At 40.1% G+C, this 144,179-nt stretch overlaps 1 protein-coding gene across 4 annotated transcripts; it reads right to left on the bottom strand.

Annotated features, from left to right (window-relative positions):
• Nucleotides 1–26,574: 26,574 nt before the first annotated feature.
• ZFYVE28 (zinc finger FYVE-type containing 28) lies at nucleotides 26,575–140,254 on the bottom strand. 4 transcript variants are annotated; one of them, XM_058803372.1, is made up of 14 exons: nucleotides 140,208–140,254; nucleotides 107,013–107,153; nucleotides 88,480–88,617; nucleotides 85,756–85,958; nucleotides 83,933–84,022; nucleotides 81,491–81,580; nucleotides 78,761–78,862; nucleotides 69,504–70,868; nucleotides 58,134–58,238; nucleotides 43,320–43,474; nucleotides 42,609–42,725; nucleotides 40,932–41,036; nucleotides 29,766–29,869; nucleotides 26,575–28,873 (listed from the first exon to the last, which is right to left on the bottom strand). In XM_058803372.1, exons 3-14 carry the CDS (start codon nucleotides 88,585–88,587, stop codon nucleotides 28,742–28,744), a joined length of 2,676 nt encoding a protein of 891 aa, XP_058659355.1. In that variant the 5' UTR covers nucleotides 88,588–88,617; nucleotides 107,013–107,153; nucleotides 140,208–140,254; the 3' UTR covers nucleotides 26,575–28,741. The 4 variants fall into 4 exon arrangements, with proteins under 4 accessions (XP_058659355.1, XP_058659356.1, XP_058659358.1 ...); XM_058803373.1 differs by having other exon boundaries at nucleotides 43,320–43,471; XM_058803375.1 differs by lacking the exon at nucleotides 58,134–58,238.
• Between the last annotated feature and the right edge of the window lie 3,925 nt (nucleotides 140,255–144,179).

Genomic DNA, 144,179 nt, shown 5'->3' with positions numbered 1-144,179 from the left:
GTTAAATTACTAATGAAGAAAGTATTAATAACCTCTAAGCAAAGAAAGTTGGTCAGAGGAGCAAAGCTCCAGCAGCTACACAATGGCCCCAGGGATGTAAAATCTTCAAGCCTTGTTGAAACAACAGCATGAAAATCTGCTTTTTACAAAGGGAGAGAAAAACTCTGCCAGTCAGGAGTGCACAGAAGAAAATCTTTCAGCTGAAGTAAGGCCAGAGGTTCCCATCCTGAACAAATATTTAGCATCATCCACCAAATGAATCCCTTAGCATTAGTTTAAACTCTAAGACAGAAAGTCATAAAGCTTCACAGTGGGAATTTTAAAAAAAGCCCAAACAACTAAAAATAAGCCAAAATAAGCCTAAATACAAAAGAAACCCCCAATTCCAGTATTTTAATTTCTGTCTGTATTTAGCCACTGCAGGACAGCTGAGTTACAATTGGGATAGAGGTGGTAATGGCTCAAAAGTGTCATTGATTTTAGAGAGTGACTGTATCCAGAGGTTCTCAGTCATTTCTCAGTGAAAATAATTTGCAAATAATGATACATATCCCAAGATATTAAAAAGTCTGTCAAAGGGGTCCTACAGGAATGCTGGAAAGGGCCTTTTGACTAGACCATGTAGTGACAAGACAAGGGGTAGAGCTTCAGAATGACACAGGGCAGGTTTAGATTAGGTATCAGGAAGAAATTCTTTACTGTGAGGGTGAGGGCAAGGGATTTGAATCCACATATGTTGTATTGCATAAGCATGTAAGCCAGGCTGAGATCAACCTGAACTCCTCTGCTTCCCCAAAGGGCAGGATCAGCTCAGCCCCAGCAGGCACAGACTCTGCTCTGATGGATAGCAATGCCCTGTTCATCCTCCTTGATCTCCCTGACTTGTGTGTGGGGAATAAGGAAGGGGGTTTGATGTAACACAAGAGTGATTTCCTAGAAGACAAGAAGATTTGCTGAGCTGCCTGTGCTAAAGTGTTGTTTGCAGAAGCACAAGTCCCTCTCTGTCCATGCCAGGGTTTGCAGCAATAAATAATGGGTTCACTTGGATGCATTCCTTATTGCCTGTGGGAACCCTGTTGCTAAGTCACACAATTATGTCACCGTGGAGCATCTATAATTTTTTTTGTAGTTGGGTTTCTTTGGTTCCCCAGAAAATCTTCTGGCCATACAGGTTTCCTTAAAGCAAAATCTTAAATTTCCAGTTACATATTATCTAGATTTTGGTTGTCATCTTACCTGCAACCTGGACAGCCCATGAAAACTTGTCTTCATATGGTTCTCTGCTGGGTTATAACAGTGGCCACTTCATCAGAGCTGCTCACTTGCCTTTTTGGGACAATACAGATAAAATATTTTAGGGTCCAGTAGTATCTGTTTGCAGAAGTCCTACATCAGCTCCTTATCATCATAATAAACCATAACAATACAAAAATCTGAACTAAGATTTATCTGAGATTAACAAACAGGTCTCCAAGACATTAAGAAGTAATTTGCAGTCTGCTTGCTTTCTAGCCTAGAGAAGCTCTGGATGCCCCATGCCTGGAAGTGTCTAAGGCCAGGTTGGACGGGGCTTTGATCAGCCCAGGCTAGCAGGTGGCATCCCTTCCCATGAGGATCTTTAAGGTCCCTTCCAACCCAAACCACTCTGTGATTCTGGTTTGCAGGAGACTACCTCTCTTACTCTGATGGCCAGTTTTGTTGTTTCTATGATTACACTGTTTTAAAGTCAGAGCCTAAAAATCTCTCCATGTACTGAAATCTCTCCTTGTACATATAAAGGCTGTGGATTTTAAAAAAAATATTTAGGTTCTGGTATTTTCTTTGTGACTCCTATGGCTACATGCATTAAACCAGCTCTGAGGTTAGACAGCAATTAGAGCAAATGTTAAGATCATCAGCCACTCAGGTCTGTTAAAGCAGAAAACTATTTTTGAGGCAATCCAAGAAACACAGCCCAGCTGGCCAACGACAACACACCTTCCTCATAAAGACACAGGTTTTTGTGCAGCTGCATCTGACCCCTGAGCTCAGAGGAGCCCAAGTGCCAGCTAATAATGCAGCTGCAATGCAGTTGCATCCTGGGAGCACACTGCCCTTCAGTCTGCTTTCCTATAAAAGGGGGAGGTGTGTGGTGTCCAACTGTGTCCACCCGGACAGAGAGATACAAGAGAAGCCTGTTACTAAGAGCAAACTGAGCCAGACCTGAAACTGTGACAAGATGGTGCAAGCTGGGATCCAGGAGCACATGAGCTTCTCTTGCAGAACCAGTTGTCTTCATCCCATGCAACTTTGGGTCCCACTGGCAGGGAAAATCCTTTTTCCTGTCAGAAGGCAGAGCATGTCCTTCATCAGGCTGCAATTTGCATGGCAGAATGCATTCCTGATTAGAAAAAGCCACAAACTTCCAATTAACTAACAGCTAAAAATGACTTTAAAGAGGTCTTTAATATTTCTTTTTTTAAATTCCTCTGGTGTCCTTGAAATTTAATAAAAGAAAAACCCATGTTAAACTTCTAGGGTGTTTTAGTTCACTTTAATTCTCAAATACATCCCAGACTTTTAAGAATAAGGGTCGTTGCCTCATGTTCATCCCAATGGCACCTTCCAGGCCATACTGCAAACTGCAAGGATCCATTAGGAGAAGGCTGCATCAACAGCCCTTCTGTTGCCCAAGCAGTGTGGACAAAGTGTTCCTGGGATCCAGAGCAGAGGGGTGGGAAGGCAGGAGCTACCTGGGGGGAGTTTCACAGGATCTCCATCGGCATGGGGGGAGCTTGCAACCACAGTGAAACAAAGGAAGGGTTTTAGAACCAAAACTGACCTTTATGAATACTGCTGGTATCATAAATATGTTTGCAGACCCTCACAAGATGCCTGTTGGTAAGGAAGAAGGAGTATGTGCACACATGCAGGGCACACCAGGAGGCATGGAGACTTTTAAGCACCTGTTTTTAAATAATTCAAACCGTGTTCTTTTCAATCCTACCTCAGGCAGGCCTCCAGTGTACTCCTGGTACCCACAGACTGGCTTCTCAGGGTTTAGTCCTGCAATCTGCATCCATCCTTCCCTTCCTTATTTGATCAACAAGTTTGTGAAATGCTGATTCTGCAGGGATTTTTCCATTTTTCTCTGAAATGAAACTGTCACATGGAAAGGAGAACTCATCTGTTGTACCAATGTGTGAGATAGAAGGGATGCAGATTGCAGAACGAAAAAAAATAATAAGAAAAACAAAAAGACATCAAGGCCATCTTTAAAACAGAAGCAAGACATATTGAGTAGGGAAGAGCTAAGTACCTTGTTTATATACATCTCAAGTGCTTTTTGTTTGTAGAATAAAAAAGAAAAAAAGATATCTGGATGTTCATACTCACATGGGGACATTACAGGATCATTACACTTCTAGACTTCCTGTCTTCCCCAGCCCATTAAAATCCCATCCCCACACCTCAAGCAAGATTTCCCTGGAGATGTCACCTTCTTTCATCACATCTAATATCTAATAAAGACATAAGAGAATTTAATAACAGACTGCACAGGGGAGACTTCTGTTCAAATAGCTGAGGTTGCAGCTGATGAGTTCCTGCTACAGATGCTGAAGAAGTAGAAGAGTGACCAGGAAACTGCAAGGTTTCATTTTGGAGATCATGCCAGCAAAGCCACTGATATCACCCCAGTAAACCCAAAATTTGTATGAAACAAGACATAAAAAGCTTGTCCAGCCTTTCCAGCTTCACCTGATCGAGTCCAGCTCCCTGTCACATAGCTCTATAAATTTATGAAATTCTTTGGAGGGGGACTGCCTTCTCCAAAGGATCCCAAGACAACACAGTAAGTGAAAGAGACCAAAGTGGTCAAAGTGAACTTGCATCCATCTTAATCACACTTGCTGAATTTAACAGAGTATTCCTGGATTGCTTAAAATAATCTGCTGCCCTGCTTGAGAAACCAGCCCCTTATTGGTCTCCTGCTGGAATAAGTACTTGCATGAAGAGCACAGTGTTTTATGCTTTATCTGTTTTATCTCCCAGCCCTGATACAGCTTCCACAGCCAAAATTTTCAGGAAGGACCATTTGGGTTACTGAAATTGAAAAACCGTATGAAGCTAATTGTGGAGGTTTTTTATCTGGAGGTGAGCAACCATTGTCACAGCAGTGGTCTAGTATAAAACCATCTCAAAAATTCCAGAAAAACTGGGAAATGAAGGTGGCAAAAATACCACATAATTTCTAAAAATTGTGGCAATCTAAAATAAAGCACACTGACCTGACAGCTGGGTCTTGAGGTTCTGTATGGCTTATTCATGCAGTGCCTGCCAGGTCCTCTGTCACTCATATTTTATAAATCTATGTTCACATATTCACTCTGCAGAGGTGTACTGGAATGTTTTTCTATAAACACTTTTCCTGCTGGAGATGGGCGATTGGCTTCATGATTCTTCTCAGGTGTGTGTTTAAACAGAGAAGGGAACAAGCCAAGCATAGACAGATGTCTGGTTACAAACATTATATATGTACTATGAGGTAAATATACATGAGAAATGGAAAATGTTTATTTGCTGAGAGATGAGCCAGACAACCAGGGGCAATGCCCTTAAGAGTTAAGCTCCCAGTTTTGCCACTGGTTTGCTGAGGAGGACAGACATGCAAGGTATTGGTGGTAGCTGCACCAAGGTTATTATTGAATAATAGGACCTTTTCACTCCCCCTTTCTCACCAAATCTGTAATTTCAGTTTTTACTACACTAAAAAAATCTCAACTTTTTCTTTTCAACTATTTAATGTAAATTGCCAGATTTCTTGTATGCTTCGGGAGATTCCTTCCAAAGTGGAGTAGGGTTGGTATTAATTTCTGGGCTTTCTCCCAGAAATATCTCTATTTTTCTTGTTCCTTCACAGGCTCAGTGATTCCCTCATTCTGGGCTCCCCACGCTTGGTGTCCTCATCTGGAGATCTCACAGACCTGGTACATCACACATTTGTGTGTCATCCACTTCTGCCACCCCAGGGAGTCCTCACTGCTTTGCTGCCAGAGCACTGAGCCATGGGGAAGAAGAGATTTGTAAGGCCCAGAAACAGTCTTAGGGAAAAAAAAAGGAAATGCTGAGTGTTGGCTACTTGGCAAAGGCTGCGTGTCTGCTGCTGTTGTGGAAAATGCCTGGGAGGCACCATTAACCATTGCTCTTTGCTACAGGCTGGCTTGTGTCCACACCACCAAGGACCAGCCTCTCTGAAGGGCAGTGGTTACCTTCATGCTGTGCAGCACTTGGCCTGGGTCCCCTCTGAGCTGCCTGCAGAGCCCCACAGACCCCCAGGTCAATAACTATTGCACTGGACACTTTTTACATTTGAAATTCTCTAAGTGGTGAAAGAACTGGGTGGCAGCCTGCCAGCATGATGGTTTTCAGCAGGATCTGAAGGCATTTTGGGTTTTACAGCATGGAGGACAGTGGGCATGAGGTATCCTGGGATGGCTGGAGGACCTCCAGGGTAGAATCTGGTCCAGCTCATGCCAGGCTTCTTTGTGCAACCCTGGAAAAAAGCTCTGTCAGTCGTGTGGAGGTTTCTCCTTGGGAGAAACCAGTTGGTTTGCTCTGGAACAGAGACAGGAGGGAGCTCATATGCATGCCACGGAGACAGCCGGTGAGCAGAGCCCGGGGGGAACAGAGGCAGCCAAATTGGCTGTGCAGACAAAAGGTGCTCCCATACCCCCACCATGGTCTCACCCAGTGAGATGTTAGACACAGAACAAGCATTGCAATTTTTCCTGACCATCACCTGCAGGACTGGCAGCGTGTCCCTCGCTGGTCACTGTCACAGCCATCAGTCTGGAGGTGACTCTGGCATGTGCTTCCTCAGCCACCATGAACTCCTTGAGCTTTGTCAGATGAGGATGATCTTCATGCCTCGGCTCTGCAATTTTTAAAGGTCAGTGTGACTAAACAGCAATTCTTCTGTATCTCTTTTAATTAGCCTTTGGTTTGGGCCTGTATAGGGGTTTAAGCGCAGTTAAGGTTAAACCCCTGTATAGGGGTTTAACCTTAAGATGTTAAGACATGTGAAACATCTAAACCCAAATTAAACAGCACACAACTGGTGGATTGCAGTATCACCCCTCATCCCATTTACAGGCCACATTTGCTGTTGTGATATTCTCTAGCATACACAGTCTATTTACAGCAATACACGAAAATGTTTACCTTAAAATATAAATGTAATTATAAAGGTATAATTACAGATATGCTTGCACCTCTTTGAGCCACCTCAAATTACAGTTTCAAATTATAACAATAAAAAAGGATCAAATTAATGACCTTGATTAATTTCATTACAGAATGGAGTGAGCACCACTCAGCACAGGGTAAACTTACACTGCCTGACCTCATTTCATCCAGCCTCTTCCCTGCAACACAAGAGCTCCCAATGGCACATCAGGTGAGTCCTTCCTCCCAAAGACAGTTGCTAAGCAATCAGCTGCAGGGTTATAAATGTTGAGTGCTTGATACACAGCACATGGAGGTAGAGATTAACTCTTTTTTTTTTTTTTTTGTCTTTTCAGGTATTAAGGGAACCAGGGTGGTTCACCTGAACTGCACTGAAGGAGTTTGGAATATGAAATCAACCCATATTTAAGGCAGCCTTCAGTGTTTGTGTACAGATTGAACTGATTTATCATGCGTGCTATGTGTGGAGTTGCAAAACCTTGCTATATTAGTGATTTTAAAAGAGGAACAATTTGATTTTTCATTACTAATAGGGATGTAACTAAATTAGTCTCCCACATATTTTATGCTGATGAGGTCTTGCTTAGATTTCCCTTTGTAGATTTACATCCTCACTAGCTTTAATCACAGCTAAGAAACATATCGTATGAGTAATACTATTAGTAATACTATTATGAAATCCTGAAGTACTTTCGGAGGGGTTTAGAAACCCAAAAAATCATAGAAGTCAAAATCAAAGGTAAGCTTTAACATTCAGCCCTATGTTGTACATTTGATTAAATATTAATTCACAGCAATGTGTTGGGTACTTACAACCAAGCTCTCTTGACCCATTTGAAATGCACAGTCACGTATATAAACTTGGCATTTGAAAAAGGACAGGTCAATGCTGTAGATCCCACTAAAATATTTTCTACAGTTCTTGCTTAATTAGTGGTCTAACCCCACTCATATATGTTGTCGACTTGCTTGCAGTTGTGGAATTAGGAAAATATTGCTGTAAGACAGATATTCAGGCTTCAAAAAATTATAGTCTCTCTCTTCAGTACTTTTTTTAGGGGTTTTTTTTGGTTGGATTTTTTTAGGGTGGTTTTGGGGTTTTTTTGTTGCTGTTGGTTTTTTTTTTTGGGGGGGGGGGGGGGTGGGGTGTTTTGTTTCTTTAGCAAAACAACAAGAGATGAAAGGAAGACAACCAAATCCTGGCTTAGTCAAAGAATTTGACTTCCCCTACCAACAACAGAAATCACATCTGGAGAGGAACATTAGGAATTGGGCTGCTTTCTGGTTAAAAAGAGGGGGAAAAAGCCACTGGGTAACTTCCTGAACTACTTAGTGGGATATAACATGAGCAAAGAGGAGGCTCATTGTGCAAGCTGGGAAGCTGAAACATCAGACTGCAGCAAGGCACCTCAGCATTTGTCTTCATCAGTGAAGTTGGGAGTAGACAGTGCAGGTTAGCAGAGTGCTGCCTCTGCCACTGCCCTGCAGCTTCTCACAGCGGCCATTACAGCCTTGACCATGGCCAAAACATCCACAACTAGCAGTGAGCAATTTGCTACTGCCAGCCCTTGCTTTGACCACCAAATAAATGCAGCACTGGGATGGAGGCACTTTTTTTCCCCATCCACAGTCATTCCTCAGTGCCAACATCTTGCACTGAAATTTCTTGAAGGTTTTTGCTTGTGTGAAACTGTTAATAGCATTTCATTTGGTTATCAAAGCTTTGATCTCCCCACTTAAACACCACATTAATGCAGAGCTCCCCTGGGTGCATGAGTTCACAGTATTAGTTAACCTCTTCTGCTGGAAGTCTCAAATATGATTTGGAAATAATTCTGTGCATTGTGACAGAAACAAAAACTCATCTTTAATTAAAAGTATAAATAAAAGGAATTTCTATCCTTAGACTAACTCAAATTCAGACAGTAGCTTTGTGCTGCTTTTTCATTGCATTAAAGGAAAATTCAAATTCTGCATGCTCAACCTACAAGCCTAACTTCTGGTCAGAAAGCAGGGCATTTTCCTGAATACCATAAGGCACCTGTGAGCAATAAGCTAGCTAAATCCTCAAAACATTTAGATTTTGATCCTTCTTTTGGGAATAGAAACTGAGCTGCAGATTTTGGGAACACCCAAGTTTCATTACCGCTGTCAACCTGTAAATGTTGTAATGCTATTTAAAACCTCTTTAAGAAGTCCTTCAAGGTGTTGTTAATTTGATCCACAAAGGGATCAAGCTCAAATTTTACAAGAAGCCTCTCAGTCACTACCCACAGATTTCTGACTTTTTACTGAGAAGGTGCTTGTGGGTGCCTGATCACGTAAATGCTGATGGAGCAGAGCTGTCTGCAGCCTGAGCTTTCCACCTCTCTCTTCCCAGTAGCTGTTGGGTGTTCTTAAGCACAAAAACAGGTTTATGGGGACTTTACCAAAGCAGTGCCAGAAGGCTGCTTTTTGTTGCCAGCAGCAGTCACTTCATTGCAGGATCAACCCTACACTTCTTGGTGGGAGGGGTTGTTTATCTAATTACATTTTTGCGTTGTATTTCCAGGCTCTGACCTGTAACCAGTCAATTGAGTGCTGCAATCACTGAGACCTGTGCTCATCCTTCTGCCCCTATATTTCTTGCCAGCCTGGTCCTGAGCAGGACCAAGGCTACTGTGGAGGCTGCAGCATCAATCCTACAATCCTTCACTCTGTCCATAGGCTGGCAGAGCCCAGAGCTCACAACTTCTTATTTGGCATGACTTCTGCAGGTGCTGGATCATTGTACAAAAGCAAGAGCATCACCACTAACACATCCAGCATTGTCCTGCTAACATGGACTGAATCTCAAGTTAATTCCACTACCGATGTTCCCTTATAATCTCAAGGGAAAAACAAACCCCTGTTTAGAGTGGACAGGGCTGCCACCTGGAGGCACCCCAGTTTTCCTACATAGTCAGAGCAGAGAGGGAAGCGTCTGTGAGAGGTGACTGCAGCTCCAGAGATGTCTGATCACTCCCGCAGGACATTTATGCAGCCACATTTCACAGCTGGGAGATGTCAATTTTGGCACCACAGTAAAGCTAGAGGCTTCTCTGGGGTTAAGGATTTAATCAGGGAGCACAGTGGTTATTTGCTCCTAAACTCAGCCACAGAACTCTCAGGGGTTTTCTCTCCAAGGCCCTTATTCAGGCAGGACCCAAACTCCCACCTCCCCATTGATGTAAAACACAAATAAACAAGGACCAAAAGCACTTCCATCTTCCCCAGTTACCTCAGGCAGCTCACAACCCCCTCAGCCCTCCCTGATTCCCTCTGGTCAGTACCAGACTGGTTCCTTTTCCAACAGGAGCCTTGCAAAGGCAGTGCTGGGTTCCCAGAGGAGGGGCAGGAGCTCAGCAGGGTTGCGACAGGGCTTGTGGCACCGCAGTGCTGCGTCAGAGCCGGCACATCAGGCGGTTTAAGCAAGGGGAAACAGCTTCAAAGAAACAAACTTCTGCAGATCTCTTGAGAAGTCAGGGGCAAGGAAGAAACAGAAATGCCACCGAGTACCCAGAAATTTGCCCTGTCAGTATATAGTGACCTTCAGCACACTCCCTCTCTCCTGCCCAGGCTGGGGGATGAGTAGTTTTGCCTTGCCCAGAGCAGTTTTGGATTTTTTTTTTTTTGTTAGTTTTTTTGTTAGTTTGTTTTAGTTGTTTAGTTTTTTGGGTTTTTTTCTTTTTTTGGGGTGGTGGTGGTGGTTTGTTGTTTTTTGTATGACATTCTGAGCAGCAAAGCAGCTGAGCAAGGAGGTGGAAGGGAGTTGAGGTAGTACTTGCTGCTCCTGCCATCTCACCTGGTGTGCTGGCCAGGGTGTTTTCTCCTCCTTTGTGACCACAGCTGTGTCCTGGTCCTTTGGCAACACCTGGAAGTGCAGTTCAGCAGCAGTGAAGAAGAGGGGAAGGAAAGGAAGGAGCCTCCCAGGAGAACACAGGAGGTTTGTGACAGGAATGAAAAACCTTCAAACATTCATGTCCCTTTATAAAGTCACCATCAGCCTCTGCTGTTCAGAGGCATCACTGGGAGATGCACCTGAGCAGCTGCCTCCAGCAAAGGCTGTTCTCACAGAAATGTGGCTCTGAATTTTCTTTTTCCTAAATAAGTGATGTAGGGAAAAGGCCAGTGTGACTGTGGGAGTTCCAGGGTCCATGCAAACATCACCATTTTGGCATCCATTTTTGTTTCATGTGCAATATGGGGAAGACAGAGCCTGATACCATCACACATTTTGGGCCGTGCATTACCCCACAGGTGACATTTTGGGCACTGTCTATAAGGAGATGCTTCAAAGGAGCAGAGGTGCTGCAAGCCATCACCTGGCAAGCAAATGAGTGGCCATTTCTTTGCCCAAAGAGAAGATTTATTCCCCCACCCCCAAAATACTGATGAGTACAGGGTTTTCCTCAAATCTCACAGTTAGCATGATGCCACAGGGACCCATTCCCAGAGGAAAGGCTGTTTTAACCCATCTCCTCCTAAAGCCCTCCCAGCAGGAGGCCTGGGGCAGATCCCTATTATGTTAGCAAAAACAAAGAAAAATCAAACCAACCAACCAAAACTCCACAAAAACAAAATAAAACACACAAAATAACCCAAACCCAAAACAAAAGAAAAAATACCTTTTTCCAAGCCTGTTTCATTTTCATTTTTCAATATAAATTATTAAGGACATTAATTTATAGGCAGACATCAAGTGAATTCACAAACTGGTTAGGGTCTCAAATCTCTTTTACTTGCCTTACCCAGAGAAAATCCTACCTTTCGTTGCCCCTGCCCCTTGCCTTACTCCTAATTTTCTGTTGGCTCTGGTTTCTCAAACCATGTGAAATTTTCTCTCTCTCCCAGGCTGGGTGTCCTCAGTTTGCCAAGGCTTCTGCTTGTTGTGCTCTTTGCTTTCATGCTGAAAAATTAATGTGGAGATCAAGAGCTGAACTCAAACCAATAAAAATTGTAGGGCAGTTAAGGACTCCAAACCCAAATCTTATTTGAACATTCACCCCCACATCTCCTCCCACAGAAGCAAAGACCTTCTCAGGCAAAATTGCCTCTTGACATCCCCAGTTTGTACCTCATCTGAAGAGGATCAGGGAAAGAGTCAGTCTGACACTGGGGAACTTCAGCTGAACTGGAGGACAACAAACCACAAGGTCAAACAGCCTCCCCCATCTCAGTCTCAGCTCAAGGTGACAGCATTCCCCATTCCCTGGAAAGGGAAGGTAGGATTGTACTGCACCACAGAGAATCTACACAGCCAACAGCAGAATAAACTGCTGCCAGCAGGATTTACCCCCTTATGTTCACAAACGGTTAATGTACAAAACTCATTTTCTCCAGTTTGTTTGAAAACATTCAGTGCCTTTTATTTTCTTTTTAATTATTATTTAATGTAATTTGTGGCTTGCTCCTCACAGCTCAGCTCCAGCATCTCCCTGGGTCTAGATCCTCTCCCATCACTGACAAGCACTGTCTTTGCAGTTGGGTCTTGGTGCTAAAGGAAAGGCAGTTTTAAATTCCCTTTCCACCTCTCTGAAGATGGAAGATTATGGAAGTATAGAAATACTCAGGGATTTGAAAAGCAAGTATCAAAAGAAACCTTATTCTGAAATATATGTACTGAGTCCTTCTTTTAAAAGGAATGAAGATTTTTCTGTCCCGTAAGAGCTTTCATTCAGCACAGACTGGCAGCACATTTCCAAGGGGAAATCAGAACATAAATGGCAAAATAAACAATATTTCTCCATCCAAAAAAGGCCAAAGATAAAGAAGTTATCCTTCATCTCATCCATGCAGTAAAGACGGGTGCCCAGCCAGTGCAGCCCAGTATGTTCAAGGGACAATTGTGTCATTTAACTTGGCCCATCTGGAGGTTCGATCAGTTCTCAGCAAATGCAGTCACTTCTATTTAAAAAAAAAAATTAAAATAAAATAGTCAAAGAAAAGTTGTCATTTTATTTCTGGAATGATGTAATACTGACCGAACAACTGCACAGGATTTTGTTGAGAAGCAATTCCTCATCCTTTCAATGCCCTTTGGGGTCCCTGGGGTGATAGGGCCACATCAAGACAGAGCCATGGGACAAAAACCCTACTGTTATTCAAACACACTGTCTGAATGGAGTTTTAAGAGGCAGTTTTCCACCTTTTTTAGCTTAGTCATATCCACAGGTGTTAGGAAACTCTGTGAAACTGTACTTCAGAGGTTGCTGCCAGCCTAGGCCATGCTCAGAGCCCTCACTGCAGACATCCCTCTCCTTTTCCTTGCAGAGGGTGGGCTCCCTAGTCTTGGTTTTGATAATCAGGAGGAAGAGGGGATGCTGCCCCTGACATGAGCTGGGAGATATGCCTGAGAAAGGGCAGCTGCACTGGCCTTCAAAGAACTTCTCTCTTTTTAAATAACACATCAAGATACTTTTTTTCATCTGTGTCCCCATTTTCACAAGAAATCCCAGTGTAATTTCCATGCTAATCAGATGAGAGCTTGCAAAATATATTTCCTTCAAGATGTAGGGGAATGCATGAAGTTAACTCCAGGTGACCTGTGACTCCGTCAGTGACACACACTCTTTAAATCCACGCAAACGAAAACCTTGCCCATGCCACAGGCAAATACTTGGTTTTTCCCATGCTGCTCTCATGGAGCTGGAAATGTTCGATGAGTGAAGCCTTAGTGATGCATTTCAGCAATAATTCATAGTCCATACATAATTTAGGGCCTCTCTGCAGTCCCCTGTACCACGTGCTGTACCGCGTGTACACACAGGGCCAGACGGCAGCTTTAAGGAGGCTCCAGGCATAATCCACAGAAAGAAGAAGTTTGATCCATCTCCAATTTGCACCTGCCAGATCATGAAGGGAGCTAATTGGATTAAAATATTGTAATTATAATTTCATTTACATGCAGTAAAACCTTAGGGAAACATTTTAAATGGCAGAAAATTTGAGGATGCTGTCCCTGAAGTCTGCTTCTTAAAAGCCTAATGCTCTCTTGCTCCTTCATTGCCTGAGACTAGACTTTTATTCCCAGGAAGAGGTGAGTTTGATGAGCTGCTGGTGCAGTGCACAGACCACAAAACACTACTGGGTTTGATCATGATCATATTTGCTAAGGCTACCTGGATGCTTTTGATATCACCAGTCCACTGTGACTGTGCCCAACTCAGGAAAAATCAGCTTTAAAACACCCCTAAAGACACATCCAGTTTCAGAGGTGACTGTGAGTCCAAAGGAGGAGTGGAAAGACCCTCCCTACAGCAGCAGCTCCCATTTCTTCTCCACAGGGTCCTGTGTTTTGGAGCCACAAAGCTGCCCCTGGGGGTGGTGGGGGTGAAGTGAAGCAGTTTTATCCCAGAGAGGGTTAAACTAGGAGCAGCACCTGGCCCATCAGACTGGTCTCACAAATGGGATGTGTATCCCCAGAAAGGGCTGGAAAACCACACACCTTCTGGCACATCTCCCAGGAGGGCATTGAACAGGCAGCCCAGCCCTGCTGTGCCCTTGGAAGCAGCAGGGAGCAGGGATGAAGTGCTGAACCTGTGCTGGTGCTGTCACCAAAGAGCAGGGAGAGCACACACACATGGTGCTGCACAGAGCCTAATGAAACACAGCACAAGGAAGGCCAAAAAGAACTCAAAGCCTTGTCTCCTCACACCTAGTGGGTGCTCTTCGGGGGATATAACTGTGTAGGGCAGTAGATTTGCTTGGCAGATTTACAAGCCAGAGCTGGGCTTTCCCCACTCCCACAGCTGAATACCTCAGCCTGGATCAGGTGTGCAGCCATTGCCATCTGGGTGCTCAACGGAGGGTTTGGTGTCAGAGTAAGCCTGATTAACTTCTGTGTTTTTTCTGTGAAGGGGATTCAAGAGTAAACGGTCACAGCCATGATGAGAAATAATATATCATGTTACAAAGCTTTAGTTCTCACAACTAACTCAGGGTCTGCCCTGTCTCCTGTGGAGATGACATGGAGCTCCTGGTCAAGAGTGACTTCAAGCATCACTGAGCAGCCAGGCCTGTGCATGTAGAACTTGATGCGCTCATCAAGAGCAGAAAGATGACAACACGAGAACAAATATTACCCTGATGAGGGAAAAAAATGAAGGAAACTCCCTTTTAGGTATTAACCCTTTAGGTGAGGACAAAAGGCTTTGAGGAGTCTAGTCTCTAATGGAGACCCTCATGCCAGCAGTGAAGCATGGGAGCACACGAGGGCAACTTTAATATCTGCCTTGGTGCCTTGCTGTTGGCAGCCTGGAGCCTACCATGGACACACTTACCTGGTCTCAAGGTTGTGGTTTCTTTTTTGGTACAGTCAACTCGATACACAATACATGGATCTGATTTTCAAAGGGCAAGCACCGCACCCAGTCTGGAAACTGGAGACTTTGTAAGATGTGTCCCATTAGACAGGCAAAAATCAATGCCTGCTCAGTCATTAGTCATTCTGGAAACCTCCGCCTTGGTGAGTCAGCCTGGTATACGTGTTTCCAGTATACCGGTTTCAGAAATATTTCCTTTTTGTGCCACCCCAAACTTTCCAATCTGAGCTGCATAGGCAGGAGCCAACCTCCCTGAGAAACTACCTGGCTGGGAACATGGCACGAAACTCATTTCTGCTCTCACCATGTCATATCTAATGCCTATAAAAAATATTTATCTGATGAGTATCCCTCTCTCCAGAAACAGAGCAAACAAGCAAATCTCACCAAAGTGAATTACTGGATGACTTCTGTTAAATGCACAAGCCCAGGGGAAAAAAGAAAAGTCTGAAAAGTAGAATTTGCTGCTGCCTTTTTTTGGCTGAGATACCACCAAGAAGGGCAGCACCAAAGGTAGTTGTTCAGAGACACAGCAAACACAGCTGGATCAGAAACAGCATTGCCATTCATGCAATGGTTCTTAGAAGCTTTAGGTCAACTATGACAGTTCTAGCCTGGATTTCTGGTCTCCACCTGGCCACCCTGGAAAATTATCATGTCTGCCCATTTCTGACAGGCACAGTCCTGCTATGGACTACAACAGAGAGTTAATCAGTGTAGTTCTTGTTAGTAGAACAGCCACAACTCCTGTGGGTGCATATGATACATAAAGGCACCTTCAGCTGCTCCCTGTTGAATATCCTAACCTTAGCTGGACACCATGGGAGAGCCCTTCCAGGTTTAAGCCACCAACACACCTCTGAATGCAGTCACTGCATCCTCCCAGGGCTGGGGCATTTTACATCCCCACTAAACAGGCTTTTGCCAATCCTATATCTGACCTGTGCTAGGAATGTATATTTGGTCTTTCAGATCTCCACACTGGAACAGTGGTGATATAAAACTGACTTTGTACAAAAGACAAAGCAGGTGAATGTAAATAAAACTTTTCATCATCTAGCTACTTGGCAATGAAACTTTCCCATCTCCTCTTCTTGGAAAGTACCAAGAAGACTCCCAGCAGATTGCTCCCCCAACCAGCTACATTTATATGGTCACCTGTGCCTTCTTCTTGTGATGGGACAGGAAAAGGAGGTGGCATGAAAAGGATATTCTTCAGCACAAGAAGGAAAACATGCCAGACAGAACAAGACTTAGCTTCTGCCTAGGAGTGTCCAACTCCAAGCTGCATCAGATTCCTGCTGTTTCCAAGGAGAGATGTGCAGGAGAATGAAACAGGGACATAGATGGCCCAGTCTGGTCCTCTGTGCTTTGGAAAGGACACTCACATGACGAGAGAGCTGCTGTCTGCCACCCTGCAGAGGAATTTTGCTTGTGGTGTGAACTGTCTGCCTGGGCGCTGTGGATCGCTCAAGGTTAAATTGGATTAAACTGTTACAGCTCCACTTTCCCACGTGTGGTTTAAATTTAAACTCTATAAATTTCATGGTGAGTTATTAAAACCTTCTTGGCAAGGAGAACTCATCTCATAGAAAAAAAAAATCTTCTCCAAGTTTGCAAGCCCACAGGGAGGCTTTAAGTCAAGTTAACAGTGAGATTTCCAAGTGGAGAGGAAGGAAGAGCTGAGGCATTTAATCAGTGGCGTGCAGGAGCCCTGCAGGGCAGCCTGGCCCCACTCTGCCATGTCAGCTGCTCACCAGGCTTTCATGGTCAGCGCCCTGGTCCCACGTGCCGTGCCCAGCGGCACAGATGCTTCTGGAGCAGAAGCCAAGCACTGCGCCGTATGGCACATTCAGAAACAGCAGGACCTTCTGGGCTGGATGCATGGAAATTTTTGTAAATACTTGTCAGCATAGATTAACAAACAAGCCTTGGGAGGCCTTGAAATGTCATTCTTCTGAGAAGTTTCATCGTGCCGGTTTCTCCTGGTATCACCTAGCCATGAAGTGATTTTGTCATGGAGTGGATGTAAAATGTCATGCTGAGTTTCAGTAGAAGCCACGCAAAGACGATCACAAGTATCACACACAGGGATGGCCAGCTCTGCAGGGCTACTGCTCCTCCCCAGGCTGAGGATGCAATCTCTTGCCCTATTGCTCCCTGAGCCTATGAACCAAAAACCATGGGGCAGACCCCTGACAAGTGCAGGAAGAGAAACAAGTGGAAAACTGTAAGGAAAAACAGCCCTAGACCAATGATTTGTGACAGAGCAGCAGAAAAGCAGAGCTCCTTCCTGCTTCCCACTCCAGGACAGGACATTAAACAGAGCCTTGGCAAGGACAGCACAGCAGACACACTCTTGCACTCTCCAGACTCTAAATCAGTAGACTAAACTGCAAATCATTCGGAGCTGGTTTCTGTTCTCAGCTGTAACAACACTGTTGGAGCAACACCAGCCCAGGCTGTTCTGCTCCACACACTTCCAAAACTTGCCTTGGATGTGCTGCTGTAAATGTTCACAAGCCGCTCTCGTCTTTCCAGGGGTGGACTAGAGTTTTCAGCCCGAAGTCTCCAGCAGACTCCCACACCAGCCAAGGTGGGCACGGTCGTCACCTCTGAGATGGTGAACAGCAAAGCTCCTGCCCTTGCCTTTACAGAGCCAGCAAAGGGCAGAGGCAGCCGCACACAGGGATGGCTCTGGGCACGGCCACGCCATGGAAACTGAAGAGCAGCTGCTTTGGGCAGCCAGTCCTGCCTGCACAACCGCAACTGCCCATTTCCATTTCTAGACAGCTTGAGCGTAGGAAAACACTAAAACGGCCTCGCATATCCGGCTGCAATTCCAAGCAGATCTGGAGGCCTGGCTACTTAAGGTGCTTGCTGGCATTTCCATCTTAATTGGCAAACAGCACTGGAACCCAGGCCGGTGGCGAGTGTCCGAGCTGAGGGACTTTGAGGGATGAGCTCTGTCAGCACTGGCAACCCGGCGCTGAGCCAGCTGCGTTTTTGTTTGTTTGTTTCTACTGCTTTGGGGGTTTTTGGTGATTTTTTTTAAAGTGGGGCTGGCGATTAATGGGGCCGCGGCTTTCCCGGCCCGCAGGCCGCGCTGCCCGGCCCGCACTGCGCCCGGCGGCCGCACGGGGTCACACCGAGACTGCGCCGCGCCCGCCGCCCCGGCCCACAGGCCGGGCGCAAACCATCCATGCACGCCGGGAACAAACCATCCGCTCCGGGAGCCGTGCCTGGGGCAGGGGACAAGCGCCGCTGCCTTGTGTCCAGAGAGCTTGGGCGTGAAAACACGAATTGCTGCTCTGCTCTTGCCCCAGCCGGGAGAGCTGCGCGCTCCCCGCCAGGCTCGGCGGCTTCACGCTGCAGATCGCGGTCTCCTGTGGGCTCACGGAGCATTGAAAATCTTATCCCTCACTTGAGGCAGGAGCGCTGGGGCCTCCCTCGGTACCATCCCGGGGATCGGAGGCTCCGAGGCGCTGGTGCCAGACCCCAACACCGGGTGCCAGCTGCCAGCACCCGCTGGGGACAGGGGCCGCGGAGGACAACGTGATCCCTGCCGCTGTGCCAGCACTTGAACCGCTTACATTTGACCCAAATATTGTGCTCTGCGTTGGCTTTAACGCTCCTGCGTGACAGCAGAGCAGAGGATGGAAGGACTCGGTACTCACCCCCCCAAACACAATCGGCTTCCACGCAGCTCAAGCACTTGACCTAAAAGCCTGCTCTGACTCGGCCCGGGCAGAGCCCGGTGCTGTGACAGCGATAGAGCAGCCTGGCTGTGAAAGCGCTGCCCGCTCCGTACCACACGGCTGGGACAGCAGAGGTGGAAAATTGTTATTGGGCAAGAAGGACTGGAAAGAACAGCTTTGCTGCATTTTAAATATGAGGTGTTTGTTTTGGTAGAAGGCGACTTTAGAATGCTAGGGTAGGCCTTAAAAATACTTAGAAGTCCCAGTGAAGAAAAATAATCCGATCGTGTAGCTGCTGGATGCAATGGATGTAATGCAGGAGCTGCAGTTCGCGCTCCCTCAGAGCAGGGGTACAGGGGACTATCGGTGAAGGCGGGAGGGAAGGGAAAAGTTTCAGCCCGTTGCAGGTTTGGAAGGGCTTGTGCAGACCAGTGCCGGCAGAGCAGAGGCTCGGCACAGCCGGGGACAGCGCGGGAATGTCCCAGCCCGGGCGGGATGCGCTGGCTGGGCAGCAGCACAAGCTCTGCTCCCGCGGGCGCCGTGCCAGAGGAGCCCACGCCGGCACCGCCGCTGCTGCCAGCCACTGCACACAACATTGAGCACAGAGGGCTGCTGAAACAAGCAGATAAAATATGTGTTTGGAAAGAGCAAAACAATCAACAAGGGAGCTGGGAAAGCTGGGTGGCCAGGGATTTGGGTGATGGCTTGGATGTGCTTACACAGCCCAGGATCCGTGGGGCAAACCTCTAAGATATTTCCCTGAGCAGCTGGGCAGAGACAGCCATTTCTGAGTGCAATTAACTGCTTCATTACCACCTAAGCAAAACAAACCCATCAATCTCTGCTGCATTTAACAAAATGAGAGACTGATACCAAGATACAAACACTGTGCTGCAGACTGCAGGCATGGCCCACACCCCCCAGCCTGGCACAGTGACTCTGCTGCCCAGACAGTCCCTGGAAGCAGATTTTAGATACCCCACACTATTTCAGTGTGTGACACACACTAGTGAGCCAGCACTCAGCACCCTCATGAGCTGAGCTGCCCCATGGTGTTATAAACACCTGCTGAGATAGAGATGTAGGCCCAAGTGGGAGTAATGGATGTGAGAGCAGAGTTTAGCCTTTTAAGGTCCACCTTTTAAGGTGCCTGTGCTTGATGCATCCAGCAGGTTTTAACAAGCGAAATGAAGGCCAGAGACTGCTTCTCGACAAGAGCAGACTACCAAAGAGAAAGAGAACCTACAGGGTACTGGTCACTTTCAGAGGATTTTCAAGCTGAAGCGCAGAGCCATCCTCAGTTTACATGACACAACACCCTTCTTTACAGCAGCATAGACGTTTCCTACAAGCTCTCTTCTTCCCATCAGACACATCTCTAAATAAGGCTCCAGGTGACAGGCAGGGAGTAAAAGGTCCCCTGGCATGCAGGAGGAACAGGGATAACCGACTCTGACATCCAAGGTTAAGCTTCAAAGGACCACTAAAACATCAGGGTCTGGAGACTTCAGCATCTCTAAAACCCTTGGTCTACTGAGAAGATTAAGCTCTGAGCACAGTAAAAAGAACTGCACTTACCTCTGTGATGAGATACAAGTGATTTATGAAAGGGATTATTCATGGATGCTTGAGATAGCAGGACAGGATCTCGTGTTCCCAAGTATTTTAATAAGCTCTTCTGTAGGATGGAGATAACATACCTACAGCAGTGTGAGGGCACAGTAACCAGTGCTGGTACTGTGGTTGGTGGGGAAAGATCAGGAGCACTGTGCATTGTACAAGGTTAAAATGAGGAAGGAGTTACTGTACAAAATCCTACAGACTCTACTGTGGCACAGTGTTGCAACATCCCTGCTGTGGGGAGGCCCAAAAAAAATGCTCACAACAGCCCCTTCATCCTGAGCCTCTCTGAAAGGATGGACTGGGGCTCAGCAGAAGGGTTGGGGGGCAGAAGCCACTTCTCATGCTCAAGCAGAAGAAAGACATGGCTCCCCTGTCCAGTCCTTCACAGTTGGGTGAGCATATGAATAAATCCCTGTTGTGTACAAAAAAAAAAAGTTTACTTCCATCTTCTATTGTGCCTCACTGTAAGGTCTGTGCAGGGCAGACCACTGTGGTTCCATGCCTGGTTCCTCAGGCAAACCTGCTGCTCTGTGTCCAGCATTTGTGAAGGAAAACAAAGCAGAAGGATCATTTCTTCTCTGGCTGCAGGCAGGGTGTGTGGAAGCAGTGATTCTACACAGCCATGCTCAGCTCCCACATGTGGCACATTGATGGTAGCCAGAGCCCAGCCTGGCCTGTGCAGGAGAGATGTGTTCAGCATGACACCGGTATTAATGAGCACTGCAGGAAATCACAGCCAGCTCACAAGGACAGGAGACTGTTCTTGGCAAACTGGGAAGTGATTCCTGTAGCTGACTGGGCATTGCACATTGGGAGATTTCTGTGCTCAGGGATTTTCCTTCCCTTTAGATACTGGGCTCCTAAACGGGAGTGGGTTCCTCCCTGCATTCCTCTTCCTTGTGTTTGCTCCATTACCTTTCTTGTCCTGCTGCTTCTAACAGCCCAATGCCAGCGTGAGTCCAGCCCCGGGGCAGGATTAGCTCTGGGGTGAAACAGGAAGATGGAGAGCACTGGGTGGCTTTGCCTGTGCTGCTGCATCCCTTCTGTACATCAGCCCATAGAGAAATCCCTCCTCTTGGTAACTTCCTGCCCCAGTTTATAATCTGAGACCACCAGGACCCTGACCTCTGTCACAGGATAGCCCCACTGGGTGCTTATTTCTGCCTTAGTCCCAACATGGGTGGCTGCAACATCGTGCCTGTAAGAAGTACCTGATGTTGTTTGTTAAAAATACTTGTGCTCATAGGTATAAGGGTTCACAGGAGATTTAAACTCTTCTTTCTCACCTCTGTTTGTTCAAGTTGACTCAACTTCTGGCCCATTCTGATTCCCATTAGACCCCTGCCAGGAGGAGCATGGCCTTCCAGACCTGTGCACCCAGTGTAGGCATTTACTGATGGTGTCTGCAACCCTATCTCTGATACATTCAATAGATTGCAACTCTGAACGTTTCCAAGCCCTTGGTCACTCCCATGGCTTTTCCCTCACAGCAAAACACACCAGGAACATTTTTAGTAGGACTCTTGCTCAACACCCTCCCCCAATGAGTTCCATCCTCCTTTGTGCCAGGTTCTTTATCCGTTTTATAAATACCACAAATAAATGCAAACCCTGCAGAGGATGATGGAGCTGAACACCAGCAGCACAAGAGCACAGAGTAGCCAAGAAGATACAATTTGGCAAGAACAGCCTTCCTCTGGCAGCCAATGCTGTGACAACATCTGAACCTTGGGAAGGCACTGGAAAGGCTCCAGGAGCAGCACATGGGGCAGAGGGTTTTATCACATGGAGCTGGTATTCTCAGCAGCTTCTGAGCTGTTTGTTCTCAGAGGAAGTGCTTTCATAATTGCTTGATTTGAGGTTAATGATTTTTCTGTTTAAAAACAACCTAATATTATTTAATGATTGGTAGTTATTTGCACTCTGCAATTAGAACACGCTATGAGAATTATTTGTTGCAGGAATGGGAATTTGAGATTTTCAAGAAGTGAACTTTTTTTTTTTTTCATTTCTTACTGCAGCAATCAAGCAGAAAATACATGTAAAAATATAATCAACAAGCAAAAAGACAACAGCCTCTGTCCCCTCCACCTGCCAAGGAACAGTGTTTCTTTAACACTGGGTGGGAATAGACAAGTAGCACTCCCAATGGGTTTTTCTCTAAGCTCACTGAAAATACCCTCAATGCAGTAGGTAAGACAAAATCTTGCATTTCTCTTGGGAGTTGCTTTTAGCAAAACAGCCTGTGAAAAAAGACCTTTGGGCAGTGTCCCTTGGGCTGTCAGCTCCTTGGCTTCTTTCTCCCTCCAGCCTGGACGGGTCCCAGGTGCCCAGCTCAGGGCTGCAGCACCTGTGGCCTTGTGCCTGGCAGTGGCAGAGGCTGGCACTTGTGTTGGGTATTGTCAGTAAGGACTCAAGATAGCCTTAAGCTTTCACACTTTACATCAGCCTGACTTTTGGATTCTTTACTGCTGCTTTATTTTGGAGTCTTTACTTTGTTCTTGTTCCAGTGTAAGTCAAAAGTTGCATAGAGGCAGCATCTGGATGCAAGTCTGCATCCTCAGGTTTTCACAAAGCACCTTTTGAGACAGACACTAGACACAGCCATATTTCAAACACTCCTTACAGGAAAGATATATGGAAACATTTTCCCTGAGACTCAGTTTAGAGTCTAACTGCAATATCATTCCTTTAAAGAGAAAAAAAGCAAGAGAAAGTGCAGAAAGCAGAATGTGAGGAACAAACATGACAGAAGAACACCTCTCAGGTGTACAGGTGGGCAAGGTTCTCCTGCTTTGTTCTCCAAGCACGGCTGATGTTCTGTTCTGTCCTGAAAGAAACTCTAAAAGACATGACAATGAGAGGGTATAAAAGAGGTCACTGAATTCATTAGTGGTAGCTTTATATTTTGTTCCTAGACACTTGGACCAAGTGGAATTTTCTTCTTTGAACAGAGGTTCTTTACATGTGAAGTATTGCAATTTCCTTCATTTTTTTTTTTTAATTAAGGAAGAGTTATTTCTAGACAAAGAAGTTATAATCACTGGCTCAAACCTGTAAGTTTTGGTCCTTTGTACCTTTCCAGCAGCTACAAGTCCTCCTAGACAAAAGCAGATGATTCAGAGATGGACACCCAGGACTTTTGGACTACTTGGGGTTCAGTTTTTACTGTATAATTTTCCAGTATTTGAGAGCATCATGGAGTCATTTCTTTTAAATATATTTATGAACTTGAAGTGATTATTTTTCTGTTTGTATCTTCAATTATTAATCTCCAGCTTTCTGCAGATAAGCCAAAGAAAGTGAAATCAATTTTAAAAACCAAAACAACACAAAACCAGCAGGCTTTACTGCTGCATAATAAACAGAAAAGCTGCTAGTGAAGCAGCAATCACAAATTATCTTGACCAGAAAAAATAATTATCATCAAGTGCCTCAAAATTTGATCTCAGAGGCTCCCCAAACAGAGAGGAAGATGGCATGGTACAGGTCCTTTGGTGACAAAGCCAGGATAATCTCAGTGCTCTTTACATACCTGACAGGTGCCTTCCCATGACCAAGGATCTGACTGGGACAATCCATGCAGAGCCATTGGCCCAGCCCTGGAATGCGGAGGGACAACTTTCTTCAAATTGTCCAAAAAGGCTGAGGGACTTGCACATAATTTTCAGACACACCTCTTATGAAAGACAGGTATTTTTAACATGTTTTACAGGATATCAGCAGAGAGGTCACCAGTAGAAATACCTTTCAGGGCTAGCTCTTACCATGATCTTCAACTGTACTGATGTGCCCATTGGAACCACAGCCTAACTCCAGCTAAAAACCTGAAAGCTGGCCATTGCTGAAATCTTATGTGGAAAGCAGTCACCTCAAGCACCCTCCCTGCTGCTGTTTTATATCATTTTTATTAACTCAGTGAATTAAAAAGTCATGGCAGTAATACCAACATTTTATTGCCCTGTGAAGAACTATGTAAAAGTGCAAAAATACATAAATAAGACTTTCTACAGTAAGACATGAGTTTAAGTGCTTGCTTAAGTGGTGTGAGTGCCTGGCCTGGGGTTATTTTCAGAAAATAAAATCTCTGTATTATGCGAGGTAGTTACAGCTCAGTAAGCTCTGCCATTCCTAGGCCCAGTGGTCCCTCACACCCTGGGCTGTGTCAGACACCTCATGCTCCTGAGGAAGAGCAGATGGGAGCAGCACTCACAGCTGGACATGAACAGCAGCCCCTCTGCTCACAGACACCCCTCACTGCTCCCCAGGGGCGGGAGGCTGACAGGGCCCCACTGTTGGATGCTTTAACACAGGATTTCCCCTTTTGCAGACAATTTCAGTCAGAGCCCTAAAAGGCTGCTGGTTCTTTGCAGAGAAAAATCGAGAAAAAAAAAATCAGTTTCCTACCTTGGAGTGAAACATGAGGGAAAATCACTCTTTACACTTCAGAACCTTCATGTTTAGTGAAAACAAGAAATGAAATGAGTTCATGAAAGACTAATTTCCCAGTTTGTTTTATGCATGAGCCCCAGCATTCCTAGCACATGCAGTTACAGCTTGTTTTCAAAGAGACCAATTACTTCATTAAAACATCATCTTCACACTTCCAGAGCTGCTTTAACAAGTCTTCTCCTCTTCATCCTTGTAGCCTATTATTTTACCATTTTTTGGTTTAAGAGCAAATTAAAAAAGAGCCAAATGGCAATATCTATAATTTACTAACAGCTATTAAAACCTGAAAATTAGGATCTAGCCTTTCTCCACCACAAAGTAAAGGAATACTGCAGAACTTTAAACACCTTGGTGCAACACCCAGGGCATCTCAAGCAGGATGCTACTGCAGGTACAAGGATACCAAGAGGTTTGAAACAAGCCTGTGCCTGGGAACTTGAAGGGCAAGATCAAGAAACAATAAAGATGAAAGCTCTTTGAGTTGTCTTAATAAGTCACTATGTGCAAGATATTCATGGAGGCCACAGAGTAAGTCTAGTTTATACACAGCAGAAACTGAAAGCTGAGTGATGGGTGAGGCAAAGGGTGAAAGAGAAGAAGGAAAAAGAGCTAAATCCCCTCCAAAAGAAGTCAAAAGGATGCCTACAGAGATGATTTGTTCCAGACAAGCAACATAAGGCATAATTCAGTGAAATGCTGTCATTAGAGTCCACAGAAAGCTCTTGACTGCAGCACAAACCTTGGTTCCAAATGAAGACATTTGAGGCATCACAGTCCCTGTGAGGAAGCAGAAAGCAGGAGTCTCCATCCTGCATGTGCAGAGTGCTGCAGTCCTGGCGCTGGCAGGGAGATGCTATCGGGGTTGCCACAGAAACGGCGGCGCAGCCCCAGCAGCAGCTTTGACTTTGCAGGAGCTGAGAGCTCAGCGAGGCTCTGAGAGCTGGCTCCTGAGCTCCAGGCAGGGCTGGGATGGGGCTGTGCTTGAGGCGTCCCACCTCCCCACCCGAGTACAGGCACAACCACACACAGCCTGTTCCCTCCTCCTTCCTTTCAGCTCAGACAACGCACACAGAGGTCACTCCTCACCCATCACTTCCATCCAGGTTCCCCTCTTACATACCTGACATGCTCCGTGACAGCTTTTCAGTCTGAATGTTCTGGACAGGGGTATTCCCTGGAAGCAGAGGTATTTTACTGAAGTTCCTTTCACTGCAGAGGAAGCCTTGATATCCACCTGCTTTTACAAACCCAGAGAGAGCTGGAAACGCTGTACAATTTGTACAGACCTAGAAAGGATCACTCCAGAGTTGACTGTAATTACTTTTTTCCCCCTGGAAACAGGAGTAATTCAGAAGGGAACTGTCATACAGGAGAGTCCAGCACCAGGTGAATTATTGCTGTCTTTGGCAATGCTGCTCTTACCTTATTATCTTCTTCACTCCCATTGTGATATCCCCAACAGGAAAACTGCTGTGAAACATAATGTATTCTGGAGAAATTCCCTTTTTGATTAAGAAGTCCCTTTAGGATTGATTTCTACTGTTCACTTATTCATACACCTGAAGGCAGCATTATTTGCCCATAAACATTATGCATGTTAATTCAGATACAATCTCACATTTGTGTGCAGGTTTCTCATCAAGTTTCCCCATTGCTGCACCACTGAAGCCAAGACCCCAATGTAATGGAGCTGTAACGTTTTCTGTTCAGTGAAATGGCATCCCAGAGCCATGCAGCATTAGGTCCACTGGAAAAGAAAATTAATTCCCATAAAACCTTTAACAGCTGTATCTCATACAGGGGGCAGAACAAAGCAGCACTGGGCATTTATATTTCCCAAGGATAACTGTGCACAGAGATCCAAGGAGCACTGTTTTCATTGCAGATTTGTATCCCCCACAGGAAAGATTATTCAGATGTGACACAGGCAGATCAAACATGCCTGATGACTGAAGTGGCCATTGACACAAGATATTTTGGGAAAGGAGATTTTCAGCTGGTGGCAAGAGATAGCACGAGGCAATGCTAAAGTGACAGGCTGGTATTCCAGCTTTGATTTACCACCCCTTCACTGTATGGGTGACTTCCATCTTCAAATTTAAGCTCATTTCTTTCACATTTTTTGCAAAATGAGAAAGAGTTAAGGCCAGTTTGTTTGACAGGATGGCAGCTGTCACTCTATGTAAACAGACCCCAGAATGAAAGAGCAATCCAGCACATGGAAGTAGAAAGTCCTGACACTTTAATTATCTGAAGAGATTACAAGATGAAAGTCTTTCTTGAGGCAAATGTATATTAGTATTGATATAGTCATTGTGCTTTTCAGTAAGAGAAATAGGAGTCTGTATTTACATAAGAAACTATAGTGTCTGAGATCTTTAAATATCATATTTATGGAAATGATTCTGAATTACAGCATTTACAAAATAAAAACAAGCTTAAATAAATATTCAGTGCATTAATTAAGATTTTTTCCACAGAAGCAACTTTTTGTGCATATTTATTTCACAATTGAAGTTTGTTGCAATTTTTTTATCCTATAAAAGAAGCATTAAATTTCTTGCGTGTTTTTCTGTTTTTTTCTTCCTAAAAATAAAACTGCAATAATCATTGCAATGTGAAGCCTGAGATTTAAGCCTGAATAAGTATCATTGCTTGCACCACATTACCCATCTCCCACCAATCACCCAGCCCATGCCTTTCCAAACTCTGGTGAATGCAGACACTCCAACCCAAGAGTTTCACGAGAAGGATTTCAGGGATGTAATAATAATAACAAATATAAATAAGTGAGGATAACACATCAGAGCTGACATTGTCTACAAACAGCATCATAAGGCTTGTGCATTACACATCAACTAAGTGAAGCTGTTTCATCTGAATCAAAATGACAGTAGTGCCAAACTGCAGCACCCTTATATGGCTCATTAACACTGAACAGTAAACCACTGAGCAAAGAGAATGTCCCCAAAAAATAAATAAACTTAAAAACAAATTAACACTGGCCAGTTTTGCCTTATCAGTTTGAGTGACGACCTTTCTCAGGCGTGATACCACAAACAACTTCCTCACCCATTTTGGTATTTCTCACTTTGAAACAGTGTGTAGTGCCACAAGTCAGGAAAGGGGGCACAGCAAAGAGCTCTTGATCTCGTTTCCTCTGTAACCACAGCACACACTGCCTTGCTTTTCATGTGGCCAACTCAAAGCAGGTCCAAATGCCTTTGAAACCTCAGTGCTCAGGGAGCTCTTACTGCAAATAGTTCGTGCAAGATCATAGCATGAATCTGTGTGAGTCTCATTTCTTTCCTCTCTGAGTGGAGATAACAATTATTCCCTGGTGTTTCAAATAAATATAAATGTCTTCTGAGTTGTTAGCATGAGTGAAGTACCAGTATGCACTATTTTACATGGTTACTCTGCCAAATGTGGACAACAAGTACTCTTCTCTGGCTGACCATTCTGTAAGACCTTTTGGATATCTCATTACATATTTGCCTTTTAAAAAAACCTCAGTATGTAAGAAATAATTTTTAAAATATTGTCTACTAAATTTTGCTGCCAAACTTTCAAAAATATCTATTTTAATATGAATTAATTTATTTGGTAACCACTTCCTCTGAAATTTGTTAAGTTTAAAATGCTGATATAGAAACCAAACTTCTGCGTCAGACTTTATTAACAGGATTTAGCATAAATGATTCAGATTATAAATACTTCCAAAATTCCAAACTATGGAAATGGAAGTTGAAAAAATTCTTAGAAGACAATTTGGAGTTATTGCTCTGCTTGGTAAATAAGAGGCAACAGAAATATATTGTTTTAGGGCCTTCAGGGCTTCCTATGGGACTCACTGAAAATTTTGCCTTTGTAAATATTGAATAGAGATTTGCAATAGATTTGCTTTTTTTAATCCTAGCATAGGTAGCAAAAATCTAGACATGGGGAAGTTAAATGGCAGCAGGTGGGAGTGTGCTGATGCCCACAGCCATGCTGGGATTCCAGTGGGCACAGGAGCGTCTGAGCTTTGGGACCGATCCACTGGGGATGGACTAATTAACTGTCTACTCTGTTCCTAGCATGTAAGATAAGCAGCAATGCCTGTTCAATTCTCTGAGCTCTATTTCCTTCCACACAGTGCATTTGTTCTGCATATGGCATCGTAACATTAATGTTATAAATTTATGGAAGACTGTCCTGTAGCCTCAGAGCTACAGACGCCTCGTAGTTCCCTTTAGCAGCTTAGTAAAATGCAATAAAAACTGTCTGTACAAAATTTATAATAATGGATGTCAAAGCCTACGTGCCCTCACTGGGTCCCTCTTTCAAGTTAATTCTTGGCTTAGGTCAAATATATCAGTCCATGTAAGACTCCAGAAGACACAGCAGTAGTTTAATTTGTCAGATACCAGCTCTGTCACTATAGAAAGGAGTGACATGGAACATGTAACAGTGAGTGCAAACACGGACAGGCTTCATCTGGCCATAACGAGGTAATGGAGCAGAGTGGGAGGAACAGCGGGAACAGAAGATCTGAAAAACAAGAGGGAAAATTTCTCCTCAGTTCCTCTGAAGAACAGGATGGGACAAAATTCATTTCAAGGGAGGGGAGAGAAGATTGTATGAGCTGGCACCAGCACCGTCCTCAGCACAGCAAGTGAAGGGCCCCAGCAGGCAATCCCCACCCAGCTTATCTGGCCAGGCTCAGTCCCTCTAGTGAGGGTGCCCAGCACTGACAGCAGCCAAGGCTGGCCCGTCCTCTGCAGCACCTTCAGAGGTGCAAAGAAGCATCTCTCCCTTGGTTTTAAAGAAAGGCTAGGGGAATACTTGTGAATACCTCTGAATTTCATACTCCTGCAAGTCCACTACATGGTTAAAGAAGCAGCTTCTTCCTTTCTAACTTGTACCCCCAGCCAGCAAGTGAAATGGGATTGCAGATTTCTGGCTTCCTGTGGTACATGACTGCTTTTTTCTCTCTTGCTCCCTCTTCCACCCCCACAAACTTGCAAAGCAGCAGCCCTACACACAAGAGTGATCCTCCAAAGGTTTGGAAAGACAGCAAAGGGACACCCTGTCATGCAGCTGAGCTGTGTGTGCATCACACCTGGCAGTGCAGGCTGCCCTGGCTCCTTAGAGCTTACAGCAATAGTCCAGAGTGACTCTGTTGGGGTGGGGAGTGTTCTAGGATCTCATCAGGGAATTCTGCTTTTAGCTTTATACACTTATTGCTGTATAAAAGTCGAACCCCTCCCCAGTCCTTTGTAAACATAAGCTGAGAGCTGGCAGCCCAGGCACACAGAAGCACCTGTGAATTGAGAACCCTGGCTGAGTGTGCACATTTTGCTGTGCAGCCAGGTTCTGTGGTGCACATGAATTTGCTGCTGGCTTTGGTGGGAGCTCCTCACAGCCCTGAGTGAGTCATTACCTTGCCACAGCTCCTGCAGTGGTGCTTCCTGCGAATGACTGTGAAAGGAGCCTTGCATGCAGTGCAGTAGCTGCAGACTTCATCAGGAACCCAGTCAGGAGGATCTGGCAGAAACACAGCAACAAAAGGGAATCAATCAAAGGGGAATGAAACCAAACATGTGATTACCAGATCCACAAGGAAGTAGGGAGAGTAAAATATAACAGCAGCTGCTTTCATCTGCATTTCTCCAAGTGCTTTGCAAACAGTAGCTGAGTGAGTAGATGCCCAGGAGGGCTCAAACTCCTCTCTTCTCTGCCAGGCACTCAGCTTTGAGCAGAGCAGATCAGGCATTAAAATGGCAGCTTTGAACTCGAAATAAAATCTATCTTAGTCATATGCAAGTCCAGGGAAAAGAAGAGAAGCAAAATAAAGCAAGAAGACAAGAGATTATTAAAGCAGAGCTGAATCACAAGTGTTTTTGTCAGTGCCACCACCATCAAAACAAGCTTAGAGCTGAGATCATTCCCAGCCTCTTCAGCCTTCCCTCCAGAAAGGCCAACTGCTTTTCTTCAATTAGGCAAGCAACTGTACAGGTAATAAACCCAAAGCCTGATTACCATCTGTTCAATTATTAGGACTCTTCCTGGAAGTCACCAGTAACTACAGCAAAACCACAAAATCAAGTGTACATAGCTCAGCAGAGAAAGAACTTGCCCATTACCACAGACAGCATGTTTCAGTTGTTTATGTCTCCTGTGAGCTCTCCAACCTCCCATAAAAGACAAGCAGGGAAATGATTTGGTTTTGGCAAGGCAGAAGGTATTGGGCTCCCTTCTGTCGAGCTCTTTCTGCTCATGACAGGCTGACATGACCTCAGAGTCTGGAGTTACAAGTGTAGAAATGATGAAGCTGACTGCTTAATCAAGTTGGTAAAAATCTAATGAGTGCAAAGCAAGTTCTGTCCAGAAGGAATCCATGGACAGGGTGAACATGAACTTCTGGGTGTATTTATCAAAGTTCCCTGCATGCAGCTCCTTTTTTACTATTATTTACAATTTGCAAGCCATGCAATTGCTGATTTATAAACCTGACAAGCAACATCCCTGCCTCAAGGAGCATACTATCAAACAACAAAATATATGGTGCAGTTGATGCAGAGGTTAAGAGGACTATAGCTACAGGCAGAAAGATAATTAAATGAAAAATCCACTGGTTTGTTCCAACATAACTATGACCAGTTTTCATGTGTTTGTCACATTGCAACATTTGTCAAATTAAAAGTACAAAGGATATAGCATTCAATATAAGAAACTGCTCAAAAAGCAGATTAGTAAAAACAAAGAGAACTTAAAACTTGACTCAGCTTTTGTAGGCTTCTCTAAACTACTTTAGAGGTTGAACCAGCTTAAGGAAGTTATCCTTCACTTAATGAGCACATCAGTCTGATAAAGGTTACACCTACAGGGACAGTAACCAAACCCAGAAGTTGATGTGCAGAGAAATTACTGATGTGGTGGACAAAAAGGAGATTGCACAGAGAAGCCTTCACCTCATCCCTGAGAGCAGTTCACCAGAAAATGTTCTCTGGGGACCCAAGGCTACAAATCCCTGGTTCAAAGCAGGGTTTCCTTCAGCAGCAGGGACATACAGGACTGCCAGCTTAAGCCAAGCATTAATAACAGTGCAGCCAAGACATGTTGCTTTCTACTTTTTTTTCCTTTCCTGCCATCTCCCAAGGCACTACATGTATCTTGCCCAGTGAAAATTACTCCCAATATCAGTTTATGATGTAGATTTTGAAAACTTTGTCACTTTCTCTGATCTGAAACCATGGCAAGCCTGATGGAGAATCCCCATGTTCTCCATCCCGGAGGCCCTTTGGGTTATCACATATACAAAAGGCAAAGATATGAACCAATAACAATGTTCCTGTTTAAAACTTGTCTCTACATAGATTATGTTTCCAGGGATTAAACTATCCATTGATTCTCACTCATTTTGAACACAGCAAAAATTTAGGAAATTATCCAAGCTCTGTGCCACCAGGTCTCCCTCTGCAGGTCTGGTGGAAGCAGGCTTGGTTAAGATGCTCAATTTGATACTGATGCTTTATAAACTGCATTGCAGGGTGGGCTACCAGGTTCAGAGAGTTATTGATTTTAATATTCACAGAAAAGCCACAAAGCACAGGCCCTTTCTGTACCCCCTGCAGCATCCCAATGTGATGTGCCACTTCTGCAGCAGCTGGAGCCATCATCACTCCTTCCCTCAGATCACAGCTAGGTCACACACATTATAAGCCAGCACAAGCCCACCCCAAAGACTCTGGGACTCATCAGCAGAAAGCAGCTTTCTTATCAGCTGCTTAATTTTTATTTTATTTTTTAGTTTCCTTGAGGGGCTTTTTTTGTGGAGGAAAGAGTTATTTTTTCTTCCCCCCCTATATTTTTCTGTTGTTGCCCATTGAAGTGCAATGCTGAAAAAGTTATTTTTTAATTGATCTTACATAGATTTTTCTCCATGCTAAATAGAAAGACTAACTGCAAAAAAAAACCCCAAAGACCCCAGCCGCCTCAAAAAACCAAAACCAAGCAAATAAACAAAAACAAAAAAAAACCCACCCAGCAAATTTTGATAAACAATGACCTCAAACTAACAATAATCATATAAGCTGTAATTAACAGTTACAGAATCACTTGACAGACAGATGAATTAATCTGAAAACTTTTGTTATTGTAACTTGGTTTTCATAAAAAATAATTCACAACTTCTTGGCAATGTATAGAAACAGCACAACCCTCTCCACAGAACACTCTCCCACAGCAGAGGGAATCTCTCTGCCTCCACACTGGTGTCACCTCAGCTGATTCACTGAATGTGAGTGTCACTAGGGTGGCCAAAGGGCGCATTTCCCCAGACAGCGACTCATCAGCAGGGGGGCACAGCCAGTCCCGTGCCCCTTGCCTCAGGGGTTTCATGCCCTCCCAGGTGCTCACACCAAGATCTGCTGCGCTGCAGCACACCCCCAAATAGTAACATTTGGTTATGTAACAGCTTTTAGCATTCAAACTGCTCTACAAATGTAATTGCTTTAATCCTCATCACCCAGCTACAGTCAGTGTGTGGGGAGAAATCAGGAGAGGGATGTCTTGCACAAAATGAAAGCGGTGCAGCACTGAAGTGACATTTGAAATGGGGAACTCTGGGCCACTACCCCAAAGCCTTTCCTTCCAGCTGACTGAAAACGGCCTTACACTGACTACAAACACAGAGCTGTGAGAGTTAGAAATGCAATGCAGTGCTGGAGTGGAGCTGAAGTGCTCACCCTGGCAGGAAGGATAAAGTCCTGGTTAGGTCTCCCTGAGCCCATACAAGAAGCCCCAGTGGATGCCACCCCTTGGTTCCCTTCCCCAGGCTCATCTCACTCAACCTTGGGAGCAGCCCCTGACTTACACACATCAACAATTGAGTCACTGAGCTTTTAATAGAACAGGCTATTGAAATACTCTCTGAAGAGCCCTCTCCTGAGGGGAAAAGCTTCCATGTGAGGAGCAGAGAGTGCGTTACACGAATTAAACCCCGAGCACGAGCCTGGAGCTGTGCTGGGAGCAGGGCAGCAGCACTGCACCCACAGGCTTTTTATGTTACACTCCTTCTCCAGGCTATGCTGCTCCATTAGCTCTGCATGCTGCAGCAAATAGCAACATCCAGTCTCTAAAGCATTATCTGCCTGTGCTTCAGGGATTTGGACAAGGAAGGGAGGGCAAACCTTGTTCCTGGGCTAATTGGCCCAGTGCTTTATCATGCAATGAGAGTTTGGAGAAGTCTGCTGGGAAATGGATGAAGTCCACAGCACAAACATCAAAGAGGAGGAGGAAGGGAAGGAAGGGATTAATGAGACAGAATACAGATATAAATTTTAGAAGAAAACATTAAAAACATGCACAGGAAAAAAGGCAGAGAAATGAAGAGAAACAAGTATTTAAATGAATAAAAAACAAGTTTAGAGAAAGGAAAAAGCACAAGATAAAATTAAATAGTGTTAAGACTGAAAAAGGCTCTTAACAATTCAAACATCTTGCATAACAATTTCTCATAAATCATGAAATTTTAGTCTTTCTATTTATTGTGTAGCTTTTAGCATTCTCCTTTACATGTGTATGCTACCTCATTAGGTAAATACATTTTCTGCTACTGGAGTTAAAAGTCAGGTAAATCCAAGATGCTGGAGCTTTAAGAAAACCATAATCATGGACAAAATATCACAGACACCGTAAACTATCAAAAAGAACACATTAATTGGGCGTTAAATATGTGCATTATACCTAATGCAGTCCCATCTAATCTTAGAAAACCAAGATGATCCTCTCTCTGTCTCAGAACCCAAGAGGAAGAGAACACGGACCCAGGTCTATCTGCTGTGTGATGACTGAAACATTAGCCCAGAAAGCTGAAGATTTTCTGTGGTGCTGAGACACAAGAGACCAATGCAGAGAGAGAAACAACCCCAAAAGTTGTTGGAGCTTGCAGAAGGCCTAGGCCAGCAAATGTGTACTCTGGTAGGAAACAAAACAGAAGCAAGCACAGCACAACTCCCTGCTGAAGAGCAGCTGCTAAACCCTAAACTGTGGTGTTTTTGTTACAGCCAGACAATTCAGGGAAAATACCCCTTTCTGCACCTTTTGTTTTTATCCAATGTTCCTAACGAAGAACTCCAACTTAAAAGTTCCTCTTGCATTAGATTTCAGAGCACATAATGCAAAATAACCCTGATTACTCCAAACTGAGCTGCAGAGTGCTGCTCCCACAGCATCCTGTGGAACTGCCATGCCTGCAGCAGTCACACCATTACTTTCTCCACTGCCAAAAGGGTCAGATGGGGCTGCTGGAGCTCTCTGAGCAAAGCAGGATTGTAAATTCTCACAGCTTTAAGCACAGAAAGTTGAAAACTACGGTGGCTTGACTTTACCCCTCACTTCAACTGCCACAGTAAAATGAACCTTTTTTGTTCCTCATCACATCTGATTTTCCACGTCATTCTGGGCAATCTCTGACTTTGATGTAAGATTTCTACCAGGCAATTGTACCAAAGTAATTTTTGTCCTTGCTCAGAAGATTCAGTGCTGATTACAGCCAGCTTGACATTTTTCAAAAAATAAATTTTTATGCTGAATATAATTTGATGAAAATTTTGGGGCTAAGGGAGAAAAGAGGTACATACTTCTTAGCTTCAGCTCTGGTCAAATGGCTTTGTTAGGATGGAATTTCTGTGCCAATCTAGAAAGCTTTCACCAAGACACAGAGCTTTGCAAACTTGGGCTCAAGCCTCTGCTCTGCCTGATTCAACATCACCTTGAATGATGTCCTGTGTCCATTCTGTCCAGGTACATGATCAGCAACTAATTCTTTGGGCAAATTAATTATTTATATAAAATGGAGCAACTCTCATAGAAAACACTGGTTTCCATTGAGATATGGGTCAAATCTTTACTTTAAATCAGATGGAGCAGAGACTTGAGTCTTCCATATAACCATTAGTAGGAATATTCTCTTACCAATCTTTATAATACAGAGAAGTTGATAATGTAGATCTACATAAAAACATACCAGAACACTCAAAACACATTTATTAGACAAAACCTAATCAAAATCTCAGTTATGATGTTACAGAATTGATTAAGTCTGTTCTTTACAGTATTTAGGGGATTCTTTACAGTATTTAGGGGATGTTTTCCCATAAGTGCTGCATGGAATTCTCCACAAGTTCCACATAGTGCCAACAAAGAGGGATAGTCTGAGAAGGGAAAAGGCTCTGAGCAAGTTCTTAAAGCCTAAGTCAGATTGAATTATTTCACTACAACCTAAAACCTGTAAGAATCCTGTAATTCTACATGCATGAATAAATATGTTCAGTTGATTATAAAACATTGCCTCCATATGGAAATTTGATTCCTCTCTCACACAGTGTAAGCAGAGCTGCTGACAAAGGAAAAAGTGAAAAGTTATGTGGACAGAACATGTTTGGCCAATTAAGTGTGCAACAGTTTAACTTCTTTCATTCACAAGGTGTTGCTGGTCATCATCATAAATAACAGAGGCACAGGCAAAAAGAGGACACAAGAAAAACCGAAGCATTCAGCTGGGTCTGACAGCTATCTCAGAGCCATGGTGATTAGATTCTGCACATACAGGAGCATGGGTGGGTTTTTCTGACCCAGGGACTTATAATGCAACAAGAACAAGGGGCTGAGCCTGTGAACTTCTGACTTTTGCTTGTGCTGCTGGATAGAGAGCAGTCAGGGCCTGTGACCAAACAGGAGAGGGTAGGATGGCAAGGGATCAGGGAGGAATAGTGTGTGCTGTGAAGCAAACAGATGCTAACACTACTTGGCACAAGCAGGTATTTGTACTGGCAGCCACAGCAAATCCATTATGTCTGCAGTTTTTAGGTGCTAGCAAGCAAGGCAGTTCTGTGCAGATGCTAGAGAGATAAGGAGTGAAGATGCAGGTATGGCTGCAGAGACAGCTGAGATGCTACAGCAAATATTTTCATGGAGCACCAACAGCTTCATAATGCTTGCTGGCTTCCTTGAGAAAAAAATTTCAGATTTCTAGATATCTCACGCTAGGACAAGAATTATAACTCACTTTCTTAGCCTGCCTTTAACTTCATTAAATGGGAAATCTAAAATATTCACATTTCCCTCAGTTGTAACAGATCAGTCCTCCTGAGTAATAAGTTATCCCAAAATACATGTCCAGTAAAACTCAGATTTGCCCATCTTTAGTATTAAAATCATCAAACTCACAAGGATAAATGTAATGCTCCCAAATATGGTGAGCAGGGTCACACTTATGCTTTATCTCATTAACAAACTGATAAATGAAAACAATAAAAGGCAATAATTTTGAAGTCAAAAAATTTAAGTCACTCTGTGTGTGTGCACACCTATGTATACACATGGGAATCTGCTAAGCAAATACAAAGGTTTTCTGTTAGGACTAGAAATATGATGCCAGATGCATAAATGGCAGAAAGACACCAAACTTCTACTTCCCTGGTGTTTCTAAAGTTGTACTGGATATTAAGAATGACATAGCTCTATCCTGATGAGGGATGCATTGACACTGGGTTAAATAAGAGCAATTTTCTTACATTTTCAAGGTTTCCTTTACATTGTGTGTGACCTGTGCTGCCCACTCTCAGTCAGCTCTCATCCAGCTGTGCTTTGTCCAAGCTGGAGCCCAGGAACTTCCCAGCAAGGTTCCTCCTGTGCTGGTTTGTAGCTCACCAGGGCACAGGGAGAAAAGGCAGTCCCATGGAAGTTCCAGCACACAGGCCCTGTCTGCTGTTACTGCAATTCAGAGCCCAACCTTTTTGCCCAGTTGTAGCCTGCCACTACAATTTGCTTTGAGTTTATACACAGAATTTTGTATCCCACTTGCCATCACTTCCATCATACAACCAGGACAAGAAATTCAACTATGTTTAAAAAAAACTTATTGAATATTGCATAAATTAATATTCTACCATAGGAAAATAAAATTGTTTTACACTCTCTGCCTATAAATATATATAATTTTTTAATACTCCATGAAGTATAAATGTATATACTTTCTTGACAAAAATCTTAGAGCATTAGGACACCAAAGATTAACATATGGACCATAGGCTCATGCTTGTTTTAGAATGCCAATTAAGCTGTAGCTTATTGTATTTCAACCTTCAGAAGGTCACAGGATTTAACTCTTAAACCCTTGCCAATGTCAGTTGGCTCATAATAAATATTCATATTTGTTTTATGTCCTAGACCAGCTGGTGGGTTTTATATACAATAAGAATGAAAAGTCTGACAAAAACAAGTGATTCATCTTCATAATGTGAGTAGAGGCTAAAACCTTCAGTACAATCTTAAGGCCATTTATTTGTTCAGGTTGCTGGGCTTGCTTTCCATTTTTGAGGTTTTTTTAAAATTTGATTGAATACAATCTAAAACATTTGCTACATTCAGTTAGAGGGATTTATTTGGTAATAGGGAAGAGCTTTCCTGGCCGGTAGCTGGCTGGACCTTCTCAATTTGATACATACTCTGCCACAATGGCAGAAGGAAAGAGCTATGATGTGCTCCTTTGCTTTCAATTGTTTTCACTTTCAGTTGAACTAATTGAGTGACCTGAGGTATAGAACTGAAGTACAAAAAAGGAATCAATTAACTTTGATGCAATGCTCTCAACCTTTGCTTGATTACCCTTACAGTGATAACTGTGGTGTATTCCAGTACTCCTGTTGATGGCCCCTGACCCAGATTTGGCCTGAAGGACAAACCCACCAGGCTCACTGCAAGAAACAGGGAACAATGTTCAAGCAGCAAAAGTTGCTTTATCCACCAGACATCTTCAACCTGCACCCAAACAACACCCAGGGGCTGTTCCTTCCACAGTGGCCAGCAAAAACAAGACACGTGGGGAGGTGCTGTAAGGGGAAAAAGGCACATGGCTGCTGAGGTTAAAATCTTGGTGGGAGTTTATGCCTCATGCTGGATGCCTTAGGGATGGCAAAACCACGTATCCCATTAGCTGTCCCTGCATACCTCAGCAGAAAAAGTCTGTACAGTGTTGCCAGCAATGACAACTTGTGATCTGAAAGGACAGGTATGTGTATTGGAGGTGAGGGATATTTCCAAAGTTCCCACAAATTCAGCAAATTGACCCACATCAGATGCCCTTTTTAGTAGCCTTTCTGTGACTTCTTGTGTTATGGAAGGTGGAGCTCATCTCCATATTCCTCAGCATCCTGTGTCTCTTTGGGATACACAATAAAATTCCTGCCCATCAGGAATGGAGCCAAGTTACAGCAGACTCCACTCTTCAGTTTACACAGCCAGAAGAGCTACACTGGTTTGTAGGTATTTATAGCATAACCACTTACACATAAGCCAAGGGAGGCTCCCAGAGAAAGCCTGCAAGGAGACTGGTGCAGGCATGGCCAAGCCCCCCACAGTGAGCCTGTGTGAGCACCAAAAGCAGAGTAACTGCAGGAGCACCTGCTATTGGCTTGGTTTAGAGGATATGTTAGCATGGGACACCATTGGCCAAGGCAGCCAAGCTCATCCTGGCATCCACATCTATTTATTCCAAGGGGACTTACTTATCCCACAAAGATCTACTTTCTACCATGCAGGCACATATAAAACACGTGCTATTCTGGAATAAAGGTGCAGGCAGGGGGTTGCTTTTGTTGAAGTTATCTCATATGCTATAAATACTACATATCTGGTTTTACCACTCACTTAGGGCAGGGACATAAATGATTCACACTGCCTGGGTGCTGCAGGGCCTTTTGAAGCTCCAAAGATTCCCCTTTACTGTGTTGGCCAGAACATCACCTAAGTAGCCAGACCATGGTCCTCTTATTTCAGTAAATAACATGCCAACCCACCTCTCCAAACATGAACCCTTCCCCATGACAATACCAGCTGCCATGAAAGGCTGAAGAACCTTAAAAGCTGAGCAACATGCCAGGGAAAAAAAAACTTTTACATTTTGCTGTGACAAAATGCACATCCACTGTGAGAGGGTTATGCAGCATCCTGCAGTTCAGAATAACTGGCTTTCAAATTCTGTAAGTCAAACTCACCAAGAGCATCAGCATCGATCCAAAACAAAAGAGAAAGAATTGAGAAGTGGTAGAGAAGGAATAATCTTGCACTCTTTTGCAATACAGCCCGTACATGGCAAGGATTTTGCTTAAAGATTTGTTCCTTCCTGCACCTTCTGTGACATTCTGAATTACAGCACAATAGAAAAATCAATTAAAATGACTACTGAATAGTTCTTTATCTGCCTTCAAATCATCTTCCCGCAGAAGAGATAATATTTCTACAGTGCATTATATATGAATCAGCCCTGCTGTTCTAAATAGCTTAGATTTTTTAGCCTGCAGCTTGAGAAGGGTAAGCAAGCAAACCATGGGTTTTATATAAGCACAAAATAAGTTATAAATAAGTAGCATTTCTCTAAAATCTGATCTTTAAGAGTTCTTTTTTTCCCTCTGTGATTTCTGATCTTTATTACAAATTACATGAACCAATATTTCTTTTCTGTTGGTCACCACCCTCCACATGCAAGCAGAGGCACACACTGCTTATCACCCAGCTCTGTCATCCTGCATTCCAAACCTCTCACTGGAACGACAGTAGTGTACATGGACAAATATATAGCAATAAATCAAAGTTTTAAAGCACGAGGAAATTACTGCACACTTGAGTTTCTGGGAAGCTCAGGGACAGTTTCATAGCTGATGGTTGTCTTGTACTTCTCACTTGACCACAGACATATTATGGCTCTGGTAATTGGGCTCCTGGTGCGCTGAAACCACCACTTATCCTTGAAGATCAAAGCTGATTGCTTTCTTGTTTGCTCTATCTCATATATTTCTTTTCTTATTCTTTGACTGCAAGTGCTCTGATATATTTTAATCCATTTTTTATACTGAGTTTGCTAGAATAGGACTTGAGCCCATAACTAACTCTGAAGAAGCTCAGATTAATAAAAGAGAAACAACTTGTGGGCTTTCAGAATACCCAAACCTCAACCAAAACTGAGACTTACATGCGTTTTTCGTTCTTACCATGTACTCAGTGAGATTTGAGCAACCTCAGCAGACTTATCTAAAGCTTTCATTTTCTTTGAAATAATATGGCGAAGAATGTGAAAATATTAGCCAAAATATCTTGATCAAAGACACAAGTAAAGAAAACATGAAAGGTACTTCTACCTTGGGATAAAGCAGCACATCCACATGCAGCAAACAATACAAAAACCCTCTCAAGATTTGGCTGAGAAAACCTTACTTAGGGCTTTGCATCTCACACAGCCCTGAGAAACTCATCAGATGTAACATCATACACTGTATTAAAGCCTTTACTATACAGACCCTTTCTGCATTGATACAGAGCAATTCCTACTGAATATGACCATTTGTGGATAAGAGTTTCATGAGGCTGTTAGAAAAAACCTGAAAGAAATATGCTCAGTTTACCTTCTGCCTTTGTCTCTAAACCAGCATGACAACATTTTATACTCCCTTCCCAGAGTCAAACATTAAAAGACTTTTCATTTTAATTATCACTTTTTTAATACATTAGTGTTGTCTCATTTTAATTCTTAGAAAAAAGAAAATACCTTCAAAGTCCCCATCTCTGGCTTTTGCTGCAAGTTCTGAGGATGATATACTTTCTTGACATAAAGCACAGTCTTCCAATGCTGCATTCCTTAAACCATGATTAACTGTAAAACAATTCAAAAAATATTCATATTTTTCCAATTTTCACTTTAAAGATTCATGTTAGAACTTCTGAGGTTAGACCACAGTAGCACCTTCTTAGACTTCTTGCCTTTTCTCTACCCTGACTCAAACAGTGATTTACAAGTCTCCTGCTTTGCTTTGGGATGACAACAGAAATGAAAGATGCTGTTATTACAGGACATGCAGTCTTCTTCCTTCTGCTAGTTTAGCTGCACTTACATTATATTTCCCAATTCTTAACTTGGATCCTTTAACACAAGCAGATTTTGAGAACAGTGAGAGAGTCCCAAGGTGAATCACACACATTCAAATCACACATATCAAAGAGAAACTTCACCCCAAAACTCCAATTTTTTAGCTCATTTTGTTTATGCTTACTTTTGTCAATACCTTCCTTTTTAATGCAAGAGTTCATCCATTAGAAATTACATCCATCCAAGTACTATTGTTTAATATATATTTCTCAGTGATAGTTCTTTACAGCTCCAGTTTCTTTATTACTCTTATTTGAAGGTTCAGGAGCTCTTGTGTTCTCTTTCTAGCAATTCTGTCTAACCCCATTTATTTATTTTTTTTAACAATAAAAAAACACAGTCTATTTTCACATCATGACAGGCTGCCACCATAAAACTATTGTGGAAGTTTCAACCAAAAGAAGACTGTAATGCATGTTGTGCATTATCCCACTGCAGAATTGGGACTGGAGTGTAGGTTTTTTCTGCTGACTTGATCCAACTTTTTAACTAAGTGTTTCACATAAAAAACTCAATGCTTTTAAGTGAAACTAGGAGAAAGAAAAAGTTTTCAATCTGGAGGAAAGGAAGTAGGAAAATAAAAAGAGCTCTGGTCACTTTCAGATGCTGGTAGTTCTGATGATAACAAAGGACAAAGGTAATTGCAGTCTTGCTGGGATGACACTGTTACTCTTAGATAAGTTAGCAGACTTGCCACTTAGAAAAGAAATAATAAAAATGTTCACAGAGTAAAATATCTTTTGTTGATTCATGATCTAGTTCTGGTTCCATTACTTTCATTATCTACAAGTGAAATGTGGTATTTTTTTATTTTGAAGCCAAATTCATCAATTTGTTCAAGAGAGGAAAGATTTCAGCATCTTACGATATTCTAAGATGAGCATTCCCATCTTACAGTCTGTTCTTTGGTAATTTAAAATGGACCCATTGTGAAACAAATCTGGGGAGGGGAAAAAAAGAATCTACAGAATTTACTCTGCATAAATCATGGGCTATAAACTATATGGGCTACAAACACTGTGCTGCTGTTAAATACAGGAATATGGAAACAGCAGATGAACTCTGAAGACTAACTCTTTAGTATTTGCCTTAAAATGAACTCCTGTGTTCCTAAACAGGACTTCATCCAGTTTACAGTCTGTTTCCATGACTCCTTTTAAACTTAGGTGAAACCCTATACAGTGAATCCTGTCAAAAAGATAACAATATGTTAGGGGAATTTGTGTCTAATAGCTTATGGATTTCCACCGGGCTACCAGCAGAAATTCATTAGAGAAAACAAATGTTTAGATCTTTTACCTTTCTTCTGCTTTTCCTTGTCTTCTGTTTCAGGTTTGGTTGCCATAACTTCAAACAAGGTCTTCAAGATACTTCTCAGATCACTAGCATAGTTTGTCTGCAGCTGGTCAGCAACACCTTAGAGTTTGAGAAAAATGGGTAAATCAATTCTAGACTGTTACACCATCCTTTAAAAAAGTATTTAAATCTGTCTGTTAGTACCAGTAATGGCCTCACTTATTTTAAGGGGATCACTTGTTCACATTAGGAATAAAAATTGAACACCTAATTAAACTAATTAAACTAATTCCGATTAAACTAATTCTCCTTAATGGCCAAGTTACATTCTGGTTTTTATGCTACCTGCAAGCCAATACATATATTCCATATCCTTTGGCAGGAAATACTGAAAGACTAATTTTGCATGAAAACAGAACTGCTAAGTCACATTTCATTCCTTGAACACAAAAGGGCATCACTAGGGAAAAATCAAACCTGATACAAATCCAAATTCTTCAACACTACACGTCTAAGATGTCAGCATCTCTGATTCTGTATGTTCCAAACAGGTAACAGGTCCTTCTAAACCAGACTGCAACTTAGGCCCCAAAACCAGAGTTTTCCTGAAACTTCATCTCTAGCCCTTTCTACCACAACTTGATGTGCAAAAGCTCAAAAAAATAAACCAAACCCCCCCCGAACAATACTTTAATAATTCAGTGATTCTCATACCTGAGATACAGACAAAAAGGCGGTGAATAAGATCATTACTGCCATGAAATCTAGATCTGATCTTCTCTCTTGTGGCAATTTTGGCAGCCTGCAAAGCCAGCTGGATTTCTTCCTGATCAATGTCATCAGATGAACAAGAACTTGTCATTAAACTGCTGTCAGAGAAAAAAAAATAATGTAAAGGAAAGTAATGTAAATCTTCACTCAGTTGTTCAGGATGCTCAGCAAATTCTAAAGTATTTATGACTCAGGCAAGACTCTATAGTAGTAGAACTAATTGCTGTAAATTCTTGTTGAAGTTAATCAGCACACAACCAATCACCAGCACGTTTGATTTTCACTCTGTGACAGCTGCAAAAAAACTTGAAGCAGAAAATCTCTTGTCTGTATTTTACCGCACAAAGTGCTGTGCCATTTTTCACATTAAGTTCTTCTAAAAGCTCAATCCTGAGACCATAACTCCACCAAAAATCCTGAAGGGGAATATCGACCTAAAAATGTAAAGGTCAGTTCTGAAGTCAATTTAGAAATTTACGAACATGGAAATTTTCTGAAAAAAAGAAAGAAATTCTGAATTATGTTACCTTAATATAGCAAGAACAGAATCTAACTTCACAAAAAAAAAAAAATGGAAAGAGCAGCAATAAAATATGATTTACACAGTAGAGGTAGGTTAATTCCCTTATAAATGTAAAATTAGAAATAGATGAAATGTCAAACTATTGTGAAGAATGGCTCATCAACTCTAAAGAGATTTAAATGTGCCACCAAATCTCTACTCAAACTTTAAATTTTTTGTTAAAAACCAGATGTCGGACATTCCCACACTTTCACCACCACCACCCCTACCACTTTTCTTTTACAGAGAAGCAGCTTAAAACAACCTGAGACAGCAGGGAAGCCTTGGAGAGAATCTTCAAATATCAGCAATTATCTTAAATATTTGTAAATCAAGATGTTAAAACCAGGAAGCACTTAGGGGAAAAGCAGCACTTTGCCCCTAAAAACTCTGAAATGGGACTGGAGCACAGGATGTAACTACACTGAAGTCCCAAGGATTCACTGTGCTGACCAGAGGAGACAGGAGCCTTCTTACTTGACTATTTTCAAGTCACAGGGAACATGAAACCATTTTTCTCCACATAGTGGAAAGAAATTAATATAGCCAATTATTACCAAAAAACTAGACTATTTTACTTAAAATCATAGTTTTGATGCCCAAAACTCCAACAGTCTTTACAGACAAATACTCAGTTAAAAGAAGAGTTACTTAATGCAGGTATAAGTAGCATATGTAACAAAAAAAGTAATTTCTAACACATTTTGAGTTCAATCTGCTTTTGTCAGGTGCAGAAACATTCACCATCTTACAGATCCTGTCCTTATGGCAGTATGCATGAACAGTTATTTTGGGAGAAGACACATAGGTAACATCACTATTTATAACAAAATTTTATAGGATATAGTTTTCCAATTCTACCTGTAGGCTCCACAGGTAACCCTTTGAAATATAAAATAGAAATAATTATGCCACCCAATATTAAAAGCCCTAAGAAAAACAGACTGAAAATAAGTACTGGAGATTAGTTATTGATAGAAATATCAATGGCAGACATGTAGCATGAGTACCTTAACTGGCCCCCCATTCTTTCAAACACAGAGTAAAGACCAGGCTTGCAGGAGACACGTTTTATTCGTGTTATCTGTTGCTACTAACAAAAAAAAAAAACTATTGTAAGGAGATGTTATTTCTGTGTTTACAGTTCCAGCAGCACCATGACTGACTGGGCTTATCAAAGACACTGAGAATGAAGTGAGAATTCTCTTTCAGTTTTCCTTTGCCTTTCCGAAGGGGATTTAGTAGATATTAGAAAAGCAAGCCTGGCAGCATGGATAGGCCTGTGTTCAGGACAATGAAAAGGTCATGTACAAATGTGGTTTACAAAAGAACAAACTGAAAGGCAGCAAGAGCCAGGAGGAGATTGCTGGCTCACAAGGGTGTGCAGGCAGAGGATGCCTGTTCACACAAACCCTCTCACACACAGATAAAGGACTCTGCCTGGCAACACGGCCAAACAGGCTCTACTTTTTGTTTCACATAAGAACTTTCTTAGTGATACACACATAAGCACCATAAACTGCTCTGCAAGGCAAGCATGGACCTCCTGACAAAGCCAGGTGCAGTCTGTGTAAATATTACTTTAGAAGAATTTCATGTGAATAACCCTAGCTTTTAGAAGAAGTTAATGTGAGTAACCCTTACACAAAGGTCTCTTCAAAGCTCCCAATACACAGAAGCTTTAGTGCAGGGAGAAAACAGGGCCACTGAATCAAGGATGACTTTTCCCTCCAAATCACAGCTGAAGAACCATTTCAAAGGAAGGTGTTAAGTGGGCAGAGAGCTGTGAAGAGCGCTTTTCAAGAATATAAACTACTTGGTCCTTTGCTGTTTTGCAGAAAGGAAGAAAGGCTCATTCCACAATCCTGACCATTTTAATAATAATGTTTGCCTTTCTGAGCCTCCTCCAGCTGGGAGGAATGCAGGTTTACCTACTTCATTCAGGAATGTGGTTTGACCTACTTCCATTGCAGACTGTTCTGTCAGGTTTTGTGGTGTGTCATTAGGACTGGCCATGTCACCACAAGACTGGCTGGGACTCTTTTTTCCCCAAATCCCCAGCAGAGAGCACATGTGAATTGCTCCAGCACTGTGGGATGGAAGGTCAGCATGTCCATACACTCACATTTCTGACACATTTTCATATGCACGCTCCCATGCTAATGACAGTATCCACATACAGGAGGTTCAGAAAAGAGGATATTTCATACTTGGGATTGCTTGTGCTACTACAAAGCAAAAAAATGAATACTTCAGAAAAATTTAAAACTGGAACTAAGAATTGCTACAGAGTCAGAAACAATTACTCTGCCTTTACCAACACAACCAAGTCCAAATAAGACAAAGATGACTCTCAAAGAACATCTAACAACCATCAGTTCTTTACTTTAAAGTATATCTGTTAAAGAATATAGCCAAAAATACAATATTGTAGAGACAGTAAGAAATACTGTAAGAACAGAAACACTGCAACTGTTTCAGATAAACAGCAGAAGAGCCAGCTACTTTTTAACATTAGAGTATCCCAAACAGCAATGACTACATCCATGCAAATAGATTCTAATGATTTTATAAATTGCTATTATAGAAAACAGCCCTGAAATGTGATCTACTGGGTGCAGCTTATCTTCACCCCCCTGCCCCAAAAGAATATCTTTCCTACTTGGCTTATGTAGGGACAATTTGGATCAACATTTTCAGCCAATACCAGATGTTTAGGAAGCATTTCATTAATGTCCTACTACACTTGGATCTAGAATGTTTCACAGCCAGCATCTACAGAATCATGTCTCATTGCACAATACAAACAGCCATACTACTGCTAGCAACAGGTCCTCATTTTCTCAACTACTGGTTGAAAGGAACCCTGAATAACCCAATGGATTAAGTTACAAAGAGGTAACACCAAAATACACATGGAACCCCTTGTGAAACATTTAACATATACACAATGCTTATCATGCATTAATTTTTCAGACTGTAAAAACATTGCAAAGCTACCACATCAGAAGGTGAATATAAAGAAATAAGATGTTATGCCAAAGGTTGATTCCAAACACTAAATCTGCTTTTACCTTATAAAAGGAACTGATATTCTGTGGCAGAAAAAATGAATTGTCTTTTTGTTTAACTTGGCTGCAGCCACCCATTTTAAAATTACACTTCATTTATTACACGAGAAGAGTTGTACAACTCTTCCAACACTATCAAGGTGTATCTCTACACCTTGCCTGCTCTCAAGGCTTTACTGTGAAATTTAGCCAAATACGTACAAGCAAACAAAAGCCAATAATGTAATTGTACACCATTAAATCTTTCACCAAGATGCAATCTGCTTGATAGCTTTTGTATTTCAAAGGACACTTTGAGCCAATTTACGTGGCAGTGCTCATATGTTGGTTTTTCGGCTGTTTTAAAGACCTGGAAAGGCCCGGGGTGGCCTTGGACAGCCCGCGCTTCAAAGGATGAGAAGAGACTTCAGATCTTTTCTCGGTCTCGGTGTTTATTAATTGTTTATCTAAAAGATTTTCTCTCGGCCCAACAGAGATCTGCACAGCAGCCAGCCATGAGCACACTGCGAGCCCCCGGGGCAGTCACTTATCTTTATACTCAAAATTACGTATACAATATTTATCATTTTTCCCCAATACCTTTTACCCTTATTAACCAGTGCACTTTTAGTAATAACCAATCCCAAAGTGCCAACATCACCACAGAAGATGGAGGCCAAGAAGAAGAAGAAGAACAGGACACGCCCCAATTCCTCCACCTTACATCTTTAGACCCCCCTGTACAGAAATCCTAAACCCTGTGTCTTACACTCTAATTAACTTATCCCTTCACCATTTACCCCAGTGAAATCCTCCCATCCTCATACAGGTGTCGTCTCCCTTGTAGGATCAAAGTCCAGCCACCAGACACTTCTGGCAACATTCCAGGACTCCCGAGCCCCCCAAGGGTGGTCTCGGTCACTCTGCACATCAGTCCTGAGGTGCTGAGATCCCACACTCATACATAATGGAAAACAGGACTGTGGAACAAGAGGGTTATGACAGACATTTCAGGTAAACATCTCTAATACTGTAGACTTTGGGCTGTGCTTGTTGGTCATTGACAATCATCCAAAAATGAGTGAAAGCAGCAAAGTCTAAACCCAAACAACCAAAGTCACCAATTCAACGTTGGTGCAAATTTAAATATTTTACATTTGTGCTTGAAACATAGCAACAGCTGTAGAAATCTGTGTCCACTCACAGATGTTTCCTTTCAAATTTGTCTGGAAATGTTTGGTTCTTTAAACCTGAAATCTGCTCTGCATTAATGTAGATTGTATGATATTCTCTGAAAGAATTTCTCATTATTCACACACCAACCCCCAGAGTATCTTAAAGATGCATTAAAATTACAGCAGTAACAGACAAAAATAATGTAAAAGCTCTATGCTTCAAATACAATGAATACAAAAAAATCAACTGAATCTTCATGTTTTCAAATTAATCACAAAAAACTTTTAAAAATACATGGTTTGGTTTTGTTTCTTTATATTTTGAAATCTTAAATCAAAAGCAACAATGGGTGACTTCTTGCAAAGGAGAAAGCCCAACAGACCCACTGTACTTTTTATCACAGAATCAGAGAATGGTTAGGGTTGGAAGAGAGCTTGAAGATTATCCAGCTTCAACAGAAATATAGGATGTAATGATGTCACCAAATTTAAAAGGAAATTAAGACCATCCTTTAAGTGTCTGATTTCAGGCAAGTTCTTGAATGACAACTGATTTCCAGGAAAAGATCTCAGAAGATTGTTAGTGGTGCCTGTAAACAGACAGGGCTCATGTTTCAGTCACATAAACTCATCCCAACTAAGTCTAAGAAGAAAACTCTATAACAATATTACAAATGTTTACTAGAAAAGTGTTAATACATAGTTCAGTGAGTAACCTCACCATTTATGTTATCCAAATACCTGTGACATCAGGGATTCCCATTCACTTTCTCTGGGAATCTCCAGCAAACTACACAAGCAGGGGCAGAAGTAGAATAACTCTGCAACAAAACAGATAACACCTTCCTGCTATAGTGAGAATTTATAGCTGGTGTTTCCACTTCACAATGAATTCAAAATCCATGCAAGAATTCAATCCATTAATTGGTACCATTCTGATGCAGAGGTTCACCCAGAGATGCATTTTACGACCAAGGTACTCTCTAGGATAGTTTGGTAAGTCATGTACTGTAGCAGGTGAGACTCCTGACAGTAGAGAAAGGTGAAAACTTTCTAAGAAGTTTTCTGTGATTTCACACATTCCTAATATTCTACACAGAAGGATATTACAGTCATAAACCTTGCTGGAAGTTTTTACAAAGGGTCAGTAGCCCAATTCTTAAATACAAATTAGTGTTCATTTAAAAACTGATTTGATAATTACAAATTATCAATTATCTACAAATTATAAAACAGTGCAGTTCTTTGGACTTAGATGACATCAAACTCATTTGCACTAGTTGGCCTTAACAAATCTCTCATGTCCATTATTTAACATCTCATGTATTGAATAACTAAAGATACACACGTGTCATGTAAGTGAATTTCCTCGTATACAGACGTACATTTAGAATATTCTAGTTCTTAAAATATTTCTCAAAACACATTACCATGAGCTCCCCAACTTTCATTGTTTGCTCAGAGTTTAGCACAATGGCCACTTATGCTCTGTGTACAATATCAATAACATACACTTTTTATCCAATCTACAATATTTAAGATTCTCTCCCATTTGAGTATTTTCATCCTTATGGTAAATGAAAAAAAAAAACCAAACCAAAAGGCTTGCAGGCAAATCTGTGTTACTGACTGCATACAATTTCTGAAACAACTTCAGCAAGTTGGTACATTGCTCCCACTGATATTTGTGTAGGCTGTAACTGGAAATCTCACCACTAACCTGTCAGCCAAGCTATTACTCCTCTACTTCAGAAGGCTGCAGTCAACTCTGGGTTCCAGTTTGCTAAAAAGAACAAACAGCAACTCCAAAGGCCATGTAAAGGTTCAAACAATAGTTCAGGGAAGACAAAGGTTGCATCCATGAGAAATGACAAGGGAAAATTACAGGGGTTTAGGTAAGAGATATGTAATTCCCATATCAGTAAGATAAAACCCCAACCTACTTCCCATCCTGCTTTTTGCAGTACCTCAGGTGTTTCTTTTTGGATACTCTTAGCAGAAATACAATAAACAGTAGGCTAAAACCTGTTGTTCTAACATGTGCTAGTTTTGATATGGTTGGAAGAGAAACTGTGAGAATCACGGCTTCTTACAAATGTTTTAAGTGAAATGAGTGGCTACGCACTTAATTTTAGAGTCACTTTAACCCAAGCCAGAACATTATATGCTATTATTTATGTAATAGCATATAGGTTTTTAGCTAAGGACTATGCTTTAAGGAATGACTCCAGAAGCTACATTTAAAGGAAACTAAAAAAAGCTTTAATGCAGAATTTTATTTCTTGTCTTTTAAACCCTAGTATTTTGTAAGTCAAGAGGGTTTCAAAATGTAACCAAATATAACCCCTTAGCTATTTCCTCTCTCTTTTAAGAGAAACAGGTCAAGAGGATGAAAAACCCCCACCAATCAACCCAACCACCCTTAAAGCACACCAAGGCTTCAGAACTTTGCCTTGAGAAACAAATAATGTAACTGCATGCAAATCACTCTGGCTAGAAATTACCAAGAGAACTGGACTTGACAACAGAATTACCCCATGTGTGAGCAATGCCCAGCTCCATGTGCTAGAAGCCCCCTCTGCTGTCAACCTTCTGAATTCCTCAGGGGGGAATTACTTTTCACACACTGCAAGATTTGCAGAAGCCTGTCCTCAGCTTCTCCTGCCCCTGCAGAAGTGGGCAGTCTGAGGTTGGCTCAGTAAAAAAAGGAATTTGTCTAACAAATTCCTAGGTGCTATCTCCAGTCAGGAAAAAGTCCTGAGCATTGAACTCTGTTGAATTTGAAATCAACAGCAAGAACTTCTGCCCCAGATCTTGGCAGCTTCTGTAGCTCCCCACTCTGCTGGAAGAACATCTTGAATCTTTCCTCAGCTGTTCAGATCTCAAACTTCAGAGCATTCTCACTTGGACTTTGCAAAATCCACAGTAAAGCAGCATCTTGCCAAACAGATCCACTGTAAGAAAGTCAGCCTAGGAGAACTTATGGCTTACTCAAACTCATCAACACTCTGGACTGGGTTTTCAGATTAATGCAAAGATATAGTATTTCAAATGGAAATTAAAATAAACAACACAGCCAGTGCAGAATTTATCAACTTTAACAGTGCTCTCTCCCAAATAGCTTTTTTGATCGTTATAGATAAAACTTCTATAAGTGTGCATATGAAAAAATAACTAAAGAGCATTAGTAATCAACAGTGGTGCTTTCTAACCATCAAATTTAATGTCAGAGACTTGCAAGGTACCACACTTACTGCTTTTCCTAAGTGAAACCAAAAAGGGGTAAAATCTGCAAGATAAAGTTATTGTACAATTCAAGAAAAAACAGAACAGAAAAAAACAAGAAGTTAGAATATTATCTGGATTCTACTTTTTCCAACTCCACCATGACATTTTTTCCACCACTTTCTTGTAATCAAACTTGCATTTAAAGCTCTCAATCATTCATTCACACTGCAAAAGGATAAAAAAAATGAGATTAGACAGCAGGAATATTTAAATTTCAAAAATATATATTGAACTGGAAAAACTGAAAGTGAAATCCACAAATAGTACAGGACTTATAATTAAATGGTATGTAAAACCAGCTCTGTCCCTCTGATACAGGGACAGAGATGTATCAGTCCCAGTTTTTACACTTTATACAGAACTTGACAAAGGACAGGCAGAGCTTGGATACCATAAATATTTCAGGGCAAAGAGTAATTTTATACAGCTCATTAGCAATGTCCTCTGTCATAGGCAAGGCACAGTTCTGCATGGCATCACAACAAGTGAATTATTTCATTTAGCATCCAGCTCCTGCAGATCCACTTCCCAGCACAAGGAACTCTGAGGGATTTGGAAACTTGGTAGCATGACATTTTCATGTTGCTTCCATCAGTTACTTCAAAAAATACAAAAATGAGCAGCAGAAACATGAATGCATCCCAGGGTCCAGGAGAATCCCACAGAAATTCTGCATCCAGATGTGGTAGTCAAAGCTGAGAAAAGCTAATGAAAGTATAAGGTGGAACCTTAAAATTTTAATTAGAAAAGATAGCTTTCTCTTTCACCTTCAATACAGCTGTAAGTATGAGGAAATCCTCCCTCTTTTTCCTCCAATCTAATTGTGATTTTACAATGTATCTTTAGACATGGACAAAAACTCTGCAAAAACTGCAGTTACTATAGTGATTTTAATTACACATAATCTGAAAACTCCCAAACATGCTATTCTAAGGGTTTTACTGAGAGAAAAAACACTAATCTGTAAAATAAAACCTACTTTCTGAAAGCTAGTAATTTTGTTCTATTACTATCACAGAGAACACCAAGTGACATTCAACAGCAGATTTTTTACACATCACTAAAATGAAAATGATTATAATTGTGGCCAAATTACTAAAAATGAAAATTGCAACTGAGCTATGTAGAAACAAGAACACAAGCCCATTATGATCACTTTGTGTCAGTCTCCAGCCATATGGTATGTTTGATACGCCACTTGGAATACAGCCCCCAAATGGGAAATTTGGAGTGTCTACCAATTGTGCCAGGACTGTCTTATTGCCTCTGCCACTGATGCTAGTCAGCCTAAAATATTGCCCTGTTTTACTTGATTTACACAGAGAGCAATATATTCTATATTTACTTCAACCACACTGAACATTCTAACACCTCTAAAATATGAAGTTTGTAATTTTAATAGGGAAAGACCAAAAAACTTCCAAAACTGAATTCTCACCTTCCCACTGTAACAAGCATTTGTTAACATTAGCTGCCTGGGTTATTCCTTGGAAGAAATAAAATCAGCATCCAGTTACTAGTTACTAAAGACAGAGATATGCATAAAATATAGAATATCCTGTAGAATATCCTAGAAAGGAACACTATAACTTAGAAAATGCTACACCATTTGACATTTAATTTTTTTTTTTTTGTCTTGCAGGGTGAAGAACAAGATAGGCATGAAACACATCAAGAAGAATTCTGGCGGTGAAAACCCAGAGACATCTGCTTCAGTCACACACACCTCACTGACTAAAATCAGAAGCAAAAGCTGACAGACCTCATGGAAGCTGACTTTTTGTTTTGCTGGTACTGCTCAGCTGGTTGTTGGGGCAAGGGATTTAGCAGCTGAACAAAAAGACTGTATACAGCAACCTGTTTATGAGTGTATTGCTACTGCCCTCACAGTACTTGAGTGACAGAGCTGTACAAAGCAGCACAGACTCTCACTACCTAAGAGACACACAAACAGTTTGCAGTTCAAAATCATTAGGCAGGAACAGCATCTATAGTGGAAGTGATTCAGATTTGCTCAAAGTATAAAACCCCTTTCTCTCCTCAGAGCTCTGCTCACTGAGCTCTTTATTTCTAGAACTCCAGTAAAAGCCATATAAAGCCATTATTAACAGCCTCTTTCTGGTTGTGAGTAATTTCTCCATAAAGAGCAGCTCTACAGAAAAAAAAGAGACGGAAAATCTACAGCAATGCACTGATCAGACCCAAAATGACAGTACCAAACATGAATGCAGAACAAATCTGTCATTTTGCATAGCTTCAATGTGAACTGAGCACGTTAACAAAGGAAAAAGCGCAGGACAGAAGAACTGGAGACAGAGCTGATCAGGTGGGCTGACCAGTCAGCTAACATGCATTGTTAATGTATTTGTTGTACTCCATGTTATGATCTACAAGTTCCCCAGAGTAGCCGTGGTCTCTGTTAAAACCTGCAGCCATGTAATTTGTAGCTTTGATAGCTTAAGCTCTGGACCATAAGATGAAAGAACTTCATTCTCCTACTATAATTCACAGTCCTGGAGAACAACCAAGTTCTTTTTCCTTCTTGAATCCTTTTCAAGGCACTGAGTTCTACTAATGAGAAAGCACTGTATAAAACCTGCTTCTGTAAGAAACTGTCCACCCACATGAATTTTGTTTGGTCTGAGAGATGGGCAAGAAACTGGCTCAGAGCTCCCACTCAGAGTGCTGATCCATGGTCTGTACCAGGGCTGGCAGCCTGCACAAGTGGGAATCCCCAGGGATGGACATTGGGCCTCACTTGTTCAGCATCACCAAAACCATCTGGATGACAAGAGTGTGAGCACTGTCCCCAGGTTTGCTGGTGACCCCACACTGGGCAGTGAGGTGCACATGCCAGCAGGGAAAGGCATCTCACAGAGCAGGACAGGCTGGAACAGGGAGCTGCCAAGAGGAATGTGGAGTTCACAGGGACAAGTGCAAGGTCCTGCAGCAGTGATGACACCAAAGAGCCTGGCACAGGCTGGGATCCTTTGCTGAGGGGGTGCTGGGGGTGCACAACAAGAGCTGAACAGGGCTCAGCAGTGAAGCTCTGCAGCAGTGACAGCACATCAGATGCTGCCATGCACCCACAGGGACAGCACCAGCAGAGATGAGAGATGTCACCATCCCAAACTACCAAGAGCTTGTCAGGCCCACCTGGAGCACTCCTGTGTGCAGCTGTGGCCACACAGCTCAAAAAGAAGGAATAGATGGACTGGAGAGCATCCAAAGGAGAACCATGAAGATAATGGAAAACCAGCCCTATGAAGAGAGACTGAAGGAATTATATCAGTGTTTTACTCCCTGGAGAAGGCTCCAGGGGACCTCATCACTGTACATAAAGAGTGGCTGCAAAGAGGATGGAAGCAGACTCTCCACAAGGAGTCACATGGAGAGGACAAGTTGCACCAGGGGAGGTTTCATCTTGATATAACAAATATTTTACACTAAGAATGATCAATGCCTGCCCACATATGCACAAATACAGATATTCTAACTGAAATATCTAGATAAATATCCCACCGTAATTGCTGGCAGATTCTTGCAGTTTTGGCATAAACTTGAGTCACAATTCATTGCAGATACTGCCTTTTACAGACTGTAAACAATGTGCTAAAACTTCACCACCAATTTTTTAAAATTACAAAAATAGTAGAAAAATATACCAAAACCCACCAGTAGTTAAGCTGCAATGACATATCTAAAAAACCCCCCAACCTGTTGACTAGGGAAAGTATCTAGTGTAACACTAAGGTTAGTTTTAAGAGTTATTACTTATACTTAAAGTTCTCATTTACTGGCTCTTTATAACCTTAAAACAAAGAAGTAGAATTTACCATGTACACTTTACTCTAGGCAGACAAACGCTTGAATAGATTCGTCAGTATTTCTTTCTCCCTGGCACTCTTACAAAAACTCCAATGACACCTGAAATCCTCTAATTGTAACTACCCTGGTTCTTCTGTTGTCTCACTTATCTTTCCTTATCGTTCCCAAATCAACATTTTTCTTGCATTTTCTAGCTGCAGTCTTTCAAAAAACTTAGGTCCAAACTTTGAGCATATCATATTATTCTTTGCTGAGAAAGCTGACAACTGGTATGGGCATCTCAGGTCTGGATACTGCCTAATGAATATTTTGAAAAAAATCATCTGAACTGGACTGAAAAATTAATTTCTTGACCACCAGACCCTCTGGGACTAGAAAGAGGAACATTTTACCAAGATCAAGTACTAATGAAATCAAACTTTCCTTAGCAAAACCATTTGAGAACCCAAACCACTGGTCTGAACACTGCTTTGGCATCCAAAGAGTTGGAATTTTCTCCCTGGTTCTCCATTTGGAAAACAATAAATGTACATTTCTACAGAATTCCATACATTCAACACTCCATTGTTTCAAATCAATTCCATCTGTGCTATTTAATACACAATTAGTTCAACCTTACTGCTGCAGTTAAACTGGTTTTGCTATCACAGCTAAATTTTCTGAAGATATTCCCAAAACATGCTACAATCTGACAACATGACTGTCAGTCTCAGTACTGATTATTAAATAGCACAAAGAAATTGTTTATGTTTCACAGGAGGATGAAAGACCACATAAATGTATTTCAAGAATTCTATCTTCTGCCAATTATTTTTCAGATAAAATTGCAAATGTTACATTTAATGTCTAATTGTTGTTAAGTGTAAACAATAAGAAATTAGATACATTAGAAGTGCATATTTCAGATGAAAAAGAAACAAACTCCCAAATTAGGTATTATTTTGGATATTCATATGGCATCATGGAAAACCCAGTTATTTCAGAAAAGAACATTTTAGAGATTATCTTTGCAAGGAACATGTTTGTTGCAGTAAACAAATAATGCAACTCTAGAGAAGCTGTTTAATGGTCAAATAAAGCCCTCTAAAGAGAGAACAGAGGAACACCTAAAAATAACATTCTCAAAAATTATACAAATAGATGCACTGAATATTACATTTCTATGTACAAAGATCTAGAAACATACTACTGTGAAGTACTTAGAACTTTAGAGTTGCTTTTTTCTTTTATTTCATTAAAACAAGCTGGTTTTAAACGAAGTCTTTCAAAAGGGGAAACTCCTGTCATTGCAGTCAAGCAGGCACTTTGCTGGTTTGTTTTACTGGACCACAAACTACATCTCTGGTAATATCCATCAGATTGCAGAAAAATGGACAGCTTAGATTTCATCAAGCCACCCAGGGATGATGCAATGCTGTTTCTCAGTGGACAAGAACACAAAGGCACATGTGCAAATACTGCCTTAAAAATCAAACTTCCTTTCTCCTAACTACCAATACAGTGCCAACTGTAGCACCAATGGACAAAGGCAGTCCAGTAAGGCCTTCCAAAGAGGTGGTGCATCTAATCAAGGCTTATTCTCCCTGCTCCAGTTATTCCTGAAGAGTCACTGAGGCTACACCTACCATCCATTCAGACAGCCCTGTGTGAAACAGTCTTCAATGTACAGAGTACTTTGAACAGGGTGACTGCTGCATGCAGGTAATTTGGGTTTTGTTTGAAGAACAGTCAAAAGAAAATATATTTTAAAAATAAAACAATGAAGAAGAGTTTTTGTTGCATCTTTCTGCCCTTATTTGAAAAATACAAAACTCTAAAAAATTGAACTTGAAGGACACACCAGCCTAATAAAACCTCTCATTGTTATTTTTAGTATTGCTTCTACCAGTATTAGAAAAGCCATCTTATCTCCTCTTTTTTATCCCCAAACCTAGATGAAATCTCAAAATCCTGAAGTTCAAATGAAGTTCTGGAGAAAAAAAAACAAATGAAAAAGAGAGGACAAGAAGCAGTGGAGAATGAAGTAGTGGTATTTCATCAGCTGAAGTAGTGATATTTCAATCTGTCTGTACCAAGGCAAAAATGTTATTGCATACAGTGCATGCAATACATCTCATACATGTATGTTATGCAAACAGTGAAAAATACAAAGATTTCATTTTTATGTTTTAGTTACATTTTTCTGTCCTAACTTTAATTACATTATCACTCTCAATAAGTGCTTTGAGTAAAACTAAAGTTAAAACTTCCATACAGTTTCAGAAGATAAGAATATAAAATAGGATTGCTAAAAACACCAAGGTCATGGTTTCAATCCCTGTATGGGCCATTCACTTAGAAACTGAGCTCCACGATGTCTGTGGGGCCCTTCCAGCCCAGAACATTCTGTGAAGTCAGAAGCAGCTCTTCACTGTATTCTTACCAGTGTTGTCCAGCAATAAGGATGTAAGTTAAACTGTTAACTGGAACATCTTTTATTTTACAAGGCAAAACAAAATGGAAAAGACATGTTTTTTAGAAAGCTAAAGGCTGGCTCAGGAAAACATTTGTAACTCGTCAAGATACAACCTGAAGTCTCTTCTGAGAATTGCTACATGGATAAATAAAAGTGAGATCATGGACATATGTAAGTGGTTCCTGCATGCATTAAAAACTTTTCCATAAATAGTTGCCTCATTTGTCACAGCATTGAAGAAAGCTGGCAGGTTAAAAAAAAATAAATCAGAAAGCACCTGTTGTTCAAAAGGAAGAATACTCAGAAGTGTTGCTGTCACTTGATTAATTCAATGAAAATTTTTAACCAAGCACAAGTCAGTAGCATTTGTCAAATCTGACTGCAAAGTGATGTTATTACCTCAGAGCGTAAATGCTGGAGAGACTACAGGTAGTGACAGAAACACTCTCATAGTCACTGCTGGAGATGGAGCTGAGGGGGGAATCGCGTAAGCCATCCTGAGAACTGGAAAAACACACGGAGACAAAATGAACTGCTGAAGCAAGCAAAGGCAAAAACAGCATTGACATAAGTCATGGCTTGGCATGGGTCATTCAGAAATAAGAAGAAACTGGCACTTGCATTTTTTTTGCTCTCCGGATGATGATACAAACCTATTCCGTTTTCTTTCCAAAAGGACAAGCAATTCAGCAAAGTCAGTGGGCACACATCTCACAACAATTTTCGATTTAATTCATGCCATACAGTTAAAATGCTCAGGAAATAACTGTGAGTCTTACATTTTCATTGGAGATAGAGGGAGTAGCTTGCCCACGCTGCTAAGTGTGGTATAACTTTAAACTGAAGATATAACAAAGCTGAAAGGTTCATAAAGTCATCTTGGGTTTCAGGCCAAGGCACAGTAATCCATACACTTCAAAAACTTCTGAATATTGTGACAAGTCTGACCTATGTTTGCTCCCCATAGGAAGGAAATTCCGCATTGTTTTCTGTTAGAAAACACAACGTTGACACTTGGGTGATGGAGCTGAATGCACCCACCCCTAAGTTTGCTCAGTCCCTCTAAGTGCCATATATGTACGTCAAATTTTGTGCTTTGAGCCAACAGATACTGCTGCCAACAATTTACTGCTCAGCTACTGGAAATTCCACAAACTGAGAAAAAAAAATAATATGAGATAAGAAAATATGTAATCTTGAGCAGAGATATCAAAGTTGTATTGGCTCTAGGCAGTGCAGAAGATTCACTCAAGCCAGCTGAACTCAAATGTTCAGTCAACAAATCTTTGGACAATACAAAGAGAAACCTAAGAAACATCTCCAGTTAAAAGAGAGATACTTAATATAGGTCAGGGTTATTTCACCTTACTTGTCCACAACTATGAGTAGATTTTTTAATGTCCTTTTGCTTTTTAGATATATGCAAGCCAGTTATGTTTCAAGCTCTTTTTTTTCTGCCAAATTTACTATTACAGCTATTTTTTCAGCTAGAAGTCTGGAAGAATGCTTAAGGGGAATTCTTCAAAGCAGTGTATGGGAGGTATGTGCTCTAATCCCACTAAGAAATAATAGGATTTGTTTGCATACCTCCCACTAATCACTTGGAAAAGGTACCCCTTCATGTTTCTCATTTCTGACTGCCAATCTGAAAATAAATCCCAAGTGTACCATGCTTTAGTTGAAAGGAAAGACTTCACAACCAGAAAATAATTTTATCAGACTAGAACAAAAATCTATTTAACTTGCATTCGTTTTATGTAATTTCCCTTGCTAATTCTGCTCATTATGAAGAGATATATGCTTTTAAACAAAGGCTTACTCTTTTATAGCTCATCACCTTTACCCATCCAATCTTACAATATGGTCATGCTACTAAAATGTAATTTTACTGTCTGTTTTACAGCAGCTGAGTGATATTAAAAAAACCATTAGCACACAATTTCACACCATGATTAGGCAGGTGTGGTGGTGTACTCAGCCCCCCTTTCCTTTTTAAACAAAAGCAGGAAATGGCAGTCTGAATGTCTGTACCCAAACTGGGCTCTGGGGAGACAGGTAACACCACAGGAGCCAAGGGCCATAAATCTTGCACAGCACCTGGGGGCTACCTGAGCACACACCAGCCCAAGTACAATGGGTATGCAAATATGACTGCAAGTCACTCATTTCAGCCCAAAAACAGTGGACAGGCCAGGGCCTGCTGAGCTCTCCTGTGTGGCAGCAGCCTGCATGCCAGGATCTCCCCCAAAGGGATGGATGCCTCTCACAATTAGTCTTCAAGGCTGAGTGAATCCTTATCACAGCAGATACTGAGTAAGTGAAACTGGGAATAAGCATGCTGAAATGTGGAAATATTAGCTAAGTGACAAAAAGATTGATTGAACATATATAAATAATCCTTTAGACATAAACCATTGATCAGGTCTGGGACTAAGTCAAGATCCAGCTCCTCTTGGAGCTGGATATCTCAAGACTCAGTGAAAGAGTCTTCCTGGCAGCTTTGTTTGATCCTGTCCTCCAGGCACTAAATACTGAAGTGTACCTTGTCACTGAACCTTGTTAAACTGCTCTTCCATTTATCATGGAATTTTGTTAACTCATTGTCTCACAGCAAACACATCACTGCTTCTCCCTTGCAAGTCAAGCACGTCACTCTTTTGTTCAGAATAAACTAATCTTTGAACAGCACAATCAGGAAACAAGAACAAGTAGCAAACTCAGCATCTTCTTGTATGCTCTTCCACCTCTCCACCATTTCCAGATTTTTCCAGTGTAAAAATCCTGCCAGCTGATTTGGGTAGTAATAATTTTTCTGAAAGATGTCAGGTTTGCTGTCCTTCAGTGCTTTCTGTGAAGCTCTGCCTGCTATATTTGCAGTCCAATCAAAATATCTCAGTTACCAGTATTTAAGCACTTAAATTCCGTTTTCTTAGGTTCTTAGTTTTCTACTTTGTTTTAAAGAATTTAAGACTTAAAGTTCTTACAGAGCGCCCAAAGGGCTTACATTTTTCCCAAGAACTCAAAAGTTCACACATGTTTTTTGGGAGTTGAATGTAAATGCTCTAGGCTAAAACATAAACCAAAGCAAGCACCACCCTAAAGTAACACCTCTCTGCTAGGAGCAGATATTATTTATTACCAACATTGATCCAAGACATGAAATCCCTTTCTATCATCAGCTACCTATGTGGAATGGACATTCTGAGAGAGAAGGCAAAGCAATAGAACACATTCATGGTAAGTAAACCCAGTGAGCATGATGAACATTAATGGCCCACAGCCAGCTGGCATTATCAACCATCTCAATGCTATCTTTACTTTCATCTCTACAAATGTCTTCTCAACAGGCAGTAAGCCTCACCTCATCTCTTCTCCATACTTAGCCTCTCATTTCAATCTTCTCTCACTCCATGCCAGTTCCTGTCAGCACAACTCCTTCTCACCAGTTTCATCATCTCACCAGTTTTTAAGCCTTGTCTTAACCCAGTTTGCCCATTCTAAACTGCTTTATAAATGCCTTCATTTTCCACTTCTTCATTTTTCTCTCGGGGCACCAACCTGACCAGGCTGAACAATCTGCTGAGTTCAGGATGAGAAATCCATCCAATCAGTCATCACTTGGCAATGCAAACTGCTTGAACACACTTGACACAAACCACACTCACAGACATTTGTTTGTTGTAATAAACTATGTGTAGTTCAGGCAATTACAACACAGAAACATTTTTCTCATTCCTGTGTATCCATATAGACTGACTCATTGTACTGGAAACAGTATTTATGATTTACAGTGTTTATTACTGATTCATATTCAGGCTGTAACTCTTCACATAAGAAGTTCTGTGTTTATTTAGTACTAAGAAATGGGAATCCAATAATGATAACTGTTTTACACTTTCTAAGTGTTATACTAACTAGCTTTTTAAAAAACTCCTTAACAATCACTGCTTTCCCTCTGAATACACACAGTCTTGGGATAACTGTAGTTTTTTTTCTTATTAGTATCTGGCTGAAGATCCTCTCTGCTTTTCTAAGGTGCTGGTAGATCCTGAGGTGAATTGACCTGTTTTTCCCATCTCAAGATTCCCATTACTAACTGATGATGGCTCAGCACACACACTCATTAGCACAACTATAAGAGATAATCTGTGCATAAAGCCACATTCTGCAGCTGGGAGCTGCTAACCCTTCCTTCCCACATCAGCCCACAGCTGACCTGAGCTTCACGACATCATGCTCATTTGCAATAACGTTGTTTTGGATTGGGACTCATAGGCCTGCTTAAAGTGGGGAATGTGGCAAAAGTTTCTTTCGTTTGTAGGTTTTAAACGCCTACAGTGCTGTTTTAAAAATTGCATTCTGGCACTGGATAAAACCACAATCCATGCTCATCAAAACATAATTCTTCAGCACTTCTGACAAAATTACAGAATAAAGATTTGAGGACATGGAGCAAAGTGCCATGGGATGATATGGCTGCCTCTTTTCATGGAATACTGGCAGACTGAACCAATGAACCCTTCACTGAAAGCTGCTGGTCACCTTTTCTAACTATTCTAAAAAGAAAAAACAAACTGAAAGCCACCTCTATTTTATCCATGCTTTTTTCTACTGGAATGTGTTTCTAGCCTCTCACATTTAATTAAACCTCTGCTTCAGGGGACAGTTCCTTCATGAATGCTACTAATTGAATACAATTACATTTCATATTACAATAGCTAATTGGCACAAGTATTGTTTGACTGGCTCACTACATGAGGGTTGACTAAAGCCTCATGTGTTGCACCAAATCCACTCAAAAATTATCTTTTAAAACTTTTTAACTTGTTATTTCAGGAATCCCTACTTCGAAAGCTAATATGGTTCCCTGCTTAATTGATATTTGGACCTAGTAAAAGGGAAGCTGGTATAAAACAGTGACACCAAAGCTTCATAACAGCAGTGGTGTTATAGGATACTGCACAAAACCAGAGTTCAACAGGCAAGGTAAAACACTGCCATTTCAAATTTGAGACCTGTGTTGTTAAAAAGAAGGGGAGGAAGGACTGAAACAATTAATTTATATTGAATCTGAATTTGGCTAGTTGCACAAAGGCAATAAACAGAATACTAGAAGGGGAACAAAGAACTTCAATCAACAGCCAGATAAAGGATTGCTTAAGGGAAGTTTTGCAGTTAAAAGGCTGATGTTTGATTCCCAATCAAGTACTATTTGCTTTTTGCTAAGAAGAATATTTGATGAGACTTTTTCTTTCTCCTGAACAGCCAGTTAAAAGACTAATCAGTACAAGACAATAAACAGACATTTTTGTTTACGTGAACTTGTACAGCTGTCCCTAATTTTTCATAGAAAAGCCAACATTTTCATTTAAAAATATACACCATTTTCTTAAATCTTACTGTGAAGACAATATTCTAGAAAAGCATAAATTTTAGAAAAGCATAAATTTAAGACATTTAATCAAGTAAATTTGAATTTTAATATCAATTAATTTAGTTTTGATAAAGAAATACTTGTAGAAAAGCTAGAAACTCAGACAAGCTAGCAAGGTACTTGTTGTTAATTTGGTTTTGTTTTTTTTAGCAAATGTTAGCCATCCTCCAAATACAAATGGCTGAATGGCTGTTTTCCATGCATTTATAAAGATGGAATGACTTATCTTCAAGTTACTGCACAGAAAATGTGCACACATCACATGTTGCTAAGGAGTGAACAAAATAAAGTACAGGCCAAAAAAATCAAAATTAGAAACCAACTGTCTGAAACAGGTGTTCATTTTTTAATGAAGTTATTCTAATATGTTGAGGAAATAAGATTTTTAATATATTGCAATAGACTATTGTAATATATAAATATTGTACAATATATACAATTTAGGATTAAAGAATTGAAAGACTAAGAAAAGAGATAACTTGAACACCAAGCTCAAGAATAAATTATTCCTCTTATTCTAGAGCTGCAATATAGATCAACAAATAGCAAAACATGCTCTTCCAAGGACATCTCATTCTTCCTCCTTACACTGCAAAAGCAAAAGGCAAAATATTCTGATTTTTAGTCCCCACAAATAATGCAAACAATGCCAGCATCCAACAGCTGCTGGACACAGCTGGAGCTTGCAGGAAGGGTGAAGGTAAGAAATTCTCCTCACTACCAACTGCAGCTCCTTTTGAAAACTGTCACTGCAAAAGGCTTCATCAAGAATACATTCAAACAGATCAAGGCAAATGCAAAAAAAAATTGTAAAACTCATGGTAGACATTTTAAACAGACCTGCAGTGGAAAAGAGAAACTACACTTAATAATCCCTTTTTTTATATCAGAACTGTTCTGAGGTCAGTATTGTAGATAAACAAACATGCAATGGAACCAGGTATTTAAGACTAAAACATGAAAACACCAGCATTTTATGACAACATCAAACAAGTTGCCAAACTTCATAAAACATTAGCAGGTTTACATGGACTCCTCAGCTCCAGAAAGAACAGAAAGACAAATATTTACAAAACACACACAAAAAATATCTTCCCTCTTTGTAGTTTTCTTTCTTCTCTGAAAGAGCATGAATAATTTTACATTTAAATGAACATTTAAAAGAAAGAATTGGTATAGCTTGCTCCTGATTGAAAAACAAGGAATACTAGATAGAGATTTAAATAAAGCCTGGTTGTGGGGTTAACTTTACATTGTTTTTTACTCCAAAACACCAAATGGTGGGGGGTTTTTGTAGTTTTATCTTCTTACATTCTATTCTTACATGGCTTTTCCCCCTTTAACTGTTTGTTTTGTTACATGACAGCCTTTATTTATCACCTTGTCCCTTCAGCAAGTCAGACACTGCATCTTTGCTAATGCTTTTCTCTTATTTGCATCTCATCAGCACTGCTGCCCAAGACTTGTGTGCTGCTGCTGTTCCATATCTTTGAGATACAAGCAAATAGCAAAGAAAGACATCAAATCAGCTAACACTTAAAAACCCAAGCAGCAGAGACCTGTCAATAGCCAGTGGTGGTTGTCTGTAATGGTGTGACTCCATCAGCCACAAGGGAAGGGCTGTGGGATGTCACTGAGCTGCAGTTCTCTAAAGCCTCTGACACAGTCCCTCAGAGCATCCTTGGATGCAAACCGGACAGAGATGGATGCAGTGCATGGACCGTTTATGGATAAGAAATTGGCTGGTCAGATCCAGAGGGCAGTGGGCAATGGCTCAAATCCCAATGGACATCAGTGACAAGTGGTGTCCCTCCAGGGACCAGAATTACTTAATATTTCCATTAATGACACAGATGAAGGGATTGGGTGCACCCTCAGCACATGTGCAGGTGACACACCTGAGGGACAGGACTCCATCCCCAGGGACCTGGACAAGCTCCACAAGTGGCCCATGGCAATCTCATGGGCTCTAACAAGACCAAGTGCTGGTGACCCAGGGCAGCTCCCAGCGCCAGCCCAGGCTCGGGATGAACAGATCCAGAGCAGCCCTGAGAAGGACCTGGGGGTGCTGTGGTTGAGAGGCTGGACATGACCCAGCCATGGGCACTCCCAGCCCAGAAACCTCCCTGTCCTGGGCCCACCCAAAGCACCGTGGGCAGCAGGTGAGGGAGGGGATTCTGCCCCACTCAGGTGAGACCCCACCTGCAGCACTGCATTCAGCTCTGGGGCCCCACCACAGAGGACATGGACCTGTTGGAGCAAGTCCAGAGGAGGCCACCAAGAGGGATGGAGCACCTCCCCTATGAGGAAAGGCTGAGAGAATTGGGATTCTTCAGCCTGGACAAGAGAAGGATTCAGGGTGACCTAACTGGGGTCTTCCAGTACCAGAAGACAGCCCACAGGAAGGATGGAGAGAGACTTTTTACAAGAGCAGGGAGTGACAGGATGAGGAGGGGTGGCTTCAAACTGCAGGAGGGAAGGTTTGGATTAGATAGAAAGAAATTCTTTACTGAGAGGATGGTGAGGCCCTGGCACAGGTTGCCCAGAGAATCTTCAAGGGTCCCATTCCTGGAAGTGTTCAAGGACAGTTTGGACAGGGCTTTGAGCAATCTGGTCCATGGAGGCGTCCCTGCCCATTGTAGTTGTTTGGAACAAGATCTTTAAGATTCCTTCCAACCCCAACTATTCTGTGATTCTATGAAATCTTTAGTAGAAGAGTGTTTGATCTTTATTTTAAACTCCACTGAATTTTGAGGCTAGACAGAGAAGCCTGAAATACCAGCTATTTCAGATACAAGGATTATTATGGTAAACCTTTCTGGATCACAGAAATTACACCTATAATGTCATATTGTGTAGTAAAATAGTTTAGACTTACTAAAACAAATGGTTTTATCACAACAGTCACATTTGAGAGCTGCTTTATTCAGAAAAGGGAAAGAAAATTTTCTTCTACCTGGTGACTTACAGTAACTAGAAAGTAAATACATTTATCAACTTGATAAATGAGCCTATCCTGCAGCTATTCCATGTGTATGAGATTGCTTATTGTTCTAGCTAATGGAACCATCATTCTGAAAATAATCTACTGTCTCCAACGTTTCCCCCTATGGTTAAGCTGGCATTCACAAGCATGTAATAGGGAGCAGTCACAGAAGCCTAATGTGATCTGCCAATTTAAAAATATCATCAAAAAGTAGTGATTAGTCATTGCCCAGGCAGCATGAGTAAGGAAAGGTCCACAAATTTTGGAACTGAATTATCTCTTTTCCTGATAACATGACTAGTGATTCATAGGCAAGACCCCAATCATATATATATATATATATATATATATATATATATATATATATATATACACACATTTAAGGCAAAAATAGGATCTATCCACATATAACTTTTTAATCTAGTTCTCAGTAGAACCCCAGCATCTCCATCTTTCACAGAATATACCTAAGGAGTTGTATTAGAATGCTTCCAAATAAAGTAGCAACAATCTAGTAATAAAATACCTCCATCCCTACTGCTCTACTGCTGCAAAGGTGGAATATTTGACAACTCATAACAGATGTACTGTAGTCTCAAAAATTAATACAGCTAATTAGAAGAAGTAATCAACAAAGTAATCAACAAAGTATCTGTCTAAAAGGCTATGGTGAAAACAGAAAATCCAACTAATGTGTTAACAAGATATTCAAAAACATTCACCCAAGAGTTTTAGAACTCAAGAATGAATAAGATGAATTATTAAGCTCTCCTTTAAAACTTCCCTGATGCCTGGAGTCTAAATCTGGCCATCCCTAAAAAAAAGGACTCCATAGGGATTCAAACAGCTCTAGCTCTGTGAGCCTGATTATCATACCAAGCAACTTTAAATGTATCCAAAGCTAAAATAAGTAGACAACAATATGAAGGTCTGTCTGGGAAGACGTAAGTTGACTTCTGCAGAGGGAACCTCTTGGGAGCTCTGTGAAGGGGTCAAGAATCTTGTGAAGAATGGTGACTCAGCTGTCAAGCCTCTGGATTTTTAAACAGGTTCTGTCAAAATACCTCACTTAGGGCTTTTAGGAAAACTAAGGAGCTACAGCACAAGAGGGAGGGACTCAAAAAGGACAGCTAATTCTTAATCACAAACTGGGAGAAGCTGGTAAACAATCACTTTTCAGAAAGGTGAGATTTCATTGTTGAGCACCCTGGGAGCTTTGGTTTTGTGCATCATGTTCAAAAACAGGAAAAGCAATGAGCTCTGACAGGTTACTACCAGTGTAAAATTATTATTAACCAAAAGAGACTGCGCAACTGCCCAGCCCCCCAGAGTGTGAGTATCAGGTACTAAAACAGCAAGACTTAACAGGTAAACACATGGAGAACAACTTTAGCATCAGATACAGAATGACAGCCTCTGAGACCACAAGCAACATCTTGGGGCTTTAGCAGACAACTTCAAAAAGAGCCTCAGCACACCACTTAGTAAGAATTCCAAGTCAAACACTGAAAATCACTGAAAAACAATTGAAAACAATTATGGCACTGTGCACATCCACAGTTTGCTCATACCTTGAGTAAGTGCAGTTCTAATTCACTTATTGCCAAGAGGAAATAGTATAATTGAAAACTGCTTAGGGCAAGAGATAAGGCATGATCAAAGCTATGGACAATTTGTGGACAACTTCTGAACAAGTAGGCTCTGACTTTGCCAATCTGAAAAAGTAACCAAATTGACAAAACGTGACTTAGGTCTACAAAATCACAACAGGCAGGCAAGGCCAGACAGGAATCAGGAGCACACAAAAGCAAACAGGAAGACAGACTTACAGAACTCCCTGTAAAAGGATAATTCTCAGATAAAGTTTTAAACAATATTAGCAGAGGCTGGATAAGACAGCGGACAAGTTACTACATTCATAAAACATGCGAAGCTGAAATAGCAGCTTACAGATATATATAATTTTATTAAATTTTACAGACCTGTTCTCAAAAATTCATTTATTATCCTACTCAAGGCAAAAACTGGTAGACAAAGAGTCTGAATTTTGTATTATTTATGAGAAAACTGATTAGACACAGTGATTACTTTTACATAGTAGTCCATTTGAAGTGCTGCAAAATCATGGAATGTCAAAGGGATTTGTGAATTACATCTTAAAATGAAGTCCACTTAGAAACCCTGTTGTAAGGCCTTTAATATGATCATACTTGCAAGCCTAAGATAGCAAATAGTCAGAATAATGAAAAAGATAAGTTGAGTTTTGGGCATGCTAAGTCATATTTAACCTATAAAAGCAATTAGGTCCAGGCCAAAGAACTCATGATTCTATTTCCACTACCAGTAAAATATTTCATAATTCAATTGGTACACTTATTTCTGTAGCTTTTATATTGCGGTTATGCTTTGTGGTTCAAGCTACCTCCACTGTGTTACCCTGAACTCTGTGAACATAAAATGGGAGAGTGTGCATCACACACACACAGAAAGCCAGCTGTCACAGAAATACAGAAAACAAAGGTAACTTAACTCTAATGTCTTCCCTCTGCTTCATGATATTAATACTTCAGGGAAACTGAGGATTCACTACAAAACAGGTTATCCTCTAACAGTAAACCAAAATGAAGTCAGGTTTTCTACTGATCTATGTAAGATCCCTTGTGTCTAATCAAAGTTGAGGTGAAGTGTGGCATTTTCTTTATTACAAGTATTATGATGTTATCTCCCTGTTATCAAGTTAAGTTCCTTACTGTCATTAAATATACAGAACCTTAATCCATGACCTCCACTCTTCTATCAACTTTGGCTGAAATGGTCCAACAGCTTTAAGAGCCACCTCTGCATTCTGTCAGGCTCCTTCAGCACACACACATCCACAGGTACACTTGTGCCCAAAGGCAACATGGTCACATCATGCCCTTTCTCTCAAATGAAGCCAAGGTAAAATGTGTTTAGATAACAATTTAATCCCATGCACTGATGCAAAAGTTAACTTTTTAGTATTTTCCAGACACACTTCTCCTACAAAACAGCAGAGGACAAGGGAAGTAATGACCCAGTACTGTTTAGCAGCAGTGCCCTCCTGGATACATTAAGCAGGTAATGTAACATTGATTTCAATGATACAGAGACACTGGATGATTAAAATTCAGATCTCCAAATCTTTTGCAGTAAAGCTGAGGTCCAATAAAAAGCTACCTGCATTAAAAAATATATATGGATAAATTCCTTAATCCTGCAACACTATTTTCCTTAAAATCAACATTAACGATACACCAATCACTGCAGTAGAAGGGTACAGGAATTTATGTACATGCAAATTACTGCCAAGACATCAAGTTGCTCTTACCTTGAACTAGATCTTGACTTTACATCTTCCCTTGCTGTCCTTTCACTACTAGCATCTTCATTGTAGTCCATTTTTTTATCACACGGTTGTTTCCTCTTCTCCCACTTCTTCTGCTGACTTGAGATGCTCTCTGCTTCTCCTTGGGAGTCACTCTCTACTTCTACCTGTGAACCTGAGGAATGTGCCAGGCACTTAGAGGAGGTTGGCAGTTTTTGCTCTTCACTGCCAAAGTCTCTTTCTGCTAACAAAGCAGAAGTTTCAGGTTGTAATGTTTCCTGCGCAGGGACTGAACTGTCCAAGTTATCTACATGGTCCATTTCCTTACACTTTACTAATGTGTATGAAGCATTTACAACACCTCCTGCAGAATGTTTAGTCTTTAAACCTTCAACACCGTCCTCCCTGCTGTCTTCACAGCTGCCACAACACACACAGGAATTAATCAGACAGTTTGTGGCAGCTATACTGAGTTTATGGGACTCATCCTCCTCCTCATTTGCTAATGGATTAGCAGATCCAGGAATACAGCTAATAGCTGCTTCTGGGGTTGTTACTGGGGATTCTGAGCTAGAAGGAGATTTAGGATTGAATATTACAGTAGCAGATATTTTCATTCCCCCTGTCCTGTGCGCGATCACTTCTGCCGTTTCCGCGTCGTCGGCATACGCATCCCAGCCATTGAGGTATAACTGTGAGTCTGCCCCTTCCAGACAGCTACATGAGTTTGGAACTGAAATGCCAGGCATCTGTTTTCCATCTTCAACATTGTTATTATTGCTTAAGTCACTTTCAGCATCTTTTAAAAGCAAAGTTTCCTCGGTCTGATGGCCATTCTCATAAAGCAAAGCATCTCTATATTGCAGGTTCTGCTTTGAATCATGGCAAGGGTTATTCACCCAAGCAAAAGTATCACTTACTGAATCCAACCCTGCCAGGGCTTCTCCTGCTCCATCTAGGTCATCCATAAAAAACACTCTGTCCTCTTCATCAGCTAAGTTGTCAAGATGGTGTCTTGTTGGTGAAGCTTCAGCACTAGAACTGTTTCTTAGGCCAGCTCTGTGAGCTGGAGACTGACAGATGCTCGGGGGGGAAAGCAGAGAAGACATTTCATCGCCGACTCTGTGCACCATCCTGTTCAGCTGCTCCAGCTCCTGCTCATCATACTGCATGGAACAAGCCAGCTCAGCCTCTGTGTTCTCAGCTTTTGCTGAAAGTTCCTTAGGAGGCAAAGCTGCAGTTATGCCTGGTGCAATGACAGAGGGTACCTCAGGATCTGCTCTGACAGGAAAATCCACATCTTGGGAGATGCACAGGTTACGTTCCAGTGTGTGCAGCTCATCCTCAGTCAGCGTCTGAAGGAGATCCCTGAAAAAGGAGAAATACACACATCACTTGTCATTTACAATCATGAGGCATTGATGCCACAGATTTTAAAAAAGCTTTTACTGTTAGTGCAGAAATCCAGAACTTGAGGGCACAGAATACTTTTGACTGTGTTATTCAGTGCATTTGGCATTCATATCCAGAGCATGTGACTACTGATGCCTGAATTTGAGATTACTCATGCAAATAGAGGGCATAAAATTATATACATGCTTGCAGTGAAGCCTCAAAATAAACCAAAACACACACAAAAATGGAAATTTTCCCCTCCCCATCATTTATAGTGAAAATGTCACCCACAATTAAATTTATTTTATCATTTTACTTTTTTAATTCACAAATTTGACTTGGATTAGCAGACCAATTTTCCATCCCTCAAGTTGATTCAGAAAATTATTCTGCAAAAGTGTACTGCAGAAGTTTCACAGCATTAAACTGTCAGATAAAAGAATTCAATAAAACAGTAATATTGCTTATGCACCACTGGTATCTGGAAGCCAGATCACTGAAACTGGGATTGGAAGTTGGCGTTCTCGTGCCTCAAACATTGAACTCAATCTTCTAGCTTTGTCTGGCATAAACTTCATTTTCTTCACAGTGGCTACTATGGGGCTGTGTTTTGGATTTGTGCTGGAAGCAGTGCTGATAACCCAGGGGTGTTTGTGCTGCTGCTGCCCAGGGCTCACACACAGCCAAGGCCTTTCCTGCTCCTCACCCCGCCCCAGCAGTGAGGGGCTGGGGGTGCACAAGGAGCTGAGAGGGGACACAGCTGGGGCAGCTGACCCCACATAACCCAAGGATATTCCACACCACATAGATGGCATCAGGTCAGGATATAAAGCTGGGGAAGGAGGAGGAAGGGGGGTTGTTTGGAGTGGTGGCATTTGTCCTCCCAAGGCACCCTTACCATGTGATGGAGCCCGGCTGTCCTGGGCATGGCTGAATTCAGCCTGGGGAATTAGTGAGTTTATTCCTTGCTCTGCTTTGCTTGTCTGGGGCTTTTATTTTAGCCATTAAACTGTCTTTATCTCAACCCATGACTTTTCTCCCTTCTACTCTTCTGCTTTTCTCTCCAGACCCACTGGAGGGTGAGCAAGTTGGCTGCATGAGGCTGAGCTGTCATCCAGGGTTAAACCACAACACCAGGTCATTAAGGACTAAATAAAGCTCCTGCATGATGTTAAGGACAAGGCAGGGCTGGAAGCAAACACTGAGCAATTCAGCAAACTGTGTTTTCTATAGACATGCAGCATCTCCAGTGTTACCAAGTGTCCTCAGTACTGCAGTTTAGGACTATGGGCACCTGAAAACAAAGTGTTATTAAGTGCTTGATAACTCAAAAACAAATCTGCAGATACAGCAGCATGTAATTTTAGGCCTGAATTTGATTTACATTATCCTTCTCAATAAGAAGTCACATATACAAATATCCTCTGTCAAGAACTGCTGCTACTATTTCCAAAGATCAGTAAGTGTATTTTAGCATAAAAGAATGGATGGGAAAAGCAAAATCTGTTCAACAGAGGTTAGGAGTCCATTATTCCTCATGTGTTTAGGAATAATTTGTAAGCAGGTAACATACAGCTGTAGTAGTAGTAGTAATAATAATAATAAGCACATATTAAAAAAATTCCCTTAAAGGAGTAACTTTGGTATAAAAAAGAGGCCAAAAACCACCATTCAATACATCTCATACCTTGATTTCCAGTAAATGGTTTACATTCTTAACTTTCTAACTCAAAGATCAAATATTTTTGCAAGTACTACCAATTTTTCAAATAGCTCAAAATGTACATTACATCACTAGTATCTGACCTGTATACCAGCTACCTACAGTTTGAAAAAGCTAACATTTAAGACAAATATTCTCAAGTCAGAAAAAAATTATGACTATGTACATTCCACACCATTAACATTTTCTTTATATGAGTAATATGACCTTGAAAAAAGTTCTAAGCTTCCAGTAGTACCACTTGTAAGAGCAACTGCAGTATTGTATCCCCCCTCTTCACACTCCGTAACTGAGAAGTCAGAATTTCCTAGAATCCTTCTATCTGCATCTTCAAATCTAAGGTTTGACCATTTTTTTAGTCATAAAAAAGTAAGAAAGGAAAATGGGCAATCTTTGTTAGACCCACCTGCCTAGTAAGCTATAAAGCAGTATTCCTATTTAACATATTAGAACATTTTAAATACCTATACATTACTTTTGTCTACACAGTATGTACTGATACCACCTTATTATTACTCAGATCTTGTATTTAATCAGTGTCTGTAAGAGATTAAGCATTTGAACATCACCTCAAAAACAAACTGAGAATGGCTTAAGTTTTAAGGCCAACATAAAAAAAGTAAAATTATCATTCCAATTATTTTGGAAATAATTATACCAATAGGATGGAAAAAAACATAGAAGAACATTATTGCTGCCATGAGGCTTTGCATTATGCATTTGCATTGTGTTAGTGAAGAAACACTGATGTAGAATTTTATAAACATAAAGTAATGTGATATTTTTAAAAACAAACAAGAGTAAGCACAGAGATGTAACAGTGAAGGTTTTAAGCTTATCCCTCACATATTCAAAGGCATGAAGACATAGGAAATTTCTGGGTTGGGCCAGGGTCCATCAAGTAGAGAATCCTGGCACCTCATGGGTCCTAAGGAAGAGCAAAAGCACAGGACAGACCCACAGGGATCCCTGTGAGTGCATCCTTGCGGCTGCCAGCAGCCAGGAATCTCTGAACCAAGGCAGCATCCCTGGGCTCCACAATCCACAGGGAGCTTTTCTTGCACAAACTGAAAATTGTGTGTCAGCAACTGAGCAACAGAAAAGTGCTTAAACATCAGCTACCCTTCTCCATACACCACAGTCACACACAAGTTATCAAAACAAGGAAATGAGCAACTTCTACAAACAGAGGCTGCACCAGCAACATGCAAAGGAATTTGCTTTCCATCCAAGCCCATCAGCATAATTGAGAATGATCCACTGGGCCCAGGAAAATCTAAGATTGAATCTTTGGACATGCAGCATCTATTCTGGGGTTTTATTCAGTACAGAACACCACATGGCAGCACCCAGGATTATTGCATGTCTCAGTGTCCAGAGCTACTCTGCTTCCTTTCCAAAGGCTCAGAGAGCCTGGCTGCTCAGACCTATCCAACACAGGTTTCACACATTCACTGTAAATTCAGGGCTGGAAACACATATTTACTTTATACTAGCTAGCTCCATGGACTTGAGTAATAGATTCTATTTCTGCCAATAACAACACCCCAAAATTTAAGAGTATGCAGTTTTGAGGATAGTAAATAAAGCCTGGTTAAACAACAAAAACAACAACCACCAGTGGAATCAGCTGACAATCCTCATGTCTTTTCAGGTGAGTCAGATCCATGCAGCCTTGGAAGAATAACATAACCAGCTGAATTACACATGGTAGTCTACCAGCCCTGTAATTTCAATAGAAAAATAATCCTGCTTTAAATTCAAAGGGAATATGCTCATTTTCCTAATCCAAACACAGGAAATTTTGCTATTAACAAATACAGCTTATTCTAAAAGAGGTTCAAGTAATTACCTTCACTTCTCTGATTAAAAATTCCCCAGATTCACCAGTCATTTTTAAGGATGACAAATGTTTGAACAACAGGTACCTTTTAGATACACTGTACATTAGATTATACAGGACTCACTGCCAATCTGTCATGTTGTAAAATGACTATGAAGATACTGAAAATGAATGTTAACCAATATATGGAAAGAAATGTGACATTTCACCACTAAAAAACTGAACATCAGGCGTCATCAGTAAACTTTAAGCTTTAATTAAACTGTAGCTACTTCAGTGGTTCATTTCCTTTCTGCTGAAGAAGCTTTAACTCATTGTGCTCATATGGACAAAAAGGATTTCTCCCTTTGCTTACATTATTCAGAAGGCACAGGTAAAGTCAGCTTCTGCAATCCACCCTGAGGAGCAGCAGTTGCACTTTCTTCTCAGAGGGGCTTCAGAAAATACTCAATTTTAAGAAGTGCATGTCGAGGTTTCACCTGCTTTTTTACTCTTTTTGGCATTGTATCACAGAAAGGCAATCTAGCTTTAAAAACAGGAGGAACATTCTTCTTTCAGTGGTTACAGCTACTCTCAGAAAAACAAAGCAAGTTCTTCAGATGTGCTCTGCCTGTTACAAGCAGCAGCAGAGATTTGCTCTGCCTACTGCAGAACCAATGAAAATATTTCATTTCTACTGCCAATATCCAGGGTACAGAAATGACAAAAAAAACTTCAAAGACATGAGGCCAGATGTCTTTAAAGACAAGTCCAGCTTAACAGAGGTCAGGGCCACAAACATGCACATTTCTCAAGCCTCCTCCATTAACTTTCTCCTATTCTGACCAGAATTTTAAACTGCCTTGTTGTCAGAGAACAGCTTAATTGCCATGTCCAGCCTGTGCTTCAGTTCATGCTCCAAAGAGAGCACAACCAGCTGCCCCAAAGGAGCTGCCACTGTAGGAGCCTGCTGCAGGTACACAGATCCACACACATCCCCCCACTCCTGCTGTGCCCTGCTCACCAAAGTCCACAGTAGTGTCTGACACACCCACACTGAGAAACCAACACTGAGATATGTGACAAACTGCACTGACACTCCTTTACTGCCACAGGTTTGAATCAACTCAAAGTTTTGAACACAGCCACCTCAGAAAAACTAATCCAGTTTTCTCCCAGCCACTGTGCACACTTAATGTAAAGAAAACAAATTTACACTGCCCCACCCAATTCTTTAAAACACAGAGAGTATGCATACTACATTTAATTTCTAGTCAATGATACAGAAAGGTTTCAGCGTATTTAAAATGGCATGATTCTTGGATTCTGCACCACTTGATGTGCACCTCCTTGATTCTGCACCACCAAAATCCATGGGGACCCTGCCATCACTTGGAATGGTCTAGAAACAAGCACCAGGAAAGCAAAGAGCTCTGAAACAGGGCAGGATAAAGGAGTGTTGCAAAATCCCATGTTTGCTGACTTTGGAAAATCCCTGTACAGCAGCCTCAAAGGCATATGTAGTATAGGCAGTGTTTTATCACAAGAATGTTCAGTGTGACAGGCCCTCAGTGACATATCTGTGCACAGAGCAGGTGATGTGATCTGGGTATTTGCTAAGCAGATTGCAGCAGTTTGGCAGAAATGGTTCAAACACCTTTGTTTCAAAGGCACAGGGATAGCACCACTATATAATTATGCTTTGGTAGATGTAATGCTAATATTTTACATACAAAATAATAGTCAACACAAGCACCTGGCTTATTAATTAAAACATTCAAAGCCATAATTTGATGCTCAACCTTTCAAAAAACTCAGCAAGAACCTTTATTGCTTTTTCTCAGAGTCTCAACAATCTCTATTGTTTTCAAAGTTGTCAGCCACCAGTAGGACACCAAAAATTTTCATACCTAATAGATATTTATCTTCTCTGCTAGCTCTGATTTAATTATGTGGATAAACATAATTAAATACGGTACTTATCTTTGCCTTACGGATATTTTAGGATAACACAGTTTTAAAATTAATTACCTGTAATCCTACAAAATAATCAGCTCTATGATGTTAGTCCATGAGCTAAAATACTTAGTTGGCTAAAAAGTTATAGAAATTTACAGAGAAATTCACTGGGATGTGATCACATTCTGCAGTAAGATGTTCTATATTCTTACAACAGGCACAGAACTGGAATACAAAATGCAGCTGCTTTTAACAGCAAACTTCTGAACCTGTTTTCATGCCTTAACTATTGGTGCTGGAGACAGGAGAAAGACTCCAGGGAAAAACACTCTTCCTTTGTTGGGGAGCAGAAGTATTGGTATCAAATATCATTCCATCATCTTCATAGGTTTCTAAGAGCCTTCTCACAGAGTATGGATTGCAGCCTGATGAGTTAAAAAAAATGATAAGGAAAAAAAAAAACCTACACAGCTGAGGGACTTTTAAAATTAATTCAATTACTCTGTATGAACAGCACACTTATTTGCATCTCATTGTTATTTTCATTCAATGTATTTTCCATTCAAGATTATTACTAAAGGATCTTTCTGAGCTCAGTTCTTGCCAGTATTAGAGTTCCTTCAATGCAGAGACTGCCAGACCTGGAATTTCATATTACTTCTTGCTTGAATTTTAGCTCTGATAGATGTTATCTCAGTAAGAACACTTTGCCAACTTTGCCTCCCAGACAACTGAAGTCACATTTTTTAATGTTCCCTTTCCTTTACAGAATAAATATAAGTCTTAAAGCATATCAGAACTTTGCCAAAATTGAATATGAAAGATTTCTATTTTTTAAAGTTTGCATGGAAAACTGCAGTTATTGAACAATCAAGGATTTTACAAATTTGTTTTCAACCCCAGAGCTACATTCACAGTAAAAAATGAAAATTAAATTAAAATTAAATGGGCTGAGCAATACACTGACTTCACTGATTTTCATTTTCCACGTTGTGGAATATGAGGAAAATAAAGCAGAAAATACAGATTATGAGAAGAATATTAGCTTTTAAGTATCTTTTTGGCTTTAGACAGCAAGTGGAATGCTGGGGAAAATAACTGCAATAGCCACATATTGGGAATAAGGTAATTTAATGTAAACTTCACGGACTTTTCAAGCTTCAGTACCAATAAAGCTTTTTCCTCCTTCTAATTTCAAGTTTTGCCCCTCAGTTCATTTTGTTATTCTTAACCCAGTGTTTTAAACTACCATAATTACTCAAAAAAACCCAACAAACCAAACGTTCATTTGTCAATTTTAATTCTCAGATTTCAATATGAATATCACTAATGTACCTAAAAATAAGACTTGTAGACAAAAATACTAGGAAGTTTTCAAGGGACACACAAGGATGTGGTCTAGATATTTATAAAGGCTAACTTCAGAAATAGCTCCCCTCTGAACCACCCCTGACAGAGCTCACATTCCCTCAGGAGATGCCTCACCTCTAAGGGATGAGAGGAGATCAATCTGGATATAAACTATGTGAAAACTATTTTTGTATCAGACTGTCACTATGACATTCAGAGAAGGCAATAAACTGCTGAAAATTGGACACAGGGAAAAAACCCCAACCTTTCAAGTTATCGCTCGAGATTTCTAGGAACAAAAGTTGCAGTTGGTCTATAAATCTGAATTTTAAGAAAATAACAGGGCTTATGGATTAAGAAAATTTTTTAACACCCAGATAAAATACCTGAAGAGTGAACATAAAGATCCTTTAAAGATACAGCTCAATTTCTCCAAAGTAACAGATCAGTCTTCTAAAAACCTCAGCTAAGGAAACAAGATTTTAATGTTCTTTATACTTGAGCCAAAGCCCACATCTCCAATGGTAACCCACACTGAAGCATTATGGAAAGAAGTATAAAGTGATTCATCCTGTAAAAAACAAATCTACAATATGAAAAACTGATAGTCATTCCTATTAGGTTAAGAATTATCTGGGTATTGCATCATAGCATAACAAGAAAATGTAATAAGCCTAGTTAAGCAGAAACGTTGATGCTAATTAGAAACAGACTCTCCCAAAAATAAACTCTAACTTTAGTACTTCAGGCATCATCTAACCAGAAGGAAAATGTGAAATGCTATAAAATGATACTCAAAAAAAATAAGAAACTATCACAGAGATTAAAAGTTCAGAAAACTACCATGAAATGAAAACCTACATTTAGTTATTTCATGGGTATATCAGGCTGATGAGAGGAAAATGCTGTTTATGGTTAACACAGCAAACAGAAACACTTTTTTAAGCATTTATGAGGACTCTGATTTTCACTTCAGAAGGGAAGCAATTACAACTATCATTTATTACTTGCCTTATTTTTCTTAGCAAAGTGTGAAAAGGTCTGAAGAGCTCAGACATATCTTCTGGTTTATGGTCCAAGTTTAATGGTCCCTCGGAGTAGACAACAAGGCCACTGTAATTCAAACACATGCATGAACACACACAAATGAAAATTTTATTACACAGAGCAACCACTGAATAGTCAGAAAAGCAATTGTACATAAACATTAGAACAACATTTAACTACACCTCGTTATCTTATTTTTGTATTATTCACCCACAGCTAGAATTAGATGCTATTTAAAGTAACAGGAAAAAGATCCTCTCCACTCTGTTCCCCTTTCTTAAACATGGCAGAAAAAGCAATGGAAGCATAAAGGGAAGAACACACATTTATTTCATTGCTGCAGCTGAATTTAAAAAAAAATAAAAAACAAAAACACAAAGAAAACCCCACAAAAGAAACCTATTATCAAGTACATTGGGGGAGGGCCACTGATTTGAGATACTGCAGATGGCTTTTCCTTTTCAGTCTATAATTTCAAGGTAAGGTAGCTGACTCCTGAGCTCCTAGTTTTTTACCTCCAAGATAAATATAACATTGTATTGACATATGGTAAAAAAAGGAAACAGATTTTCTTAATCACATAAAACATATTTTGAAGAAACCATGCTTTTAAATCAACTCAGCATTTGTACAAATTTCCCTGGAAAGAGGTAAATTCACAATCCTGAGAGCCTCCAGGTACTTCACTGTAGGTATCTCAACAGCTCCTCCTGACCAAACCACCACTGCCCAAACCTGTTTGTGTACCATGGATTAAACAAAATTCACCTTCACATCTGCTGTGCCACACCATACAGGGTCAGAGAGGATTCCCAAAGGCACCACTCTGCTTAAAACTATTTCATCCTCTGCCCACTGCAAAAGCAATGTATGTTTCCCAAAGGCAACCCATTCTCACAGCTGAGATTTCATCAGTTTTCTTTCTCCAAAGCCATTTTCCCCTTCCTGTCCATGGTGTCAGTGCTCTGTTATCCAAGATATTTCAAAGGCATGTTACTTTCCTTACACTTAAACTCCATACTGCTCCAGGGAGCTATCCAGCACCCAAATCACCCAGAGTAACACAAGTCAAAGTCTTTTGGTCCCCAGCCTCTCCCTAGCAAGCACCTGTGTGACCACCAAAGACTCTCTGAAACACAGCAGCAAAGCTGATATCACCAGCTATAGGAATTCCTCTGAAGTATTTAAAAAAAAGACCAGGGGATTAGGGATTTGAGGGCAGGAGCAGGGAAGAGGACAGACAGAAAAAGTTGCTTTCTTTGCAAGTTACTTTTTTTTTGTGGCTTAAGACAAATTATCTTGTTGCCAGGGACACATAATTTTATCTTTTTCTCTATGCTTGCCAAGCTTCAACAAGCAGGCTGCCACGAAGTGAAGCAGTTATTGCTGACTCATGTCTTATGTTCTGCATAAGCAAATGTTACTGCTTTGCCCTGTGAAAGCTCAAGGCTACTCTCCTCAAACTTCTACCTGATGCAAGTCACTGTTCCTTTGGCTTTCAGGCAGTTTGCTTGCCACAGAATTTAACTCTTGGAAAAAATAAAAAAAAAAAAAAGTGGGCTAGAGCACTACAGAAGAAAAATATTATGAAATGGCTTCTATACATGCATAACATTTGAAAGAGCTGTGATACTTCATGACAGTCATCTAGTTTCTTATCACTGGATAATCAGGAGCACTTAAACTTCTTCTCTTCTTCTCTATCCTTCTTTGTAACTTGGGATAGACATGATCTATTTGCCAGAGAGCCCAGGTTTTCCAGTTAGTGTTGGTGTGTTCTCCTTCACCGTGTCTTCCAGCAGCTTCAACCTGAGTTCTCACATTCCTGTTGTCTTCCAACAATCAGATTATTACTGTTATTATTTTTAGAATGACAGTTAGAGACAATATGCCATTTAACAGGAACAACAGGCCACAGGGATTTCCTGAGGAGAAGTGTATTACACTCAGGATTTGAGGGTTTTTATTTCCCTCAATTATCCTACTTATATTAGCTAACTGTAAAACATTCACAATGGTAAAATATTAAAAAATATGCTGGCTTTACTCCAGAGAAATTGCTGCCTTAGTAAACAATGAAGACTCATTAGGAAAAATCCATCTGATTTGTTCAATATTGCAAAAACTGCATGAAGAAAACCACTGTCAGTTTAGTTGAGTGGTCAATACAGGGCACAAATCAACACAAAAGTTACAAATGTTAACACTTTCCTTCAAGAGAAATACACCTAACTCAACAGTTACAATGCAGTTTGCCGTGATAATTCCTTCTGAACCTAGAGTCATTGAGAAAAAAACCCCACAAATTTAATTGAAAATTTGTAGTTTTCAAGACTTGTATCCTTAAGTCATCCTATTTTTGAGTGTCACAAAATATGTGCTTTCAAAAAATATTTCTGACAACATGACATTACAAAGACTGACGTTCCTAATTTTTAAATTTGGCTGGTGGATGCCTGATCAATTGTTCCTGCCTGCTCTATTTAGAGATCTACCATCTTTATTTTTTGTCTTGCTATTCTACATTAAACTGGTAATGATTTAGAACAAAACAATCCTCCTCTTTAATTTTTTTTTAAAGTTAAAGCAAAATCAGGTGTGAAAGACAGACCATCAAAATTCTAAACACAGCTCTTCAAATCTTCAATAAACCTTTAAATGAGGCAGAGCAGAGAGTAGTTAAAAATTACTTACCATACAATGGCTAATCTTGGAATTGTAAACATTAAAGCTGGTTCATAGTCATCTATCATATCTTGAGTGAGGTATCCAAGCCTTAAGGCTCTAAGCAGAAGAATAAAGTTATTTAGTAAGACATCAAAGTCATGAAGAACACATTTCACTAAGGAAAAGTTTGAAAAATTTGTTATAAGCCAAACCAAACTGATAGTATTTAACTCATGCACTGGTTTTGTACAATCTAAACCACTATATACATAACAGATTGCTTAAGTCTCTGCTTTAAAGAAAAATATAGTATAATACAAACATAAATGCAAGAAAAAAATCCCTTTAAGCATTTAAAGCTTTTATAATCATTCAAAACACAATTCGTTTTTATGAATTTTTCTCTATTTACTATTTCATGTCAAGCTTCAGCTTGATACTGAAAACCACTGGTGCTGGCAATTTTTCAAATAAAAGAAACATTTTTAAAGTAATAGCAGAAGTACTTGGTTTCATTTTTAAATACAAACTGCTCTAATTATCAAGGTCAGTCTCCCCCTTAACTAACAAAAAACCTAAAAACCACTCAAGAACAGCACAGTTCTACACTATAACTTACTGAAGTCTAAGGATTTAATATTTGGGGGAGACTTCATTGTCCTCAAATAACTTCTCAAATGTCTTAAGCCCCTTTTAAACTAAACCCCACTTTGCTTGGATTTTTTTACTTTGCTGTATTTCCCAGGTTTCTTCACAATTTTCAGATTTTACCATATGTTTCATAACATCTTCAAATTTCTTCTCTGACTTGTTCCATCAGTGTTTAAGATTGCAATGAAAACTGCACATGAATCCTGCTTTTGGTCCCCCATAGAATGGAAATAACTTTCTTTTTCCCTGTCAGCATTGTCCAGCCAGTACTGCTGGGGGTGGATGGGACACAACCACAAAAAGCAAACCCTTGCTGGTGCCAAGAGTGGATGGACACACTGGTGTGTGGCCCATCCTCACCCCCTGTTCCTTCCTACAGCCCAGACAGATTCCCAAAAGCTATAAGTAAGAAACCATCTTTTAGGTTTTTTGCCCTCTTACTGGGCAAATGCAGAATCCCAGAATTGTCAGGGTTGGAATGGACCTCTGGAGATCAGCCAGTCCAGGTGACACAAGAACACATCCTGTGTGTTTGGAATGTCCCCAGAGAGGGAGACTCCACAACCTCCATGGGCAACTGTTCTGCCACTTCAAACTGGAGAAATTCTTCCCCATGCTGGTGTGAACTTGTCTTGTTGTAATTTATGGCTGCTACTCCTTGTGCTGTCCCCAGGCACCATGGAAGAGAGCCTGGCACCATCCTCTTACACACACCTTTGAGATATTTGTGTGCATGGATCAGATCTTCTCAGGCTTGCTGTCTAACAGGCCCAGCTCCCCCAGCCTCTCCTCCTAAGAGAGATGCTCCAGACCTCTCCTCATCTTTGTGGCCTCTGCTGACGTGTATGCCACAGGTGAGTGTGTGCATGTGTGGTACTCCCTGACTGATGGAAGGTAATTCCTCCTACTTGTGACCCTTTCTGAGTTGTAATCCTGTCCCCAAAATGCCTCAAACACCTCTGATCTTGGTGCCACATACAGACTGTGGCAGTGTGCTCTGCACTCCTCCATTCCTTGAAAGGGTTGATCACACCAGGCCAGGGTCCTGCTTCCCAAGTTCTCCTGACATGACAGTGAAACCAAGACTTATCCTAAGGGCCTCTTACAGTCAACTGGTATCTAATAATTCTACACAGAACATAATTCACTAATTTTCTTTTAAGAACAGTGCTGCACTTCTCAAAACCTCACTTAGGCTGAGTATTTCACATGCTGCTCCCCTCTACTGCCCATCTGCAGGCTAGTTAACCTGTCACAAGGGAGAAGAAAAAGAGCTGTTCAACACAGTATATTACAAATTCACACTTTTCTTGGCACTTTATACTTCTAGAAGAACTCATGGATTGCTGAATTGATTTCTTTCATCATTGTCCCTTCATATATATAGAGCCAAAGACCAGTCCTTTGAGATTTTCAAGAGCTTTTATGAGTTCTTAATGAAAATCAGAGGAGGTTCACAGATTATTTGAACCATCTTTCCATGTATTCTTGCATGAAATATCTTTAAGTCTTGATGCCTTGAACAGACTAAGCTTATTTAAATGCTGAGTCTTCATGTACACTTCTGTAACTAGGCATACCAACAACTCAGTTACTGTTGGATTAACTCTCGTGTTTTGTTTTGTATTTTTTAATGTAGAAAACAAAAAACCACAGGCTTGTGCCTGCCAAGCATGCTTAATACCTTTGAATTTGGATACTTACTATAAAAGCAAAATACCTGGTGTTTTAGGACAATTCTTCAATATTAATAGTTAATGCACTGCAATAAAAACTCAGACAAAGCAAACAAAAATTAAGATCTAATCCTTAACTTACCTCTCCACAGTTTCACAGAACAGTACAATAACCTCTTGCTGTACATAGTATTCTTTTGGAGACTTCACAGGTACCATGGCTGACACGTAACTACAAAAATTACAAAATAATGTACCACTGTTTCATGTGCTTTAACAATAAACCAAACCTAGGAGGAATCATCTTAGAAACCCAAGATGATTTCCTGCACCAATTTGTATTTATTTCAACAGCACTCACTATGAAAACTCTACTGTGTAAGAATCTATGAGAAACACAGCCAAATTACTTATTGAAGTGGAATTGAGGCAGCGGAAGTCAGCAGTAATTTAGAAATATTATAATTCTGTAGCATATTTATGATACAATGATGCAATTATGATAGCATTTAGCTATCAGAACCCTCTACTGTGTGGCATAGTGCCTTGGAAGGATCTTCACTGCCCCATCTTAAAGACAGAATAGTTTACTCTGCATTTCCTCAATAAAAAAAATCTGACTTAAACCAAACGTTTTGTCTATAATAATTTTACCTGAAACGAGATGAGTAAAATTCAGTTACCCAGATGACACAGTTTATGACAGTTAAAATTTGGCCTCGTTTCTGTGTGGAATTACTAGCAAAAGTACTAATTCAACAAGGTAAGAAACACTGGTAGAAGTTCAGTGGTTTTCTGTCACTGTGTTACTTAATTGGTCATTTGTAGAATACAAGTAACACATAAAGGGAAGAAGCTGTTTGCAAAACAATGGTGAAGAAAAATGCTGTGCATAGAGAGTGGTATTGACAGGCCAAAAACGGCACAGACACTGCCAAGAACCAGTTACTGATTGTTATTGGTGTCTGCACTCAAACCCACACTTAAAAACATGTTTTTAGACAACATTTTCAATTAAAGTGATTGCAATGTACCAGAATAATGATGCCTTTTCTAATCAGAAAAAACCTGCTTACCCTGAGTGAAGAACACAAGAGAATAACAACTTTGAGGAAGGGCAAGCAGTAATATGGGACATGACAGTCTATAGGTTATTACCAAGAAATACTAAAAGACTACCCATTTCTAAGAAACATGTTCTGCTAAGGGCAGCAGTGACTGTGCCATATTAGATCCACAGATAATCCTGCCCATTATCTTGTCTGTGGCCAGCACCACAAACACCTAATACACAGGCAGGTAGCTGGCTACACTCTGAAGCACAGTGCCAGACTGGTCAATGTGACCCTTGATGCAAAAAAGCATCACTCCAAAAAGCAGTTATTTTTACTTAAGGTATAAACCTCAAAGTCATTCTTCAATCACAAGTTTTCAAATCAGTGATTTCCTGTGGTTAATTATGGTTCATGTAAAAGCCCTTCCTCCATCAGAATTCAATCTGCCTAACTAAATTCACTGGGTACATCTTGCTTGTACCACTAAGCACAAGAGAACAAAACCTCTGTCTCTAGAATATTCATTATCATTCTTTTCTTTTTAAACATCTATTTGTTGCCTTTTCTCTGACAAAGAAAACATTAAGAGATTTATGGTTTCCTTTTGTGTCTTGGAAATTCTCCCTCAAATGCCATATGCCAGCATGCAAATGGGGGATTATAGTTTAGTTGGAGAGAACAAATGTTGATTGCTAAAAAGCTATTTAGTTTTTATTATTGCTACACTAGAAGGAGAAATCTAACAATACACAAATTACTAAAGAATTCAAATACTATGATAAAAAATTTACATCCTTTTTCCACTCAAAGAATATAAAGTGAAAGAGTCAATTTCCAAAAGCCAACAAGCCAAAAAACAGCTGCAGTGGCTAAGACATGGCTCACAACACAATTACTTCATCTCTTTTACCTTAATTCAAACTCAGCAAAAAGGACATCAAAATGCTTGAGGGAATCTTTCATTTTTTCTGTGTAGAGGTTCAAATCCCTTAAGGCCTGGTCACGGATGATATTTCTGACTTCCTCCAGGCTTCGGGTCAGGTCCTTGGCCAAGGGCCTCATGGCCATACTCTCAATTTCACGATTCATAATAATTGAACCAGCAGCCAAACACTATGAAAGACATGAAGAGAGAAAATACTAGTTTTTACAAAGTAAAAATCCTTCTATACTCAAAAACAAAGCACAAGATGTGCTATTTAATAAGATGTGCTTTTGAACAAGTGCAGTACTTAGCCCCAGTTGGCTGCAAATTATTAAACAAGTGAAAGATTTAAGGCTGGTAGGTCAAGAGTCAAAAGCTTTCACAGAAAAGGTTAGGGAGCAGCTCAGCCAGGGAGACATGAGAAGAGGAAAACGTTGAAGAATAAGAATGTCTTAGGGTGACCACAGTGCTGACAGAAGAAGTAAAGTTATTCTCCCACTGGTTAGGCAATTAGTAGGATTAGTAGGATAAACATTAGTAGGATAGGTCCTCTATGCACACACAGATTCCTTGCATAAAAGAGGTGGGAATCCAGCAAAACTACAGTCTATGGACCGGTTTGATTTGAGCTTTGATTTGGATATTTTGTTGTAAAATAAATCTGTTCATTATAAAAAGAACAAATTCTGCAACTGTGATGTCTTTTACAGCAAAACTGCTCACACTGGCTATCACACAGGGATCCAGTTAGGCCAGTATCCTGCTTCCCACAGAAATTATACAAAAATCAGGTCACTGAGTGATTCTTCCCTTCCAGTGTCTGGAAAGCACCTATTTAGGACTCCTTGCCCCAGGCATTATACGTGGACTCTTTCTGACCAGCTGACAAAGACATTAACAGTAGATTTTTACTGTAACACATTAATAAAACTTTTTAAAGATCTTGCCACTAAACACAACTGCTGGCTTTATTCTTTTATGGTTACATTTGGAAGACAATGAGCCCCAATATAAATTACACCTGCTGCATTAATAGAAATACTTCTGCTAACTGAGAAAACACAAGGTTGTTCTCAAAGATCAGGGGTTTTTCCCTTTTTTTAAATCTCCATTTGCAGCTGTGTCACCCCCCCTCCCAGGCATCCTGTGGATGGGAGCCACAGTATGAGGGACCTGCAGTCCCAGAAGGGATCCTTTCTCAGCAGTCTGATGCATTGGTTTGAGGGCACTCAGAAAAGATCATGTTCTTGCTTCTTATCAGCCAAAGCAGTGTTTGTGGGAAGTATGGATAAAGTAAGTGTTACCTGCTGAGAGGGATTCTCAGTCTGATAACTCAGTGATTGTACTGACAAGGACAGAAGTGTGTACTCATAAAGCTCACACAACCTTCCTGCCCCATGAATTTACAGGAGGACGGTGCCTACAGCAGTAGGAGTTGGCATTACATCATCACTGCATTTGTTCCTTTCCCTGAAACCAACAGGTCTCTCCAGCCTGAGGGTTGCACAGTGAAAGTTGGATTTGGAAGCAGGTTTAGCTCATATAACGCAGCAGTGAATAAAACAAGACTCAGGACAGGATTACAAAGCACTGACATACCAAATTAATTTTGCAAATTCTGAGACTTCTCTGACTCAGAGGAGCCTACAATTAACAACTGTCAAAGCAAGTTTCAGAAACAGAACATATGGAGGCATATTGGACTGAGCAAGATGGGAAATCTTCATAGAGAACATGCACTTGAAAAAGAACGAGAAACTGGTAGAGAAAAAAAAAAGGATATTAACAGGAGGCCAAGGATTGCTTCAAATACAGGAGAGGCAACACTGATAAGACCACATGCTGTTGTGTGGTGGAATGTCTGGACTAACCCACTCTCAACAAATTCATGGTGTCACCTTAAGTCACCTTCAGGCCAGTAAAAGTGAAGAGCTTATCACTAAAGATGCCACAATGATTTACTTGTTTTAGCCAAAGACATCAGTACAAATAAATAAATATCTTGTATATTGTTTTGAAACTTCAGGCTTCCTTTGGTTAAAATAACAGAACTTTATTCACTACAAAAATTCCTTGTTCCCACAGGTTGCTCTAGAAGCAAGTCTTTGAGAGAAATCAGGTAAGAGAAGAAAAGTGGACTTCAGTGTTCTACAGAGGAACTACATTTGTTTCACATAACTGCCTTGTTTCATGTGTATGCCATGTATGTTTCATGGCATACACATGAAACAAGGCAGTTATGTGAAACAAATGACAGCCTGAGGTTGCATATTTAGGATGAATTATAGCATAACAGAGGCATTAAAATAAAGTGACAGCATGCACTTCTATTTGTTGGAGATGAACTTTTGTCCTGTTAAAACTCCCTAATACACTTTTATTTGTTTCTAAGGTCTTCTAAACACAAAATGGCTGATCAGAAAAAAACTCAAAAACATCACTCAGCTGTTAACCCACAAAAGAATAGCTTTTCACTATAGATTACTGACAACACACAATTATGAAAATAACCTGGTATGCTCTTAGTCCAGCCGAAACCACAGTTAAAGAACCCCATTTCTCTGAGCACCCCCAGAGCAAGTCCTCTTGTTTATTTTGCCCTGTAATTCTTTTTTGTACCTCTTTCAGAAAAGTCTGAAAAGGTTCTTATGGCTTTACACAATAAAAAAGTGTCTATTAATCCAAAAAACAGCAGTGTGACAGACCTACCTCTGCTCCAAACCAAAGCTGTCCTGCAAGGTTGTCATGCCGAATTTCCTCTGGAAACTTCACACAGAAGTCTCTGTTGGCCCGTTCATGTGGAATGCATTCATCCATGATTTGGTTTATGATGTTCAAAACATTATCCTGAAGCAAAACACAGGATACCATATATACTGTTTGCATAGAAAATAGTGAGGTACCAACCCATTAAGATAGAAAATGCAGTGTTTAACTCTCATGGTCTTCATACGCACAGTGAAAACAGAGAACACTGCACAGAAACAAGAGCAGCAAACTTCACTCTTTGTAGTTTTCCTAGAAACTGTTTCTCAGATTAGCTGCACTTTAATTTGACTACTCTATGGGGACTTCTGATGAGGAGGCATGACAAAGAGCTCGTTACCTCCAGTTATCTGTATCTATCAGTAAATAAATTAGAAATACAAGTGAATTATACTTCCATTTCCTCTCACCAGCCCCAACAATACACACTCCCCTTATTCCCACAAAGACACCTGACAGGGTACCTTGCAGTTGTTAGAAATTGAGTTATGTTGGGATCATTTAAGCTCATCCTGGTAATCTAAAGCACTTTACACACTTGAATCCCCAATGGGCAAGGGCTGGCACACTCACCAACCACGTCATCCCCCAGGCAGCAGGAGGATAAGGGGCCACCACAGAAATTACAGCTTTAATAACTGCTCTGATCTACCTCTGCACCAGGACAGTGATCAAAGACCTACAAGCAGTTTCTTGATATGCAGTAAATAATCTGTATTCATTTATTTGAAAAGATAATTTTCACATTCCCCTGCTGGGAACTGTACAGAATTTAATTAACATAATAAAGGTAGATTGAGAGCATGAAAAAGGCTGAGTGCTTTCATAAAGATGTTTTGTCTTCTGCTTCTTCCGCTATTTACAGAATTTACATTTTATTTAAAGTATTTCTCAAACAAATACCACCACATCTGTCTGTACAAAATTGCTTAACAGACAGAATTGCCTTAAATGTACACTTCACTAGTTTATTTTCACCTACATTTAAAAAACAAGGAGACAGGAATTTTGAAGAAACCTGCCCCTTTAATATGTTCCCCATCAAAAAAGACAAAACCTACTATAGCTACAAAGAATGATCCACATTTTCTGCAATTTCTCCACAGACTGTTGCACCTGCTGTTGCCACAAAATAATCTTAACATTAAGGCTGTAATTACAGTTGTCTTCATCCAAAATAAGGGAATAAATTAACAGTCAGCAATATTTATTACACACTGGTATAAGGTACTTGATGTGCTAACCATTAAAACAGTTTCACAATAAAGCATTTTTTGCAAAGCTGTCATGAGATAATAACTTTCATTTCAATAAAGTTGTAAAAAACAAACAAAAAACCTCATCTCATACAGTTAAAACACACAAAGAAATGCAACCATCAACCATCTTCTCTAGATGTAAGACTGAAAATCAAATGCCCTGTAGCCCCTCCAGGGCATCACAACACAGACCATGGCCAGCAGGTATGAGAAAAGACAAGAAAAGAAAACTAGAATCACTGACAAAATTCCTGATTTTAGAGATGAAATCTCCCCCTCACTGTGCTGGGCCCATTGTACTGCCAGGATCAGTGGGGCACTAGGATCCCTTAGAACCCAAAGGGATGCCCCTTGCAGGAACAGATGGAAAAACCAACCTTAAATACTGCCTGGGGTCATTGCAAGGAGCACTGGAAGCTCAAATGCTGGAAGAGAACAGAGCAGAGATGCCCAGACCCTGCTGCAGCAGCAGCATCTGGAACCGCTGGCTGCAGAACATGCACCACCTCCAGGACAACAGGGAGTTAGACAAACAATCACATCCAAACTGGCATGACACTTTAGGGTCAGAAAAGCCAGAATAACAGCAACTTTCCCATCCCCCTTCCATTTCTTAATTCGTGGTATTGAGTACACTTCTCTCACCATTTTTTAGCTAACTCTGCCTGGGAACCAAAGTATTTGGAAAGTAGGTCTCCTAGGAAAAACAACTCCTAACCTACCCAGCTGCCACCCAAAGTAACAGAGCAAAGACTGGAACTGAGGATAAAAACATTTACATTGTAGAAAGGCATGAGTCACTCAAATCTGTTATTACTGATCTATTTTGAGACCAGGTGCTTTGCCTGTAGCTCTCACTTTATCACTAGTGCAATACAAGTTGGTCTTTATCACCAGGATGAAAAAGCCAGATTCCTGTTTTCAGAGAATTAATCAAAGTTTGTAAAGGCCTTTTTGCATTAGAGAGATACAGTGGTAAAAAGCAATCTTACCAGTTAAAATTTTGTAAAACTTTCACAACATGCAGAGAAATATTAAGGCAGGAAATGGGAGAAGAACACTATTCAAATCTGGTTATATCAGACTGTAAGTAATCCAATGACATTTTATTTTAGAACATGATATTCCAATTTATTTTACTTGCCAACCAACTTTAATATGGGGAAATGCAATTTTTCTCTTACTTTTTTCCCCCTAAAATGCTACACAGAATAAGAGGAAAAGACATATTAAAAAAAACTTTCCTCCCTAAATTTTATTTTACTTCAGTGGATTATTTTATAAATGTAATCTTATTTGACAGCAGCTACAAGATTGAATTTCCCTTACATAACCACCTATATACATATTCAAAATTCCTGAGTATCAAAGAAGATTTTACACAAATAGAATAAAGAAAGAGGACTCACAGCTGGTAAGCAACCGTTCCATGGTTTTGCTCTGTTTTTTTAATCATTATACCTGTTAAAAAGCTCTAAGATGGTCTAAATCATCTCAGGAGATAATTATTACAAGCCTAATGAAATTTTATACCTTAATGCACTTAAATATTGCAACTAAAGACAAGATGATGTAACGAAGATAATTCAACTTTATACAATATGCTAATGTTTAAGCATATAATTTATTTGCTTCCTACTTAAAAGACCCTTAATATTCTTCCTCATTTCTTCAACATTCCTATAATCTCTAGATGCGTCTGCTCCAGAGCATCCAAGATCTACCAATATATCTCCACTTATGCCAAACTTGGAGTCAGGTGTTTTTTTAATATGTGCAGTACTACTAAGTTAAACTGCAGATAATTAGAATTTTAATATGCACTTCCCAATGGAGATAAATCACAATAGCCCATCTCCAGTAGCAGTTGTCTGTATGCTTCATGTGGGCAGCTGGTTATTCTGCCAGAGAGCTGAGTGAAAAAGCCAATTGAAAAGATGGGCATCTTTTCCTGCCTGGTCTAGCAGAGATACAGGAAGATTAGGAAGGAACAGTTGATGGAACTTAGATATAAAATGTACAAATATTGAAAGATTTCTACAAGGTAAATTGCTTTTGCTGCTTCAAGATGTGCAATTTCCCAAATTCCCTGTTGTTCTACAGGGTTTATTTTATTGTCCTACAGAAGAAAAAAACCCCCAAAACAAACCAACATTTCTCCATCACTTCCCTCTACCATTTTTCTTATGACACCCAGAGCAGAATAACTTCCATAAAAAATCTGGAATATTTGCTCCCATAATAATTTCAGATCTCAGATGCTTTAAAACTGGAAGGATGCCAGCCAATTTAGACAGACTATCCAAGGCATTGTAAGCAAATTAGTCTTTTCTTTAGAAGAGCTTCAAGAAACATTCAATTTATTTAATTACAGTATTCTGCTTTGTAAGCTAATAACAAATGGGTTTGGATACATGGTAGCACTGAAATTTTGCTCCAATTAAGCAACAGAAATCAATTAGTTGGAATTGAAGTAGTAAATCTTTCACTTGATCCATCTTTCCACATAAAAGCCTCTGGATTTTAATGCCTCCTTTGGTGGCTTTATCTGTTATCTTTTGCTTTATCTGCACACTGGGATGTGCACAGTTTTGTTTCAGGTGCTCTGCTGAGGCTTTTCAGTAGCACAGGCAGCCACTGCAGAGATTCTGCTTTGGGATTTACTCCAAACTCCTCATTTCCTGGAAAACACAGCTCAGAGTTTCTCATAACAGACAGCACTTATATTTTATGCTGATAGGGAAGATAATGAGTGGTAGTGAGACAATGTATGTAGGTAGCCAGAGTAGAGGACAAAAAGTTGGTTTATTTTTGGCCCATCAGTAATTAGCCATATATGAAATAATTAGAGCATAACGCTAACATCAATTGCTGCATTAGCTTCCTGAATAGGTACCAAAAAAATGCCAAGGTATCATCTTCCTTATACTATGAAACATATGTTTACAGCAACAAAAGGCAAACTAATCTACTCTTTTGTACATGTCATTGATGAAATTTATGCCGCTCTTCCACAACATTAAATTTAATATGACCTTTCTGAGGTCTTTTGCAAGACTTCTTCAAAGGAAGGTAACTTTCTGTGCTCTTCAGTACCTCTTTAACAGTCATGTTTTGAGTTATCAGTAAAATCCAGCTAAGGCAATGTGGTCTATGACAATATCACCATGAGCTGAAGAGATGATTCTTTATCCTCTTCATTTAATTAAGTCTATGACATTTTTTGTTACCTTTTCTAGCTTGGTAAGTTCCAGAACTCCTTTAACATCACATTATTGCAATCAGAAGTCACTGAAGAACAAAAATTAATGCCAAAAATAAAGGAAGATTTTATTGTAATTAAAACAATTTGTGAGTATTTAGGGTTTTATGGGCTACTTTAACAAAAGAATCCAGTACCAAGGGGTGGTGTCCTCTGTGATGTAACAAACAGGTTCTCAAGGTATACACAAAAGTCCTGGCTTCAGAACCCAGACAGTTATTTCACACTAGAGATCCCAAGCCTCTCTGAGGTCTTCCCTCCAGTCCATCTTGCACAGATCCAAAGGCTGAGCTTTCAGACTCTTTTTGCCTCATCAGCTAATTGATTATTTCCTACTGGCAATGTAGTTCAATGGAATTGTTTGGGGTGGAAAAGACTTTTCAGATCAAGTCCAACCACTAACACAGCACCACCAAGTCCCCTGCTAAATCATGTGCCCAAGTACCACATCCACAAATCTTTTCATCACCTCCAGTGATGGTGACTCAGCCACTGCCCTGGGCAGCCTGTTCCAATGCTTGATAACCCTTTCCATGAAGGAAGCTTTCCTAATATCCCATCTAAACCTCTCCTGGCACAACCTGGGCCATTTCCTCTTGCCTTTTCTATTATTACTGAGGAGAGGAGCCTGAACGCCACCTGGCTACAACCTCAGGTAGTTGGAGAGAACAATAAGGTCTTCCCTGAGCCTCCTCTCCAGGCTAAATATGTCCAGCTGCCTCAGCCACTCAAAATACCTGTGCTTGGCCACACCACTGCTGATCCAGCCCAGCTGCCATTGGCCTTCTTGGCCACCTGGGCACCCCTGGCTCGTGTTCAGCCACTCTCACCCAGCACCCCCAGGTCCTTTTCCACGGGGCCCTTTCCAGCCACTCTGGCCCAGCTGTGGCACTGCCGGGGTTGCTGTGACCCAGGGACAGGACCCAGCACTCGGCCTTGTTGAACCTCAGAGCCCTGGGCCCACTGATCCAGCCTGTCCAGATCCCTCTGCTGAGCTTTCCTGTTGAAAGAGATCAACTCTTGTTGAAGAGATCAACCTGTTGAAGAGATCAACTCTTCCACCCAACTTGGTATCATCTGTAAACTGAGGGTGCAACTCATGAGACTCCACTTTCTAAAAGTAACATAATTTTTCCATGTATGAACTTTGGGGAGCAGCTCCTAGTTTAACCCATCCCACTAGAGAGTAATACCAAAACTGACCATGAAAAGGCACCTTGGATATCTAGCAATTTAAATTCTGTATTGCCCCAGCCTAGCAACAACTCTCAATAAATAAAAGAGGAATCCCCATTCAGAGGGCAGAATGAAGGAGATGTCATCATGAATTACTGCCATCTTCACTTTGCCTTCCCCTGCTGCAATGAAAGCATCCTGCATCCCCAACACATTCATTACTGAGTTGGCATGGATCCAGCTTTCTTCCCTACAGTTCGCTGCTGCAAATTAATTCCCTGACCTGCAATGCACAGCATTTTCATTCCACTCTGTCCACAGTCTTAGATAACAGGAGTTTCTCACAATGACCTATCTGACCCTATGTGAGCAAGTGGAAATACATGAAAAAACTTGTTAACGTGAGAAACTACAATTTAAGACTACAGTACTAAACATTATTAGGATCCTTTTTTCAAGGAAAAAATACATTTAAATATTAATCACTCCCTATATAAGATCAAATATGAAATGTAGAAAGAAAATACAATTCCTGTTAATGGAATACATTAAATACATTCCTGTTGATGGAGTTGTACTGATGGCCCAACTTACAGTCAAGCATTTTATATTTTATAGCCATTTGCTAATTATTCTGTAGTGACCAGAAGTTTCCCCCAAAATTATGAAAAGCTGTTAAAAGCCAACATTTAAAAAGACATATTTATTTTTTTTATTGATAATGAATGTTTAACTCTGCAGGTTTGTTTTTCACCCAACTACAACATTCTGCTGATCACCTGATTTACTGGGGGAAAAAAGGCAAATTTAACATCTGTGAACCAAACCCAACAGACAAAACACACAACTCTTATGATACTTATAAGTTCCTTAGTGTATTTAGAACAACCATACTCAAGTTCATTTGCAGTGAAGTATGGTGAAAACATATGAAAGGGTTGACAACTCTGCCTGCTTGCAAAATAAATGTTAAGATCTTTCACTCAATGGCAAATCCAAGTAGGAAGCAGATACCTGACACCAACTGTTTGAAGATGTCAGGCAGCAAAGAGAAGACATCTGTTAGGGCAATGCAACTCACACAAGTCATCACTGCTAGGAGTAATGAAATGACAAATGTTGCCATCAATTATAAAACAACTGAACTGGAAATGAAAGTCTAAGGGAAAACCACCCAAATTTACAAGCTCTGTGATGACAGGAAAAAAGTAAAGTAGATATGTGTATTGTCTCAGATTTAAACTTAATCTTGACATCATCACTTTAAAATGGCTCTTGTCAGTTTTTCTTTCTTTTTCTAGACTGGCACTGTCCCCACTAAAATTAAATTGGAAGACACTGCATAAAAGAAAATAATTTTCTCCAAATAAGTCTTAGCTCACTCTCATGTCAAACAGCCTAATCCTGGCACAAATTTCTGACTTTACTGCAGAAAGTCTCTTAAATACAAGCCTTATGAGAACTTATTTCTAGAGTCCACCAGCTCTGTTCCAGTTTAAAAAAGGCCTCAAACACAGATACAATTCAGAAAACAATCATGATTCCCTCCTCACCACAAATCAATGAGGAGCACCCAACAAGTTGGACAGAGTTTGCTTCTGGTTCTTACTTCTTCCCTCTGTTGTTAAAAGGTATCTTTGTCTGCTACAGTTTCTAAACTTTGTGACCACGAATGTTTCTTTCGGTCAACTTTCTCTTTCATCTCAGGGATTACCCTGCTGTCTCCTTCACTGACATAACATAACTAATATAATGTCTCCAGGGTTACAAATTAGGCAAGAAAGACCTGGCCATTACTTCAGCTAAAAGTACTCCTAGTTCAATCCACACTGTTTAACCTTTGTATCAATTAACAAAATAGCATCAGGAATAGATTCTTGCCAACTGCTAACCAATCATTAGGTTTCAGAACCCAGCAGGGAGTTCCTTTCACTTTTGGCTAATTTGTCTCCTTTAATGAGATCTATTTCCATCTAATTCTACAAGAAAATGTTCTTCAATGGACAGATGCAATCAAACAGGAAAACATCCCACCTCTGAACTGTCTCATTGTTCACAGTGATTATGGTACATACTCCCAGTTTGCTCCTGTCAAGGATGTTAATGATACAATTAGTACTTCACAGATAACTCACTGCCAATCCACTACAGCACTGCCCTCTGAGTTCTTCAGCAGCTCCTGACAGGTACCCTCTCCATCAAGGGATGCTCCTTGATGCCGACTTCCTTTGTAAAAACTGCTTCTCTTCAGCATGGATCCAATTCCAATAAAGCACAGAATGCAAGAGCATACATTTCCCCCTAGAGATTCCTTATTCTCATACCACTTAAACTTATCAGATAGCAGGAGACACCCTCAGATAAGGTTTTTTTTACCCCTGAAACACAAAGCCACTTTCCATCACAGACTGGCGTCAGGCCATTCTGCAGTGTCAGCCTTTGGCAGGAGACTCAGCCCTTATCTCCCCATCTCACCCACCCTGCAGTCCCTGTCCCCATGTCCCACCAGCACTCAGTGCTCTTGTGCTGGGGACACCAGGAAAGGGTTTCAGTGCCAGAGTGACCCACGTCATTTCACTGCTAGAGTTCACAGGCAGACTCCACAAATACGTGCATCAGTACAGCTGAACAAGTGTTTGCAATGTAAAGCTTACCACAGTTTATTTAAACTAGCCTTGGATAAGGATCTAAAACTTCAAAGCTCTCTCAAAGATGTGCTTTGAGGGGTGCCATGCATAAGTGTGGGAATAGGAACAAGAACAGTGTAAATTTTTAAACTGACGCTGCCAACAGACCACGGAATAATGCCTAAGGAATTATGTGTGATAACACAGAAATACACATTGGAACAGGGTTATTTTTATATAAAATCAAAGTTCATTTCTCTCGTTAGCCCATGCTCAACTACACAGCCAAGCAATAAAGTTAAGATATTTACTGAAACTAAAATGTTTATAACATTTCTACCAAGTGCCCAAGGCTTGCTTGAATCCAAGACTGGGCAGCCAACATGCAGAGCTGCTAAAGCTATCACAGACCTCTGACCAAAGCCACTCAAATTTACAGAAATGTTTCCTTCTGAAACCACTCTACGCCCTTCCATTAATACAGTTATAAAGCCCACTCATAACCCACAGCACTGGTAAATTTAAAAGCCTTTACCTGGTAGGAAAGAAAGAACACATTTAGTGTTAAAAATCAATGAAAAATCTGATTTCACTGAGTACAGAATTAATTGAGTTATGCTGAAGTTGCGCAGCTGCAGACAAATGACAAAAAAAGGCCAATTGTGAAATTACACCACAAATACAGAGTTATATCCAACAACACTTAAATTGAAAACCAAGGAGCCCAAATCTTTGGAGACTCATTCTAAGAGTGTTCGAGCTTCAAATAATTTCTACAGTGTGTGTATTTTAAATGAGTGGCCTAAAGTTCTCCTAAAAATTTACATCAAGATAATGCTGCTTTCCTGGTTGAGGAATCCCCTCATAATTTTCTTTTCTCAATTATACATTATGATATTTGCATTTCAGAATAAGCCAGACAACCACAAATGTTTTAATTAGATCTACTGAGAAAACTCATCACATTCCAGCTACAGGGTTAAAAGATTTTACAGTCAAATTTGCAAAATCCCTATGGAGGAATATGGTACAAATAATAAACAAGGCTGGCACTGAGGCCAGAGGTTTGTACAAATGTATGAAAATGAAAAATAATTTCTCATACCAGTTATCAGCTAAGTCAAAGGTAAACATGACTCTGAAAGCCTACTAGATTCCATCTCTGATTATTTGTGTCTGCATCAGACCCAAACAGAAAAAAGTGAACAAAAAACACCAAAAAAGACTTTTTCACAGTACCAGAACAATTCCAAAGCAAAAATAACCAGAGCTTCCATCACAAAGGCAGTTTAGCTCAGAGCCTCAGTTGCACAAATCAATTAAACAAGCTTTGCAGCCTCGAGAGGATCATCATTTACCACCTCTACATGAACTATTACTCTGTTTGGTTATAAGCCCTGTGTATGTGGAATAGCAACAACCTCAGCAGCAGTTACAGACACTGCAGGGCAAGTGAGAAACCAAAGAATACAAATATCTGCTGCTTGGTATTTGTGTAAGTCATCTTCAGGCACAGAAACCTTGAGACCTCTAGAGAACTGAAAATGTATTCTCAGGGCAAACCTAAGAATTTGCATTGTGTACATCATAAGTTAGTATCAAGAGCACTACATTTTCTGAATTAAATTCTGAGCCTTTCTCAGAACTATGGAACAAGGAGCAGTATGAACATGTAAGAAGTATCTAGCTTTATCTCTTCAGCAGGTGAAGAACCATGTACTTGGGGTAATGCTGCTGCTGCTCACCTCAACACCACTTGGACAAGTGTTGAAAAAATAGCACTACTCTAAAAAATGGAAACCCAGCAGGAGAGAGTACGTGGAATAAGCAAAAAAGGTAAGCTTCCTTAATCAAGAGAAGATTTTCTGCATAATTAATTTTATACAAGTACAGATTTCCCAAAGCCTTTAAAATGGGAAATTTTTATGAGTGCAAGCAGTGCATAAGCATGCAGGAACAAAGCCCACTGTCTGAAGCCTGCTCTCCAACAGCAAATCCATCCTTATCACCAGCTGTTTTCATATCAATCATTTCAAACTTCTTCGAAGCAACACTAGCTTGCTAATACATGTAATGCTTTCAAAAATTTATAATTTTGTTAATTATTGTCTTAAAGTCTGCATTATTTTTCACCAAGAACACTGTGCAGCAATGAGTTAACACAAATTCTTTCAAAAGGATAAATGGGAGGCAGAAGATAAACAGTGCATCTTTTCTCCAAAGAGAACTTGGAGTTATAAGGGAACTATTTAAGTTTCTCATTCTCTCTGGCTAATTATAAAGTTGCAATGATTGAACAAACCCTAATGGCCAACAATTTATTTTCTTCCCATCACCTTGAATTCCAGCCATTCAATTAGTAGTATATTGTTAAATTATACACTAATGGTAATGAAAGGGCAGTGTGAAATTCATCTTTTCTCTCAAACTCTAAAGCATTTTGCAATCCCTCCTTGCAAAATGCAGAAGTCCTTTTTGTGTCCAGTATTTAACATATATAGATATATATTTAACATATTTAACACCTAAAGGCTTTCATCCCAAGGTGCAGCAGGAGGATCCAGCAGGAGGAGCTCAAAGCCTTGGCCCAGCCCCAAGGATTTGGCATCAGTGGCATGAGCAGAACCTGTGGGATGAGTTCTGTGACTGCTGGAGGGGTGCAGCTCTCCAGGAGCAGAGGGCAGGGCAGGAAGGGGCATTGCTGGCTCTGTGTGTAATGCAGGGCTGGGATGCACAGAGCCTGGAGCTGGCAGTGGCACAGTGAGAACCTCTGGGGAAGGACTCAGGGACAAACAAATGAACTGGGGATGTCCCAGGAGGAGGAAAGTGAGAGGAGACCTCAGTGCAGTTAGAACTTCCTCAGAGGGGAGGGGCAGGCACTGATCCCTGCTCTGTGGTGACAGTGACAGGAATGAGGGAAGGGCCTGAAGTTGTATCAGGGGTGTTCAGGTTGGATATTAGTGAAAGGTTTTGCCCCAGAGGGCGGCTGGGCCCTGACGAGGCTCCCCAGGGCAGCGGTCACAGCACCAGCCTGGCAGAGCTCAGGGGGTGTTTGGACAATGCTCTGGGGCACAGGGGGGGACTCCTGGGGATGGGGCTGTGCAGGGCCAGGAATTGATGATCCTTGTGCCTTCCTTCCAACTCAGGATGTTCCATTCAAGGATTTCGCTAAATGAAAACTTACTTAAAACAACCTAACACATGAGAAAACCAGATTGCACAATATTCCACAAAATATTCTTCATAATAATCCATTATTATGAAATTAATTATTTCTTATTAAAAAACAGGCTTTAACTTTCAAGTATGTTAAGGTCACAATGAAAATTAAATTCCACTGCTAAGAACTGACTTGAAAAAAATTACTGGCTTGCCTTTTTGTCTTTCTTATCATACTTTCCCAGCATTAAAGGAAAAAATAAATAAAGAAAGGGGATTTTTCTATATGATTAAGTGAAAAGGCTTCTAGCACAGGAAAGAGACTTAATCCCCAAGTACAGAAACATTGCAAAATAAATAATTTGCACATATTGTTAATCTTGCTAACATGGAGCTACCACATCCATATGGAGAAAAGAAGGAAAATTGCAGCATATTTAAGTTATGAGACTACATAAACAATTCAGACTACATAAAAAATTCAGTGGCTGATACCAGAATCTATCTTTCTTTGCAACAGTAAAAAAAATAATTAAAATTTAGCCAATCACATATAGCAGAGCTGACAGCAATCCTCTGATGGCACTGCTGAAGAGTGTGGCAGAACTGTAAAGCCCCTGACAGTCAGACACATCACATTACATTAATTCCTACATAACTGGGTCTGGTACAGTATCTTACTTCACAAAGGCTCAAAAAAGTCAGCCTTAAAATGACCTGGCTCCATTGTCCTCATTTAGCCTCCAAATGTTCTGGGAATGACATCTCTGTGTCTCAGGCCCCCTGCCAATTCTCATTCAAGGTACCAAGGTGCCAATTGTTAGCAATATAAAAACTATGATCAAGGGCAAATAATCATACATTAAGAAATGAAAAATCATTTTATCTTTTGAAGCTGAGCATTGGAAGACTCCAATACCTCTGAAATTAAGAGCCTTCCATAGCTGGGTTCTCTTTCACAAAGAATAAATGTATTTTTAAATTTGAATACAGCTTGTGACCAAAAGAAGAAACTGTTCTAATTGAAGTACAGATAAAATATTAATTTTGCTCTTCTGTCAGCACCTCAAGTTTTATATGGATGACTACCTCATCCACCAAAGGCAGTGGCTTTCCACAGGAGTTTGCATGCAATGACTGTGGTCATCATGAGCAGATGGTACAGCACATCCTTGCATCACAGCTCTTTAGCAACAACCTATGGCTACCCCAGCATGCACCATTTAACATAATATAATCACATCCCTTTTTCACTGATAAAAAATTAATAGTGTTTTGTACACAAAGATAAGTTCTCTTTTCATTATTTAGCAACTTGTCAATCCAGATTGAGTTTCACCCTTGTGCATTATTGATTACCACCTGTGTTGTCATTTCATGCTACATCAACTTTTGTTTATTTTTAAATATATATAATAAGAAAACTCAAATGTCACACACTGAAGAGCCTTTCCATTTCCCACTACAGAGAAATCAATGCATGCTCTATGACAATTTACTCAGCTCAGTCATGTTTCTCTTCCACTCTGGAAATGTTACTAAGCAATTTGCAAACCCTGCAACAGCTTCACAGTTCTGTGTGATGGTGTTATGTTGGAAGTTTTGTTTGTTTGGAGTTAGATTTTTGCTGGCCTGTTGTTTTCATTTGTTTGGTTTTGTTTTGGTTGTTTGTGGTTTTTTTGGTTTGAGTTTTTTTGTGTTACTGTTGTTGGTGTCTTGCGAGGTTTTCTTAATTAAATAAAAAAACAATACAGAAATCTGCCCACATACATGAGGTAAGCTGCTTTGAAAGACAGCTGGATGCTATCCCCATCAGGCTGAAATTGGTAACCAGCCCCTAAAGTGACCCATGATCAAACACAATCACTGCTTTGGTCAGACACAACACAGTGCCAGACAAAGAGCTTCCCCACTTCTAGACTTGTTCATCCATCCATCTCCCTCTTCAGAAAGCAAATCACATTCCTAAGCTTTTAAGATATACAAAAAACATATTTCAAAGATAGACTATATATTTTCTTTTTGTGTAAAAATTTTGATTCAACGAGGCCAAGAGCAAGGTCCCTCCCCCTGCTGGGGAAGTCTAATGAGAGGTGTTCAGACCCATAGGAGGGGGCTTGGAGCTGGCTGATATTTAAGGTTTCTTCCAACCCAAACTATCCTATGAGTGCGATTTTAGCATGTGACAAAGCAGATTCCCCAAGTATGCTGCCAGCAGCACTGTTCCTTTACTCCTTGTTTGCCATATTCAATTTATATCATCTTTATATCCATTTACATCATCCACACCCCACAGTAAGCTCCCTCAGCCTGGAACCCATATTCCTTTATGGTGAGGACAAAGCTTTGTTTCCACTGACACTTGTATGTCAAACTCATTTCATAGTGATGCTTTCAGTTGTTAAATTGAGCTTGAAGAAATATGGAGATAAGTGTGGTTGAAACATAGCATTTTTGACAAAATTCACGACATATTTTGTATTGCTACAGAAACTGAGACAGACAAGTGATAAAACACAACACAGAAATATGATTAGCTTTCTCTGAGGGCTCCAACTCCGCAGCAACACTTACTTAGGCTACAGAGGGTAACAAAGTTCAGGTTCACAGGTGCCTCCTTCTCAGCACTGTATGAAGGAATGACCTACACAGGTGGCAGTCCACTAAAGACTGCATTTTACAGCCTCATGTTACAGCAAAATGGAACTGCTAAAGCTGAATTGGAAACACTGGGCTGCCAATTGCAGTAATTCAGGAGGTGTTTCCCAAGAAGGCAAACAGCAGGAAAGGAGTGAAGAACCAGTGTAATGTACTGCCAGTCAATGCAGTGTCCATCACTCCTAGCAGTGAGCCAGAAACAGTCATGTCTCACAACTATTATAAATGCCCCATTTTACTGTGCTGTGGAACAGTGCAAAAGGACAGCACAGCCAGGAGAGTCTATGGTTTGCTCTAGGTCAGTGCCCTGATGGAGCAAATTCCTCCCTTGTGCACTTCAGCAGATCAAGAGACACTGCTGAGACACAATCTGCAGGAATAACGCTGATAAAACCATGCTGGAGCTGACTCATGTGCTATTCTGAGACCTCACTACTGTACACAGAGAAGTAATTCTCAGTGCACTGAAACAGCAAGCAAGGACTATGATCCTAAAAACATTCTCACCTTCTATGCACAGGTTTGTTAGTGGTGAAGTCCTAACAAATCTCTGCTTTAGAAACAAAGGGGTTTTTTACTCTAAAACAAAACAAATGAACTTTTGTAATATTTAACAATAAACCAAACTCCATTTAAATAGCCAATAAATTGGTTTAAACCAGTTTACCAAGTCAACTAACAAAACACTAATCAATGTGAAAACAGCAACGATCAAAGCAAAATAATTTAGAGAATGATAGTGAATGCATGAGTGAGTAATTCAAAAGTGTACATGAGCTACCATCACTTCTTGTAAAATTCAATACTGTGTGATGTTGTGAAAAGCATAGCAAAGGACACCTTGTTATACCACTAATATAAAAACACTGCAATGATTTGTGTTGCAGGGAAGAAACCTCAGATGAACAAGCACTGCGTATTACTGAAGACTCACTAATGCAGAGACGTTTTTCTTAATAAAAAAAAGTTTTCCTTCTAGAACCATCAATCAAGTTCAATAAACCATAGTTTTACATTCTACCTACCTTTTGGTTCATTTAAGAAAAACTTACATGGCTTTTCATCATGCATCACAGCACACTTTAGATATTGTTCATCTTAACAGAAACCAGTAAAGAAGTGTTTTATTCTGTTGAATAGGTATTAATCACATAATAAATGCAAGATACTGTATTGATAGATATGTTATGATTTCACAATAGTTTACCACTGACATGCAAACAGCAAGGCAAAATGAGGGATGGCATTTTTATACTAAGCTACCACAACTGGAAAACAGTGTTACATCACATTATTGTGAAAATGAAAAGCTTTGAAAACCATTCTCTTACTCATCTTACCACTCTTACTCATGGATTATGCTACTCAGCATCCTGCTGTACAGTCAACCCACAGCATTTGAAAACCAAGCTGCAAGATACTGAGAAATTCTGAAGAGTTAATTTACGGTAAAAAGTGTGATTCTTATCAGCAGACAGCATTATGACAAAGCAGAAGACAACACTAAGAGCTGCAGTTCTTTACTAAGGATGCATCAACAGGCTTGAAGACTGCAGTTCTCTGCACATCCACAATGCACCATGTCTTCAACCTGCCTTGACTAATTCTGCCAGTTTTGTTAAGACAGAAAACTTGAAGTATGTCCTCTAGGAAGTGTTACATCCTTTAGGCAGAGATCTTCTGGTTTGTCTGTCTGCTCACACACTACAGCAAACTTGGAGATCTTTAACAAAACTATCAGAAGTTCAGAACAGACACAAGGATTTAAATCTTGACTCTTCAGATATGGTTAAGAGCCAACATCACACCCAACCTCTCTCCAAGAAGAATCACAGTTTGTAAGACTTGTTAGCATTAAAAAAAAAATCACATTAATTTAAAGGCATTTCCTCTCTCTGATAAAAATAAAATTGAAAAACATAATTTGTTAATCAGGCAGACACTAGCAGTCAATGATATGAAAATAAGCAACCCAGGAACAATGATTAATTTAAAAAACAGATGCCAAGATAGGACACGGAATTTTAGAAATCCTTGTCCCTAAAAAACACTAAAATCTGATAGAAATACTATGACTCTAAATTTCATGGAGATAAAAATTGGGAGTAATCTGGAGATCTTAAAACTACGGTTTCCATGGAAAAGCTAGCACAAAATAGGAAAAAAATCATGCAAAGACTGGGAGTCTGGTAAACTATGTTCTGTGGTCACAAAGTACTTTTCAAAAGCATTGCTTCAAGAGTCAGAAAGTGCACATTTCTAAAGAAAAGGTCTCAGAATTGCATGACAGTTTTTGCAGACACCAGAGGCGTTGCACAATGCAGCTGTTACCCTCCTTTTACATGCACAACCTTCCACCACAATTCTGAGCCCAGGGCTGGCTGTTGGTTCTCCATCACTCTCAAACCCCACCACACCTTAGGCTAAAACCAATTTTTCCTCCTACTGTGTGAAATTTGGTCAGGAAATATCTACATTTTGAGTCCTTACTAAAACACTGTTCCTTCTCTCATTTAGAAATTAAAGGACAAATTCTTGAAAGAAAACAAAAACCACTGCATTTACACAAAGTACTACAAAATAATGTAAAACCTACTTAAGCAAAGCCATTTTTGACATGACATTTGACCTATTCTACAGAACTTTTAAAACTACAAATTACAAAAATAGCTACATAAAAAATCCTCCATCCTTTCTTTCAGTTCTAGCAACAGATTGTTTTAGTAACAGCAATCTGTTTGGCAAATGAAATTACCAGACATCAGAAGATAATAAGAGTCACAAGGTAGTGAATCACTACAGAACAAGCCAAGCAAACTGACCAAGGAGCAGTCAGAGTCTGCATTTCCTGCACTCCTACAGGTGAAACATTCAGAGAAGATTTTTTTTTATTAGAACAGCTCTTCAGGTCTGCCTATACTACAGGAAACACATCAGAAAGCCTGTGTGCCTGCAGGGAAACAGGGAATAAATTGTCACTGCCAAGGATAAAACAACCAAGGAGATTTGTCTTGCACAATGATAGTGTTAACCCACCCTTAATATCAGGAAACCTTTCCTGCCAGTCTGGAAAGAATTTGAGTAGAAAGTTTGTGGAACATCCAGTACTGGAGGTTTTGCAGAAGTCAGATAAATATTTATGAAGTGTGGTTTGAGTACAACTGATCTGTCATACAGAAGACTGAAGTCTTCCCCTGAAGGCAACTTTCACATCTATTTTTTTTCACTCCAAGTCACAGCATTTTTAATTGTCAATAAACTTACAGCGTCCAGTTTGGTAATCCCTTAAACTCACATTTTTCTGTAGGAACAATACAGTAGGAAATTGTGAAGATATTCAAAGTAAACAGAAGTAGTAAAATTGTTTCTGACAGAACAACACAATCACTGTCTACTCTTTCTCTGTAAGCACTCCAAAAAGCTGCAATTTGTGAAATTTAGTTTTCTTGCAAGCATACACAGAGAACCTGACTGTTTTCTTTTCAACAGATTCAGCTAACCTAATGTGAACACTTCCTACAATGATCAGAGCACTTTTCTTGAAACTCATTGTAACATGATTAGTGATGAAATTTTTCCACATAATGAAGTTTAGTACATTTTATTAGGAGTAACAGGAAGAAATTTTAGCAAGGGTGAATCAAAATACATTCTTTACGCTTAACTGCATATTTTACTTGGAGATGTAAATGTATATTTATTACTATGGTCCTTCCACTTAAAATTGTCCTAAAGTGACAGCAAACATTTACTTTTCATACAGAAATCCTCATAGCACCTGAGCATCATGTATTTTGGACTTGAACCTACTCCAGTTTAAATTGTAATTCTTGGGTGTGACTGGGAGAAGAAATATCAAAGCATTCATGTAAATATGAAGGGTAGAAAAATGTAGATTCTTTCTACCTCTAAAAATCTGAATTACCTAAACACAACATAACCCTCTGAATGTTGTTCATTTACTAATGAAAAACTCTGAAATTCATGAGGCATGAAAGATGAGCAGCTACAAATGACATGCCTATTTTTTGCTACTTGAAATTTTGAAACATGCCTCATGCCCTGTAAGCTTATTTTATATAAAGGAAACAAAGTTATAATGTGCATTCTTATTCAGGGAAAGCATCAGCACTCTTAAATGAGATGTAGGAAATTTAATTTATGGGTAGTATTTTCAAGAATATACCCTTTAAAGTAATGAAAGGCATGTATCTAACAAAGGTTCATTTTAAAAAGCTCTGACAATAAAAACTAACTTATACAAAAAAAATTAATGGAATACATTAAATGTACATAAAAATCCCAGTGAAATCAGGAAGTTGCCACTTTGATTACCTGACAGGAGCGAAACTGGTTGACCAGCAGGGTACATCTCTGTGGGTCCTTTCTTCCATCCAAACTGTCCAGTTCAGCTGCCACTTGATTTAGTTCCTCATCAGCATAGTAGAACTGAGCAAGGAGCTGAGGGTCTGTTCTCTGCATTGGAGACATGGACAAAATTACCCCAAACCAATCCCAAAACCTAAAAACTTCAAAAAACCCCAAACCAATCCCAAAACCTAAAAACTTCAGCTAGTTGTATTTAGTGCGATTTTTTTGAACATATAAGCCAGATAAGCAGTATAGCAGCATGGAAAATAATGATATTGAGATTATTTACACTCACATAGAATTTTTTTCTACTTTGAAGAAAAAAAACTTCTCAAAAAACATCTCACATAATAAATCTGAGACATTACTCAGCTACCATTATCTCCAAAACCACCCTGGCATTCTCACTTCTTGTGGCATAATTATCTGGAGGAGTCAACAAGTGAATCAGAAGGTTTGTTTATTAAACAGAAGCAGACTTCAGCTCTAGGCAGAACAAGACAAAGATGCTCTCCAAGTTAAAACAAACTATACCCCCCAAACCTGTCAAGCAATGGGATAATCCATCAAGCACCATGGTAACCTTTGCAGCATGGTCTGGTCAGAATCCTCCCTTTGAGCATCACAAGAATGAAGCCACAGAAAAGAAAGGTACTGAATCTACCAGGGTCAGACAGATGCACTTCATAACACTAATAATAATATCACTAAACAAGGCATTACAGAGAGAAAATGATGTCACAAGCCTTTCAGGTGGCAATGAACAGAATCATCACAATGGATTTCTGGCCACATTAAATCAAAGTAACTATAATAAAAAAGACCGAACAAATAAAGGAATGCCTCCTCAAAAACACTGAGAAATATTAATAGTAAAGTTTTACACCATAAAATGATTTTTTTGAACATTAACAGCTAGGAGTTCTGGTTCCAACATCCTAATTGTAAGCTGTCAAAAATCTACACTCTTGAATAGTGTCTTCACTATAGCCCTGATATAAAGGTGCCCAGGGAGAAGAATAAAGCTTGTGATATATGGTCAGGGAAACAAACAAAATCCAAAATGAAGGATAATAAGAGGGAGAGCATGCAATTACTACTAAATTTTATGTTTAGTTCTAAATCTCTGTATTTATAGTCAAGCTTAGTAAAGCATTTCTTTAAGCATTCTCTACCCAATGATTTTATTATTTCTGATTTTTATGTTTTCCTTCAGCATTTATCCACAACCATTAAAACCCTCTAGACAATAAACAAAGATGCAGGAGTCTGTGTATGGAATTGTGACAAAGCATGACTGCTGATTCTTAAGCATCTAAATTGCATTGCAGAGGCAAAATAAGGCAATTTATTACGACTGGTCTCAAGCAAAACAAGCATGCCTGAGACACAGCTCCCGCGTGGCTGATTTTTTCAACTGGAGGAACAGAAGTATTAATTGAGTTCTCTCAACTGTGTTATGTTTGGTGTGGATTAGTAGTGTGATCTTTGATTAATTGTGTCAATCGTATGTGGTCCCTGGCAAGATGAAACTGCATGAAACTCTAAACCTCTTCACAGGGGGCCACTTAAAGCAAATAAAACAGAAGTTTACTAATTCAATTTACTGCACTAGGTAACAGAAAATTAGGGATAGTGCCATGTACAACGCCAATTTTTATTTTCAGTTTATGTAAAATATGGTTCAAATAATTTAATCCAAATTCCTTACTATTCTTTGGCAGAATGAGAATTAGCAATTCCCATGGTTAGGTACTAAAATTAATAGAAAGACTTAATTTGAAAACATCTCATGGAGATCCTACCACTTACCCTGGAGTTTGTTTCAGGAAATAATCCCATTACACAACAAATTAATGCATCCAAGCTCTTGTTTTGATTTGGTGGACTTCACCAAATTTTGCGTTATTCAGCATTAATTCTATTTGCCTATTTCTGTTTTCACTGACTGCTGTAACCCCTTTAACCATGTCACCACTGTGGGACGCACTTATGGGTTTGGGATTTCTGGGGAGAATTTTTGTTTAGTTGCACAGGAAGGTTTTCTGGACATGGTGATATTGCTGTTATCATCCCAACAGCCTTTTCAGTATCAGCTCTCCAGGCAGGAATCTCATTGTGCAAGTACACCTTGCATTCCTTCTGCCTAATTTCTCTTTATATTCCACACATTCAGCCCAATAAATGGCCCAGGTTATCCTGAGGATCTTTACTGCCAGCACAATGTATCACACCACTGGAGAACATTCTTCACAGATTTGAAACCATCATTTCATATATGGGTCAAAATTTGCTATCCTCATTTGTATGCTGTACACAAATTATCATTCCAGCCAGTACCAAAACAGGGATCAAAACACCACAAATTAAACAAAAAAACCTCCAACCAAACAAAATAACACACATTTAACCATGTTATATAATAATACACCATTATTTTGTGAAAGATCACTCACTGAATATTTATTTTAATGATTTTTACTTTGTAGTAAGTTCCACTCAATACGTCAGATAGCAAAATCAGAAGATGCCTGCCTGTCATCCACAAAGTCAGTATGAAACTGTCCATAGGAAAAAGTTGCAAGAACTACTGAACTGTTACATTCTGACTTTACCCATCAAGTCTGACCAATGAACAGTGACCAGGATTAGGTTAGTTCAGTTTATTGCATAATGAATTCTGATCTGATTTTTCAAAAAGGATTTAAATGGACTATAAGAGAATGTTAAAAAAGTCTTAATTTAAGAGACATGTTAGCCAGTTACAGGTTATTAGATTAATAACAGGTCTGTAGAATTATTTCTTGCATGTTATCAAAGGAAAAGTTGCCATTCTCACATCTTGTAAGCAAGCTGGTAGACCAAAACCAGGAACTCTCCCTAAAAAATAGTGACAACCAACAGAGAGGAAAAATTCTAGCACAGACTTCCCAACATGGGAAAGAGACCAAAAAATAAACTACCAACAAGAGGCCAGGGTGCCAACAGAACAATCTCAAACCACACAGTAATTCTGGAATCTAAGAATCATTTTGAAAATTGCATTTACAGACACAAGGGTGGTTCTTAGAGACACATTCCTTTTTGAAAGAAAATTGCAAGTACTTTTTGCATGACTTTTAACAGCAGCTTTCAAGTATCAATACCTCCTCTTTTTGAGTAACATAAAACATGTGTCATCTTAGACCTGACAGCAGCCCACAATTTGAACATTAAAGGGAAAGTTCTCCCCAGGTACCATGATCCTTTGTAGAGAAGTACAGATTTTCTTCAGGCTTTTTCTTCCACTGAGATTGCAACAGGAATGCAACCACCACCACCACAAGACGACAAGATAATCCCAAATAAGCCAAAGAAGAAACAGAAGCAAGGGAACCATGCAAATGAGCAAGATCCCAGCTAGTGATTGCACTATCTTCTGAAGCCTGCCAGCTGTCCTCTGGAAAATAATATCCACCATTTTTGAGCTGCTGATCTAAAGTCTTCAGAACAACAGCTAAAACCCAACCTTGCTTAAAATAAATTCCATGGACTTGAAAAGCTCCAGATCTCCCATTGCTCACTGGCACTCTTCCAGCACTAAGCATTTGTTTTTCTGCCACACACTCAGGAACCCTGACTTGATCCCTATGGAACAAAACTGTAGAGAAAAGCAATAATTATATGCCTTTGCTGATGGTAAATCTAGATTGCCTTTTGACATGGGAACAAAGTAAACCTACATCCACTGGGGTAACTTTTCAAGGAGCACTTGGTAAAAGGTGCATTTCACACAAATACTTGTATTTTATGACACATTGTATGAACCCCCTCACAATCATAGCACAGTATTTGGTGACAAAACATGTGCAATACTTTTAGCTGCTGCAGGGTCCAAATGACACAACCATTCCTTAAACAGGAAGGTTAAACATGAGCTCAAGCACTCCTATTCTGCTACAGCTCTAACAGCTGAAGTGAGAAGTTTTAGAGAGAGGCCATCATGTTCACATCAGTGGAACTGCCTTGCATCTATGCAGCTTCCTTTATTCCCCTGTGGTATGGGAAAGGGCTGTTTTACAAGTCTGGACAGTAAGGAGTTAATGCATGGCTATGCCTCAAACACCAATTTCTCACTCAAGTAAGAAAGTCAGAACAGGATGTGCCTGGAAATGGGGGCTGTGCAAACACAGGGCAGCACCTTTCTGGAGCTAATTTTCCCATTCAGGTCCATGATGAGCACACGAAATAAAGTGGCGAAGCATGGAAGTGGGGTCAAGGAGTGGACAGGGCCAAGAGGGGGGCTCAAGACTACCCAGGACCTAGAAGTGCTCCCTCACTCTTTTTGGGAATTCTCCATCAGAGCACTGTACACAGACCATAGTGTGGCATGAGACTTGGGGAATCCCACCCAGGAAGGGATCCAGGCATTTCCATGCCAGCTTGAGTGTACAGAACCTGACAAACTTTTGGTTTCATGGGTCCCCACTCCCAAGGGATCACATCTGTGAACACTAGAACAGCAAAACAGTAATCAAGCCTCACCACTGGACCCACAGGTGGTGTCATCTTTCCTCTCAACTATCTGCTCTTATCCTTCTCTTTCTTTTCCTCACATATTTTGTGGTATTTTTATACTTTCATAGAAGAGAAACAAAATGCCCACATAGTTTCCACTGCAACTGAATTGTTTTAAAATAAACCTGCCTCATAAACACACTGGTCACTCAGTGTCTTCTCACTGTAATTCAGCCCAAGGATTTTATTAGTAGGAATCTCAGCCTGCCTCAGAGGCAGGTCATAATAGTAGTGTGTCTCAAATAAGGAGAGTCCAGTTGTTCTCAGTCTAAATCTGTTGCCTACTACATTTTCAGGGAAAGGAAAGAGGCATAGGATCAACCTCAAAATTTCCAATCCTCAAAATAAGTACTGCCATTATCAGAGAGTCCCAAACATGAAAAATTACTGCACAGCACAGAAATTTTTTTAAAGGAACTTCCCAAGAGAAAGCACATTCCCTTTAGGATGAGAATTCATGAAAGCTATAGGTTAGAAGCTTGCTTCTATCTGCAGTGTACAGAAAATAATGATTCTGTATTGGAAAACAACTCCTTGCACCAGGTGGCAATGTGGTCTGTGCAAAAGGCAGAATTAGGCCCTAGATATTTAAATAAAGGCACTGATGAGCCAATTCAGTATTTTCAAAACTTACAAATGATTCTGCATATAACTAGTTTTAAGCTAAAATTTTAACTAACTCCATAACATTATCTGGAAAAAAAATTATTCAAAAGTCACAGGAATGAGGCACAAAGTGCAAAGTTGACTTATCCCCCACTATGAAAATGTAATGTACTTACAGCAACAGAAACTTAATTTACAACTTTTTACACCAGTAACAGTTGCAGTGTTTAACTGGCAGATGACAAATTCCAAAGTCTGAAAGTACTTCTTCAAAAAGAGATATCAGCAAGTTGTTACATCTGCTTATTTCTCACCTCACATGTAAGCAAGTGTATTCACATCCTTCCTTTGGACAGGCACTTGGAATTTGTCATTAATTTCCAAATGCTGATAAATAGTAAGAAGAAACAGTAATACTCTAACAAGCAGGTGAGTCAAAAATTCTGGCATTTAACTGTCAGAAGGTTTAGCAGCAAAAATTTTTCTTCATACTAAATGAAAAAGCAACTGCTGTTCCAAGTACATAGTTGGGGGGGTTGTTTGAATCTGGCTTTTTACTTAGTTTGTGGTATTTTCCTTTTAGTCTGCTATCTGTTGAAGAAAAAAAGGGAAAACAATCCCTCAACAGTCATATTTTGTACAATGCCATGAAGTCTTACGCTAGTGTTGCACATGCATAAAAAGAAAAAGGATTCAGAGACGAAGACAACAATTGGTAATTGATCACGAGGATATGTAAAAAAAGGCTCTGTGAAAAAAGCTACAGCCTGGTTAAAGCTTTGCCAGCTGTTCTGTGTTTATCTATAGAATATCATTACACAAACAAGAAAGACAGGTGAACAGCTTGTTAACACAATAAAATGCTAGCAGCACCTTAAGCAAAAAGACAAACAAAATAAACAACCCCAGTGAGATTGTGATTCATAGGACAACAAAAATCAGGTGGATGAATTTTTCCCGTGTTCTCTACATTGGGTATAATTCAAACTCCTCAAAAGGAAAATCTTATAATGGGTATGCTTAACTAGAGTACCAAACATCTGAGACTGCCATGCTTTGGGTTCTCACTCATGATGGATCAAGTCAGTGTACATAGTTTCTATTTCTGAGGGTTCATCCTACTAATCTGGAAAAGCATGTGCTCAAATCCATATTTTCTGGGAGAAGCACACCAGCATATGCTGAATACAAATTACTGAACCTCTTGGACATCTATTCTGCAGAACAGGAGTGCTCTGCAGCTGAGCCACAGCCTTGATTTCTAGGAAGGAACACAGACCCCAGAAGAAAAACGGGTTTTGCTGTAGGGGAGTGATGGAGCAGCCACTTCTACCAAGTGAGGCGTGGGGAACCTTCAAGGTTGCCTTACCCATATTGCATCTGTTCTGCTCATGATGGCAACTGGTGAGTGATTTCCCTGTCTTTATCCCGACCCACAAGCTTTTTCATCCTATTTTCTTCCCCTGGCCTGTTGTGCACAGGAGCAAGAGAATGGCTGGGTGGGCACCCAGCAGCCAGACAAGGCCAATCCACTCCTCTGAATTTGTAAAACACTTACCCAAAGCCTCCCCCAGCAGCTAATGTCTCAGAGTCTGACCTTTAGCTCATCAGATTTCCTTCTCAGCTGTTGCAAGAACAATCAAGTTTAAAGAATCAATATTTACTTAGACACAAATTCAGCTTGTCAGGATACATATTGAAATATACAAATCACTCTTTTTTTCCTGAATGCTTTTATGCAGTTTGCTTTAGATTTGTCTAGATTTTTGTATTTAAACATTACACTAAGCATCTCTACAAACAAAATTGATCCTGCAGTGCTTTTAGTGATTTGTTACCTATCAAGGAAAAAGAGCCAATTTAGCTCCCTGGGCTTGTTGATTGATTATGTCCAATTCCAGATGTACAGCCCCAGCTGGCACAGAGGAATCCTGTGGCATTCGGAAGTGGCACCCAGCAATTTGTCCTGCAAACCATCCTGTCACACTGCATCTTAACTTACCACATTAGAGGACTTTCAACTCACTCTAGTTATGTTATACCCTGTCTAATGGATGTGTCTAAATATTTATAACAACTCCTAAATATTTGGGCCAGTAATGGCCTCTTAGACTTGTCTAACATGTTAATTTCTCCTGAGTTATTATGTTGCTATAACCTTTTTTCCTTTCAGAACCAGACTTTTATTCTAAAAAAACCCAACTAAACCAAATAAATGAAAAAACCCAACAATCTCAAGCAACCTATTTATGCAGTTAAAGGACTGTTTTGAAGACTCTTTTTGGCTGTCACCTTTTAGCACACACATTCCTGAATCATTTTTTCCTTCTCAGGTCTATAGTTCCAGTATTTTGGTCATGCTTAGCAGACCTGATAAAATATGAATTTTGCTTTGCTGTTCAGAACTAACTCATTTTGAACAATATGCCATATACAGTTTTTTTACTTCTAGATCATAACAAGAATATCTTACTCAGAACATAGACAAAGCTCCAACAAGAGGGGAAACTGACCCAGCAAGTTGAAGCCTGCTGACTGTAGAAGTGTTGCTCCAGTCCTTCTCAGGAGTTAACAGGCAGAGCACATTCCTCAGTTTCTTCATGTTCAAAGCACATCTTTTTTTTTTTTTTTTTTTTGGCTCAGCAAACTCAGGGTAAGTCTGAGGTGTTCCATGTCATATTTTAATAAAAGCACCATCATCTGTGTAAAGCTGCTCATACATAATCTCGTTTGCCTTGTAGGAGACTTTCAATAAACTCAAGCTGAACACTTTGACAGATGTTTGGGATTTAACTACCTTGGCATCATATCAGTAGCACAATCAATCATTGCAACAAAAAGATTTCATCAAAACTTTGTTTCCAAGTGCATCTGTTCAAACCTGGTGATGAAAGAAACTGCTTGTACAGCCCTCAGCACAGGAACTTTTCCCAGCTTCTGCCTTCTGACAATAACTTCAAATGAATGTTTGCATGAGTAAATCTTTTGATTTATTTCCACTATTTCAGCTAAATCACATAAGCAAGTAGCTTTCCAAGTGCCATCATCAGCCACACTGTTTCCTACTCAGTTTTCCAGGTAACAGCAAGGTTCAGTGACTGCTTGTCCCATGTTTAGCACAGCACCCATCTGTGGATTTTCACTCATGTCTAACCAGGAAAACACTCCAGACACAGTCCTCAACCTCAAGGATTTAAAACCATCTCTCTATGCAGAAAGACCCCACTTCCTTGTTGGCAGAGCCTACCTGAAGTTTTAGGGAACTTTTAGGGATTTCATTGCTTTTAAGGACTTGATACTGTGATCAGTACCCTTTTTCCAAGCACACTTCAGCATGAATAGTGGCTTTGAAAATTACCAGAACATGAACAAAAAGAAAGGCCGAGGAAAGGCACCAGACAGACAGACCAACAGCAGGACTACACAGAACTTTAAACCATGTTTAAAAGTTCTGAGGCAGTCCAACAACAACAAAATATATTCAAGTACACAAAAAGCAGGTATTTGCTGTAGACAGGAAACTGGCTGGATGCTAGTGCATGGCAGAAGGCTCCCATGCACCCCTGCTCCCACTCCCTGCTGAACTGAATTTTTTTTTTTGCTCAATTAGGCATTCACAGGTCTTTTCAGACAATATCCTCAAGGTCTGTCCTTGGTCTCCTGGTCACGCAGAAAATCTCTCCTGGGAGACAAATGGGTTTGTACAGCTATTGCTGTTTTCTGTGCTAGCTCAGCACACAGTTTGAGTTTGACCAGTTCTCTTCATCAGCATGCATGCTGGATAAGCTCTATCAGTCTTCAGCTATTCTCCACCCCAAACTGCTCCTTTTAAATCAAGACACAGAATGCACAAAAACTAAACAGAAGTTAAAGGCAACCATGAATGTTTTTTATGCTTAATATGAACAGCTCTGTATCCATTTATTAAGAGTAACAATAAAACAAAAATCCAAACAAAACAAAAGAAAAAAATACCCCAAATCCTCTAGTCAATCATATAAGTGATTCGTACAAGTATTTAAGAATCACATATTTTTTCTTCTGGAAAGATCAAGCTCCTCTGACCTGGCTGCTGCCTCTTCAGGTACTTATAAAAACCTGCATAATTATGGCACCACCTATTTAATGAATGGACACTTTTCCCACATTCTCAGCAACAGCTTTCAGAGGAGCTATTACACATACACTCTATTGCCTATTACCCTTTATTGACCAGCAATATTGCTGGTTGTCCCCAGATGCATTCTGCAAACTTCTGATTGCCAGGTAATTCTATAGAATGCTAAATGGCAGAAGAGACAAAGGCATTAATTGCAGAACTGATGCTAAAAGGAAATTCATTACCAGTAATGCTTACTGTAATATTTACAATGCCTTGGAAGGAACATGATTCAAACTAGTTTTCCTTTACTGTATTTGACAATACTATTGAAAAACAACATTACATTGGAGACACCACAAAAAGGAGAAATGAGATGTTTGAAAAACAAAGCTAGCTTAAGTAATGCAAAAATACCAGCTCATAAGTAAAAATTGACTTCTATTTCAATGTAAACACCTGCTGCAGACCTTTATTAGCAGACAGTAGAAACCTTATTTATTAGCAGACAGTAGAAACCTTTATCTTCCAGCCCAGCTGAATATCTTCTCTACCATCCCTGCACTATGCAGGCTCTACAGTCCAGTCAGGCTCTAGAAATGAACACTAACTGGGGACCATACCAAAATCACAGAAAGGCTTAAGACACCTCACATGTAATGGAGCAAAGTACTCCAGTGCTTCCAAAGCCTTAAGGAAGGACACCTGCTGGAGTGGCTTTAGCTTTTATTTCAATACATAACAAGTTAAACTCTTCCATTGGTTTCACTGTGAATACTGCATTTGACACAAAGTTCAGCATAAATGCAGTCTTGAATCAAAGCTATTAATTTCTTTTCAGCTGCAAAACAGTGAATATTTTTCCCTAAGCAACATAAAATCCAAGTTCTTAATCATTGCCATTAATTTCAAGACTGGTCTAAAAACAATCAGTAACAGTTGCATCCAGCCTGACTTGCACAGTTTTCTAACCTACAGTTACACAATCCCATTACTTACCTAAACCATGGCAATTTGCTCTAGAGGAGACAAGAGCAACCACAGGCATTCTCCTATTCCTCATTTTTCCTGCTCTAGCCTTTCTGTTTTGTGTAACAAATGCAAAGTGAAGGTCAGAACCTGGAAGTTCTTTCCCACATAGGTCTTGCCTACACCAGACACTAATCTCTCCAGCCCAATCAGTATTTTGTTGTTCCATTCCAAGGTTCAAATATGAGATCTCCAGATCCCTCTAGATCTGCCAGGGCATAATGGCAAAATTTCCTTCTGAAAGCAAGAGACACCAGTTAAAGCTTACTGAAATAAAAAAATCTCTTTTTTGCCCTTTCTTGCTACCTTAGAGACAAAATGCCTTGCATCTGAATTTAGCTCCAGCTTTTTCTGTTTTGCTCCCTCCAGCAGTGGTTGCACCACACCTGAGCCACAGCTCTGCTTTAATTTCCAAAATCCAGTGTGCAAGAAACGGGCAAGCCTGCAGAGCTTCAGGGACTACCAATGATGATCTAAAAAAAAATCTCAATGCATTATTAAACACAAACCTCCTGCTTTTAATACACATGACCCAAGGAACTGTGGAAAAATACTTAAAGGAGACCCATATTTTACACTTTTGTTGCATCCTGCAAACACAGTCAAAGCAATTAATTGAAAAGTCTTACAGTAAAACGTTTTTGGTTATTCCTCCAAGCAGTTACTTCATCTAGTCTAGTTTCTTCATGTACTGAATAATTTACGATTTCTAATGTTATATTGCTTTTCCTTACCAAGCTATAGGTGAAACACAGCATTTGTTTTCAAAGAAAATGGAGTGAAGACTGACAGGGAGTTCTTGTAGTACTGCATATATACATACCAATATACCATAACTCAGATTTTTTTGCTATTTGTTTTCCTTGATCTATTTTTTTACATTATTTGTAATTTATAATGATATTAATAGAAAATCATTACAAGACAGGCTAAAAAAGAGCACATCCAATTAAAGGTACTGTTCAGGAAGATAACATCATCTCTGAAATTAATGTATCACATCCCAAAATTGTGCTGTGAACACAAACACCATTCAAAACCATGACTAATATCCATAATCAAAGTATGTGCTGAGAGAAATTTTATTTACTTTTTTGTTTATTTATTTGAAAGAAAAAGGAAGTCCAGAATTTATCAACTGGAAATGACAGGCAAAGAATATAACTTGGAACTCATGAAGTCTGGGGATATGCATGTATTTTCAAGGGCCATCAAAGACTATTTATATTCAGCAAAACACAATTATGATTTTGAAATGGACTGAAAATAGAAATGTAAATCAAGTTGGCAGTGTATTTCTACTCTCCAAGCAGCTACTGCTTGACTGCTTCTGTTACTACCTACACCAGCCTAAGGACTAGTCAGGCCCCAATACAACCTGAGACAAAAAGGGCATTACCTATAGGGGGGTGGGAGGACTTAATTACAAGTAAGATGGTAAAAGTACTGACTGATTACAACACAATGACTCATTATAGGGACATGTATTTATCTATTAATTCCACATTCAGCAAAATAACCTGTCAAAAATTTATGGCACAAATTCCCAGGTGTATCAATGTAGATTGTTTCAGAAAGACCAGTTTGAGACAGGCAGCTCCACATTTAAATTACACAAAACCTACATGTGAAATATCATGGCCACTGTTTATACTGGAAGTGCTGCAACGAAGAAGGCAATGAAAATCTGAGGTACAAGATACAAAAAAAGAAAAACCAAAAGCACTAAGACAAAGTCAAACTCAGTACTAGTGTTGAGAACAGAGCAAACATAGGAAACAAAGATATGAACTGAAAAGATGGATTTATAAACTCAACACAAACTTTCCTCTTTGAAAAGCATCTTGGAGTTCCATAGTAAAACCAGCCCTTCTCACTGGTAACTTCTGAGCATCAAACCCCAAAGCTAAATCCTAAAGCTGTGATGAATGCAGGGCTCCTGGCAAGACAAATCCCAACGTGCCAGATCTTTTCAGTGGCGCCCAGGGACAGGACAAGCAGTAATGGCCATAAAATAAAACACAACCAGTTTCAACCAACATGAGTCAGAACTTTACATTGAGGGTGGCAGGGCACTGAACAGGCTGCCCAGGGAGGTCATGGAGTCTCCCCCTCTCTAGACATGAAAAATCCACCTGAACACATTCCTATGTATCCTTCTCCAGGTGCCCCTGCCTTGGCAGGGATGTTGGACTGGATCATCTCCAGAGATCCCTTCCAACTCTAAACTATTCTGTCATTCTGTAAATTAAATAATTTGAATTATGAAAATTACATTAATAGCTATTGTATATATGAAATTGTATTAGTAAAGGAAAACTTTAAGAAAGCTATATAAGTTATTTTATTCCAAAAAGGACAAACTAAATTACCTGTGAAGTGAGACTTTCTAAATTACCAGAAGAGCTATTACAAACATCTTTATTTCCCATGAAATAATTTCATTATGCAAAATACGAAAAACCAGGAGACTGCTAGACTTCCTAATGATTATATATAATGTTTCTTACCACAGGGTTGTTTGTACTTGTGAAGCACAGACAGAGAACGTCCCAAACACCCCAAATTTCTGCAGAGGAGCTTAGTGAAGCTGTGGTCTGCCATCCCACAGCCCAGCATCATCAGGGTGCCACGTGTCCCTCTGTGGCAGCACGTGAGTGATTCTGCTCCTGCCCAGCTGGACCTGCACTCTGCCCAGCATGCCAGCTGGCCCAACAGAGCCTTGTAATTCCCAAAAGAGAATAAAAGGGAGAAATTTCTCTTATACACTTAATTTCTCTCTGAAGAAATAGTTAAAAACATGTACAGCACTTAGAGCAAGATATACTGCAGGAAAAAAATTGAAGAACCCCAAAACTTAGAATTCAAAGAGAAAAGTTCCTTTTCTCTTCATTCTGCTCAGGCCAGCACTGATTCAAAATTCCTCTGCACACATTGTCCTCTGCAACAGATGGGAAAATTCCCCAGCAGAGCAGTGTTATACACTTCAACAATTAATTGTAGAGGACAACATGACTCCCATACATTTCATTTTACATGCTGAGGAATTTATTCTGACTTGCAATGAATGGCGATCCAGTACAGCCTTGCCTTAGTGCCTCACCACAAGCATTGCTCAGTACAGGGGACTGCAGTTTGAAAACTGACACTGCCCTTTTAACCAACCAACCCACTCAATCATGTCAACCTCCAAAAAACCCCACTATAACAAAATATCATCACAAAAACTAACTGGTTAACAGCAACTAGAGCAAATCACTTGAAATTTCCAAAAAAAGCTCTTCACTTATTCTCTGCAACACCCCAAAGTCTCTTTCATGCTGCCACAAGACAGATTCACTGATTTATATCCAAGGGGAAAAAAATTTTGCTGGTTGCCATTGGAAAAGTTCACATAAAGCACCAAACTGACAAATTGAACTGATTTCTGATAATGAACTAATAAAACAGAATGCATGTTACAAAGTTGAAATAAAACTTCTTAACTCTTTGCTTATTCTATTTATCTAACATACACAGAACTGGTTTTCTTCAACATCTACTTTTTCAGTGGCACCTTGAAAGAGTGGCAAGAAAAACAACTCTAAACACATTTCACGTGGACCTCAGTCACTAATATGCTTCTATATACCTTGAAGACATATGAAGAAACATTCTCAGTGAGAAATTAAATATGTCTGAGTTTCCTAAGGTGGTAGTTCATTGACTCACATTCCCACATGACTTACTGAGTCCTTTCAGAGGTTTCTAAACCCTTACCCAGACTAAGCATTAACTCTACCTAGACTGGAATAACAAGCTCTGAGGATTTTTTCCCCCATTCATAAAATCAGCACAGTTCCTAGCTGGAATAGAGTCAAAAGTAGCAGTTTTTCAGACTATTTCTCAAGTTTGTCTGTCAGCTTGTGCCAAGAAAAATTTCACTTAGGCATAAGCAGCCACAGCACCCCAGAAATAGGGAGGGGAAAAAAAGCATAATGCCAAAGAGTCCAGAGGAAAACCAAAGTTTGGTAAAGTCAAATCACAGCCCATTCCCTGAGAACTGGGCCTTAAGAATCCTCAGTTTTAATAAGTCCACACCTGTGCAGGAGAAAGGCCCCACATGATACCATGAAGACAAAGTAAAAAGACCAAATCCTACAAAGACAGAGCATAGCCTGGAACCAACATACTGCAGACACTTCAGAACTTTGCAGTTCTAGGCAGCAGATGGCTCAGCTATGCCAAAACACTTCTGAAGTACAAGATGTGTTCATTCATGGAAGCTCCTGTTACTTGATTTTCCCATTTGTCCTCTAGGATCAGGCTGCTGAGGCAGTCCTCTGCCAACATGTTATTTCTCCTCAGAAAAACATCAACAGACTGAAGGGGAAAAGCTGACATCATACCTGATGGCTCCAAAATTACACATGGACTAGCAGCCTTGGCTTATTAAAAAAAAAAAAAAAACCTAAACAAACAAGAAAGAAAACAATAAACCAAAACAAAACCCACCAAACAAAAAAACTCCCCAACAAACTCACCCAGGATGACAGGTCAAATGTAAAGAACCAAAATTAATTTTAAGAAAAACCAGTAGTCATGTGCTAGGGGAGACAAGATGTACTGGTTTAGTTGGCCACTGCCATAAGCTTGCCCTGAATCTTGGCACCAAGAGAGAAGCCAATGAACTGAGATCAAACCAATGAAGAGGAAAACACTGGTGGGACACTGATACAGAGAGAAATGGCAGATATAGAGAAAAGAATCTCCTCAAAACTACATCTACTAATGGGGCAAAGTTTCTGTCAATTTTTTTCCAAATAATTGATGGAAAAGCCTTGGATTAAAGCCATGTCATGTCTGCAATACAGCTTCACTGAATATACTAAACACATTCCAAAAAAACCTAATCCTTACTTGGATATTGGCAATACCTCATTCAAGACAACACCCATGTTCTTGCATCAAGCCAAAACCAACCAACAGTTTATGATTATTACTGTGAATTCATCAAGAAACCAGTAATCATAACATATGTTGTTTTGATTATAAGAAAAGCAGAAAAGTGAAAAGGACACTTCCCATTCTGAGGGGGAAAAAATCTCATCAGTGGAATTTAATTACTTGCTCTAAGTGTAAGTAGTTTTAGCAGGAACATATTGCAGGATGCATTCATTTGAGTGTATACACTGGTGGATTTATTTTTCCTAATGCCTTCAAATCACTGAGTCTACTGGACCTGATGGCAAAACTTACAGTGCAGCAAAGAAGGACTGAGAAGAAAAGAGAAACGTGAGCTCTTTAATAAGAAAGCAAGCTTTTACATACATTCAGGTTTATTCTCTTGGTAGTTTGAAATTTTTGTCCTTAAAATCAACATCTAGTAGATTCTCATTAGGATGTACATTGCCATAAAAGCTGTATTATTTGATTATATACATTTCTGATATGATAGCTGCAAAAGAATTTTAGACCATCAGACAACCCACTAGCCCATCTCAGTTCACATCTGCACCAACAGAAATTCAAATACAGCACTAGGGCAGTGAGACATTTGAGAATCTTGACATCTGGTTTCTAAACCCACAAAAAGCTGTTATGGTTATTTTGGCTCAGTCTAAAAACAAACTAGTGAAGCTCTGCAGCATACTGGGGGAAAAAATGTTTAAAGCTGGTTTATGTGCAAGAGCCTATTATAATGTAGCATTATACATAAGGTTCCCCAGTGACTGCTTCACACAGAAAAGGTTAAATTGCTTAGAGAAACTGTTTTGCAAGATGCTAGAAAATGAATCCTGTTTCTTATTGTAAGCCATTGCCATTCAGACGTCGTACCACCCTACCAAGATAAATATGAATCCATTTGCATATACCCAGGTGAAATTTTGCACAGAGTAATAACAAACTACAAAGAAATTTCAAAAAAATGCTAATTAGCTTCCACATCCAGCTTTGCAGAACACAGTAATATAGTTCTGTCTAAGAAATTGCTGCATTCCTGTTCTTTCACCATTCTGCAGCATATGGATGAACAGCCAGGCTGAAGGCAGACTTTGACAGATTTTCTGATTTATATACAAGGGGAAAAAATTTTGCTGGTTGCCATTGGAAAAGTTCACATAAAGCACCAAACTGACAGATTGAACTGATTTCTGATAATGAACTAATAAAACAGAATGCATGTTACAAAGCTGAAATAAAACTTCTTAACTCTTTGCTTATTCTATGCATCTCACATACACAAAACCAGTTAATTGCAACATTTACTTTTTCAGTGGCACCTTGAAAGAGTGGATATAAAAACAATTCTGAACACATTTCAGGTGAACATGACAAAGAAGTCTTAATACCAAAAAAAGGGGGCATTCACAGGTTTTATACCACTGCTTGTAACTCTTATCTTTCATCTTTTGGCTATTGGCAAAACAACTAATTTCTTTCCAGCTTGGCAATAACCTAAGTAATTAGAGTTTCCAAAAAACTGCTGTGTCCTTTTCTACGGTTTAATAACCAACCTTAATGTAAAATTTATATTACTGTAGGCTTCATCATGATCTGGCTATGCTTCAGTGCTCCCAAATCATCTTGAGAAACCACCCCCAGTTTCAAGACTTCACCTTCACAGCAAGTGTTAAAGAAAAAGCCAGGAGGAAAAGCCCCAACAAAGAGAAGGCAAGAGTCAGACTGGCTCAGCAGACAGGACACCAGCTCCACACTGCTATTCCTCCCTTGCCCTTCTGCCACACTGGGTGAATTCCTTGCCTACTTGTTCAGCTGTTCAGTTGTGCTGTTTTTCTGTATGACATGCAAATGTGAAGAATAAGAACATATTATCAGACCTAGTATGACATCTTGCTTTCAGAAGCTGCCTTCTGCTTGTAGGTACAGCCTTCACAACAATTTGCTGCAGAGCAACAATTACTTAGGTTTGACTTCTCTGCCAAGTGACTACAGACACGTTACTATTTGAATATTCAACAATGAAGAAGAACAAGGCAGAAAAGACAACCTAGAGTTGTCATCTCTGCTTTTACCCAAACTTCTCCAGAAAACAAAAACAAAAAACACATCATCGTATTCCAATAGCATTTAGCACATGCTTGGTATCAGATTCATAGGTTCTAAATGAAAAGCTACTTAGAGAAGACAGGAAGACAACTCAAGCTACTCCCCATTTTCTTTAATCAGACAGCAACTCGCATTTTTGCAATTCATAAAGCTGTGCTACCCTTTGACAAGGTAACCCATCTATCTGATCAGGGGAAGTGAGGTCACATAACCACTTTGGATTCCAGTAAAGCTTTCAGTGCTGTCTCCCAGTATCCCTCTGGATAAAATGTCCAACAAACAGCTGGTAAAACATCATGTGATGGACATCACTAATGACCTGGATGCAGGACTGGAAGGGCTCACTTCCTGAGTAAGTTCACAGATGACACAACACTGGGAGGAGCTGCTGACTCCCTTGAGGGCAGAAAGGTCCTGCCAAGAAACCTCCACAAATGTGAAGGCTGGGCAATCACCAAACATGTGAGATTCAACCAGGGCAAGTGCTGGATTCTGCACCTGGGATGGAGCAGCGCTGGATGTACAGACAGCCTGGGGAATGAGAGGCTGGAGAGCAGTGCCAGGGAAAGGGACCTGGGGCTCCTGGGCAGTGCAGAGTGGAACATGAGCCAGCAGTGCCCTGGCAGCCAGGAGGGACATCCCTGTGCTGGGGACATCAGGCCCAGCATGGCCAGCTGGGCAAGGGAGGGACTGACCTGGGCTGGGGCAGTCTCACCTCGGGTCCTGTGTGCTTAATTAACACTTGGCTCCCTCCGGCAAATAATGAAGAAAATTAGCAAAATTACATGTCTGTTCTAGTAAACCAATCTTTATTGGCATCCTCTGGTAAAAGGATATTGAAAGGATGCTGCTGCATATTGTTTACATCAGAGGCAATGTAAATAAAAAAAATTTTTAATACACGCTGAAACTTAAGACGGGTTTTTATCTGCAGACTACAAATTGAATAAAAAACCCAAGAAATCAAGGAATGAAGATAAATTACTGTAGCATACAAAGTAAAGAACCCACTAAGTCTTTTTTCCAAAGGATCATCACACACCAACACTGAGATAAATCAAAGGCACAAATTGTGTTTCAGCAGGGAGAAGCCTAACCTGTGACTTCACAGAGAAATGATGCCCTATTGTAAATGCTGGTTCACCAATGAGGGGAGAGAACGATGCATCTGACTCCATCTTATCAGAAGGCTAATTTAATACTTTATTATACTATATTATAATAAAGAATACTATACTATACTAAAGAATACAGAATGCTAAAAGGATAATAATGAAAACTCGTGACTCTTTCCAGAGTCCTGACACAGCTTGGCCCTGACTGGCCGAAGAGTGAAAACAACTCACAGCAGAATCCAATGAAACAATCACCTGGTGGGTAAACAATCTCCAAACACATTCCACATGAGCACAACACAGGAGAAGCAAATGAGATAAGAATTGTTTTCCTTTTCTGAGTCCTCTCTCCCTGCCTTACATCTTTTCAGGACAAAACCCTGGGCAAAGGAATTTTTTCAGAGAACGTGAATGCTACAATGCCCCTTCAGCCAACATCCCTGAGGCCTCAGAGTGGTCAGAGGTGAAGAACTGTCACCCCACAGAAAGACCCAGGCAAAGCCTGCATGAACCAGCAGAAAGCACCACTGTGAGCCTGACACCTTGGTTATTCCACCCCTGGAGCTGAGTAGCACTTGCACAATTTAGCAGCAATCATACCAAGTGTTTTGCAGTGGCATTTGTTACAGGCTTGAAAGCACCAAAGAAAAACCATGACTCAGGAAAATGAGGTAAGAAGCAGGCTCTCACAGTTAATGTGGTAATTTAATGCACAATAATCTCAGCTCATAATCACATATTTGAATTAAAATGAACCTTCAAGACAACAAATATTCTAAGAAATCTGCATTTTTAGCACAGAAACTAATGGAACTCAAAATTGCCACTAAATTGCAGAACTGGAAAATCCTGTTTTCCTCACTGTAGGTGAAAACAGAAAAAATGTGAACTTATTCTGAGGAACGTGACTATACAGTAGGAATTGCAAAAGAGAAAATATTTTGGGCAAAATAATGAGAGAAGTCTTCATATACATTGGAAAATAAAGCTTCAGGACAGAAAAGGAGCCAAACTCCAAACCTGAAAACGGGAAGTCATAAACTTATTTTCAGCTTCATCTAAAGGTGTCACTATCCAGCCAAAGTGGAAGCATGGAACCAATCAATTTCACAATTCATCTCCACAATGTTACATAGAACTTTCCTTATTATTTACTCATAAAAGTAAAAAAGAAGAAAATGGTATGCCAATAATATAAGTAACTGAATTAATTCAAGCTTCACAAGTAACTTTTTCCTCTTTGCAACTTTGTAAAAAAAAAACCAAAAAAACCGACCAAACAATCCAGGCTACCTAAGAAACCATGGAGCCTCAATTTTTTTAATGTTCTGCAGCACTGCCATGTTTTTCTCTTTTCTTGAAGAGAAGAGAATTGACTAGAGTCAATTTTACAGCTGTTCACAGACACACAAGTGTTGATGCAGTGTGAGGATTAGAGAAAACACAAGCAACAGAACAAATAAGATATCCAAACAAGAAGCCTTCAGATCTGTATTGGCTTTCCCTGTTTATACAGAGGTGCTCACATGCCTCTAAGGAAAAGCAGATCCTTTCAACCAAGAATATTTCATGGGAGGCTTTCTTATTCTTTACCCCTTTCATGAAAGCTTGGTTATAAATGTCGGTGTTTCACAGTTCTCAGCTTTATTACACAGACCTCCCCTTTGCTGCAACCATGTCTGCAGGAAACTTACCCTACTGATTTCTCATTGAATAAAATTGTTATTCCACCAAAGGTTACCCAGTTTGGGGGGGGGGGAAAAATGCATCATTTAAACATTGCAAATGTCATGTTCTCTTCTTTCTACAAGCACATTATTAAATGGCCATGTTGGGCAGGAAGGAGTAAAAACCAGTAACCCCAGCTACAGTTTTAGGCAGATGATGTGATATGGATTGTAACCTGAAGCACTGCTAGGCTTCATTCACTGCTAGGTGACATTTTGGTATCATTTTCTTCATGATATAAAGAAACAGTAAGCTGAAAACCATATTGATTATAAATATTAATTATATTGATTAAATAAGGCAGGAGGGGAAGAAAACAGAAATGAGGAGGAGCCTAAGGAAACAGCAGAACTTGCATTTTCTCAACTCTTGAAGCTGAGATTTGCAGTATCATTCAATTACTTGGTTTTCTCCTACTGTGTTTCTTTTAGGTTTTAATTTCTATTCAAGTGATTAAACATTGCAGTTCTTTAAAAGCCATTTTACAAACCTTTCCATTACTCAAGAGGCTGTACAAAACAGTATTAAAAAACAAGATGAAAAAGTGGGAAGAGCCAACAAATGGATTAAATAAGGAATGGATTTTAATCCTATTTTAACTTTCATGTCCGGTGAACAAAGAAAAAACTATCAGCTTTGGGCCTGGCAACTGCTGTATCAATGCCTGCTACCAGCATTAGCACTGAATCCATCTGTGACTGTGGAACAGTTCAAGGACTTGAACAATATTATAACAGCCTTTAATTTTCACCTGCAACTCTATGATTAAGTTTAATAAAACTGTGGTCTACACTGACTCACATTCTTGCGTCACCAATGAACATTTGTAGCACCAGACACATAACATGCCCATCTTGTATGTGGAAAATTAAGGTAACATTGCACAGCACTCCCTTATTGCAAAGCACTGCAATACAGAAGAACATTCTGAGAACAAAGCTGTGTTTGTAAAGCACATGGAGATTCTTGGATAAAAGATATTATAATTAAAAATTAAATTACTCCAAACTAGTGGGAGGCTTTTTGCACCTTTCCCTAACAGAGCTCACACCCCCACACACAGCACCACCACTATAATGCTCCTGCACAGACAGAATCTAAGCTAATTCCAAAGTTCACCCTGCCTGAAGTTACAAATCTGAAACTCCTGCAGCTAAGGAAATTCAGCTCTTTCATGTAACTAAGACTGAAACACACTAAATCTGAAGCTTTCAGCCTCAGTTAGATCAGGAATCAATGTGGTAACCCTTCAGTGAGCTTAAAATGTATTGCCACCATTACCTTTTTATAATTTCAAACAAATACCTACACAAAAAAAATAATGAATAAGCAGTAAGTTACTGAGACATTCAGATAAAAAAAAATTGTGAGCACCTGTTCACAAGATTTTTCTTATCATCTGGCACTTTTATTACTTGTGAGTCAAGTTAAAAAAGCCCAGAAAGCTTTGCTGAAATATTTTTCATGTATACAACAGTCATTTCATACAACAGAAGAGCTGTATTTCACATTTTAAAGCCCACTGCATCTGAAAACCCACACACACATTGTAATGGTCTCTACCCTGAAAGTAAAAAGGTTTTAAGGTGGCACTGACATCAACAATTTATTGCACAGCTACTCAGATGTATGTTATGTTTTGTCCTAAAAAGGCACAACTCTAAAATGAGACTCCTAGCATTACTGAACATGGGGAGGACAGCAATAACCATAAAAATAAAAGTTAAACACACCAGCTGTTGCATAATTTGGAAGCATCAAAAGTTATCACTTATTTGCTTTTATCATCAAAAGAGATGTCTGGAAATAAAGCAACTTCAGAATCAGTTCACTGAAGACCTCACAGGCAAGTGCAAGGGAATGGGGAAGTTGATCTTGCACACTTTTACTGGAATCACAGAGTGGTTTGGGTTGGAAGAGACCTTTAAAGATCATCTAGCCCAATCCCTTTGCAATGAGGGGGGAGTATCTTCAACTAGATCAGATTGCTCAGACCCCATCCAACCTGGCCTAGAGTATTTCCAAGCATGGGGGCATCCACAGCTTCCCTGGATAACCTGCTCACCACCCTCACAGTACCTATTCCTTATCTACAACCCAAATCAAAGCTCTTTTAGCTTAGGCCATGACCCCTTCTCCTGTTAAAAAGTCTGTCCCCATTGTTCCTCACAGCTCCCTCCTGTACTGGAGAGCTGCCATGAGGTGTCCCTGGAGCTTTCTCTTCTCCAGCCTGAGCAGCCCCAGCTCCCTCAGCCTGTCCCATCAAAGGATGCTCCAGCCCTCTGAGCACCTTTGTGGCCTCCTCTGGACTCACTCCAGGTTCCTGTCCTCCCTGTGTTGGGGCCCCAGAGCTGCCCAGAGCATTCCAGGGTGGCACCTCTCACAGGAGAGGAGCAGAAGCTCAAAGCCAGAGCAATGAGCTGCCCACATCAGGGTACCTGGGCAGTAATGGCTACAGATGGCACACATTCAGGTAACTCCACTGGATACCTGGTTATGAAGCATCCTTCCACAGTGGCAAGTGTTCATAAATCCATGATTGACAAGGGCAGTCAAGATGCCAAAAATCAGAAAATCCACCCAAACCAGAAGATGATTGACATCAGTCAGCTGGTAAGACTTCACCATGTAAAACGGTGGCAGTTCTAACCAGCCTTTTTTCCCCCCATCCTATTTAACATCCAAAATTTGCAGAACAACCTTCAGCTTTTACACAGCCAAGTTTTGGGCAGACAGTCTCCTTCCTTTCTTTTCTGGTTAGGCAAAACAGGAGATCTGCCTGTCTTTATAATCTCTATTGGCAAGAGAAACCTACCCTGAAAAAAGCTAAAGCATCCCTTCCCAACAGCCTTCTAAATGTTGCATACAACAGGAAAAATAAGCTGCTGTGCTGAATACAGAACTAAAAAAACCCCAACCAAACCCATATATGTCTTTTACAATTACATAACATTACATTCTGTCTCTAAAAAAAAAAAAAAAAAACAAACAAACCACAGAAAAGAAACAAATGAACAAAATAAGCACAAAAAACACCTGGCAGATTTTACAAATATTATCTCCCTTTGCCATCTAAATAGGAAAGACAAGTAGTAAAAACCAGCAATTGTTTCAAAACATGTAGTTTTGAACATATGAACACTTGACAGAATCTCCAAACAAGCTGGGTTGGAAGGGATCTTTAAAGGACATCTGGTCCAACCCCCCTGCCGTGGGCAGGGGCATCTTTCACTGGATCTGCTTGCTCAATAGATTTCCCTATTTTAAGCATTAAATTCTCTCCTAGCCTTGACTGGGTCTCTCGTGCTTTTTTAGAGCGTATTATTGCTGCCAGTGGTTGCATAAGAGAATTACTGAGATTTTCAGAAATGCCAGCAGAAGTAAAAATCACAACCTTAGGAACAACACAGAAATTCAATTATCTGCAACTATTCCCAGAGACATTATTTTTCACAAGCAATAACCTGGAAATATCTTTAAATTAAAGACCCACCCTCTAAAGCAAAATACATTTTTTTAAATGGAGTTATGTATTTGTACATCTTCAAGTATTTTGAAATATACAACTCACTTCCTACAACATATGGTAGATAAAAACCCAGACAAGTAATATAAGGGCCTGGTGCATCCGTAAAGTTCCTTCCAGCTTCTGCTTAAAAAAAAAAGAAAGATCAGTTTAAAAAACAAAGAGAAAGATCAGTCAGGCTGCAAGCAGAGTTGTGCTGAGTGTGAGCAGGCCCTCTAGCAGGGAGATTATGTGATTATTTTGGGATGCCGCAGTCATGTGGCTGCACAGCAAAGCTTTTGTGGGAAACATGACACAATCCCAGTGCACTCCAACTGCTGCCAGCAGTGCCCGAGTGCATTTCCCTCCAACACAGCCACGGCAAAGGAATTACAGATTCCAGGGCTATGGCCTCAACTAATCAGGGATTCTTTATTCCCTCTTGCAGTAAATTTAGAGGCTCTCCTCTCATTTTTCACTGGGTATCACTTCATGATTATCTACCCCAAAAGGCATCTCCCTGGGTACTGCATTTATTCAGTGTTAGTCCTTCTGCCAGACAGGTATGTTTCTCAAACACTGTCATATAGTCTCACATTGTACTTTTCAGAAAAACATCAGACTTGCTAAAAATATTTCACTGGATTACATCTCAAAGACCAACACTGTTTAACTAATTCTGCCTCTCAAGCTGTCAAACTCAGAAGACTTCCACATTCAAGAGCAACAGTTAAATCATATACAAAATACTAGCCTCTAGGTAGGACAACCTCTATAAAAACTGAGCACAAAATTAAGTATGTTAGATGTTAAATAACAGAACACTTTTATAATAGACTGGAAATTCACATATTTACCTCCTATCACATGACTCATCACTAGTTTGCTTTTACCTATAAATATGACATACTCACTGCCAGGTACATGGAGTACTGGAAAACACAATGTAATTACCTGACTTCAGGATAATAGGCATTTGACCATAAAAAAAAATCAAACCTTGTAATTCAATACTTGCATGGGGTATTTCTGCAGCAGGTAAGTTCTCCTTCTAAAAGCTCATACGAGTAACACTCAGCAATCAAAACCAATTCCTGTCCAGCAAAAAACAGCAAAATGCTACTAAACATAAAACCTCATGAAAAGTAACAGAAACAAACAGCCACTCCAGAACACCTGGGAAAGAAAGTCCTATTCCCAGATTCAAATCAACCCATTTAACCACCTCAGGAGTGAGCTTTCCTGTGTCTAGGAACACATTTTACTCATTTGCTGTGGAGCTTTGGCAATCCAAGGGCCCAGCCCAACCACAGCCCTGCTACAACAAAGTTCCTCAGTTCTGGCTGCACAGCCACCAGTGGGGCTCTAGGTTGGAAGTGGAATCAGGAGGGATTTACAAACTGTAATTCTAACATGATATTATTATATTCCAGCCTTTGTCAACTCCTGTAATAAAAGCTTATCATACTGGCAAGATATTTTCTTTGCCCTGTTTGTGTGAGCCAGTCTGAAGGCCAGACACTGCACCAGCTCAACTCTTTCCCTGAAAACTTCCCCAAAATTTTACAATTTTTTTTCTGATAGTTGTTAAAACCACAAGGTGTGCGATTTCCATTTCCTCCCATCACAGACACCATCCCCAGGACATCAAGGCTTTGCTGGTATACCTGGCTGAACTCAGTGCCTGTCTGAGTGCAGCAGCTCAGAATAGCACAGGGGGTGAGGCAGAGTTTAATTCATGCTCCACTACAGCTGAACACAGCAGCAGCAATTCCCTTTTTTTCCTTGGAACACACTAAATGAGCCAAGCTGTAACATGCAACTCGTTAATGACTTCAGAAGTTAAATCCTTTCAAGTTAAAAATATGCAACAAAAGGCATGTTAATATTTTGACCTGTCTACAATAAACCCCAAACTAATAAAACTATTTTTAAAACGAACTCATGCAGTTGGGTTTTTTCCCCAGTAAGCTGAAATAATTGAGAGGGGAGAAGAAAATACCAGGTAGGATGAAAACCAAGATTGCTGCATTTTGAGAGAAGAGACCACATTTATTGATGCATCATTAAATACAAAGGTTCCCTTAATGTTTTTAGGATTGACTCTTAAATCTAAAATTTTTCATACGCTTTGCAACTGATTCTCACACTATCTTAATTCTTACACTTTCTAAGATTTTTATCCCACTATAATTACATGAGCAAACTAAAGCTTCTTTATATCACCTCCTGACTTGCTGCTAGTACCTTCCTAAGGTGTCAAATAGAGTTTAGGTACTTACTGAGCATTTCAAAGGCTTTCAACTTAGAGTACAACATCCAAATCCACTGACATGACATTTTGTAAAACTCCTCCTGAACTGAAATACAAATCTGAAGACACAGCCTCTCAAAGCAGGTCACCACGGAGTCTCAGGCAGAGCTCTTGGAGAGAGGAAGAACTAATGCTGACTGATGCCATAAATACCATTTTGAAAGAGAAAGACAAAGAACAGGTGGGACAATCTGCTGGACAATCTAAGCTGTTTTTCAGGGTTGGTGATTAATATTCTTCTCAGCATCCTAAGATGCTCTCATTATACACATATTGAAAAAAATAATGACAGCAATAATAAATCTGCCAGACATTACAGACTGAGAAGTGAATTTTTTTCATCAATATGTAAAAGGTATCTATAGTAAACAGGTGAGACAGATGACAAATGTTTATGGTGTTGTTTAGCTATTATGGACTCATTTGATGAGCAGATCAGTCCTGTGTGATTCTCAGCCGTTCCCACAGCTCACTAGAGCTTTACAACTACCCTGTTTGCCAACCAGCATAAAACTAAACCAAACAAATTTATTTCAGACTTCCTTTTCTCACTTTCAGTAACTTCTCTTGACTTTGCTTCTGCCAGATTGATTCAGCTATTTAATTCCTGGACTTCATGGCTATAGAACTGCATTTACACCTTGTAAACATAGAATTTTAACATCTCTGAGTATCTTTAGTTATGCTGATATGTAGCAACATGATACAAGTCTCCCAAGCAGAAACTGATGAAGCTGCATCTGGTTAATTTTACAGGGAATTTGAACGGAACACTAAAATGCATCAAGTATTCTATTTATCCCAGGTGATAAAGTACTGAACGAACTGCATTCTGCATTAAACATTTATTTGAAGAGCTAATAATTTTATTTACTATTGCACCTGCTTACCAACTTCAACTTTTCATTTTTCCCATATTAAAGTCAAAGGTCTGATACATCTGTTTATAGCTTAATGCATTTGCTTACCCATGCATAAAAAGAGCTCTACAGTCAGATTATATTAATTTGCTCACAAGACACAGTCTGTAATTAATAATTCCCTACTCTGACAAGTCAATACAGCAATCTCCTATTCTGTAACACTCACTCTGTAAATACACATTACAAAGACACAGCATTCTAAAGAAACAAACTCCAAATCCTCAAGCACAGTCTCTCCAATAGTTTGTTTACTCACTCAGCTGAACACAAAACAGTCTGACAGTCACCAAGTGACATCTGCTCACTACATAAAGCTTTGAAAAAGCAAGAGCAGATACCACTAGCATCAACTTCCTCACAAGAAACCAAAACAAACTGAAACCAAATTAATAAGCTTCACTTTGCTGTTTTCTTTCCACAGAACTTAGTTTAAAAACCTGTCTTATACCGTCAACACCACCACCTGATCAGGGCTAGGGCTGGGGAGCACAAAACAAGTGATTGCCCATACTGGTTTCTATCCCATGGCAGGCATCCTAACCAGCTACACCAACCCCCTTAAGCATGCTTAAACATCCTTTACCTTGCAACTCTGCAGGTAAATCCCTGCCTCTGAGCAGCAGACTGCATCATCTTACTTCACAGAACAGGCCTGGCCTCATATTCATCCTCAATTTGCTTTTTGAGCCTATTCAGTGCAAGTCATGCAGTGAGGGAGTTTGAAGTGAGTTGATTCCAGAGAGCTGCTGAACACCCACCTGGCACTAACCCACTACCCTCTCCCATGGGATGAAGTGAAAAAGAGAAGGAAGCTAAAGAGACCCATGGATCAAGATGATGACAGTTTAATACCTGCAGAAAGGAATTCATTCCCTGAAGAGATGTCCAGCAGCCTCCTGGGAAGAGGAGCCTCAGCACAGCTAACACTGGACTGTGAAGACAAGTATCATAGGCAGAAACACTCTCTCCCTTGTTCCTCTTTTCCCTGAGTTTTCACTGGTGAGCACAGCATCATATGGCATGGCATAAAACATATAACAGTACCATGGCATATAACATGTAATACCCCTTTGGGCAGCTGAGGTCAGCTGTGGGCCAGCACTGCTTTAGCCACCAGTGTGGGACACAGCCCCACAACTGCTCTGCAAACAGAAAACTTCACAATACCACCCCAGCCAGACCCAGCACAGTGTTATTTCTACATTTCTCTGAGATTCCAACTGTAAGACTTCTTTTTTCAGTCCCAGGATCCTGGCTACAAAATGACTTCCCATTACTATCCCAAAACACAAAAGAACAGGACAGGGACCTTTAAAAGGGTCTCCCCACTACATTGTCAGACACTTTTTTAAAATGCTCATTGTGCATAACTTTCTTAGTTAGAAGTCAGTGACAGATTCTTGAAGTCACTTCACATCCTGCCCACCACAGAGCAGAGGACCATGAATGGCAGAGGCAGGCATGAGACAGAAAGGCTCACAGGAGTGCACTGTGACTTGCAACATGTGGGGTTTGTTTTGCTGGAGGAGTTGTTGCTTGGTTAGCTTAAAAAAACACCCACAAAACCACACAGCAAATTCATCAGAAGGCCCATAGGTATTACTACGCAGAAAGTAGAAGAGGAAAACATCTCTTTTTTCTCTTTTCTTTTTGTTTTTTTTTTAATCTTTATGCTGCTTCTTTGGGCAGCAAGGGTACCTCAAATGTGTATTAATATGGTTGCCCTGGTGCTCATTAGTGCTCCACTCAAAATGCTGCCAACAGTTCGCACAAGCATTTCTTGGCTGGAGGAGGTAAATATTTGACAGGCTGATGTACAGCCAGTCTTACTTGGTTAAGCACAGGTTACTCAAAACCACGTTGTTATTCACATTCAATTACCCCAAATGCAATTACTGTCTCTAAGGACCTGGTGAATAGCAGATATTCCAGATACTGTGTTCAGTACTGAAGCCATGTGTTAATGCTTGCTTCATGAGAGAAGGAATGCAGAGAATCAACCATCTGGAATATTCAAATTCAGAGTTCTGCATATATTTTAAAGAGTCACTTTATTGTGACTGTCTCCATAAGTCAAGGGAAAAAATTTAAAACAAAACTTGGAAGACTTTAGGCACCATCTAAGATCAGTATTGATGAACACTACTACAAATCTGGGAGACATTCAAATCTCAAATGAATCACACTATTACTAATATTCAAGCTAAACCACAATATTTACATTCAAGATTTTGCAATCAGCTGCCATATAGCTAATTCTCAGGATTTTTCATTAAAGTGGATTTGGAAGAGAACTCTTCAATCCAAACTGACAATTATCTGCTACATAAACTAACAAACTTTAGGCAGGTTTCATTATGATGGGCACTAAAGATGATGAACAGGCAGAGGCTCTTGCTTTTTTATAGTGTACCTTTGAATCTTTTGTTTTCTTCCACACAACTGTAAAACCCCAAAGAAGACAAACTATAAGATGACAGGACATCATTCTAAATCAACTTTGTCAGGATGCTTTTTCTTTGTTAAATTCTGCTTAGCTAATGACAACCTATTCCCCACCATTTCTTCCTTGAGCCATTACCATAATAAAACTTGGTGACATTTAGCACCAAGGAAACCCATCTGCTAACACATGGACAGCTAGTATCTTTGACAACCTAATTTTCATCAAGGACAGGAGAAGAAATGATCTCTTGCTAACACTACATCTATCACAAATGAGATCAGCCTGTGCTTTTCATTATTCGACATGGATTACATTTGGAAGGGAAAATATACTGCTGCATTAATGCATCTCACTGTGCAAAACATCATCTGCAGTTGTACAAGTTTCAAGGCAGAAAGAAGTACATAAGGGAAAGGGATTTCTTCAGGGAAATCAGGAAATGACTGAAGGATGACTCAAACTGACGAACTCAGATTTATAACTTTCTTATGTATAAATTAGAATAGACAATTCAAATTTCAGTTGTATGTTTAAACATCTGGAAGAAATGAAGACTACACATTGTAGCCTGTAACAATTGGTCATCATCCTAGCACTGTATGTTTACAAACTCCAAAGGTACTATAGAGGTTACAGTAGAAGAGACAAATCTTCAAGAAGTGATAGCAAAGCCCCAGAGCTGAGTCTGTATATACAAAGATAAGAGCTATCTAAATTCCATATGGTTCTATAGAGAAAACAAAAACAAACATATTAAGAAGTGAAAGAAAACGGATCTATTGCACATTCTGACATACTGCTACCATAGGAGGCCAAGCACCCCATCCTGCCTCACCCAGCTCTGGGGCAGGGGCAGTGCCAAGCTCCCCTTCACATCCACTGAGTATCCTGTGCCTCCCACAAGAACATCACATGCAGTAAGAACAAAACAAAACTACAAAGGAACAACAAAATAAAAACAAAAAAAAAAAAAAAAAAAAAAAAAAAACACCAACCTTCATAAAATACCAGCAAATCTAGGAAACACAAAAGGATGAAAGATTTCACATCTCCCTCCTCAGCTCCATGCATAAATCCCTGAGTATATCTACAAGGAACATGTTAACTGAATAAATTTATTCATGTTACCATAGATTTTAGAATAGTTATGATTTAAGAAGCAAGATTTTCTTTCACCTCATGCATCAATACCATTATTAGCATACTTCAATTACAGAATTCTCTGCAGCTCATTTTCAAGGTATCAAGTATTCAGTATTTGAGAATACTGACCTAAGTCCTGGGTATACTGAAACAGAGCAAATAAAGTATGGTCATACAGAATCAGTGCAAGTGATTAACAGCTTATTTTGTTTGCAGGTTGCTGTATCCTGTGGCCTCTACATAAGCTGCTGCTGAACTTCCAGATCACCCTTTAATAAGTTTAACCTTGCATTTCAGTGCACTGTGCCAGAACTCACAATGAGGCAAGTAAAAAACTGTGCTGCTTTATAAATCAGTTCTTCATGGACAACAGTGGCAATAAAAGCCCACTAAGAAAACTGATGTGAGGAAAAATGCATTTTAAAAAGCCCAAACACCTCTAAATCCCCTTTAAAGGGACCACAGACAACACAAATTCATATTACTCAGTTTAGTTCAACTTCAGGATCATCCTTCATGCCTATTCACAAGAAAAAGCCTAAATAAAGAATGGTTGAGATCTCTTCTATCTTCTCTCATGGCCTCAGTAGACACCAAAGAACACAAAGCACATGTACACAAAATCCCTTTACCTCTTTTCACAGAAAAAAATATAAGAGAAAGGGATAGCTGAAGAAAATATGATGTATTCAAGAAGCATACAGAAGGAAAAGAAACCCTAACTAACTTCTGATGAAAAGATTTTCTGTTCTCGTGAAGCCTCTGAACTAACATTCACTTCACCACTCTGGTCTTTTTCCATCTTGACAAGGGACTTGCTTTAGTGGCTGACACTCCACAAAAACCCCCAGAATAAAGGAGATGTATCAGGATGGTAAATGTCATTAAAGTAAAATAGAAGGATGAGAGATAAAGCAGGAAAATATTTCTAGCCAATTTTAGTACTAAATTATTTTAGCAAAATTTTCCATTCTTTAAGTCACCAACTGTTTTGAATTCTTCCTTACATATCTTATCCCTTCTCTTACACAACTGTTTCTCTAGATGAGCAAAATACAAAAGGTTAAAAAGAAATTTAGTATCTTTAGTGTCCTGAAAAAGAAATTGACACATATTAAAAAAAAAAGGCACCACAAAAAAACCAAAAACAAAACCCTATGCTGTCCTACTTGGAATTTCCTTTAGTCCAGTAACCAGAGTTCTTACTCCCTATTTGAAATGATCCTTGTGCCAGCAGGGTACAGAAAAGCAGATCTGAGCAATTTTTAAACAAATATACTCTAGACTTGTACTTCCAAAGTTATAACTACATTAAACACTGGCAATTTTTATGAATGACATCACTGTCAGACTTGATTTATATTCTAGAAACCTAGTAGTTATGGACATGCAAATAATTTCACTTATTCAAGTATGTACACAAATCTGGAATTATATGTACTAGGCATACAGAATTCTATGACAATCACTTGAAGGTTCAAAACAAGAATATTCAACGTTGTTGCTCTACTTTCTGATGTCTGTAAAATACATGTTCCTCACTGAAGAATTAAATACTCTCCTGTCTCATATTCTTACATAATTACCAGACAATAATTACCAGAGTTTATTAGAATTTAGTTTTTTTCCTAAATGTACTTTTAAACTAGCAAATGCTGGCAGTGACTTTTTTGTGCATGTTCTCACTGAATAGCATGTCAAATATGCCATCTGAGCTTTCAAATTTTTAGCCTTACAGTTTAAATTATTGGCCTGCAAAAGCCTCCATGTGGATTTATAAGTGCTGTCTGAAGAATTCACTTGAGCAGCTTTAAAATACTCAGGAGACAGCACAACATCTGTCCCTGACAAGCTGCTGAAAACCAGGCAGGAAGCCAAGCACTCCCCAAAGTTCCAACCCAGCAAAATCAGGCAGTCTTGAACAGCTGCAAAGCAAAGAACTGCTTTTAACATTAAATCAAAGAAATCAAAGCTTGTGATAAGCATGCAGCAGTTGTTCCTTGAAGTCAACCAAAGAAAGAGAGGCACAGCTTAACTTGTCCATATCAACGTATTACAGCTTATTATTATTTTACTGATGAAGTTGTTTGTGTCTCTTAAAATTACATTAGATTTGAAATACAGGGAAGGCTTCACTGCTTTGCAAAACTAAACAAATCCTCCTCTGAGGACTTTAGTATGCAAATTCACAGGAGAAAATAGAGGGAGCAGAACAGTAGAAGAAAGAACACTACAAAATAGACTTTGGATGCTTCTGATCATCTGTTTCATGTCCAGAGCCTTCTCACAGACTTCAACTGCTTTTGGTGGTTTGTTTTGCTCTTAAGGAAACAAGAATAAAAATTGTAACAATTAAAACTACAAAACAGAGTGAAAAAGGCTTGTAAGGTCAAATGGAGATAAGCAGAGGTCCAAAGAGATGAAAGAAAGGTAATTGGTAATTCTGTAAGTGGAATTCAAAAAGGAAGTTCTAAAAGATGCTTGACTCCTGGTGAATACAGAAAGCTAAAAATTAACAAACAAGAAAGCCAGTCTGTTTTATTACGTAAAAGAATGCCAGAATGTTTCAAGAATGTTGTCATTATATTACAAAGGTTCTATATTCATTACATGGCAAGGGTTCCACATTGCCAGAGTTTTGTACCTCCTTGATGTTTCTCGCAGACAGCTCCTCCAGGCACTGACTCTTCCTTGTCCTCACAGCAGCCACTGACTCCAAATCCCCCAACCAACCAATCCACTCTTTTATAACACGCTTCTGACTGGCTACAGCTGTGGCCTGTTAACATCAGGGCTGCTCCTGATCTTCGGTAATTGGCTCAGCTGCAACTCTTTAGGGGATAAGATTACTTTCTGTACCACCTTCATTTACCCATACTGTATCCCCCTACATAAGAAGAGAATAAAATTATCAACTCTTTCAAGATCAAAAAAGAAAACTCTAAAGGCTTTTTCTAGCAATAAGCCACAAGTAACCTGCGTTTGAACATGGTGCATTAAAAAAAAAAACTTAAATCATGAATTCTTGAGCTACAAAGTAAATCTTGAGAAAAACTTCACCTAAACACATGCAGTCCCATGTTTTGGGTCGCTCAAAAGTGTTCATCTATACATCTTTTCTTCTGCATAATAGATTTACCTACATTTTTCCTTTTTCTGCCTTCTTGCAGAAAGCTACCAAATAGTGAAGGTTTGAAGATAAAGAAAAAAATTCTAAGTCACACAACTTTCAACTGCCTTCTGGTTTTATGCATGGTATGCTATATTAGGCTACAGGACAGTCAAGGGATGCTGCACATGGAACATGGAGGCAGGTGAACCAGCTGGGGAGCAGCTCACCACACTGCCCAGGAGGGACAACCCTTAAGCAACAACCTCCTGGTCATGGGGAGGAAAAAAAGCTTCCCCCAGAATGCATTGTTGCCATGTGTTGATTCTTTATATCCCACTGGCCCTTCCCCTTTGTTCCACCCCTGTACCCTCATCTCATTCATTCTGATGTTCTGCCCTTCCCTCTCTAGCCCTATTTAAACCCCTGCTCTGTCTGGGAGAGTTCTTCATTCCTGGAAGCCTTGGGGTAGGACTCAATAAAGACCCTCCTTGGAGCCCCATAAGAAGACTCTGTCCCTGTCCCTTCCTTCTGCATCACTCATGGCTGAAGTCACCCCAGAGCTGGAATCCCTGAGCGAGGGCAAGTTGAGCCTGTGCACCCAGGACATATTTTAAAGACTTCTCTGGGAAGGTCACAGCACTCTGCCACCTCCTCCTGCAGGAAATTAAAGGCTCAGGGCCACTGGGATTGCTGGTGAGCCTGCCCTGTGCTGCAGGCCTTGCACAGCTGGCAGCAGCTCAGCCAGAACAGCTCCCAGAGCCCAGCAAACAGGAGTGCAAAGCAGGAGCCACGTGAGTGACCCTGCTTTCAATGGGCAGGACAGGGGGAGCCTGCAGATCTGCAAACCTGGGCTGTGAAAGAAGCTCACCCTGGGAAGAGCAGAGGGGGGAACTGAAGGAGATCCCTACGAGGTCAGGCTGTTGGCAAGTGCAGTGAACAGGTCTGACAACTTTCATTACCAGAACCATATCACAAAGCACCTTTCAGACACACATCCTGACTTCCTATTTGCTTCCTGCTGCTTTCCAAGCCCTGACAGAGCCCTGTCCCATTACCTGCCCATGCTGCAGTAATAGGGTGAAGTGAGGTTTTCATACTGGTGCTTCCAAAATGCAAATGCCTAGTGACAGGCAGCATGCTCAGAAGGAACCTGTATGCAGTAATTCCCTTCCCCATCAGTCTAAAACAAGTCAAGCATCATCCTTCAAAAATCATACAAGCCCACCAACTTTTGTTGCTTTTTTTATTCTTGTTACCTTTTTTTTTAAGATTATGTGATAATTCAAAGGCTGCTTCACTGTTGCTCTGAATATACTTCCTTGGTTTTACTATCATGAAAGTTTGTGATTGAAAATTTCATACCCACTCTTGTCTGGCTATTTGACTAAGTGAAAACTAGCTAAACTTTACTTATACCATATAAAATAGAAAATATAAAAGGAGAGGCTTGTCCAAACTTACTGACAGTTTGAAGAAAAGTAGAATTACTAGATAATTAGAAGGACACAGGAGTGATTTCACATTAAATGTAAGAATCATCGAATTTAACTTGTGGCTGCCATGCAATGATGTCCTGGAGAATAACTCTCTGAACATCATTCACCTTCAAGTCAAATTATTTATCTTCAAGTGCCATGGGAAAAACACAGCCTTGAAGCACCGCAGTGAAGATAAAAATAGCATCCATAGCTTTCTCTCTAATATAGCAGATATTGACAAACTAATTTTTTCCATTATTCTTCACAGGTTTGCACTTAATCTATTTTTTAACTTCAGTTGCTCTAGGAACCAGGCCTATACCAATGCAGAGAAAGAACTCAAGTCACAATAGGCAGCCTTCAATCCTGCTCAGAGAAAACACAAGGTAAAATGCTTTTTAAAAAACCCCAGAATTGATACCAGAATCTTCTTTGGTCAAGTAAGATTTAAATGACACATTTTTCTCCAATGGCAGCTACATACAATGTGATACTCCAACTGTACATACAAGGTACAAGTTATGACATGTTTTTCATTTAGCTCTAACTAAAATTACAATCAACATGATTTTGGAAGTTGCAATTAGACTATTCAAACACCTTTACTAAAGCAACATAACTGAAACATTCAACTCCACAGAACTAGTAAATTTCACAAATAAAAACTCACCCAAGATTAGAAAAGGGGACTCTTTCTCCAGCCTATCGTGCTGCTGGTTTTAGAAATTCTGTATGAGATTTTCAGGGACTGGTGGAAGGAGTGAGTAAACAGAAACCACAAAGAAATATTTGGAAGATATTTCTGATGTAAAAACACAGGTGTGGCACCAGGGATGAGGGCACTTGGGATCAATGGTCTGCCATGCACACAAAGAGCTCATGCTCAGCTGCTGTGCTTGGCCACCTTTAGGTTCAGGCTTTATGAGTAAAGTGCCGATGGGAACTTAGGACTTGTGTATTTATCCATCAGAAGACCTAAACCCTTGTCCATGCATGAAACATGATGATTAATTATCACCATCTATCATCATCTTGAGCCTCCAAACTTGGTACAAATCCACATATTGGTAGAAATGCAAAGCAGGCAATCTGGTTCTTTTGAAACAGCATTAAACAAAATTACTTGGACTTGGAAAAGTGTGTGGCTTCTACAAACTCCATTATGGTGGTATCTGAAAACCAGTATTACCAGTATGATACAAGATGCTACAGAACCTTGCTGTTCCAAAGGGAAAAAAACCCACAAACACAAAACTTCATAAATATTTGCAGCTAGACCAGGAGAGATGAAAAGGGCTAAGATAAAGTTCCTACTCAGACACCTGGGCTCCATAAGTGTTTTGTGTTTATTTGTTTAAGGAAAAGGAAATAAGCAACATAAGCAAGGCTCGTCTTTCTCCCAAGATCTGCCAGTAGCTGCAGCATTGCCTTTGCCCTGAGCTTCACCCAGGTGATGTTTCATAACTCTGGTTATGAAAACATGGAATAAATTCCCTCTCCTAGCCAACAGGATGTGTTCACATCTCTCACCTCTCCAGGATGTCCTTTTCTCTCCCACCTTACCATCCACCTCAACACTGCTGTGCATTGATCTGAACTTTCTGAATGTTTGGAGAGAGAAAGAGCTTTAGGATTTTCCCATATAAACTGGGGAACAAGATATGCCTAGCAGGCTAATTAATCCCAGAAGCAGTTTAGCTACAGCCAAGGTTTTTATGATTACACTGCAGGAGAAAAAAAACCAACAAGGAGTTCTTGTCAGGGAGCAGCAGGGAGGAAAGCAAAGAACACAAGCTGGGTATTACTGTCCAACTGCAGAGCTGACCTTTCAATATTAAACAAAACCTCCTACATATGCTGGAATTAGGTGAGGTAGGTGGCTCAGGCAGGAAAACAAAGAAAACAAAGGAAATAACTTATGCACCTGCTATATTACAGAAGAGGGAGACAGTGAAAAGCAGCTCCACTTAAGTGTATATGGTCACAGAAACCAATCCCAGTGATTGAAGTGACCACATGAATCTTA

Source organism: Ammospiza caudacuta, chromosome 4 (assembly GCF_027887145.1).
Source record: "Ammospiza caudacuta isolate bAmmCau1 chromosome 4, bAmmCau1.pri, whole genome shotgun sequence".
Taxonomy (NCBI): domain Eukaryota; kingdom Metazoa; phylum Chordata; class Aves; order Passeriformes; family Passerellidae; genus Ammospiza; species Ammospiza caudacuta.
The sequence above is the reverse complement of the archived record's forward strand: the minus strand, read 5'-3'. Positions and strand labels throughout refer to the sequence as shown.

What these genes read in the sequence shown, in the direction of transcription:
- ZFYVE28 (XM_058803372.1), bottom strand. Translation starts at nt 88,587, where the DNA reads ATGGATGAATGCATTCCACATGAACGGGCCAACAGAGACTTCTGTGTG. An exon ending in AAGTCAAGATCTAGTTCAAG is followed by an intron (nt 58,239 to 69,503) that starts GTAAGAGCAACT and finishes GTGTTTTTCCAG; the next exon opens with TTCTCAGGATGGCTTACGCG. An exon ending in CCTTTTTGTCTGTATCTCAG is followed by an intron (nt 42,726 to 43,319) that starts GTATGAGAATCA and finishes TCAAACTCTAAG; the next exon opens with GTGTTGCTGACCAGCTGCAG.